Source organism: Diceros bicornis (assembly GCF_020826845.1).
Source record: "Diceros bicornis minor isolate mBicDic1 chromosome 21 unlocalized genomic scaffold, mDicBic1.mat.cur SUPER_21_unloc_1, whole genome shotgun sequence".
NCBI lineage: Eukaryota > Metazoa > Chordata > Mammalia > Perissodactyla > Rhinocerotidae > Diceros > Diceros bicornis.
Window position 1 is genome coordinate 1,757,597 of NW_026690885.1, and position 144,179 is coordinate 1,901,775.

At 42.2% G+C, this 144,179-nt stretch overlaps 2 long non-coding RNA genes and 3 pseudogenes across 3 annotated transcripts; 1 reads left to right on the top strand and 4 right to left on the bottom strand.

The window, feature by feature from the left end:
- Positions 1-13,511: 13,511 nt before the first annotated feature.
- On the bottom strand, positions 13,512-17,650 carry LOC131401837 (uncharacterized). 2 transcript variants are annotated; one of them, XR_009218042.1, is made up of 3 exons: positions 17,454-17,650; positions 15,161-15,311; positions 13,512-13,795 (listed from the first exon to the last, which is right to left on the bottom strand). It is a non-coding gene; the product is annotated as an uncharacterized LOC131401837 (long non-coding RNA). The 2 variants fall into 2 exon arrangements; XR_009218041.1 differs by having other exon boundaries at positions 13,512-13,811.
- A 1,632-nt stretch (positions 17,651-19,282) lies between these two features.
- Positions 19,283-23,150, bottom strand: LOC131401838 (uncharacterized). Its single transcript, XR_009218043.1, has 4 exons — positions 23,066-23,150; positions 22,239-22,330; positions 19,700-19,735; positions 19,283-19,329 (listed from the first exon to the last, which is right to left on the bottom strand). It is a non-coding gene; the product is annotated as an uncharacterized LOC131401838 (long non-coding RNA).
- Positions 23,151-50,200: 27,050 nt separating this feature from the next.
- Positions 50,201-75,464, bottom strand: LOC131401854 (olfactory receptor 2V2-like; annotated as a pseudogene).
- Positions 75,465-76,500: 1,036 nt separating this feature from the next.
- LOC131401871 (serine/threonine-protein kinase MARK2-like) lies at positions 76,501-94,160 on the bottom strand (annotated as a pseudogene).
- A 37,879-nt stretch (positions 94,161-132,039) lies between these two features.
- LOC131401840 (small ribosomal subunit protein eS6-like) lies at positions 132,040-132,784 on the top strand (annotated as a pseudogene).
- The last annotated feature ends 11,395 nt before the right edge of the window (positions 132,785-144,179 follow it).

Here is a 144,179-nt window from a genome sequence, read left to right on the forward strand (position 1 = left end):
CACAAGAGTGGGCTGATAATACAATCCATACAGGACAACCTACCAGTGCACAGAGCAGAGTAGAGAGGGATGGAGAGCAGATTCTTTCCCAGTTGCCCAAAGTGAATTGTTATAAACTTGTTAAAATTTGAGAGGCAGCCACACCCCATTGAATTTTTTTCCTCCTCCTTCCTCCCATTGAGATAAAATGAGTACATGAGGAAGGGCTGTCTGCTTTGGCTGAAGCAGAGGCAACTCCTTCTGGTTATACCAGGAACACGACTGTCTCTTCCAGGCCGAATTTTTCCCACCACGAGTCCATTGTTTAAGTAAACCAACATTCCCTCTCTTTCATGGGTCTGGTTTCCCCAAGAACACAGTGAACCATCCCCTCTCCCTGTGCTGCATCACCATAAACCCACAGCCAGAAGATAAGCACCAGGTTAAAACACCACCAGATCCTGAATTCAGTCACTGCTGAGACACTCCCATCAATGTTGTCATTCAATGGTGACTCCTGAGGACACCTTTCCCCTGAGACCCACTCCCAGCCTGTCCTCAGCTTCTTACAGTAACACTGAGATTTCCTCAGAGTCCTCCCAACTTGGGCAAGAAACATTCTGAAATGTTCTCTGTATTAATGTTCAGGGACTGGGGACATTGGTAGATGTAATTTGAGTGTGTATGTGCAGTAGTTTCTACGCAGGTATTCTACTTTTCAGACACAGATAAAATAGTGTGGCTACTCAATGCACCAAGAAAATGGATAACTGATCACATTTTTTCATGATGTGAAGTCTTTAGAGAGTAAATGTCATGCTTAGGAGCACAGACTATGGAGCTAACTCTTCACCTCCAAATTCCAGCTCAATCCCTTACTAGATATTTGTATTGACAGTTATTTGCCTTATTGGTGCCTCAGTTTCTTCATCTCTCAGTTGGCAATAATGATCAGCATACCTACTTTGTAGGTTTATGGAGAGTATTAAAGGAGTTAATGTTTGAAAAATGCTTGGAACACCTAGTGTATTCCCAGTGTTGTACCTATATATTAGAAATAAAATTTAGAAATTCTTCTGACACTGCCTGTGAGCCCCAGAGGGTGAGACTGTTGCCTGGATGTATGTAGAAAGCACTCCATGACATACGATGAATAAATGAGTGAACAACATTGGCGAATGCATTACCAATGTCACCTATGTCACCTTACAGGCATTCCCAAGCCGAAACACACGCAGACATTCCTGCTCTGTCCTGCATCACATTCCCTGGAGGAATCACTGGGGCTTCTTGGACCCTGGTAACCATGCCCACTAAAGGTTCTTTTCTGTCAGCAAAGTCCAGTCTTTGTCCAATTGCTGCAGCTCACAGGGTCTGCACTCTGATCTTTGTCTTCACTCGAGGGAGAAGTGCCATCCCCAGAGCTGGGCACACACAGAGCCTGAGCCTTGGAGAAAATGTTTCCCTGACCCTGGGGTAGGTAGAAGAGCGCAGGGACAGAGTGGGATTTGGGGAAAATCCTCCAGGTGTTGTCAGCAGGGATGGAGGCAGGGGATGTGTCAGCAAGGACTGGTCTGGTTGGTGGGCCTCGGTGGTTAAATAGTAGGGCGGGCTGGGAAGTTTCGTAGGTTCTAGCATAATACAATCAATATGACGGTCATGAAATCAGAATCAGCCTAATTTAGGGGAAATTAACCCAATGTCAGCTGTTCCCTGACTCTCTAATCCAGTAGTGACTTATAATAAGGGTATTTGTGTTCTATCATCTCCTTTTCATTGATTGGCTAGAGTAATTATTCTTTACATAGCCTGTCTATTTTTACATAGTAAAGAAAAAGTGAGTTTTAAAACAACCCTCCTTGGAAAAGTCTCCCTAACATATTGAATTAATAACAGAAGCCATGACAGGAAATTCACCACATATCTTGAGCTTTAGTCTCTGGTTTTAGATCTTCCTAACTGGTAAATTACCTTGACTTCTGCCTTCTTTCTTGAGATTAGTCCACTAAGGACTAAGTAGGAGTGCAACCTCATGCCATGTGAGAAGTGGTGGGACTCTAGGAAGAGGTTTGTTTCATTCTATCAGTGTGTGTGTGTGTGTGTGTGTGTGTGTATGACAGTTTTTGCTGCATCTTGCAGTGCGGGCCAGTGTAGACTCCATTTCTAGGGAAAAAATTTCCCGAACCACTTTCTCTGGATTTTTTTTCACTGATGGCTTCATCGGCACTGTCCAATAGCAACATTAAGCACACTCTATTATAGAATTTAAATATTTTTTTTAGTAGCCACATTTTAAAAAAGGAAAGCGAACAGGTGAAACTAATTTTAATGGTATATTTTAACCCACTATAACCAAGATATCATCAATGTGGGTGCAGTCTATACAAAACTAATAATGAGAGAGTTTACATTTTTTTCCTGGGTTTCATAAATCCAGTGTGTACTTCCCACTTACAGCACAATCTCCATTTGTAAGTTGAGTTTTTTCAGACATACGTTCTCTGTACTGAGATTTAATGTTCACAGTTGTCAAATAAGCGTCACTAGGAGTGGGGTGGATGATAATTTCACTACTGATTTAAGCTCTAATGGAGCTATGAACACCAACTGGTCAATGGGTTAATCAAATGAATAGTCATATATTACAGAAGACTGGTATGATTTGGGATTTAGAAAAAGACTGTGGACCGTGTGTCCTGACAGGGGGCACCAGGGATTTTGTTGTTGAGAGTGACAAGGACAAGAAGAGAATAAAGTCATACTCATAAGTGTCTGACAACATAGGGGAGAAGAAATGACCTGCCGTAGTCCTGAGTTTTGACCTCGAGCTTTCTGTTCTGGACCCAAATCTCTTTGATGATGTCCCAGGACACAGGTCAGATTAATCCCCACAGGGAGAGAGGGAGTGTAGAAGCACAAGGCATCTGACATAATTGTCCTGGGAAGGCAGGTTTCCCTGCCAGACTATAACTCTGATCCACTTTCACAATTTATTTTTATAGGGTAAGAGGAAAAGAAGTATGATGGTCAAATCATCACAGAGGAAGTGACATGATTGTGGAAACCAATCCAAACCAAAGCCTGGTTTGAGCATCTCCACCCCTTTGAGGATGTCCAGTTACATATTCAAGAGGCCAGTTACTAGAATCACATCCTATCCTGCCAATGAGATCAGATGCCATCAATGGGAGGAAACCTTGGAGCAGCCCCAACAACTCTGCTGGCAGAAGAGACTGCAAGGTCTCCAGGCCTGCAGAGTACAGGAGAACTGTTAAGTCCTTTGGACCTTGCCAAAGCCCTGCCGAAACTTGCACCTAGTTGCACAGGTGCATCCCTGCCAGGTGTGCTCACAGGTGGTCTGAACTCCAGTCCCATGCCCACCCCTGCCTAGTCTTCAGATTCGGCAGAGATGATCCCAGGAGCTGGTCTGTACATCCCACAGCTCCTTTGCAAACAACTTCTGGTGACTGAGGAGGATATCAGGAAACAGGAAGGGAAAGTGAAGATGGCAAGAGAGACACTGGCGGTAGCACTAATGCAGACAGACTCGCTAGCGAGGTAGGGAGAGTGAGGGGCCAAGAAGGACGTCCGGACAAACACGATGAAGAAAAGAGAAGACGGCACAGATGACATGCAGCTCACACTACATTAATGCCTCTGCAGGGGTCCTGATGTCTTCTTGCTTTAAGCTCTTGAAACTTTAATATATACCAATAGTTTTCTTTTCTTTGATTCCTTTGCATGACAGAGAAGATACAGACAGTGATCCTTCGGAGGTGAGAGATTGGGTTTAAGTGAAGAGAGAAAGGAGATCTTTCCTTCTCACTTTGTTCTCTCATTTTCCTTTCCTGAGTGTCATGTACTTGTATTTTAAGATCAACAGAGAGTTATCACAGTCAGGGGATTCTTTAGAGTTTTGCCCTCACAGTCACAGAGAAAACATACCTAGTCCAAATGGATTGTCCTTTTTGCGTAATATTGCAACAGATTCCAACATAGTATTTCACTAAAGAGCTGTTATATCTGTCTTCTCAAAAAAGACACCTACTTCTGGGTCTCTATTTTTCTGGTATTTGTTGCATGTTGAATCACAGTTCCATATAATGAAATACTGGATTTTCCCTGTTTTTAGATTTATATGCATTGGAAATTTGATTCATGAAAATTGATGTCCCATTGCGGTATCATGCTGTCAGGAGAACGACTGTTTTCAGCATCACAAGTCTCACAATAAGCCAGTGTGTTGGGATTTGTCTATTTGCCTGATCGAGCATGTTGCACTCTTCAAATCCTCTTTATCATTACTTACTTTTACCCCACAGATTTATCAGTTTCTGAGAGCAATGTGTTAAACAATAATAGAGTATCTTAGTATTTATATCTTCCCTAAAAATGAGTTATTTTTTAGGTAAATCTTCTCTCCTCTATTCTTCCATGGGTAATCATCTGGAATTTTGGTTCGAATGTGTTTTTAATGTCTTGTTTTAAAACTAATACTAAATTAGACAGACTGTTTTTTCCTTTCCTCGTGACTCCTGTTTTGTTTCCCTGGGTTCACATTTCTTCTTCCTGATGCACATTCTTTACCGGTTCTTTCACTGCAGGCCTGTGGGAGGTCAACTTTGAGTCTGTTTGTAGGTCAGATAACGTCTTTCTTTCTTTGACACATAGTTTGAATAGGTGTTTAATTTAGCTTTGGAGTAATTTTTTTCCTTCTTTGTCAAGTTATTTAATATTTCTGAGCCTCCATATCTTTAGCTTAAAATGGGAATAAAACCCTAAAAATGGTGACTGTAACTGAGATAATACACGCAGAGCTTGCCAGTCATGTTGCTTAGCAGAAATTAAATAGTCAATAACGGTAACTATTATTAATCATTAGAATGATATTATTATAATAATGTAATATATCATAATAATATATTTAATGTATAATTATTATTATACATTAATTTATAACTATAATGTACAGTGTATAACGTATAATGTATGCAATGTATAATAATAATATATTAATATTATTAATCATGATAATCTTCAGAGTGTGCATTCTCAGAGAATCACTGCTTAAGACTGAGAATGTGAAGCTCACACACAAAAAGTCTGAGAGAGTGGCATGACTGTGAATTTAATTCTCAGCCCTTGGGTATGTTCAGCTGTGGTCGTCTACACAGTGTGCACAGATAATGTAATCTGTTCCCACAGACCCACGGCAGAACAGCGCAGCCTGCCTCATGCCTGGATGCTCTGGGCTGCTTGTTGTCGGGGCCAATGCTGTGAGGCTAGTTGGACTCTGTACAGAGAAAGATGAAAAAAGACTCTTTCTTTTCCCTCAGATTTCCCCCCCCCCCGAGTTTTATTCACTTTTGCATCCAGAGCAGATACTCTCTTCCCAGAGCCTTGGTGTTACTCTGGGATTCAGGGTCTCCAGACACCTAGTCATTTCAGCTCCCAAGGCCCAAGGTGACTGCAGAGTCATGTCTCACCCATTCCTCTCATCTTGGCCTGTTTCCCGTCATGGAGGACCCATGAGTGGGGAGAGGAGCCATCGAGGGAGATTGATCTGGAAGTCCTGGTGAATCTGAGCTTCAGAGAATGAAGCAGAAAAGGGGAACGTGAGACTGCCAGTGCTTCAGTGGGGGAGGAATATGGAGGAACCGAGAGGGGTGTGATGGCTGCACAGAGTCAAGGGGAGGGATGTTCCAAAGTTTCCTAATAGGGAAAACTTGCACTGAAGTGGGGGTTCGATTTTACATGATGGCAATGTCTGTGCTGGTTTCACCAATTCTGGTGTCCCTGAGGGATGAACTGGTGTGACACCACAGGACAGAAGTTACGGTCACTTTCAGGACTTAAGGAAGTTGAAACCTTTGAGCTTAGTCCCCTGTGAGCCAGTCAGGGCCCAAGTCTAGAAAGGCTCGGAGCCTGTGTCCGTCCAATGTGGTTTCGTTCTGTTCCAGTCAAGCTGCTCCGGACCCCATCTGGGAAATGGGACCTCAGATCTAGTCAGATCTAGTCATCGCAGCTTCCGTAGGTCGCCACGAGGCAGGTAATAGCCCAGGCGTCGTCACTGGACCTCATAGTTGCCCTCCTTCTTCTGCCGGCAGACAAGTGACTTGTGAGGTGACGAGGGCGCATCAGAATGGTCCAGTCAGCTGCCCAGTATGGGAGACTCCAGGGGAAGGAGATGCCAAAGCCACAGAGACCCGAAGCCTCCTGTGTCTCTCTCTTCCTTTTGTCCACTTAATTTTCACCCTCCGTCCTTCTTTTCCTTCCCTTTTCCCTCTTTCGGCTCTCTCTCCCTCTCTTTCCCCTACATGTTCTAGCTTAATTGAGGTATTAACGACATACAGTAAACTGCATATATTTAAAGTGAACAATTTGATACATTTTGATTATAACTTATTGAACCATCACCACAATAAAGAAAAGGAACGCCCATCCTCCCCAAATTTCCTCATGCTCATTTTAATTCCTCCTTCCCTGCCGTCTGCAAACACATTCTCATTCCCAGGCAACCAGTGATCCGGTATATGTCCCTATAGATTTTCCTGTATTTTCCAAGAATTTTTATAAATGGGATCATATACTATGTACTCATTTTTTACCGGCTTCATTCACTCAGCATAATTTTTCTGAGATTCATGCTTGTCATTGCATGTACTATGAATTCATTCCTATCCCCAACCCTTCCCTGGCAGCACTGTACACAAGCCCGAGCACTTTCCAGGTTGGCGTGAGATCCAATAGTACTGCTGCATCCCCAAAAGTGGGAATGCACCTTGGTGCAACTCTGGGAGGGGTTGGCGGCAGCCCTGGACCCACACATGAATGCTTTCCTGGATGGCTGGAAAGCCCACCGTGCCACTGGAGTCCCAATGATCGGCCAATGCTCAGACCCGTGAAGAAGCCCCACCCACCAAGCACAGAGGCTGCCACGAGCATAAGAAAAGGCAGCAGCAGATACACGCGCACATGCAGATGCTTTCCCAGATGCACACACACCCATAGCAGTGCTGCGCTCTCACAACTGGGTACTTGCCTCCGTGTGGCGGGAGCTCTGAGCCCAGTGTGAATGCTTTCCCAGCTGGCTGGAACACCCACTGTACCCACACAACTTCCAGCATATGGGGGGGATCAGAAACACAGCTCATGCTTCCCCCACGGCAGTAGCAGGTGGAATCTGCGACCTGATACTACCACAAATACTCAGGCAAAAGATTAGTTCATCAAACACCATAAGAAACTACAGTAACAATTCAGAGCAGAAGGAAATGACAAATCTCCAGAAACCAACCTTGAAGTCACAGAAATTTACAATCTAAATGACAGAGAATTCAAAATAACTGTCATAAAGAAACTCACCAAGTTACAGGAATGTTCAGACAGTTCGATGAACTCAGAAATAAAATTAATGAGGAAAAGGAATACTTCATCAAAGAGACTAAAACTATTAAAAAAAAACAAGCAGAAATTCTGGATATGAAGAACATAATTAGTGAGATAAAAAAGAATCTAGAATCCTTAAAAAATAGATCTGATATTATGGATGAAAGAATTAGTGATTTAGAGGATAGAAATATAGAAATGCTTCCAGTGGACAAGGAGAGAGAAGTCAGATTTTTTAAAAATGAAGGAATTCTTGGAGAAATATATGACTCAATTATAAAAGCAACATAAGAATTATACGTATTCTGGAGGGAGAAAAGAAGGAGAAAGGAGCAGAGAGCTTGTTCAAAGAAATAATAGCTGAGAACTTCCCAAACCTGGGCAAGAACCGGAGTTATAAATACATGAAGCCAACAGAATGCATAATTACATCAATGCTAAAAGACCTTCTCCAAGGCATATAATAGTAAAATTGGCAAAAGCCAATGACAAAGAAAAAATATTAAGGGAAGCGAGACAGAAGAAAATAACCTACAAAGGAACCCCTATCAGGCTTTCAGTATATTTCTTGGCAGAAACTTTACAGGCAAGGAAAGAATGGAATGATATATTAAAAATAGTGAAAGACAGAAACTTTCAGCCTAGAATACTCTATCCAGTGAAACGATCCTTATGATACAATGGAGAAATAAAAGTTTTCCCGGATAAACAAAGTCTGAGGGAGTTCATCGCCACTAGATCTCCTCTACGAGCAATGATCAAGAACGCCCTCATACCTGAAACAACAAGAAGGCAAATGTCTACAAAGCTTTGAGCAAAGAGATAAATAGACAGACAAAATCAGAAAGCTACAGCTCTGTTTCACAATAGGGTAGCAAATACTTAATTATAACTTAAAAGAAGAAGGGAAGGGAAGCATCAAAAGTAACTATAAACACTTCAGCTTAGTCACAAACGCACAACACAAAAATGAATAACTTGTGACAACAATAACTCAGAAGGAGAAGAGGAAAGGGATGGAACCTGCTTAGACTAATGGAGACAAGAGGCTATCAGAAGATGGACTATCTCATCTATGAGATCTTCATACAAACCTCACAGTAACCATCAAACAAAAAATCAGAGCAGAGCCATACATCATAAAAAAAGAGAAAACCTCCACAGACAACCCCCAAAATGAAATGGCAGTCAGAAACACAAAGGAAGAGAAACAATGGAAATATAGATTAGGTGGGATTAAGTCCTCATGTATCAATAATCACTCTAAATGTAAATCGATTGAATTCTCCAATCAACAGACACAGAGTTGTGGGGTGGATTAGAAAACAAGACCCAACAATATGCTGCCTCCAGGAAACACATCTCAGCTCTAAAAACAAACAGGCTCAGAATGAAGGGATGAGAGACAATACTCCAAGCAAATGGCAAATAAAAGAAAGTATGTGTTGCCATACTTATACCAGACAAAGCTGACTTCAAGATAAAAAAGTCTATGAGATACAAAGAGGGGCGATATATAATGATAAAGGGGACTTTCCACCAAGAGGACATAACACTTATAAAGATATATGCACCTAACACAGCAGCACAAAAGAATATATAGCAACTATTAATAGACCTAAAGGGAGAAATTAACAGCAACACAATAATAGCAGGGGACCTGAACAACCCACTTACATCCATGGATAAATCATGCAGAGAAAGACAACAAGTAAATAGTGGAATTAAGTGAAACATATGATCAGATGAACTTAATCGATATATATAAAGCATACCCTCCCAAAACAGCAGAATACACATTCTTCTTCAGTGCACATGGAACATTCTCAAAGATAGACCATATGTTGTGAAACAAGGCAAGCCTGAATAAATTTAAGATGGAAATCATATCAAGCTTCTTTTCTGACCACAATGCTATGACACTAGAAATCAACTACAAGAAAAAAGATGGGGAAGTCACAAATATGTGGAGACTAAAGAACACACGACTGAAGAACCATTGGATCAATGAACAAATCAAAGGAGAAATCAAAAAATACCTGAAGACAAATGAAAATGAAAAGACAACAAAACAACTCTTATGGGATGCAGCAAAAGCAGTTCTAAGAAGGAAATTCATAGCAATACAAGCGCACCTCAACAAACAAGAAAAATACCAAATAAGTAACCTTAAACTACACCTAATAGAACCAGAAAATGAAGAACAAATGAAGACCAAAGTCAGCAGAATGAGGGAAATAATAAAAATTAGAGCAGAAATAAATGAAATAGAGACTAAAAAAAACAGTAGAAAGGATCAATGAAACAAAGAGCTGGTTCTTTGAGAAGATTGAAACAAAACTGACAGACCCTTAGCCAGACTCACTAAGAAAAAAAGAGAGAAGGGTCAAAGACATAAAATTAGAAATGAAAGAGGAGAAATTACAACAGATACCACAGAAATCCAAAGGACAATCAAAGAATACACTGAACAACTTACATGCCACCAATTTCAATAACCTAAAAGAAATAGATAAATTCTTCGATTCATACAACCTCCCAAAACTGAATCAAGAAGAAATAGAGAAAATGAACAGACCAATCACAAGTAAAGAGATCAAAATGGTCATCAAAAACCTCCCAAAAAACAAAAGTCCAGGACCAGATGGCTTCTCTGGAGAATTCTACCAAATATTCAAACAAGATTTAATACCTATGCTTCTCAAACTATTCCAAACAGTTGAAGAAGATGGAACACTTCCTAATTCATTCTATGAGGCCAACATCACCCTGACAGCAAAAGCAGATAAGGACAGCACAAAGAAGGAATATTACAGGCCAAAATCACTGATGAACACAGATGCAAAAATCCTCAACTAAATATCAGCAAATCGAACACAGCAATATATTAAAAGGATCATATACCATGATCAAGTGGAAATTATACCAGGGATACCGGGATGGTTCAACATCCACAAATCAATCAATGTGACACACCACATTAAGAAAATGAGGAATAAAAATCACATGATCCTCTCCACAGATGCAGAGAAAGGATTTGACAAGATCCAACATCCATTTATGATAAAAACTCTCAATAAAATGGGTATAGAAGGAACGTACCTCAACACAGTAAAGGCCATATATTACAAACCCACAGCCAACATCATACTTAATGGTGAAAAATTTAAAGCCATTCCTCTGAGAACAGGAAGAAGACAAAGGTGCCCACTCTCGCCACTCGCATTCAACATAGTACTGGAGGTTTTGGCCAGAGCAATTAGGCTGCAAAAAGAAATAAAAGGAATCCAAATTGGAAAGGAAGAAATGAAACTCTTGCTGTTTGCAGATGACATGATTGTAAATATAGAAAACCCTAAAGAATCCATCAGAAAACTATTAGAAATAATCAACAACTACAGCAAAGTTGCAGCGTACAAAATCAACTCACCCCAATCAGTTGCAAGTCTATACTCTAATAATGAACTAACAGATAGAGAACTCAAGAATACAGTCCCATTTACAACTGCAACAAAAAGAAAAAAGTGTCTAGGGATAAATTTAACCAAAGAGGTAAAAGACCTATACAATGAAAACTATAAGACATTATTAAAAGAAATCAATGATGACCTGAAGTAATGGGAAGATATTCCATGCACATGGATTGGAAGAATAAACACAGTTAAAATGTCCATATTACCTAAAGTAATCTACAGATTCAATGCAATCCCAATCAGAATCCCAATGACATTCTTCATAGTAATAGAACACAGAATCCTAAAATATGTGTGGAATAACAAAAGACCTCGAATAGCCAAAGCAATCCTGAGAAGAAAGAACAAAGCTGGAGGCATCACAATCCTAACTTGAAAATATATTACATAGCTATAGTAATCAAAATGGCATGGTACTGGCACACAAGCAGACTCATAGATCAATGGAACAGAACTGAAAGCCCAGAAAGAAAACCACACATCTGTGGTCAGTTAATCTCTGACGAAGGAGCCAAGATCATACAATGGAGAAAGGAAAGTCTCTTCAATAAATGCTGTGGGGAAAACTGGACAGCCACATGCAAAAGAATGAAAGTAGATCATTATCTTCCACCATACACCAAAATTAAAACGAATTGGATAAAAGACTTGAATCTAACACTTGAAACATAAAACTCCTAGAAGAAAACATACGCAGTACAGGATTTGACATTGGTCTTAGCAGCATCTTTTCCAATACCGTGTCTACTCAGGCAAGGGAAAGAAAAGAAAAAATATACAAATGGGACTACATGAGACTAAAAGGATTCTGCAAGGCAAAGGAAACGATGAATAAAACAAAAAGATAGGGCCGGCCCCGTGGCTTAGTGGTTAAGTGCGCGCTCTCTGCTACTGGCGGCCCAGGTTCGGTTCCCAGACGCACATAGACGCACCTCTTGTCCGGCCATGCTGAGGCTGCGTCCCACATACAGCAACTAGAAGGATCTGCAACTATGACATACGACCATCAACTGGGACTTTGGGGAAAAGAAAAAGGAGGAGAATTGGCAACAGATGTTAGTTCAGAGCCGGTCTTCCTCAGAAAAAAAGAGGAGGATTAGCACGGATGTTAGCTCAGGGCTGATCTTCCTCACAAAAACAAAAAAAAATGAAAAGACAACCCACCAACTGGGAGAAAATATTTGCAAATCATATAGCTGACAAGGGGTTAATCTCCAAAATATATAAACAACTCAAACAACCCAACAACAAAAAAAACAGATAATCCAATCTAAAAATGGGCAGAGGATATGAACAGACATTTTTCCAAAGAAGATATACAGAAGGCCAACAGACACATGAAAAGATGTATAACATCACTAATTATTAGGGATATTCAAATCAAAACTACAATGACAGATCACCTTACACCTGTCAGAATGGCTATAATTCCCAAGACAAAAAATAACAAATGTTGGAGAGGATAAGGAGAAAAGGGCACCCTCACACACTGCTGGTGGGAATGCAAACTGGTGCAGCCACCAGGGAAAATAGTATGGAGATTTCTGAAATAATTAAAAATAGAAATACCATACCTTTCAGCTATCCAACTACTGGGTATTTATCCAGAGAAATTGAAATCAACAATTCAAAGAGATTTATGCACCCCTGTGTTCACTGTGGCATTATTCACAATAGCCAAGACATGGAAGCAACCCAAGTACCCTGCTACAGATGAATGGGTAAAGAAGATGTGGTATGTATTATATACAATGGAATACTACTTAGCCAGAAAAAACAAAAGACAAGATCATCCTGTTTGCAACAACCTGGATGGACCTTGAGGGTATGATGTTAAATGAAATAAGCCAGACAAAGACAAATATGCATGATTTCACTCATATGTAGTAGATAAACATACACAGGGATAAAGAGAACAGATTAGTGGTTACCAGAGGGGATGGGGGCTGGGGGTTGAGTGAAAGAGTTAAAGGGGCACATATGCATGGTGATGGATAAAAGTCAGACTACTTGTGGTGAGCACGATGCAGTCTATACAGAAATTCACAAATAATAATGAACACCTGAAATTACACAATGTTAACACCATTTATAATTTCAATAAAATAATGAAAAAAAATAATTCATTCTTTTTTATGGTTGAATAGTATTCAATTGTGGGGATATACCACAATTTGTGTATCCGTTCACCAGTAGATGGACATTTGGGTTGTTTTCCGTTTTTGTCTACTATAAATTGGTTGTTATCAACATGTGTGTACAAGTCTGTGTATAGACATACGGGTTTATTTCCCTTGGATGGATTCCTAGGGGAGGAATGGCTGGGTAGACGTACGTAATTATTAAAGACGCATCCAAGCTATTTTTCACCAGCACTCGATGAGAGTTTCAGTGAATTGACATCTTCAACAACACTTGCTATAGTCAGTCTTTTTAATTTTAGCCATTCTCAAGTATGGTGGAATCTCATGATGACTGTCACTTACATTTCCCCAATGACTCATGTTGTGAAGGAGAAGGCAAGCCACACACAGACTGGGAGAAAACATCTGCAAAACATATCCCTAGAAAAGGACGTGTATTTATAATATATAAAGAGCTCTTATAACCCAATAGTAAGAAGACAAGCAACACGTCATGGCTTACCAGCAGACAGCAGATCAGGCCTGTGATGAGCACCAGGATTCCCGCCAAGCAGATGAGGATGAGGGCCCAGACGGGGTGGTCTGGGGAGACAAGTGCTGGGGTGAGCCACCTCCTGTCATCGCCCCAGGGCTCCTGCTCACCCCACTGTGCCTCAACCATCCTTGACAAGGGTTGGCCAACTTTCCTCATCATCCAAAACCCTGTGCGCATGGTTCTCTTCGATGAGGCACAGCATCAAGATACTCGCCCCCTACCATGGGCTGGGGCTTCCTGCAGGTTTACTAGGCTTCTCAGTCGAGGTGTCATCTCTGTTGGCAGAATATTCTGGAAGTGAATGAAATGGAGAATGCATGTGAATGTGTTTCACTCTTTTTAATAAAACTTTTTAGACACAGAAAAATAAAGGGAGAGTCTCACAAACATCCATCATCTAATTTAACCATGTATATTCCATCTAATTAAAACAATATTTCATCAATGTATAAATTATTAACACTTGCCACCCTTGATTCATCCCATGTTTTCAATGAAATATTAAAGTCAAGTAAACATCATCATGTTTCACCCCATTTTACTTTCCATCTCTAAAAAGTGAGCACACTTTGCTACAAAATCCAAGACCATTATCACAGAACAAAAGTTTAATAAATTAAACCAAATTCATACCTCTGGGCACAGAGGACTGAATTTGGGGTGGACTATCTTATGACGGCCGGGGGGAGAATGGGTCATCACAGTTGGCAAGCCTATGGGATCTCTCTAAATTTGTAAATTCCCACTCAAAATTGTTCTTCCGTGCCTAGAAACACATTCATCCCCTTCTCCTTTATCTATCTGCTTAATATTCATTTTCTAGGATTAACCTACAATGTAATATCCTGCAGGAAGTCTTCTCTGATTTCCACCTGCAAGTATGAGTTTGTTCACATCAAATAATTGATAATTTTCAATTTTCTATTCTTGTTATTGCCAGCTACAACATAAACTCCAGGAGGGTAGGACACGCAGCACCCAATGGGCATAGGAGGAGGGGTGCAGGTCCCCCTACTTGTACCTCTACCCAGACAACCTCTTAGAGGAGTGCTGTCTGATATGGAGCAGCAACAAGTCTCTTTTTGAATTAAAATTAATTTTAGTTAAATAAAAGAAAAATTCTAGTACCTCAGTAACATTAAAAATCAGTAACAATAAAGACCAGTCACAATACCATCCTTCAAGCACTCAACAGCCACATGCAGCTATGCACTGGACAGCACAGATAGAACATTCCACCACTGCAGAAAGTTCTAGCGCATTGCTGCTCATCTAGAGCGGGACTTGGCAAACTATAGCCTGTGGACCAGAACCCACATCCACCCCCAAACCTGTAAGTCTGCTTCACACACAGCTGGAGGCCCTCACTGACCATCCGGCCAGTGGCTCTCAGTGCAGAGATGAGGAAACAAAAGTCCAGAAAGAGGAGGTGACTAGTTTGAGGTCACAGAGCTGTCTAGGAGAAGGTGAGGGCCTCCCATACTACACTGGTGTCCTTTTCTCTCTCTCAATGGTGGCTAAAGACTGGGGGACTATGCCACCTCCTGCCAGCCTGAGCAAGTTCAATGTTCTCTCAGCCCCAGGCCTCCAGAGTCCCCAGAAAGGCCTCACTTCCTTTCCCAATGACCAGGGAGCCTTACCATCCCCAAGGACACTCTTCCTGTCCAGGGTCAAGTTCTGCAGCTGGGTACCATTCTGGGTCAGCCACAGGAATTCCTCATAGATGGCAACTCTGTCCAGTCTCTGTGCCAAGGCGGCAAGGTACACAGGGAGTCCACTCCAGTGTGGTTACTGTGGGGGACAGACCTGGAAGGGCACAAAGGATAATCAAGGGTGTCTGGAATTCTACCCTGAATCTAGATTCCCTGCTTCTGGGTCCTGTCCAAGAGAACTTTCTGCAATAATGTAAACATTTGTCTGCACTACCAAATACACTCATTATTAGCCTCATGTTGTTATCGAGCACTTAAAATGTGGCTAGTGTGTGTGAGTGAGGAACTGAATTTCTCATGTAATTTCATTTCAAGTAATTAATTTATAAATAAATAACTACAGGGAGAACATTTTTGAAACTTTGGAGTAAGGACTTCTGCAAATGCATAAAAACAATGAGAACACTGGTAAAAATGGTCGAAATCATCTTTTCAGAAGTCTAGAAATTAATCAAAGGCTTGTAAGAATCTGAGGAGGGTTTAGTGAAGACACACGGTGGAATCTTGATACAGGGAGCAAACTCTGTGGCACTATAACTTGCACTATTCCCATCCTGCTCTCACAACATCCTCCATGACTGTGAAAACCGTCAGTCTCAGAACCATGGTGGCTGAGACAACCCGCAGCACAGCAGCCATAGTGGGTGTGGAGCTCTGAAAAGACCCCTCCCCACCCAACTGCAACTAGCTGACCTGCCTGGCAGCTCCCCAAAAACGCCCCATGTTCAGGGCTTGTCGTTACTTGAGTCAGAGCTTGCCCAGGATGGAAAGTCTGTCCCCAAGGCACTTGCTAAAAACAATCAGGGCTAATTGTTTTCTATTGTAGTTGCCTGAGGGAGTGATACCAGGAGAGGCAGGCAAGAGGTGAGCCAACAACTTAGAAGAAAAATTGGGGGAATGAGATGTCCACAGGGGGCTTTGAAAATCTCCAGTGTATTTGTGGGCCTCTAGAAGGCCACAAGGGCTCAGGGATGTGGCACGCCCAGGACAGACTTGAGAACGTCTGAATCTCTCACCTCTAGTTGGAGGGGTGGCTTAATATCTGAAAACTGATTATGTAATACACCATATTAATAGAATAACCGCCAATACCACGTAATCTCGGCCATATACATAGAAAAGAATTTCACAAAATACAACACCCTTCATGCCTAAAAAACAAAACACTCAACAAATTAGGAATAGAAAGAAACTTTCTCAACCTATAAATAGCATCGATGAAAAACCCACGGTTAACACCATATTCAATGGTGAAAGACTGAAAATTTCCCCCTAAGACCAGGGACAAGACATTGATGTCTTCCCTCATCTGATATGTTAATCACAGGTACTAGAGGTTCTGATGAGGGCAATTAGGCAAGAAAAAGGAATAAAAGAAACCCAGATTGGAAGGGAAGAGGTAAAACTATTTGTTTTGCACAGGAGAAGATATTGTATATAGAAAAACCTAAAAAATACACCCCCCGACACACACACAATATGTGAATCGTATCCCAAGAGGTGTATAAATAATTTAAATTGCCCCATGTGGTTAGTGGCTCCACTATTGGAGAGCACAGTTAGACTGCTGATATTTGTTGAAAGTCTCCAGAAGAGGAGGAGGAGGAGGATGCTGGAGGTTGGTGGCCCCAAATGTTAATGCTTTTCTCAACTCCCGAAAACCTATGGAAGGAGATGGTAGGATTAGCTGACAGGGATGTGGGGGAGACTGGGCACCATGTCAGTGACTTCCAGATCAAGGATATGTTACGGGAGCTCAGAGCCATCAGCCACCAACTCAGCCAATGCTTCCAATCTCCTCAACCTACACCAAGTCGGTGACCAGGCAGGAGTGGAATATGTCTCACAGCTGGCTGCATCTGTAGAGCTTGGTGACCTAGAACAAACGCGAGGGAGAGTGGGTGAGAGGTCTCCTGGGGATGCAGGGGGCCACTGGAGCCAGTGAAAGATCACAGATCTTGGGGCAAGGGAGACCTGACTTCAAATCCTGGCTCTGCCCCTAACACATTGTGTGATCTTAGGCACAATACTCCCCTTTCTGAGCTTCAGTTTACCCATGTGAGAAATGGGGAAGGCAGCTAGGACATCACCTCTGGAAACTGAGAGAACCCAGACACGCAGGGAAAGTGAAGGATTGAAACAACCAGGTAACAGACGTAAGTCAGGCGGAGGAATGAGGGTGCCTTCAGGGCAAGGAGAGACGGGACAGGGGAGACCCCACCTGGTCCTGGGTGTCCCTCAGCAGGGCGGCGTACTCCGAGGATGTGGGCTCCGGGTTGCTGAGGTTCCAGCTGATGCTGCGGAAATGCAGCTGGTGTTCTCTCTGCATGCATAAATTCCAGGGTGCAGAGCCTGGAGCCACCGAGAGGAAGAGCAGACACGTGGAGACTCTCAGCTCCCAGCACAGAGGCATGGTGGCCCACGAGGTCACGGTGGTGGGTGCAGACAACGTCCACACCGGTGGCTCCCCCATCCTTCACAGGCCTGGGGAGAGAGGGACGTGGGGACTCTAGAGAGAGGTCCTGAAACCTCTGGGGTGGGGGCCAGAACAGGAAGGAGGAAATGGGAGGACAGGGGGGAGACAGAGAGGGGTGGTCACAAAAGTGGTCATTAGGGGCAAATGCTCAGGGGAGGGTCTTACCTGAGGGAGAACAGTCTGCAACTCAAGGAGAAGAGGCCCAGGCTGCTCTTCTTGAACAAGGATCCAGCTGGGGAGGAAGGAGGAGGAGGATGAGCAGGACGGACAGGGGTTGGGGGAGGGGCTGGTTGGGATTTAACCCAAAAGGAGCTGCTGGGACCAGGGTCTCCCCAGGCTCTGCAGGACCCTCTCAGTGGAGTGGAACGTGGCTGAGCCGTTGCTCCTGTCTGATGAATACCAGAGGGTGGAGATGGGGAAGGTGACTATGAGGGACTTCAGGTTGTGCCCCAAAGCTGCAAGACGAGAGGGAGAGCAACGGCCATCACTGAGAGCTGGCCTGAGACCACACCAGAGTCCTGCACTCATTATCATCTGTCGTCTTCTCTCCCAGTGGCACCACCACCCACCCGTGTGGTCACCCAAGTCAGAACCAGCACATCTGCTCAGCTCCTCCTCCCTCCCAGTAACAACCATTCACCTTGAACACTGGTCCTCACATACACTCCCTCTCCATCCCTGTCCCAGCTCAGGGGACTTAACTTCCTTCACCTGGACCAACACCCCAGCAGGCTCACTGGATGCTCTGTCTAAAGGATGTTCTACATGGACCACTAGAAGGATCTTTCTGAAATGAATACCTCACTAGGGCCACCACTGCTCTAGTACCACCCGTGGCTCCCTATGGCCTTCAGTGTTAGTTCAACCTTCTTGACCTGGCACTCAAGGCTCTACTCAATCTGGCTCCTGCTCACCTTTCAGTCTCATTTTATCCATGTACTGCGGGTTAAACTTCATGCTTCACGCAACCCAAATTCATTTCAATTCTCCCCATACAGCATGTTGTTTCTGGCCGGAGCCTTTGATCCTGGAATCCTCTCTGCCAGGAAAACCCTTCATCCTCTAGTTTCCAGGGTCCCTCCTACTTATTCTCAAAGACTCCATTCTGGTGAAACTTTCTCTAGCAAGCTCTTCCCCTCCAAATTATGCCAGGCGCCTCTCCCCGAAACCTCCCACATTGTACTATAATGGTGTGTTAATTTCATAAGACTAGGGGCTCTCTGAGGGCTGACCTTAGACTGAATCGTTGGTATAATCTATAATCTATAATTTGTGATCAGCATGATTGCCCTAAAACCAGAATTTCACACCCTGGCTTCCCAGCTCCTGGATCACAACTGGCTGGTGGAGGAGTGGGGCTGGAGAGCTTCTCTTGGGAAGGAAAAGGCACCCCCAGATACCTGTGGTGGCTTCTGGTGGCACAGGTGATGATCAAGTATGCAGGGACGTGGTGGCCGGCTCGGGAGCTGTGGCGAGGGCTGTCTCAGGGAGGGACAGAGTGGGAGGAGCCCCCAGGCTCACCCGGGCTCCAGCAGTGGCTGTGCCAGGACCACCATTCACAGGTGAAGCATACATGAGAGTGAGGGGAGGGGTGACTGTGTGAGTAGAGGGATGAGCAAGCCTGTGGATGAGAGGAGCCCAAGAGAGAGAGATAGGTGAACAAGAGAGACTGAACACAGAGGAGAGACAGATGGACGGGTAGAAAACTGGACAGACGGATGGGATACCTGGAAAAGGAGGACCAAGGGCGGGGCTTCAGGAGAATTAAAGTGAAAACCACGTGGGGTCAGAATGTGGTGGAGAACACGTCTGTGTCTAAGGCTTTCTCACCCTGGGCTGGGACTCTCAACCAGAACCCGGGAGGGAGAGAAGGGATGAATTAGGGCCCTTCCAGGTGCTTCCCTCACCAAGGACAGCGGGTGAAGGAGAACAAGTGCTCCCCAGCCACAAATGCGGACGGGACCCAGGATGTCAGGGCCAGGAATACTCACTGGTGGTAGTCGGGGCTGCAGCTCCATAGGTGTAATCTGTGGAGAGAAGGCGAGAGGAGCTGAGCAAGAGTTGGGGTGAACATAAAGGATTAAGGGAGAGGGAGGATGTAGGGAGCTTGGTGGGGAAAGCAGAGGGGAAGAGGGGAGTGGTGTTCAGGGGAGGAGGCAACGAGATGGAAGGTGGCTGGACCCAGTGATCACACAGTGATGAGAAGATTGATCCCAGACCAGGAGCATAGAGAGATGGATCATAGCTCACTTTAGAGCAACGCAGGCAACACAGAACTCTGACTGGGAGAGAGAGTGTGGCTGTAGCACAGCCCCTCACCACTGATGTAGAGGCTGTCCCCGTCCAGGGTGAGGGAGCCCAGGTGGGTGACGCCCTGGGTCTCATGGCTCGGCTCCCAGTAGAGTCACTCTCTGTCCAGCCCTGGACCAGCCACCTTCCATCTCGTTGCCTCTCTGAAGTGGAAGGTGCAGATGATGTCCACCCCAGTGGCTGCCCCACCCTTCTCAAGCCTGGGGGAGGGAGAACCTGGGGACATGGAATACTGAGCAGGGGTCCTTCTGGGTGTGGAAAGCGAGAGAGTGGAAGGGAGGAGTCTGAGGGAGAGGCTGAAGGGGCTGCTCTGATGTCTGGAGAGGCTCTCCTCGGTGTCTCCCATGTGAGACAACCCCCTCACAAGTAAGGCCTGACTTCCTGTAGGATGTGGAGCGGGGCCTGTGAGTGACAAAGAGGGGTGAACACACAGACCTGGGTGAGGGGGCGCCTGCAGGTCTGCACGGACAGCAGCAAGGAGCACAGTCACTGCCCTGTGCCATCTGACACATGCAGGCAAGAAAGTACCGTTACGTTCTCTCGGTTCTACACTCCAAGGTCTTTTCTTTCTACTTCTTTCCTACTCCACAGCCATCACCCAGGCCTAGGGAACAATCATCTTATTCCTAATCTTATTCCCAGTACCTTGCATCTTGCCTCTTAAGTCTACATTCTTAAACATGAAGTCCATTTGAACCAAGGTGCTTAGACCAAACGCTAATCACATCATCCTTCTACTTGCATCTCTCCAGAGTCTTCCCACTGGTCTTAGAACAGAATCCCAAGTCACTCCTGACCTGGTCCTCCCTGTCCCCCATCGCCGGCGTGGCTCACACCCCTCCCCCTGTGTTGACTCGGCTCAGCCATCCCTCTTCTCAGTTCATGGACACACCAGGCTCTCTGCTTCAGGGGTGTCCTCATGCGGGTCCCTCTGTCTGAAACGCTCTCTTGAACACACTCCCACACTCTCACTCCAGTCTAACCCTCCAACTAGCTAAATCCAGTCCCAACTCTAGCTCTCAAGCTAAATATCAGTCCTTCTCAAGAGCGCTTCCCTGCCCCCTCAGGTTGAGACCCCTTGTGCCAAACTCCCACATCACTCTCATCATTAACTGTCTAAAATCCAAATTCCCAAATACAATATAAATTCCACGGAGGTGGGACAAGGTCTCTCTGGTTCTCCAGGTCCCCATGCATGTGGCCCAGGGCCTGGCTCATCAGATGAGGAACCATCCCGGTTTGTCTAGGACTGCCCTGGTTTGAACACTAAACGTCCTGTGTCCTGGAAAACCCCTCTGTCCTGAGTAAACAAGGATGGAGGGTCACCATAAATTATAAACTCAAAGACTATCTATTGCATGACAAGCACACATTCCCCTCAAGAACCTCACAGGAAAGCTAGAATGAAAAAGGCACACACACATACACACACAATTAGTAGAGGCCAACAACTAAATACAAAATTACTTAACAAGATTCTCTGCAACGTGAATCACCAGACCGTTATTTCAGAAAAGTTTCAAGAAACAAAGTTAATTCCCTTTAGAAGGCAAGGTGATGAGGACAGTCTTTTTAGAGACTAGTGCCCTGCCCTTCAATCTACAGCGTTGCTTAGTACTCCTCCAAATGATTTGAAATGTCATAAAGAAAAAAATGTTCAAAATAAATCTGGCTACTGGCAAACTCAATGTTAAATTTGTTATTAATACAAAGAAGTTTCAATCATCTTTTTCCCTGAATGCTCCTATATTTCAAATTTTTGTGGAGGATTTATAGGACTTTAGAAGTCAAGTTGAATGGGTCTAAGGAATGTTGCTGAGTATCCCTGCTAATATTTCATGGGATGTGTTCTAATACTACATACACACGCAAAACATTTCTGTATTTATATTATATATAAATCCTGACTATTGAGTATTATGCAATGCAAGTAAATCTATATTTTCTACTATAATACACATTTGCAGTTATTTACATTTGTTTTATGTGTTCTTATTTGCATATAACTGTACTTACTGAAATATTTACCACACACAACCACACACAGCTTACCATCTTTCCCTTGAATATAATCCATCCAACATCAATAATTTTTCTCAAGATACCCTCACTCTCAGTGTCCATGTGGTGACAACCTGAGCCCAGGAAAGCCCACTAGCAGGTCTTCTGCACAGCGGAGGCTGCCGGAACCTGTTGGTACCAGGTCCACAGGGTACTCACCTGGTCACACAGAAATCCATGGATCAGCGAGCACAGGTGGACTCTGAGCCTGCTTTCACCTCAAACTTGAGCTCCACAGATGCTTTTCGTGTCTGAGGGGGGAAAAAAAGCGCAAACAAGCTTTTGAAGCCTTTTATAGGGTGTTGGATGGAAAGGTCACCCAATCCACTTTTCTTTTTTGTATTTACTGATTTAACTGTAACTGTTGGCTGAGACTGGATTTTCCCGATTCCTATCCAGTCACCTGCTCCCCAAGATGGGAGGAAGTAGCTTCGTGCTGTGTGCACTTGTGTCGCTCAACTCACTTGGCTGGACAGAGACTTTTTGGTGACTCTGGACCCTTTAAACAAGCTTGTCCTTTAGGGACCCTGTAAGTGACTCGCTGACTTGTAAACAATTTTCACACTTCATTCAGGGCCCGGGAGATTTTCAGGCCCTGGAGCAGCTTTCCCAACCTCGGCACCACTGACATTTGGGGCCGGATGATTCTCTGTCGGGCCGTCCTGGGCCCTGGAGGACGCTGAGCAGCATCCCTGCCTCCCCCTCTAGATGCCAGGAGCGCCCCCATTAGTAACAACCCAAACACCGCCTCCAGACGCGGATAAGCCCCCTGGGGACAAAATCACACGGAGGACGGTGACGGGGACTCTGAGGAGGGGCCGGCGGCGCCCGGAGCCGGGAGGAACAGCAGCCTCGGGCGCCCTGAGCGAACAGCCCGGGGAAACGGGGCTCCGGGGGGACGCGGGGACGCCGGGCCCTGACAGGGCTGCCCGTGGCCCAGGCCCCTCCGTCGACCGCGACCGGAGACGGGACCGCCCGCCACTCACCGCGCCTCGCCCCTTCGGCCGAAGGTCCACGGGAATCCCGTCCGCGCCGAGAAGACTGGACACACCGCGCAGACCTCCCGCTCCATCCACGGCGCCGCCCGCGCTTCCGCTTCCGGTCTCGGGCGGGCGTTCTGGGAGGACGGACGTTTGGGGGCTCTGGGTTGAGGCGGCGTGGGGGGCGGGGCAGGGCGGGGCCGCGCACCCCAGCCTCGGGGGAGGTGTCTAGTTTCTAGAGTTAATGTGAGGCCGGGCCTCGGGCTGGGTCAGCACCAGGGACAGGGACCAGGTCTAGGGGCGGGGCTGTGGGTGGAAACCAGTTCTAGGGGCGGGGCTGTGGGCGGGGACAAGGGTGCGGGCGGGGCAAGGGGCGGGACCAGGCTGTGGGCGGAGCCAGGCCCGAGCGTTGTGCGGAGACCAGTTCCAGGGGCGGGAGGAGGCGGGGGTGGGGCTGGAATAAGTCTGGCCGACTTCACAGTGGGAGGAAATCAGCTCCAGGGGCGGGGCTGGAGGCGGGGCTTTACGTGGACCCTTGACTATACAGGTAGCTGGATGTTGAACAACTTTTCTTCATTCCTTTCCTCACGTTTATACAACCTCATAGAATGATGTGCCCATATTTAGAATTACAAATTTTTTGTGCGTGTTTGCTGTTCTTAATTTCGTTAAAAAATTGGATCATATATTCACATTTCTCTACAACTTGCTGTCCCAAGCCAGTAGATAAGGATATAACGCTATTTTAATTTTAAAAATCTGGGGGGAGGGAGGCCACTACGTCGTAGATACACGTATAGGAAAACTTCAAATAGTGGTGCAAAGTCAGTAAAATATTCTCACTCTACCACTGTCTCCCAGTCCTTTTGCACAGAGATAAACATCCTTTTCTCCTCTATCCTTCCAGACATACTGTGTATATGTGGGCCTGTGTATATGTTCAAGCCCAAGAGGGATGTCCCCAAGCAAAACCTGAAGCCCATGAATTGTCTCATGCGTCAGAAGTTACTGAAAAGAGATTTAAATTTCTGGTGGAAGGAGATGAACCAGTGATGAATCCATAGGAAGACAACAAAGAAATAAGAGAATTTTACCATTTAAAAGGTCAAAGGACAAAGTGAGAAAGAAAATGTGTTCATAATATCTGATGTAGCACATCTCTGGATAAGATTCGTATGCTATAAAATGGTAAACACTTATGTCATAAAACAGTAGACATTGAATTTTGATTTATCCTAATTCATTAAATAGTTATATTGGGCAAGGGGAATTATGTTTTTAATGTATGTAAGAACTCTTCATGCTGATTGTTTCAGAGAAGAAAGAAACTATAAATAGTCAAAAGATGAAAAATGAAAAAGTGTATGAGTAGCTAATATAGAAATATAGATTTTCAACCAGAAAATTAAAGTTGTTTTTGGAACCAGAGTCAAGAGTGGGGAAGGTAGATTTCATTATAAGGCTTGAAGTATTATTTGAGAGATGTGCGTATAGACACACACACACACACACACACACACACACACACACACGGAAGCCTGAATTTGTATTCCAAAGTGATCATCTAACTCTACAAATAATTTGTAAAAAGGAATCACTTTACAACAGTAGAACATATTTTGAAAACTACCAACTTCAAGCATAAAAAAAGCTCTCATCATCCCGGTAGAAAAATGAGTGGGGCATCACTTTCCAACTGACATGGTGATAGGCATTTGACATACATTACTCTTAAGTATTTTCACAGCAACCCATAGGAAGATGGTATTATCTATCTCCATTTTGCAGATGAGGAAACTGATGACAGCATATTGCTAAAATTTTCATATAATTTCTCAATAGATGTTGTTTTATGTTAAAATTGTTTATTGAATTTTCTTTTCATTAATAAAACGATATATGCCATTCTTACAAATAAGCAAAGGGTGTGTAAAAGCAATTTAGCAAAACGACAGTTTTCTTTTGATGTAATTAAATATGACAATCACTTTATTATTTTTCTGCTCTCTGCCTCACATCTAGGAAGATACTTCCTATCCTAAAGGCTTACTAGAAAACTCTACTAAAAATCAAGTATCAGGGAATACCCATATTATGCAAGGTTCCTGAATACATGCAAAAAAAGCCATTATAACAACTTTTTGTACAAAAATCTAAGATCATTCATGAACTGATAACAACACAAATCATGATTAGGCAAGGTATTTCTGTAGAATGACAAATATTTAAACTTTAGACATTTAGAAAGTAGTTCATTACAGTAACTAATGTGTAGAAGGAGAATTTTTTCAAACTCACTAAGTGCCAGGAAAACGTTTGACAAAATGCACTGCAATATTATTCACAATAGCCAAGAGATGCAAACTACCTAATTGTGCATCTGTGGGTGAAATGATGAAGAAAATCTGGGGCATCTGTACAATGGAATATTATTCAGCCTTAAAAAGGAAAGAAATCCTGTATTCAGAATTGCTTGCCCGGATCATTTCAGTAGTCATGTGCTTTCTTGCTTAGTCCCCTCTGGTCCATTCGCCAACCAGAAACCAGGGTGATCCTTTTACAATGTAAGCGCCACGACCTCTAATGGATCCCTAAAAGAGACTTTGGAGGTAGGCTGCCTGGGTACCAGCTGTGTGACCTTGGACAATTATATAACCTCTAATATTCCTCATCCATACAATAGGGGTTAATAGTATTGTCTCCATAGCATTGTTGTGAGGATTGAATGAGTGAATACATGTCAGATGCCTAGAATGTGCCTGGCACATGGTAAGGCAACATGAAAAATTTAACTGTAATTATAACCAAATTAAATATTGTGATGGCCTATTAATTAAGTTGAACCATATGAAATTTCTAATATTCACCCATTTTGACCCATTATTATGGTTGAATAAATGATAAAACTCAGTCTAGGCAGGTTGTGTAGAGTCCAAAAGGATTGGATAAATGAAAATATTATTAGAAAAAATAAGCTGAAATAGATGGCTTTGCAATTTACAAAGCAGTTTCTCATACTTTGTTTCATTTAATCTCTATAGAATGCTTTTCAGGGTATTATTACCACTGTCTGTGAAGGAGTAACTGACTTGCCCCAAATCACACCACATTAAATAACACAATTAGAGTGGAAACATCATTTCGAGTATAAATCCCATATGATATTTTGTTTTCCTTTCGTAATATCATCCGTCCTCTCAAGAAAGTGATGAAATAATGCAGATTCATAGGAACTTAGTCTTAAGGAGACATACTCTCAGATTATCAACACTATGTCTTTGAAACAGGGGTGTTGCGAGAAGAAACATGGGACCCATGCTTTCTGGGTTTTCAAGTCCATGCTTAGAGTTCTGGGAAAGAGTAAAAGAAGGGAAAGAGTGAAAAATAGTCCAGAATGAAAAATGTTTGACATATATATAACTTTATTGATCACCTCAGGATTCTCTTTTTGTTTATGGTCTGTGTCACCCTACTAGAATATAAATGCTCTTAGGGTAGATCACTGATATCTTGCAGCAAGTGGTAGGCGCTGAGTAAATATTTATTAAAGGAATGAAAGTGGCCTTGAATACATCTGCTCTTGACTCACCAGAGAACAGCCCCATACTAGGCAAATGGCATCATTAGTAAAATTTTAAAAATCATATCTTTATTAACTCGTAACCATGGATTCAAGGCTCCCATTTATTTCATACTTTCAAAGTACAGAAGAATTCTGGTGTATTGGGGAATGTTTCCACAGCCTTGCTGTAAAAAAAAGCAAGACATTGCTTTAAAGCATTGATTGCTGGTTCCAGCAGGGCCCATCTCTATACTTACCTCTAAACAATTAACTATAGATTTGTTATCCCAATGAACAGCGATTTGGTATGGAACCTGTTTTATCAGTGTCATGCAAAAGTAGACATTTGATATGTCTTTAAGTGGTGATATGGATAATAATGTTGATGCAGAAGAAGACAACTAAAAATTCTCTCTGATCTTTGTTAAGTGTATCTGGGTGAAGGGTATCTTGGAATCACTGGATTTCAGACCTCAAAAAGACTCATCCAACTCTTCATGTTACAGGTGAAGAAAACGAGGTCTAAAGAAGTTGAGAGATTTGACCAGGACTAATTCCTGGGACTAGAGAGAGATGCTCTGATTCTCAGCTGGCTACATTGTCATAGCATCTCCAGCTCCAAACAGCCAAGAGAAGCAAGTCTGTTGATTTCCAGGTAGAAGTGATTCCCCTGCACGTTTTTACTTTCTCTCTCTTAGATGCCTGCTCTGCCCTGACAAGGAATTTATCTGGTGTTTACGCTACACTTAAGAAGAGGAAAATGCTCCTGGCAAACATTATTGTGATTCAGTGTGGCACTGGAGAGCACAGTCATGAAAAAATGAGAATCAAAAAGTAAGAGGTAAGTAATATTAGAGAAGAAGAGAAAATCTATTATTTGAGTGGGACATAACTTATAAAGTTTACAACTGGTAAATAAGTTGAGGAATGTGAAAGGAAGCTAGATTCCTATATGAAACATCAAAAATACTGTTACATGAGCAAGAATTAGTTTAAACACAAAGGAAAAGAAAGGGTGAGTCCACTCTCTCCTCCTGACCTGGGACGCCCATTGTTTCCTGCCCTTGGACATTAGAGGTGCTGGTTCTCAGGCCTTCAGACTTCAGCTGAGTTATACCACCAGCTTTTCTGGTTCTCCAGCTTGCAGATGGCAGATTGTGGGACTTCTCTGCCTCCATAACCTCGTGAACCAATTCCTGTAATACATCTCCACATCTCTATGTTTATATATATTCTATTTCTATTTCTCTAGACAACCGTGACTAATACATGTGGATGACAAAGTCCATAGTAGGTGCACGGAGAGGAACTTTCCCAAAGCAAAGGAGGCTCCCCCACCCCACAGGAGAAAGCAACTCATCCTATCCTGGCAGCATGCATCAGCACATGCACGCGCGCACACACACACACACACACAAACACAGCTAGCCTTGAAAATGTACTCAAGCTCAAACTCTCTCTCTCTGCCCTATTGTTCATCACAATGGTTATTTCCACATGGCATGTTATAAATTCTTTGCAGTTTATTATGTCTTTCCTCACGTTAAGACTAGGTCAAACAGGGGCGGTGAGTCTGTTTAGCTTTTTTGTAGATCACAGGTTTTACACCAGAGTTTTGCATGTGGTAGGTGCTCTATAAATAGAATGACCAAATAGTTTTCTCTCCAAACTGGAACATATTGAGGAATGAAAAGGGTAGTATTAATAATTATGATAGGACAACAGGAAAAATATCTGCTGAAGACAGAAATTGAGGATTTAAAAGGTAAGGTGAACTGATCAGTTTTACATTTTAAACAGATCACTGTAACTAGAATCTCGTTGGCTGATTACAGGGAGAGAGGATTTGGAAATCTTAAGCTGTAATTGCCAATTTATTGCAGTATACCAAAAAAACTTGATATCTTTGCATAAATGTAGTTAAGTGGATGGGTTTAAAATATTTCAGGAAGTGAACTTTTAGTATTTGAATTAGATAGGTAGGTAGGTAGGTAGATAGATAGATGGATATAATATATGAACTCTTTTTGTGTGAAAAGCCATATGAGAACACTGTTGAGGGAAACATCTAGAAAATCTACATTAGTCATGTCTATATGGAGTATCCCATTTAGTGAGAACTGAATATTGAAAGAAAGAGATGATGCACATATAAGTAAAGTGGAAAAAAATATCAACAAAGAGGAAAAATGGAGTTTTGTAATTTAGGTTGCTAGAGCAGGAGAGTTCACTGTGTGGGAATGGTATTTTGTGTCATTTCTGAAAGGTGATTAGAAATAATCCAAAAGTGAAGAATCTGTAGGAGGATTCAGGAGGGTGGATGGATGGTTCATTGATATGAATGTGGGGTGGCAGAGCGTCCAGAATGACACTCAGGGACAGACAGGATATTAGCACAAACAAGTGAATTTGGGAACACTGAGAGAGAAGTGAATTATTTGGGAATGTGTTTTTTTCAATTTGGAACCTGGACACTGTGAGTCGAGTCATCACTGATGGGCTGAGTGGGCAGGTAGATATTTGGGTCTGGGGGGCAGAGTCAGATCTGTGCTGATTCTTTGAACATTTTTAGCTCATTAGTGGTATTTGAAGCCAGGGAAATGGATATGATTGCCTAGTAGGAGGGTGCAGGTGGACAGCAGATGTCAGAGCAGGGCTGACTTCTGGGAAGCATCAGGCACTGTGGGTTGGTTATAAAGAGAAGCCAAGAAGTGACTCAGGAAGTTTGGAGCAGGAGAAGGACAGTGTAGCACTGGTGGATCCCAAGGACAAATGAGCTTTCTAAAGGAACTTGAAGGCCACAAAGTCACATGCTACTGCAGGACATGTCAGACAAATAATGAAAAGGCCACATTGGAATAGTAAGACCCCTGACCTGTGAGCTTAGCAAGAGAAGCATCCACAGAATGGGGACATGGGATCAGTTGCCAGTGTGGAAACAGAGGCATTGGGATGTAAGTGAACTTTTCACAATGAGTCCCTGGCAGGAGGAGGAGAGGGAGGACATCGAGGGTGAGGGGCATTAGGAACAATGGATGAGGGATTGGTTTGTAGATGGTAGAGATTTGTGCATATTTGAAACATGAGGCATGATCCCAGTAGGGAGGTGATTGAAAGTACTGCGAATATTGAAAGCATAAGGTCATTGAAATGGAAAGATGAGATGAAAATCAGAATGGTTTTACCTAAGAAAGAAATATATCTGTATAAAACAACAGAAATGCTGTGATAAATGAATTGCTTATGAGGAAAATTTCTAGATCTGATGACTAGAGTGTGAAATAGTTCTTGTGTGGTGGTTAACAATTTGTCTGTGAGATATGAAGTAGGTCAAGAGAAAATAGTTTTATGGAACTCAAGAAATGGAAAGAAATTAACAGAGCATTCAGGAAGCGTTAGAGAATGCATGGAGGCCCATTGGTTGCTGTTGATTCTCTGTTGGGACCCCCAGGCTCCTCGTGTGCTCTCTCTTCAGCGGTGATCCTCAGTGCAGGTGTCAACATGGCCTGGCAGGTATTTGGAATCATCCAAAGTCAGAGGCTTGCAGGGCAGATATGATGAGAGTAAAGAATTAGGGAGCATTGTCAGTGGGTTATTGAAATGATGGACCACAGAATCCAAGATTAATAGGGAGGAGTAGGAAGAGAGAAGGAAGAGAGCCTTGTTAAGATACTCTAACTGGAGTAATCTATTTTCTTAAAGAATGGTTATATACAGTAGAGTTCTTTGTGTAAAAACTAGAAATGTGGAAATTTGTGGTGGGAATGTGGTGTTTCTGAGTTACTGATTTGCAAGCAGGAGAATTTTGGTTGAAAACAGGCTCTGGGTGTGGAAGTGAGTATCTAAGGGTGGAAGAGTGCGTGGTTTCATTAGAGATGGGACACTCAAAGGAGTTATGGAGTCCTTGGATCTCTGTGTCCCAATAACGTAAGTTACAGGGTACCAGCATGTGTATAGTTGACAATGATAGAGAAGGGAAGAGAATAACACCCTTAAGCAAGATGGAGGAGGCAAATTGGTCTGGATTTGCACTGATAGTGACACATCAGCTTGATAGTGTCCCAGAATCCCGTTCTCAACGTGTGATGCCTATATCAGCAGCATCAACATCAGCTGGGAACGTCTTAGAAATGAAAATTCTCCGTTGCCTCCCCAGACCTACTTGGGTTGAGTTCCAGCAATCTGAGTTATAAAAACTCTGCAATGATTGTAATGGACAGTATGATTTGAGACACATTTCTCCAGGGAGAGAAAGAGGGTGCAATATCCAAATGAGCTGCGAACATTCTCCATGGATGGTAGTCTTCATGCTCCTCTTTGTTCCAATTTTGCATTTTATTCTGTTTTTAAAGAGAAAGCTCAAAAAATATGTCCTAACTTCATAGTAGAAACAATGAGACCATGAAACTAAAACCAAGTATAAAACTGAAGTTCTATACAGTCTGAAGGCTGAGCAGCTGTATATTCCAGATGTCAGTTACTAGAATCACTTCCCATCCTGGCAGTGAGGTCATGTGCAGTCAATGGGAGGAGACCTTGGAGAATCCCCAGCAAGTCTGTGGATACAGGGGTCTGCAGGGACTCCAGGCCTGCAGCAGTGAAGGAGAACTCTTAAGTCCTTTGGATTCACAAATACCTTAAAAACAGTTGCACTGGGGGGTCCAGGTGAATCCCTGGGCTGTGGCTGGAGCTGAGGGGTCTGCACACCAGCCCTGAGCCCACCCCTGGCCAGTGTCCATATTGGGCAGAGATGAGTCCTGGTTTGGGTGTGGGTCTCTCATAGCCCCTCTGCAGGCAACGAGCATCTTTTGGAGATATCAGGAGACAGACACAGAAAGTGAAGAAAAGCATGGGAGGGAGTGACTGTGGCCTCGAGGACAGACGAGATTGCCCAGGAGGCAGAGAGAGCAAGGAGCCAAGAAAGGCATCCTGAAAACAGAGTGAGGAAAGCAACAACGGTGCTGAAGAAAAAGAGAGTGATGTGGTTGAGAAATTCCCCATGAGACAGGCTTGACTTTCACAGCATCTCTTTGTAATGTCCGTCGTGATCTTAACCTTTCATGATAACATCAATTTTTATTTACCATGATTTTTCTTCCTTTTTATATTAAAATTGATAGGATAATTGATGCTGAGGAATTAGTGTTTTGAACTTATATCTGTTTTTTCATTAAGTGTTAACTCAATGAAGAGATGATACCTACTTGAATGAGATTTATCTTTTAATATATATTAAATCTGATTCCATAAATTATTCTCATTTTGCATGTAATTTTATTTTTTTTTAGCTGAGGGAGATTCACCCTGAGCTAACATTTGTTGCCAATCTTCCTCTACTTAGTATGTGGGTCACCGCCACAGCATAGCTGCTCAGTGTTGTAGGTCCACACCTGTGAACAGAACGTGGGCTGCCAAAGCAGAGCTTGCCAAACTTAACCACTAGGCCAGGGGCCAGAACTATGATTTTGCATCTAATTTTAACATAAAATCCATCAATCTTTCTCTTCTTTGTCACATGTTAATTCAGACATAGGTCATTTCTGTATCATGAATTAAGTATCTCTTGTTTGTTACCTGGCAAACCTGTGTAGCTTTGATTTTGGAATCTTAAAAATGAGCACACCCCCTGGGGGCATTATTTTCCCCGTAGAGAACCTTGGCAGCAGACTCATTGCCTTCCTTCCCACACGAGATCCAGAGTCGTGGAAATGTGTTCGCCTTGCACACAGCACAGAGCACATAGGAATTACTCCACAAACATGTGGTAAGTGAACAGTTGGTGGCATCATCAGGTCATTCACAGAACGAGACTGAGAGAGAGCTTCCTTAGGTCAGGAAGGAGAAGCATTCCTTTATATTTTCAATCAATGTTTTAATTTGTAACATTGTAACGTGAACACCGAGTATACTATTTGTATCAAAATTGTGTTCTGAAAGTTTTCAAAAATCTCTAAATCTCAGAGTAGAGAAAAATCAACCTCTGTGAACCTGTCACTTGCTTCAAAAATTGTCAACTCGTATACCATCTGGCTTCGTTTATCCTCACACCCACCCCGCTAGAGGTAACCAGCTGAGATGGCTGAGAGCACATCATTTCAGCTGTAAATATTTTCAGTTTCTCTTACAGATGAGGGATTTTTTGAACACAAACACACTAATGTTATCACACACAAAAATAAAAGTGTCATTCCTATAATCAACTATCTGGTCAGTATCCAAAGTCCCCCAGTTTTCTCAAGGTGATTTCCTGGTTTTGCATTTTATTTGAGTCAGGATCTTTAAAAAACCCTTTTTTTGCAATTGGTTGATGTGTTTCTGAAGCGCCTTTTACTCTCTTACTAGTTCATGCATCTTGATGTTTGGGTGGGATATGCCTGTGTGTGTTTACATGTCTACACCGAGGTGTGAATTCTTTCTTTCCTGGATGGCAGTGCCCTGGCAGGAAGGGCCTGGGCTGTGGGAACCAGGATTTCTACTCTGCATCTGGCTGAACTGAAAAGGCCTCCCTGGGTGACACTTGCAGCCTTCAGAAAGGAGAGGGAAGAAGTACCAAGGAATTCAAGACAATGGCCCTTGTCTTACAGGGTGTTTCCAGGGCATGATGTTCAAAATGCCGGGTGGTAACCCTTTAGCTCCTAGTCGTAGGGTGGGTTCTGGGGGTGAGCTCAGAGTAGTGTCTGTTTACCACCCATGTGGGAAGCGTTTCAGTATTTTAATTGGTAAGTTTGTGTCTGTTGTGTCTGTGTTGTCTAAGATGGGTTGCATTCCCCTGCTGGACCCACTCCTATACCTGCCGCTCTCGTGCCTCATCTTTAAAAACACCCAACAGGCGAGATTCACAGCCCTGTAACACACATCCACATAACCACAGCACAGACTGGGGAAAAGAACACAGTCATCCCAGGGGCTACGTGCTCTATGCGCTCAGGCCCAGCTGCCCCTTTGGGACAAGTCAGTAACAACACGACTGAGTGTGTAAACTAGTGATTGTCTGAGACCATGGACCTCAGAACACCAGGGTCCCAGATGTCACCCTAGGCAGCAATGGACAGTGTGGGTCATTCAGTGGCCAGGATTAAGGTCTGTTATCTTGGCAAACCAGAGCTCACCCCTGATCCATCAGGCCCAGCCAGGGAGGAATGGCCACGATGTACCTGACAGAGAGGCTGGGGGCCTTCTAGGGAATTTCTGCCCAAAAAGAATCATATAAGGAAGTGCGGGGATGCTGGAAATCCTAGTTCACGGAGAGTGGTGAGGTTTATGGAAGAAAGTCCTGTTGTAGGTTTAAAAGCTGCATCATGAATCTTTTCCTCTGGATATGAAACAAGTGGGAAAAGGACTTCCATGGCATGGGCCAGGATCCCAGGAGGATTCCAGTCTAGGCGAAGGGTGAACAGGGAGCCCTAGAGGCGTCCTGATGGGGATATCCTGTCGGCCCTTATTCCATCAGCACATGGTCTTCCTCTGGCCTTGTCCTTTCCACATGCAAACTTTTATCTTTTTACATTTTTTCCTCATTTAGTGTTGATGCAAATCCAGAGACTGATTAGAAAACGGTAACTTCCAATATTTGATCAAAAGAAACCTCAATGGGAGAAGCAGAAAACATTCCTTCTTCCTGGAAAGCTGTAGAAAGACAGCCGCTGTCCTGGGGACGGACATGGTCCTGGCAAGTGGTATTTGAAAGACACCCACATTTCAGTGGTTGTTGCTCTGCCTGGGAAAGTCCCTCCAACCTCTACATCCAGGGAGATCTGAGGGGCTGTCTCTGCTCCTGGCCCAGGTGAACCACACTGAAATGCACCTGTCCTGTGAGGAAGGGGGACTTGAGAGTGTCATTCAGTAGCCAGGGAGGGGACTGGCCGTCCTCCCTTCTCCCACATACCATAAGCTCTGACCATACATGAGTTCTTAACTCAAGGCAGAATGTGAGATTCTGTGTCTCATTTACATGAGCATGAGAAGTGAAAGAACCACACCACAACACCCAGGCTGTGACAGAAACAAAACTTACTGCAACATTCAAATCTGATATTTACTCTTAAACATATACTAATGCTCTTCCTCAATGGATAAACAGTCCCTGGGGTGGAGATGTCAGGGATTTGGAGGGGGGTCGTGCCCTCCATCTGGGGCTTTAGTGGAAACCAGGGAAAGTCGTCAGATGTCCTCCTTTACTTGGGATGGGGGGGGAAGAGCTGACCCGGTGCACCCCGAGGGTCCCAGTGGCCCTGCTGCTCAGGAGGAGCTGAACTTGTGGTCTCCAGAGGGTTATGGCTCATCGCCAAGGGCACGGTGGCTGAAGAGAAGAAACAGACTATTTTGGGGTGCCTCTCTGAGATTCACGGCACACCTCCCTGCCCCCCTTCACTCTTATCCAAACCCTGTGCCGAGTGCTCAGTCCATCAACAGCACCCTGTTTGTCCCTGATGCAGGAGGCATCATTTAGCATCACCCATTTAAGAGGAGGCAACCGAGTCCCAGAGAGGAGAGGGGAGCGGCCTGTCCCAGGCCTGCTCAGCACTGGAGCTGGGATCCAGGCCCATGCTTAGCCCGAAGCTGTACTGAGCCCCTGGATTCAGTCGCTGCTGCTCCTGACACTCACTCGGCCCTAAGCTGGAGGATGTCCGGTTCCTCTTTCTCCTGAAGAGCCGCATTTTGCTCGCCTTCTGGTGTGCGGGCTCCAGCCGGCAGGAGACCCAGTAGCTACAGGACAGAGTGGCCTGTGAGCTACCAGGAGCCACACCTCAGGTGCCCCTCCCAGAGCCTGCCAGCAGCTGAGTCCTGGTGCCCCATGGGTCACCACGCTACGAGTTCTGAGGCTGATCAGCGATCCAGGCCACAGGCTCTGGAGCTGGTCATCAGAGAGAGTCTGGCCTGCCCTCACCCAACTCCTGTCCCCCTCACCTCTCATGGACACTGATGGGCTCCATGGCCTGGAACCAGGCCCCAAATCGCTCATCGGGCTCCAGGTCATATGAATTTGCAGCCTGCTGGAGCAGCTGGATCCTATGGATGACTTTAAATTTCTGGGAGGAAGGACAGGATGCAGACAGGGCTTGGGTGGGGAACGCTGCCAGGAACTTGTGCGGAGTGGGGATCTGGTCTGGGGTCTGTGCTCACTCGGGAACCCTCCTTCCTTCCCACTCCATTCAGGACTTGCCTGTCCTCACAGTTGGCTTGAATTAGTTCCTCATCCAGGAAGGTGTCCTTGATGCCAGCCCCTCCCGCACCCGCCAACGTGACGGGATTCCCAGCTTTGTGGATCTGACTCTCCCAATAAATGTAAGACCCAAGGGATGAGGCCAGAGAAAGTCTTGCCAGGGGAGGTCTCTGATTTCCACATCCCCACCCTCCCCATAGCTGCTCACGTCACACCATTTCTGGAAGTTGACCCAATTTCCCTGGAAGGGAGACAGCCAATGTCCATCAGAAACAGCCCCCTAAGCCCAGAACCAACCCCCATCCCAGCCCTTCTCAGGCTGCAGGAATGTCAGGGCCCAGCAGAGGGCAGACCTTCCACAAAGAGAACTTGACACTGGGCCAGGCTCTGGGCTCCAGGGCAGGAGGGACAGGGGAGCTGAGGCCAGAGACCTTATGTAGCACACCCTCTCTGATGACAGACGGGGAGACTGAGGCCTCAGGGAGGAAGGGACAGCTGGAACACAGAAGTGCTTCCTCACTTGCAGGGGCTGATGGCACTTCCCCAGGGGCAGGGCCCGAGGGGGAGGCTGAATCCATCTCAGACACAGCCTCCTGCAGCTCTGCAGGCAGGCAGCTATGAGCTTCACCAGCCCAGGTAGACTGGTGGGGGGCTTATGCGGAGCGTCTATTCACGCATTGCTAAGATGGGCCTGACTCCCCAGCTCCCAGGGGTGGCTATGGGGCTCTCATGAGAGGAGGTTTGCCAGATACTGAGAGCTCAGGTCCCAGTGCAGGGCTCTCGCCACCCAAACCTCAGGATCCTGCTCCCTGGCCCCACCTCCAGGCTCACTCACTTCCAGATCATCCTCCATCCCAATGTCCAGCAGCTTCAGGTGATTGAGGAACGTGCCCAGGAAGGGGACGACACCCTGTGAAATCAGGGTGGGAGTGGTGAGATGAGTCCCACCTCTCAGGTGCCCCCATGGACCCTCCCCCAAATCCCTTCACCCCAGCCTCCTGCCCACCACAGACTCCCACAGAGAACAGCCTAGGACCCTCAGCGGCCTCCCCCCAGTTGCCCCCTCCAGGACCACCGAACTTCCCCAGTCACCTCCCAGGGGCGGCTTTTGGCAAATCCCAGGGTATGTGGTCCCTGCCCCTCCCCTCCCTAACCCATCCTGGGCCCAGCCCTTCCAGGCCTCCTCCTGGTCACTTCTAGGGCAGGCATTTCAGGCTCTTGGGCTCCAGGAGCTGGGCTGGAGGAGGAGGGACCCCTCTCTTAGGGAGGCCTCCAGCCGTGAGGAGAGTGACCCCTCCTCTGACACTTGGTCCCTCCCCCTCAGGCCACCTCACCTGCTGCCTCTCCTGGGCTCCCTGCGGATCCATCTCATGGGTGGCCCTCACAGATGACACCTCCTGCAGGGTCAAGGACAGGCTCAGGGAGGCCATGTTCCCTTCCCCGTGTCTCCCAGGGCCCTGATCTTGGACCCTGGCCATCTGGTGTCTATGGCTGCTCCCATTCCAGGGTGCCCTGATGCTAGATCAGTCCCAGCTCCAACACTCCCTCCTCTGTGCCCTTAGGCCTGCCCAGACCCCTAAGCCTCTCTCCTCATCAGGAAAGTGTGACAAGGACTCCCCATGCCTCCCAGGGTCCCCTGAGGACTCAGTGTCATCTGACTGTCACCAGTGCTGTCCCCTCCCCCCTCGAGGAGGAGGAGCACAAAGCTGCTGCACATTCCTCTCCCCCTTGTACCTCATCACCCCTGTGAGGCCTGCACCACAGATCATCTCCCTCCATTTCCCAGATGAGGAGACCGAGGCCCACAGAGGGGCAGTGAATTGCTAAGGGGCCCACAGAGGAGACCGCTGCCCCTCGCAGCCAGAGGACCTGGCCCCTGGCCTTCACTCCTCCTCCAGACACACCTCTGACCAATGTCCTGTCCTCTGGACTCTCGGGGTGTGTTGAGGCCCTCAGTCAACCTGAGCCATGGATGGAGAGGCACAAGGTTTCTCGGTGTCCCATGCAAGTGGCTTCTGTGTTTTCCAGCCCCCAGGGATTTTCTGACACCAGGCTGGACCTGAGGCCATGCCAAAGGCCTCAGCTCCCTAGAATCCCCTCAGGATGGTCCCTGCACAGAACTCCTCCTTCATTCACTCAGGAAGGGGACCCCATTGTGCCACATCTGAGTGACAGTGTAGGGGGTGACCACGGCACTGTGTAATGGTGACATTTGCATCCTTTTTCACTTGGAAACTTCTAATGTCCCTTCTCCTTTCTCAGCTCTCATGTTTGAAGTCTGTGGTCTGAGCCTTTGCACAATCCTTAGGCCTCTCCTGCCAGGGCCTCGATGGAGGCCATTAAGAATCTGTCAGGAAGGTCCATTAAGAATCTGTAGGTTCCCTGATAATTCTCATTGCCATCTGGGGCGTATCCTTGACGACAACGCCCTGGGGGAGACTCACTGGTTTGTCAGCAGTGACCACTATCGGGCTAGAGTGCACAGTCCCAGAGAGCACACAGTTCTGTCTCAGATCCACCATTTGGCCCAAGGCTGTGCAGCCCCTATGTTCACAAGGAATGTGTGACCTCACAGTGCCCATCCCTGGGACAGGCAGAGTGCCCTCCCCTGTGAGGTGCAGTGAAGACAGAAGGAGCAGCAGGGGCCTGGCTTCCTGAGGACAGACTGGGCTGCTTTAGGAAGAAAGGAACCCCCACCCATTCCATCCACCCGCCAGCCTGGAGGATGATGAGGGCCAGCTGATGGGTCTGCATGGAAGCCAGACATCTGCTCATTCTGCCAGCTCCTCACCTCTTGGAACAGTCCAGGCGACACCACTGTATCCCGTGACCAAGGCCTCCTGCCCCAAACAGTCCCCACCTGCCCCTGCAGCTCACACCCCCGCTTCCTGTCCAGCTGGACAAGACAGACCGTTATTTCTCGGGGAAGCTTAAGTGAAAAACTTACCAAAGCACATCCTGCCTGGTCCCTCCCCACCTCACCTCCCGTCCTTCCAGATTTCCAGCCTCCACTCACCTCCTTGAGAAGCTTCCTGCTCTCCCGGTGGCATGTTTGGAAGATCTTTTCAACTATCTTACAGTTCTTCCTGTAAGAAACACTGTGGAGTGGTTTTAGGGTAAATCCCTTTTATTTGAAAACCCAGAAGACCCAGAAAGCCTGGATGAGCATTTTCACTGTGTCCTCTGAGCCCTGAGGTGTCTGGGACTGAGGAGGGGCTCTCCTATTGTCACCTGGGGCCTCCATTCTCTTATTTTCTCAGCAGATGTGTTTTAAACAGTCTTAATTTCACGTGGACAGAGAGTACTGTTGCTGCAAACACTTGAAAATCTTCAATTTGGTTCAAGCCATGATCTGTCACTTAGGGAAACTGATTCCTGAAGCAGAACCACTGGCCTAAGTTTTCAGAAAGACTTGAAGCCTGCCAACCAGGTCAGACCCTAACCCCAGGGTTTGCTGTCTCCCAGGAGGTCCCAACTGACTGAAGGGCAATGCCAGCCCTGTGGGGGGTGTCTGGTCCACCCAGGTGGTGCTCGCATGGAGAGAGGCCTACCCACCTGGACACCTGTCTCCACGACTCTTTTAAACATTGAATGGAGGGGCCCTCCAGAGCCCAGAAGATTGCATGGAGAGAGGAAAGGTTCCTCAGGCCTTGGCATTCCTGGGGAAGGGAAGAGAATGAGCTGTGAGGGGGAGCTGGAGCCCTGCTTCTTCTGGCTTCTGTCCCCTCATTGACGTCTCCTGTCCTGGATGAGACAGCGGCTCAGGGAACCCGGAAAAGGCACAGCTGGAACCTGATGAGGAATACTTCCAGGGAGGAGGATTTGAGCTCAAGCCAAGAAAGGAGCCCAGGAAGGGGTGAGCTTCCTACCACTGGGACCAGGAGTCAGGTCATCGAGGCCTGGCAGGAGGGGCCTAAGGTTTGTGCAAAGGCTCAGACCACAGACTTCAAACATGAGAGCTGAGAAAGGAGAAGGGGCAGTTCCCCCAACTCCAGAGAGGGGCTCCCAGGGCTCCCACATCTTACCTTGGCCACCTGGATCCAGAGCTCCACCACCCTGGCCCTGTCCTGGGCCGTCATGCTCGGGTCCCCAATGCAGGTGGTGATGATACATTCGACCACTCTGTTAAAGTGGGTCATGGTGGCATGGATGGTCGGTGCCAGGTGCTGAATGTCCCTGTTGTCACCCTGGGACCAGATGGAGTCCAGGAATTCGTGGGGCCTCACTGTCTTGAACAGCTCCTGGGGAGGACAGGGAGTGTCACCCAGCCCTGCCACAGCCCAGCTCAGTGTCCACAGCCCCCAGTCCCAGGCTGGGTCAGTGGTGAGAGCTGGAGCTCAGGAAGCTGAGAATGTGGCCTGAGGCTTGTGGGAGTCCCTGGGTGTTGCCTGTGTTCCCTGAGGGCACCCAGCACGGGATGACCCAGGAACCGATACTGTGGCGCGGGATAGTGACATTTGCTCCCAGCCCAGTCTCACTTCCTCCAAACACCAGAACTCGGCTCCTGCATGACCATCTCTAGGGGCATCTTCCACCCATTCTGACCATCCTAGGGTCTGACTCCTCTTTCAGATGCACATTCCCCCAAGGCAGCAACAACCAGGGGCTTTGTTTTTCTGCCTTGTAGTCATGTACACATTAAATGCTTAATTAGTGTTGAGGCTGTTGAGGCCTCCTGGGCAAATGAGTGAAGTACCCAAGGACAAGACAGCACTTCAGTGTGCTCCTCTCCCCCACCAAAGCGCAGACTCTGCCCAACTTCCTCTCTGCTCCACCTCATCCATCTGCACAGCCACTCTGCATGGCAGCTGCTCTCAGTGTCAATCTCTCCTGTCCACATGAGGACAGCAAAGGCTCGAGAGTTAAGAGGGCTGCTCAGGTCACATGAGGGTATGTGGGGAAGCAAGAGTTTGGACCGAGATCATGGGATTCTGGATCAGGAAATGGCAGGTCTGGGGCAGCTGATGGCACAGGGAAGGCCTGCCCCACCTGCCCTGAGAGCCCCGCTGCTCACCACATCCATCAGTGTCAACTGCTCTGCCACCAGCCAGGGAGGGAACTCCAAGAAGTCAGGCTTCTCCTCCCTCAGCAGCTTCTTGGTGGTCACGTCCCAGGGGCAGGCGGGCTCTGGGACTGGATCTGGCTCTGCTGTTATCTCTCCAGGTGGAGGGAGGATTCTCCCTGGAGCCAATGGTGCAGCTGGCTCCAGCTCAGGAGCTGGCACTGGGGCAGGAGCTGATGGTGTTGGTGGCTCTGGCCCTGGAGGGACTAATGGAGGTGACACTGGCTCCAGCTCTAGCACAGGTAGTGGAACTAGAGCTGGAGCTGGATCTAGCCGTGGAGCTGGCCCTTGCTCTGGTGCTGGAGCTGGAGGGAGCTCTGGAGATGGTACTGCAGGAGGAGAAAGAAACAGTGTCACTCAAGTAGCTGACTTCCCCTGTGCCTGTCAAAGCGAGGAAAGACCCCACTGCCTTGAAGTGAACCAAGCCTCTGAACATTCTGCAAATTGTCATCCGAGACTGCAGTCGCCTCACCTTCCAGCTCTGCCTCAATGGGCCGTGGATGCTCCAGCTGGACCTGGAGAAGGTAGGCGTGGCCCTGCAGCCCCGAGCCAGGCAAGCTGAGATGCAGAGAGGCCAGCTTCATGCTGAAGCAGAGATAGTGCAGGAGCTCGCAGAAATCCTCCCCTGGGTCCGGGCAGGTTCCCACCAGAGAAGAGATGGCACTGGGGGAGGCAATTGGGCAACAGAGTCAGAGGCCTGGCCTTTCCCTCCACGCTTCTCACCCAAGGCACCCTGGCTTGTGACTGGACCCTATGCCTGCCCCTCTCCATCCAGGTGAGAGCCACATGGCAGCCCTGACCCCTGTGAGGCTGTCCTGGCAGTGGAAGGCCTGCTTATCCAGCAGGTTGACACAGAGTCTGTTGTGACTCTCTTCCCACTGACACTCTTCTCCTGAAGGTCTGGGACACAGCCCACCCCAGCCCTCCATGCACTTGTGCAACTGGACTGAGCACTGAGACAGATGTGTGACCAGGTTGCTCACACACCTCCTGTTCTGGGCCTGGAGGCGGTGGTCAGAAGAGGTAGATGTGGAGAAGGGGAGGCAGATTCAAATGGGTCTGTGGTGGGAATGGGTTTCTAGGGGAGAACTCAGCCCAGCCACCCCTCTGTTTCCCAGGGGTCCTGACACCCATCCATAGCTCTTTGACTCCTGTCCTCCTGGAGTGGAAGCCACCGGGCCTCTGCCTTCCCATGGGAATCAAAAGATGCGTGAGATGCGGCTTCTGACAGGCTCCCCTCAGCCACAGCCTCCATCTCTCCCCCGACAGCTTGTTCTTTAGAGACAGGAGGCCGTCCTTCTGCACCCAAAGACCACTCACTTTTTTAGGTGGTCCTGCGCTCTGCCCTCCTGGCTGGAATAAGGGGAGATGCCTTCAGAGGTAAAGGAGGCTATGAGGGCATCCCTTGGGATGGACGGTGGATGACAAGACCTGCGAATGATGTCGAATGTCAATGTCTGACTCTCAGATGGAAATTGAGGCCACACATTGTGTCTCCTTCATTCACTGGGTTTACTGTCTCCAAATGTCCTGCATGCAGTAGGTGCTTAATCTACATGGTTGAATGAATGTAATCCACCCAGAACCATCCCAGACACCTGAGTGGGCCTAGGGCCTCTCTGCTGCCCCAGAGATCCTTGACTGGCTACCCCAAGGAAAAGGACCAGGACCAGGACCAGCTGGATGGAATCTCCAACTCCTTGACAGGGTGGTTTCCATGTGCTTTTCCAAACTCAGAAAGGCCGCATCTCAGACATGGGTGAGGCAGACTACTTTTCACGGGGAAGAGAGAAATAAACACCATGAACAACCACAGCACGTCCACAGCCCTCTCTGCAGAGCCAGGCACCAGGTAAGCACCCACCATGGCTGATCCCATTAGTTCCTGCAAGATCACCATGAAATTTATCCTCTCCCACCCCACTTTTCAGAGGAGCAAACTGAGGCTCAGAGAGATTTGGTGACACTCCCAGGACATACAGCTGGCGGGGGGCACAGTCACCACTGTGTTGAGGAGGGAGTGGGCACTCACCTAGTAAACAGCTGGTGCAGGACCTGGTGGGATGTGTCTAAGGCCGAGTAGTTGACCATGAAGGTGGTGAAGTTAGAGATGTTCCTCCTCAGGAAAGCTGGTGCGATGGACTCTGTCAGCTTCTCCATCATGCCTGTATGGAGGGCCCGCATCCTGCAGGCCTCATTGAAATTCACGGTGGACTCATCCTCACACTGAGGGAGAGGAGGAGGTACATACACTCAATGACATCATGGTGAACCACCGGAAGGATTGAGGTGACTTTCTACCCTCCTGTGTAGCTGGTGGGAAGGAGTGGAGGTCCAGATTCCTTTGGGAGTGGGACTGTGGAGCACTCTAATGAGAAAACCCTGGGGGGTTCCAGCGGAGACTCAGATTTGAGTCTGCATTCTAGTAGTGCCTTGGTCATCTCAGAGTCCTGGGTATGAAGACCCCTCTGCACCCACACTCACCTCAAACCAGCCCTCTTCATTGATGGACTGGTGCACCTGTGTCCTCTCCAGGGAGATGGTGAACTGGAAACCATCTACCAGCTCCTCAACCATCACTTGGGTGCAGCTCTGCAGTGACAGTGCCCAGAAGTCAGGCCAGGAGGCATCAGAGGCCTGCCTGGACTTTGCCACAGAGGGAAACCCCACCACAGTTCAGGCACAGAGGGGCATCTGCATAGTCTCCATCAGGGAAGGAATGTGATGACACCTCGACGGCCTGGGATTCACATGTGGGTAGAAGAGCTTGGTCCCCAGCACTCACCATCCTCTCCTGCAGCCGAGATCTTCAGTATGAACATGACACACCACCAGATCTCCACCATTTAGCTACCTGCTCCTGCTCAGGGTGGTTCCTCCTCATACTACCATCTCTAACTCCACCTCCCACATACACACACACACACACACACTGAGGGTCAAGGAGTGTGGGGCTGTCCATGTGGGATCACAGTTGTGGCCTGATCTAGAGTGGCCTGCCCTGGGCTACGCTGTTACCTGATGGTTCCTCCTGCCAAAAGGCCACAGACATTCGAGGTGAGGGCTGAGCCAATGTCTAAAGCGACTTAACATGCTCTCATTCTTGGCTTTCCGGGAGCCAGAGCCTCGGAAAGTCACGGGACAACACGAGAACATCCTGCTGTGTCGAGTGTCTCCACTCAAATGAACCGGACAGGAGGCTGTGGTTACAGTGTGGGTGCCTGGTAACCAGAGTTCTAAGTTCTGTTGGGGGCTGTCACCAAGGAAGTGAGGTCACTTCTTCAAGGTTCTATTACTTGGCCCCTTCCTTCAATCAGACCCACCCAAAGCCCCCGCTAGGCTGTTGGCTGCTCTCCCTCCTTGCCCATGTCATCTCCATCACTGTACACAAATATCCATCACCACCCTCCCCACAGCTCCTTGGGAGTGGAACCAGTGGCCAGCTTTGAGGAGACAGAGCTGAAGTCACACCTCTTTTATCCTACCAGTTCTGTGTCCTGGAAAAGCCACTGTGCCTCTCAAGATCTCCCCAGTCTCCCAACCTGCACAATGGGGATGGTGCTAAAAACAGCTTTCTAGGAACATCGTCAGGTGTATATGAGATAATACCTACGACACCTGTGGATTGGTGTCACATGTATCTAATGCTGAACCTCCCATCTATGTCAGTTCCATCTGTGCAGCCTCCACAAACCCCCACTCCATACTTCTTGTCACACATCATTGGCCTGAATTTGGTCTGGTCACTCTCATCTGCAAGAGGGGTTAGGAATTTTATCTTTTAGCTTGTTGAATTGCCACCCAAAATAAAACTGATTCTCTGTTCTGAATATTAAGGGAGAAGGTGAACAGTGGAAACTACCCGTGCTCTCGCCCTACACTAACCTTCAAGTTGAAGGGGAGGAGATGAGCTTTTCAGATAAATCAATCATGTATTTACCTACCACAGGCTCTCTTTTCTTGTTGTTTATTCATCCACAGAGAACAAGTAGTCTTGCTTCCAAACCAGAATGTATGAGACGTCCACTGCCCTCTGTTCCCAGCAGAGTAACCAGAACCAATTTGTTGGCTTTTATTTGCCTGGCCCTTTTAAGTAGATCTGAGAACATTCTTTCTATGTCCTTCATAGAGTGGGTCTGGGAGGGTCTGAGGTTGTAGAGAATTGTAGGCAAGTAGCAGGCTCCTGAAAAACTGAGTCAAATTTGAATCTCTGTAATTCGAAGAAGGAGAGTGACATCAGCATCATGGTGGAATAAGACACCTTCTGTTTTTCTACTCCTGCACTAACAATGCTTTGGCATCCATCCATAGACAAAAGTGCCTTTGTGGGAGAAGTGGGATCCAGCACCATATGCCAAGGGACCCAGAAGGAGTCTCACCCACCCATGCATCTGGTAATAGGCAGACAGACTTCGGTCCCAGCTCTGGACCCTGCAGTGGCCTGTAAACCAGCTCAAGCTCCTTTCAGCTGCTGCATGGAAACCCCTGAAAACACTGTCTTAGATCATGACACACAGAGGAGAGGGCCTTTGTGGAAGTCCAGGTTTCAAGAAGAGAAGTTCCAGCCCTCTGTTGGAGCACAAAAATATGAGTGTGGATGGGTTGAAGAGTTTGGGGGCATTGGCAGCTAGGTACACTTAGAGGGCTTTAAAGGATGTGGATCCTGTTAACTGCACTGAGCACTCCATCAAGAAGTCTCCCATGACTTGTGGGGTATGCCTCACCCATGGATCTCCCCAGCTGGCCTTTAGGCACCCCCAGTGCTCTGCGTGCCTCACATACACACACCTCCACCCTAGGGCTTCTTCCCTGTGTATGCTCCCAACAGTGGTGGTTAGAGTGAATTTTGGAGGACAGCTAGTGAGCACGTGCAGAAACTTAGTCCAAATCCGCAGGCCAGAGAGAGACCACAAACTTGAGGTTTCACACAACCTCTGGAATACAAAAGGGAGGCTGTCAGCGCCCAGCCTATTACATCACAGCATCAAGAGAATGCATACAAGCTGGAGAATTCTGCCATTAATGAACAAATTAAAAATGCTGAGATTATACTGGTATAGCACATTAAAATGCAAATGTATTATTGAAACATACATTAAGTTTAAAAATTGACATTTCAAATGTTGGAAAAATTAAGTTTGAGAAACCTTGTAGGTGGTCAGTAAACATCTGTCCCTCCCTCCCTCGCCAGAGCAGCTGTATGTATATGTATAGATACACACACACACACACACACACATATATACCCCCTATAAGTTATATATATAGAGAGACGCATATGTGCATGTGTGTCCACAAACACTCATACATATATATAATGCATGTACCTATGTATATCATATACATCTATGTATACATGATAGAATACTCACATGCACATGTGTGTATCTCTACAATTTCACCTTCAATAAGGTAAATTTCCGGTTTGTATTGACTCTAAATATCTCTGCTTTTTAACTTGTTAGGTCTGTTTCGGTTTGTTTTCCCCAAACTTTCTGGTTAGTCCTCTGGGCACTTCTCAATTGGATAACTGTTATGGTTTTCATTCGTTGTTGTGCTTTCATTTTCTCTTTTTAATAAACATATTTGTTGGAATATGACATACAATCAGAATAGAGCACAAATCCAAGTGTAAAGATTGATAAGTTATCAAAAAGTGTACACATGTGTTAACAACACCCAGGCCAACAAACAGAACATGACCAGTTCTATTTACAGTAGATTATACATGATGTATATAATAGATAATAACCACAGTTACCCAGATTATTATTTCTCCTTTTTCAGGAAGTAGCACACTGAATGGCAATGCATAAAGGAAATTTGGTCATGATGTGGCCTCCTTCAAAAATATAGCTGGATTTGGAAGGTTAATTTTTTTTAGGAATACATGAGTTTAGTTCCAGAAAAAAAGAGGCTTGTAAATTTCCTTTCCTGTAATGACCTTGTAAGATTTTTGTAGCAACGTTAAGCTATTCTCATAAAATGAATCAAAAAGTTTTTCCCACTTTTCCTGTTCTGTGGAAGAGCTAGACTCAATGTGTATTATTTCTCTCCTGAATGTTTGGTGGAATTTGCCAGCAGAGGTGTTGGCCACGATGAAATGTGGGAATGTTTTAAACTATGGATTCAGTTTCTTCTTTAGATATGGGACTATTCAGATTTCTCATTTCTTCTTGAGACAGTTTTGGTAACTTTCATTTTCCTGGCAATTTGTGAATTTCATCTAATTTTCAAATGAATTGACATGTTATTTATGATGACACGTGTGTTGTCAGGGAAGGTCTGGGGTGACTCTCCTGGGGGCAGATGTCAAGCTCAGCTCATGTGTCCCCGAAGCTTCAGGCACCTGGATGCTGGAGGGAGAGCTTGTTCTCATTGCAGGACGAGAGGCTGAATGCTTTTCTTCTCGCCTTCTGCTCTCCATTCACACCAGCTCAGGAAACCTTGTTCCTGGGCAAGTTGGCGTGCATGCAACACCCCATGTAAATTCTTCCAGGCCTGGTGGATATTTGGAATTTTTTTCTCAGATGTCCTCTTGAAACCACATGGCCACTTTTGTATAATATTTTCTCTTTATGTTATATTTTAGTCAGTTTTTGTAATCACATTTTCAATTTTTACACCATACAAGGCTGTCTCTTAGACTCCTAAGTGTTTTCAGTTTTAACTCCTTCATACTTCTCCCGGATGTGCCTGCCTTACGGTGATTCCTCCTTCATGGGAGCTCTGAAGCTCATCCTAGCTGCCTGGTTGTTGATGGTGGCAGATACACAGGTTTGATGGGGCCGAAGGTTAGGCAGTTTGATTGCCTGCCTTCTGCTGCACCATTCTCAACCCACAGACGCCATGCTTCTCTGCTTGTCCCAGAGCCTTCAGGTGTAATTACTCTTCCTCCCCAGCGCTACCTCCAATCTCATGTTGATATTATTGCTGTTCTCTGAAGCATTTGATGATGTGTTCAAATGAACAAGCATTTTGGATCCTGAACCAAAGAACCATTTACAAAACGCACTCTGAATGTGATCTGCTTTTCCATTCATTAAACTTTTCTCATAAACTTAATCACTTTTCTCCATGTGTGTGGAATTCACTAAGGATGTTCCAGAGCCCCGGTGATGTTACTTGATTTAGCTATAAATTCTAAGGCTTCAGGAGAGCTGTTGCCACAGATGGAGTGAGTTGGCTGGGCATTCTTCCTTAATTAAGTGATTGCATTGGATTTGAAGATAATTGTGGTTTGAGTCTGTTCCCTAAGGAGCCCCATCCCTCTCAGCAGGTTTCAGTACAAGAACTAGCAGTATGTTCTGGCCTTGGTTTTTGCCATTGAGGAAATCAACAGAAACTCCCATCTTTTACCCAACATATCTCTGGGAGTTGATCTCTATAATGTCCTGCACAATGAACAGAAGGCACTGGAGAGTTCCCTCATTTGGGTCTCAGGGCTGCGCAAAGACAACCCAAATTACACCTGTGGGAGAGAGAACACGTCTCTAGCAGTCCTTACTGAAACAACATGTGCAATTTCTGCCCAGATTGGAACACTGCTGGAACTGTACAAATTTCCACAGGTAAGCCTGTGTGGTATGGGGAGACATGAAACCATGTCTACTTTGATGCCATTCTCAGGTGCCTGAAAAGGAAGAAAGGAGGAGACTGTGTTTATGCATCTCTCACAGGATGTAATCTCCAAGGATGAGGGTATAGAGTCTTAGTGAGGTATGCACATTTCCTTTATTTGGCAGCCCTAAGCACTATGATTTCATCCGTGTCCAATGATAACAAGGTTCCAGGGACCATCTGCTCTTGGCCAGGTTGGGTCCCAATCCTGAGTCAAGTCATTTGCATGAACAACATTTGCAGTGATGCAAATGAACTGCATCAGAGGAGGCAATGTCAGGTGTAAGGTGCAAGTGTCAGAAAGGGCCCATGTCACTAAGGGCTCAGACAAGAACATTCCAGCATCACAGCCTCCAAAGTGCAAGATAAGGAGGGACAGCCTCACACACCCAGGGCCCAGGGCAGCCACAGGACATTCTATGTGTGACCCATGCAAGGCTGCACACCAATCATGAGTGCAGAAACACCACAAGCCCATGAGGCCCTGCCTGGGGAAGCAAAAGTCATGCTGAATTTAGAAGATTCCAAATCAGTAACTCAAGATCAATGCAGAAATAAAGTTGCATTTTTGATTTTCTAAAAATTGACCTCCTTTCCTTTTCCTCAGTTCTTTTAACCATGCTCATTCCGGGATCAATATGTTGTGATGATCCACTTCTGCACCCTCAACATTGGTTTCCTCTATTATTAATGCCGTTGTGAGAAATTCCTCCCTTTCCTCACCCTAAAGCAGAGGATACTAGCTGGAAGGAATCTTTTTATTCACCATCACCCCAAACATCTATGACTTTGACAAAGGTCACACACACCTCTATGGCCCTGGAGCAAAGGGGATTTTAGGGCAGTGAAACCATAGTTCTATATGAATCTGTAATGGCGGATACATATTACTATGTATTTGTCAAAACCCATAGAATGTACAACACAAAGAGTGACCCTAATTCATTCCCTTTTAAGCCTTGGTATTCATTTGTTGCAATTTTTCTCTTTTTTTGAACATTATTACTAGGATTTTATTGAGTATATTTGTCATTTATTAGAATCTAATTTAGTTTTATTTATCCTTTCGATGTTTGTCTTTTAGTTTGTGAAGCCTTCCTCTAATATTTATCATTTTGTGTCGTCTATTTTCTTTGTGTTTAATTTTCTGCTCTTTTTCTAGCTTGTGATGAATGCTTAGAACTTAGAAATTCAACTTTTCTATATTATACACAATAATATATAAATATATATAATCTAGGATTATACATTTCTCTCTAAGGATAGTTTTAATTCCACCCCAAAAGATTTGATGAATAGTATTTTTAATTGGAAATACATTCTAATTTCCATCGTAGTTTACTCATTAATCATGGGTTGTTTACAAATGTATTTATTAATCTCCAAGCATGTAGGAATTGACGTTAGCAATAAGAATTAAGAAGTTAAGCTCAGGGCATCCTCTGATAGCAGATGTAGTTCCAATTTTGAATAATAAGTAATAGCAATCCCAATGCGTTACTTCTGCACAGATCTTGAGTTCACAAAGTCCTGTATTCCATTTTAATGTATTTTACAAAAGAATTAGTCCAAAAAAGACTGAGGGGAAAAAGCTGGTTTTTCATCAGAGCTATAGAGTACTGCTTTAGGGTTTAAAAAGACCTCTGCAAGTCTTGGGTGTCATAATCCTGATTATTAATGAGGAAACTGAAACTCACATAAAGTAGATTACTTACAGAACATCACATAGCCAGGAGGTGGCAGCACCAGGCACAGGATGCTCTGGACCTTCAGGCCTGCCTGCCAACCCTGCAATGGTCCAGCCTCTTCCTCGGGGTCCCCATCACCTCCCGGTTCCTCAAGCTATAAATGAGAGGATTGAGCATAGGAGTAAGGTCCGTGTAGAGGATAGAGACCACCTTGTCATGGCAGGGGGCCCGGTAGCGCCTAGGCCTCAGGTAGATGAACATGGCTGCCCCATAGAAGAGGGAGACAGCTGTCAGGTGGGAGGTACAGGTGGCCAGAGCCTTTTCACCATCCTGAGCAGAGTGCATCTGGAAAACAGCCCTCAGGATGCGAGCATAGGAGGCCAAGATGATGGAGAAGGGAAGGAACAGCATGAAGACACAGCAAGAAAATATCACATTCTCAAAAAGGGATGTGTCTATACAGGCCAGCTTCAACAAAGATAGCATCTCACAAAAGAAGTGGTCCACCTCCCTCAAACCACAGTAGGGAAAGGTCATTACTACTACCGTCTGGATCAAACTGTCTATTATCCCAAAGGCCCAGGAGCTCCCAGCAATCCCAAACAGATTCTCTGACTCATGAGGATGGGATAGTGAAGTGGGTGGCTAATGGCCACACAGCGATCATAAGCCACGAGTCCCAGCAAGAGCCCCTCCGATCCCACGAGACAGACAAAGAAGCCAATTTGTATACCACAACCCACAAAGGAGATGGACTTCCTGCCAGACAGGAAGTTGACTGCCATCTTTGGCGCATTGGTACAGACTAACATGAGGTCCATGAGGAAGAACTGAGGAAGAAGTACATGGGTGTATGAAGTCAAGCATCTGTGTAGATAAGGAAGATGAGGAGGACATTCCCACAGAGGGCCACTGTGAAGACTATCATGATTGCTGAGAAAAGTACAAGGTCAGTTGGACTGTGGGAAAAGATGCCCAATGGGACAAAGTCATCTGTGGATGATTGGTTCAACCACGTCTCCGTGGCTCAGTTGATGTTTCCGGTAACCTGTGAACATGGACAAAAAATATTGGTTGGACTGACATTTCTTTAACCTCTGCATTCCACATCTTCAGCTAGCTGTTTTGTTTGTAACTCATGAGGCCTCAGCAACAAAAGCTTTGGGACATAGAAGAGGACACTCCTTCATATCTCTATGACACAGCAATAGGAGTTCTCCCAGCTCATGGAATTGGACCACATATCTGGACTGGTGTGTATCCTTATCTAGATGAGTAGAAACTGAGTTATTTTATGTGTCATGGGACCTTTGGAGAATCCCCTTTAGCAGGCAAAGTCTTGGCTTTACTGTATGATACAGAGTCTACTGTCTGAGACCACATGGACTTGGTAAACTATCTCTAAGAGGGCTTAGGCCATTTCACTCCCATGAGATAATTTATGTGTTACAGAAAGGGAAGGGAATCAAGCATAATTTTCTCTTTAGTCTGTATATCTTTCTGTATGTGCTGAGAGTTTATCATGCTGGCCACTCTGTTATGTTTGTAATATCAATTATGGAAGTGCTCTCTAGTGCCCCATATGAGAAGGAAGAGCTGCAGTTGGATGCCATTGTTGTCAATATTGGGTTGACAAAAAGTCACAATCCAATGGGGAGCAACAGTGACTTGGTTCCCAAACCTCTTAAGAACAGTGAGGTCTTTAATTGTGCTGAGACTTTTAAATAACTCCAGGATCAAGGCTTCAGTATAAGTGGGCTGGAATCAAGTACAGTTAATACCTACTTACAAAGTTACTTTTAGTAGAAATCAAAGAGCCTTCTTTATAAAAACCTTCTGACTGAAAACTTGCACCTGGCTTTCTGAACCTTTTACTCACTGCCTTATAAAAGTTTCAATCAATTTATTTGGAGCGTGTCACTGAAAAGGGATTTTCCTTGATCTTTGGTCAAGAATTTTTTCTAAATATGTTACTATGGAATGAAACAGGAGGCATGGCCTGATTTTAGACGGACAAAGCTAAATCGAGGAATAAAAGTCATGCATATTTAAAAAGATAAAACTCCCTTGATGATATGATAGTTGCAGTATCTGAACCCAAGGCAAATAACAGAATAAATAATTATAAACAACTGAGTGGAAAACACTGCCATTATTTAGGCACAACTCTTTTATTGTTGTCCTCACACTCACCCAGTGAACCTTGTTTTCACTGTCTAAGGCCTTTACGGTTTTTATAGGATTCTCTCTCTTATCTCTCATCAGCCTCCTTCTAATTTCACTTGTCTCATGATCCATCCAGGGCTGAATTATCAGGCATTTTCATGGTTCTGAAGGTAGCACAGCAGTGAATATTTTTTCCTTCAGTTTGTATGAGCTATCTACTGCTGTGGAACAAATAGCTCCAAAATTTAGCAGCTTGGAATAAAACAGGGAACATTTGTTATCTCACAGTTTCTGTGCATCAGGAATGTGGGTGCAGCTTAGTTGTTTGCCTCTGGTGTTATGTCTCTCAGGAGGTTACCGTCAGCTGTTGGCCAGATGATAGTCCTCTCAGGGCTGGACTGGAGGAGGCTCCACTCCAAGATCACTCGTGCGGCTGTTGGCAGACTCAGGCCCTCTTCAAAGGCCCCTCACAGCATGGCAGTTGACTTCTCCCAGGGTGAGTGATGGAAGAGTTAGGGAGAGCAAAAGCACCCCACACAGAAGCTGTGGTCTTATAACCTGGAATTGGAAGTGACACTCTGTGAGCTCTGCTGAGTTCTAGTCTTTAGAAGTGAGTCACTAAATCCAGCCCATGCTCACTGGGAAGGGAGCCCACGAGGGCATGAATACCAGGAAATGGGGACCAATGGGACCATCTTAGAGGCTGTCTGCACAGCCTTTCATGTTCTAGTCTCATACCCTGATTGCTGATATAAATAAATGGGACTCAGATAATTTTAACAAGTGATCTTGTCATGTAAGAAAGGTGGTGCCATGCAAGTTGCCTAGAAAACAAAGAATCAAAGATTTTGAGTTTGTCAGTCTGTTTCTCATCTGCCTGGTCTAGTGACAGGCAATACACAATCAGTAAAAATAATGTTTGACTTTTGCATCGCACAGTGCTCATACCTATTCCTCATTTGACCTCATAGTGATCCTGCAATGAAGGTACAGTGATTATTAAATTAGCCCCTCTTTTACAAATGAGGAAGTTGAGGCTCTGAGGAGCTGGCTGGATTGTCCAAGGTTACATGGTGAGTAAGTATGGGCCCCTTCCCAAAACTTGAGAAGGGGCCTTTGGAATATAAGTTCCAGATACTTTATACCTGGCTGTTTGAGGGAAAAATATCTTTAGAAGGGCAAGCTACCTTATCTTGGAGAAATTCTCAGATAGGAAATTACAGTTCCCTTTCTGTAATTCTTAGCTCTCTCAGCAGGCTTCTGATCCATAATCTGTACTCTTAAACATTAGAGATCCTTTTACTGAAGGGCAGTACTGGTTTCCTTTCGGATATAACTCTCATCACTGTTAAATTAATTAAACAAGGAGGCCAATAGGCTGAGTGGCTTTAATGCCTTACCATCCTACCAAGCAAACCCAAACCTAAGCCTGTAAATGTCTCAAGACAAAGATATCAAAACCTAAGGACAATCAACCAAAAATAGCCAACTAGGATTTCCAATAAGTCAAATGCTTAAGTATAGCCAATCAGATAACTTCCTTGCTTTTCTTCTGCCTTTTCTCTATAAAAGTCTTTCCCTTGGTTCCTGTCAGTGGAGCACTCCTAAGCACTTCCAGTTTGATGCTGCACAATTGGAATTGCTTTTTGCTCAAATAAACTCTTAAAATTTTTAATGTGCCTCAGTGTATCTTTTAACATCACAGATGAATACATGATCATTTATGGTTAAGTTTCTGTTTTTTGTGTTGGTTAGTAGAAGTGGAATTCGTAATCATAGATGAAAATCACAATTACATTTCTGGCCCTGTGAAACTCAGGGAAAGATCTCAGGGTGATGACCATGAGGCTGAGGTGGAGGAGTCAGAGAATCTTTCTGTCCTCCTGTCTCTCCAAATGAGACCAAAATCCCCATTGGATCCCAGACACCCCTCCCAAGCCTCAGCCCCAACTCCAACTTCCAATTGCCTGCCTGAATATATGCAATCACATTTCTTGCTGACACCTCAAACAGAAAACAATTTAAGCTTTAATTCTTACCTGCATGTCCCAGAAAAACAATATTTCCTATTCCCATCTTATTTCTTTAAAATGATACCTATTGCCCCATTCAAGCTCAATAAGATCCATGCTGGCTACCCCATGTACCCCAAATCAAACACTCTCCTGGTCCTGTTGGTTTGTCTTAACACAGACTCTTGCTTCTTACAACCAGCCCTCTGTTTTCATCCTTGGTGTCACCGCTATGTTCAGAGCATCACCGTTGCCAGCATGCATGTAATGGCCCTGACTGTGCCTCTCCTTGCGTACTGCAGTGTACTGCAGTGTGTACTGAGAGCCACTCTGTGGGTCCCTTCACAGGTCAGACTTTGAGCCCACGTCCACCTCTAACGGATTGAAGTTCCCATGTGGTCCCGCTCTCCCTTTTCAGCTTTTCATCCCCAACTCCCTCTAAACAAGCCCTATATTCCAAATGATCTGACACCTGCAGCTGCCAAATACAGCTTTTGTTTGACCTTTTTGGTTTGCTCATGCTGTTCCATTCACGTGGCATATCCTCCTCCAAAGTCCTCTAGTCCTCTGATCGGGTAAAACTTGATTGCATACAACCAAGAAACAGCTTTACTTTTAGCTAGGACCACTATAGAATCTCCTTCCCTACCTATTTGGTTTTTTTTTTTACTTAAAGACACTTTATGTATATTTTAATATCTGATAAGTCTACTCGTCCTTCATAGTTTTTCTTTTTTAGTATTATTTTATTGAGGTCATATTGGTTATAACATTGTGTAAATTTCAAGTGTACATCATCATTATATTTCAGTTTCTGGGTAGACTGCATTGTGCTTACCACCAAGAGTCTAGTTCTTAATTCGTCACCATACATATGTGCCCCTTTACCTCTTTCACCCTCACCCCACCCCCTTCTCCTCTGGTAACCATGAATATGTTCTCCTTATCTATGTGATTGACTATCTTCCACGTATGAGTGAAATTATATGGTATTTGTCTTTCTCTGTCTGACTTATTTTGCCTAGCATAATACCCTCAAGGTCCATCCATGTTGCCACAAAAGGCACGATTTTGTCTTTTTTTATGACTTTTTTTATGACTTTAGTATTCCATTGTGTATATATACCACATCTTCTTTATCCATTCATCGGTAGATGGGCACTTAAGTTGCTTCCAAGTCTTGCTATTGTGAATAATGCTGCAATGAACACAAGGGTGCATGTATCTTTACGTATTGGTGTTTTCAAGTTCTTTGGATAAATACCCAGCAGTGGAATAGCTGGATCATATGGTAGTTCTATCCTTGATTTTTTGAGGAATCTCCATACTGGTTTCCATAGTGGCTGCACCAGTTTGCACTCCCACCAGTATGACAGTTCCCTTCTCTCCACATCCTCTCCAACACATGTTGATTCCTGTCTTGTTAATTATAGCCATTCTGACGGGCATGAGGTGATATCTCATTGTAGTTTTGATTTGCATTTCCCTGATAGTTAATGATTTTGAACATCTTTTCATGTGCCTGTTGGCCATCTGTATATCTTCTTTGGAGAAATGTCTGTTCAGGTCTTTTGCCCATTTTTTAATCGGGTTGTTAGTTTTTTTGTTGTTGAGATGCATCAGTTCTTTGTATATTTTGGAGATTAAGCCCTTATCAGATAAATGGTTTGCAAATATCTTCTCCCAATTGTTAGGTTGTCTTTTCGTTTTGTTGATGGCTTCCTTTGCTGTGCAGAAGCTTTTTAGTTTGATGTAGTCCCATTTGTTTACTTTTTCTATTGTTTCTCTTGCCCGGTCAGACATGGTGCTTGAAAATATGTTGCTAAGACCAATGTCGAAAAGCGTACTGCCTATGTTTTCTTCTAGAAGTTTCATAGTTTCAGGTCTTACATTCAAGTCTTTAATCCATTTTGACTTAATTTTTGTGTATGGTGTAAGGTAAGGGTCTACTTTCATTTTTTTGCATGTGGCTGTCCAGTTTTTCCAACACCATTTGTTGAAGACACTTTCTTTTCTCCATTGTATGTTCTTGGCTCCTTTGTCCAAGATTAGCTGTCCATAGATGTGTGGGTTTATTTCTGGGCTTTGGATTCTATTCCGTTAATCTGTGTGTCTGTTTTTGTGCCAGTACCATGCTGTTTTGGTTGCTATAGCTTTGTAGTATATTTTGAAATCAGGGAGTGTGATACCTCCAGCTTTGTTCTTTTTTCACAGGATTCCTTTACTTATTTGGGGTCTTTTTTTGTTCCAAATAAATTTTAGGATTCTTTGTTCTATTTCTGTGAAAAATGTTGTTGGAACTTTGATAGGGATTGCATTGAATCTATAGATGGCTTTAGGAAGTATGGACATCTTAACTATGTTAATTCTTCCAATTCAAGAACACGGAATATCTTTCCATTTCTTTGTGTCTTCTTCAATTTCTTTCAGCAATGTTTTATAGTTTTCCGTGTACAGCTCTTTCACCTCTTTGGTTAAGTTTATTCTTAGGTATTTTATTCTTTTTGTTGCAATTGTAAATGGGATGGTATTCTTAATTTCTCTTTCTTCTACTTCGTTACTAGTGTATAGAAATGCAACTGATTTTTGTACATTGATTTTGTATCCTGCAAATTTACCATATTTGTTTATTACTTCTAAAAGTTTTCTGGTGGATTCTTTAGGGTTTTCTATATATAAAATCATGTCATCTGCAAATAGTGACAGTTTCACTTCTTCCTTTCCAATTTGGATCCTTTTTATTTCTTTCTCTTGCCTGATTGCTCTGGCTAGGACTTCCAGTACTATGTTAAATAAGAGTGGTGACAGTGGGCATCCTTGTCTGGTTCCTGTTCTTAGAGGAATAGCTTTCAGTTTTTCACCATTGAGGATGATATTAGCTGTGGGTTTCTCATATATGGTCTTTATTATGTTGAGGTACTTTCCTTCTATACCCATTTTATTCAGAGTTTTTATCATAAATGGGTGCTGTATCTTGTCAAATGCTTTCTCTGCATCTAGTGAGATGATCGTGTGATTTTTACTCTTCATTTTATTGCATAAGCCTCTCTGGATTGTTGATTTCAGGTTCGTTGGATAGATTCCCAGTAATGGGATGGCTGGGTCATAGGGCATCTCTATTTTTAATTCTTTGAGGAATCTCCATACCGTTTTCCATAGAGGCTGCACCAGTTGGCATTCCCACCAGCTGTGTATGAGGGTTCCTGTTTCTCCACATCCTCTACAGCACTTGTTGTTTTTTGTCTTGGTGATTATAGCCATTCTAACAGGCATGAGGTGATATCTTAGTGTTGCTTTGATTTGCATTTCCCTGATGATTAGTGATGTTGAACATCTTTTCATGTGCCTATTGGTCATCTGTATATCTTCTTTGGAGAAGTGTCTGTTCATTTCCTCTGCCCATTTTTTGATTGGGTTGTTTGCTTTTTGTTGTTCAGTTGTGTGCGTTCTTTATATATTGTGGAGATCAACCCCTTGTCAGATGTATGTTTTGCAAATATTCTCTCCCAGCTGGTGGGTTGTCTGTTCATCTTGATTCTGGTTTCGTTTGTCTTGTAGAAGCTCTTTAATCTGATAAAGTCCCACTTGCTTATTTTTTCTTTAGTTTCCCTAGTCTGGGTAGGCATTTCATCAGAAAAGATTCCTTTAGGACCAATGTCAAATAGTGTGTTGCCTATATTTTCTTCTATGAGTTTTATTGTTTCAGGTCTCACCTTCAGGTCTTTGATCCATTTTGAGTTAATTTTTGTGAATGATGATAGCAGATGGTCCACTTTCATTCTTTTGCATGTGGCTGTCCAGTTTTCCTAACACCATTTATTGAAGAGATTTTCCTTTCTCCATTGCATTTTCTTAGCACCTTTGTCGAAAATTAGCTGTCCATATATGTGTGGTTTTATTTCTGGGCTTTCAATTCTGTTCCATTGATCTGTGTGTCTGTTTTTGTACCAGTACCATGCTGTTTTGATTACTATTGCTTTGTAGTATGTTTTGAAGTCAGGGATTGTGATGCCTCCTGCTTTGTTCTTTTTTCTTAGGATTTCTTTAGCTATTCGGGGTCTTTTGTTGCCCCATATAAATTTTATTATTTCTTTTTCTATTTCTGTGAAGAATGTCATTGGGATTCTGATTGGGATTGCACTGAATCTGTAGATTGCTTTAGGTAATATAGACATTTTAACTATGTTTATTCTTCCAATCCATGTGCATGGGATATCTTTCCATTTCTTTATGTCATCATAGATTTCTTTCAGTAATGTCTTGTAGTTCTCATTGTATAGGTCCTTCACCTCCTTGGTAAGATTTATTCCTAGGTATTTTATTCTTTGTGATGCAATTGTAAATGGTATTATCTTTTTGAGCTCTCCTTCTGTTAGTTCATTATTAGCATACAGAAATGTAACTGATTTTTGTAGATTGATTTCATACCCTGTGACTTTGCTGTAGTTGTTGATTATTTCTAGTAGTTTTCCAACGGATTATTTAGGGTTTTCTATATATAAAATCAAGTCATCTGCAAATAGTGAGAGTTTCACTTCTTCGTTGCCTATTTGGATTCCTTTTATTCCTTTTTCTTGCCTAACTGCTCTGGCCAAAACCTCCAGTACTATGTTGAACAGGAGTGGTGAGAGTGGGCAGCCCTGCCTCATTCCTGTTCTCAGAGGAATGGCTTTCAGTCTTTCCACATTGAGTATGATGTTGGCTGTGGGTTTGTCATAAATATCCTTTATTATGTTGAGGTACTTTCCTTCTATACCCATTTGGTTGAGAGTTTTTATCATAAAAGGATGTTGTATCTTGTCAAATGCCTTCTCTGTGTCTATAGAGATGACCGTGTGGTTTTTATTCTTTTTTCTGTTGATGTGATGTATCACGTTGATTGATTTGCAGATGTTGAACCATCCCTGTGTCCCTGGTATAAATCCCACTTGATCGTGGTGTATGATCTTTCTAATGTATTGCTGTATTCGGTTTGCCGATATTTTGTTGAGTATTTTTGCATCTATGTTCAACAGTGATATTGGCCTGTAATTTTCTTTCTTTGTATTGTCTTTGTTTGGCTTTGGTATCAGGGTGATGTTGGCCTCATAGAATGATTTAGGAAGTGTTCCATCTTCCTCTATTTTTTGGAATAGTTTGAGAAGGATGGGTATCAAATCTTCTTTGAATGTTTGACAAAATTCACCAGAGAAGCCATCTGGTCCTGGACTTTTATTTTTTGGGAGGTTTTTGATTACTATTTCAATCTTTTTACTTGTGATTTGTCTATTCAGATTCTCCATTTCTTCTTGGTTCAGTTTTGGGGGGTTGTATGAGTCTAAGAATTTATCCATTTCTTCTAGATTGTCCAATTTGTTGGCATATAATTTCTCATAGTATTCTCTTACAATCCTCTGTATTTCCGTGGTATCCATTGTAATTTCTCCTCTTTCATTTCTAATTTTATTTACTTGAGCCTTTTCTCTTTTTTTCTTAGTAAGCCTGCCTAAGGGTTTGTTGATTTTGTTTATCTTCTCAAAGAACCAACTATTTGTTTCATTAATCCTTTCTACTGTTTTCTTGGTCTCAATTTCATTTATTTCTGCTCTGATTTTTATTATTTCTCTTCTTCTGCTGACTTTGGGCTTTGTTTGTTTTTCTTTTTCTAGTTCTGTTAGGTGTAATTTAAGGTTGCCTATTTGGGATTTTTCTTGTTTGTTAAGGTGGGCTTGTATCACTATGAGTTTCCCTCTCAGGACCGCTTTTGCTGCATCCCATATGGTTTGGTATGGCATATTTTCATTTTTGATTGTTTCCCGATAGTTTTTGATTTCTCCTTTAATTTCATCAATGATCCATTGGTTTTTCAGTAGCGTCTTGTTTAATCTCCACATTTTTGTCACGTTCCCAGTTTTTTTTCATGGTTCATTTCCAGTTTCATAGCATTATGGTCTGAAAAGATGCTTGTTATGATTTCAATCTTCTTAAATTCATTGAGGCTTGCTTTGTTTCCCAACATATGGTCTATCCTTGAGAATGTTCCATGCACGCTTGAGAAGAACGTGTAGTCAGCTGTTTTTGGATGGAGTGCTCTGTATATGTCTACTAGGTCCATCTCATCCAGTTTTTCATTTAAGTCTACTATTTCTTTATTGACTTTTTGTCTGGATGATCTATCCATTGATGTAAGTGGGGTATTAAGATCCCCTACTATTATTGTGTTGTTGTTAATGTCTCCTTTTAGGTTTGTTAATAGTTACTTTATGTATATTGGTGCTCCTATGTTGGGTGCATATATATTTATAAGTGATATGTCTTCTTGGTGGAGTGCCCCTTTTATTATTATACATTTCCCTTCTTTGTCTCTCTTAACCTGTTTTATCTTGAAGTCTACTTTGTCTGATATGAGTATGGCAACACCTGCTTTCTTTTGTTTGCCATTAGCTTCAAATATCGTCTTCCGTCCTTTCACTCTGAGCCTGTGCTTGGCTTTAGTTCTGAGATGTGTTTTCTGGAGGCAGCATATTGTTGGGTCTTGCTTTTTAATCCATCCTGCCACTCTGTATCTTTTGATTGGAGAGTTCAATCCATTTACATTTAGGGTAATTATTGATATATGAAGGCTTAATGTTGCTGTTTTGTCACTTATTTTCTGGTTCTTTTGTGTTTCCTTTGTTTCTTGTCCCATTTGTTTTGGACTGCCAATTCAGTTTGGTTGTTCTGTCTTATGACTCTTCTAGTTTTCTCTTTGTTTATCATTTGTGATTTTGTTTTGATTATTTGTTTAGTGGTTACCTTGAGGTTTGTGTAAAAAATCTTGTGTATCAGATATTCCATTATCTGATGGCCTCCTATTTCCTTATACTAAGTCAATTCAATCACTTTCCTCTTCTCCTTCTAAGTCGTTCTTGTTATACCTTATTTTATCTTGTGTTGTGGCTGTGTGTTTACAGTGATGAGGTTAAATTTATTTTTGGTGAATTCCTTCCTTTGACCTTGATTTTAGTATTTAAATAGTTGCTAACCTATTCCGGTAAAGATCTACTATTTTTCTGAGTTTGTTTACCTATTTTTCTCCTTGCTCCAAGCTTTGTATTCCCTTTCTCTTCTTTTGTTAAGGCCTGAGGGCCTTTTTGAGTATTTCTTGTAGTGGGGGTCTCGTGGCCATGAACTCCCTTAGCTTTTGTTTATCTGGGAGAGTTACTATTTCTCCATCATATTTGAAGGATATTTTTTCTTGATAGAGTATTCTTGGCTGAAAGTTTTTGTCTTTCAGTATTTTGAATATATCATTCCAGTCTCTCCTAGCCTGTAAAGTTTTTGTTGAGAAATCCACTGAGAGCCCGATAAGAGTTTCTTTGTACGTTATTTTTTGTTTTTGTCTAGCTGCCCTTAATATTGTTTCTTTGTCATTGACTCTGGCTAGGCTTACCACTAGGTGTTGTGGAGAGGGCCTTTGTCTGTTAATATATTTAGGTGACCTGTTGGCTTCGCTTACTGGTATTTCCTGCTCCTTCCCCAGATTTGGGATATTCTCAGCTATTATTTCCTTGAATAGGCTCTCTGTTCCTCTTTCCCTCTCTTCTCCCTCAGAAATACCTATAATTCTTATGTTACATTTCCTAATAGAGTCAGATATTTCTCGGAGACTTTCTTCATTTCTTTTTAGTCTTAGTTCTCTCTCCTCTTCCATCTGGACCATATCTGTATTCCTATCCTCTAAAATGCTAATTCTTTCCTCCATATTGTCAGCTCTGTTCTTTAAAGATTCCAGATTCTCCTTTATCTACTCCATTGTGTTCTTCATCTCCATCAGCAGTGATTGGTTTTTCTTTATGATTTCAATCTCTTTTGTGAAGAAACTCCTAATCTCACTGAATTGTTTGTCTGTGTTGTCTCGTATTTCGTTGAGTGTTTTTATGATAGCTATTTTGAAATCTCTGTCGTTTAGATTATGGATTTCTATGTCTTCAGGGTTGGTTTCTGGGTGTTTGTCATTTTCCTTCTGGTCTGGTGATTTCATATATCTTTGCACTGTGGGTCCTGTGTTGGCTTTGTTTTTCCTCATCCTGGAAATCTCTGGTTGCAATTTCCACCTGCCACCACTGTGTGGTGGTAAAAGGCTGTGTAATCTAAGCCTCCTGCACTCTGCCTTGGTTTTTCTGCTGAGATCCACGGGTCAGATTGCTTGGTCTAGTCTGCCGCTGATCGCTTGGTCTGGTCTGGTCAGCTGAGCTGCGGGTTCCAGTTTGCGGGGAGGGGGTGGCTCTCTCTTTTGCCCTCTGGGTCCCTGGTGTGGGGGGCTTCTCTTTTGCCCCTCATTATCCGCTCTCTGGGGTGCTCAGATGTTGATGGTAGCCCTGTGACTCTTTTGAGTCCTCTCTCCCCACTTCCTCCAGGGGCCCAGCACGTTCCACTCTCAGATGTGCTGTAGTGTGGATCTTTCTGATCTAGCTTTTCACTGTCTTGGATTCCGTTGTTGGTCTGTGACTGTTCCTTTTGTTGTATCTTATCGGGGGAAGAGTTCATGGGAAAACTCACTCCGCCATGATGCTGACGTCACTCTCCTAGCCTCTGTATTTTTTACCATTGATCTATTTGTCTATTTCTTTGCCAATACCATGCTGTCTTGATTACTGTAGCTTTATAGTAAGTCTTGAAGTCAGGAAGTGTCAGTCCTCCAACTTTGTTCTTCTTCAATACTGTGTTGGCTATTCTGATTCTTTTGCCTCTTTTCCAGGTAAACTTAGAATTAGTTTTGTTGATATTCGCAAAAATAACTTGGTGGGATTTTGATTGGGATTGCATTGAATCTATAGATCAAAGTAGGAAGAACTGACATTTTAACAATATTGAGTCTTCCTATCCATGGACATGGAATATCTCTCCATTTATTGAGAATTTCTTTGATTTCTTTCTTCAGATTTCTTCATATAGATCTTGTACCTATTTTGTTAGATTTATTCCTAAGTACTTCATTTTGTGCGGCGCTAATGTAAATGGTACTGTGTTGTTTTTAGTTTCAAATCCCAATTGTTCATTGCTGGTATATAGGAAAGCAATAGGCTTGTGTATGTTCACCTTGTATCCTGTAACCTTACTATAATCACATCTTAGTTCCAGGAGTTTTTGTCAATTCTTTGGGATTTTCTACACAGATAAACATGTCATCTGTGAACACGAACATTTTTATGTCTTCCTTCTCAATCTGTATGCCTTTTTTTAAATAATTTTATTTATTTTTCCCCCAAAGCCACAGTAGATAGTTGTATGTCATAGCTGCATGTCCTTCTAGTTGCTGTATGTGGGACACGGCCTCAGCATGGCCGGAGAAGCAGTGAGTCATTACACACCCGGGATCCGAACCCGGGCCGCCAGCAGCGGAGCGCGCGAACTTAACCGCTAAGCCATGGGGCCGGCCCTCTGTATGCCTTTTATTTCTTTTTTCTTATCTTGTACTAGATAATTGCACTGGATACAGAATTTTAGGTTGACGATTTTTTTTCTTTCAACACTTTAAATATTTCACTTCATTCAATTCTTGCTTGCACGGAATTCTGATGAAATTCTTATCATTGTTCTTCTATAGGTAAGGTGTTTTTATCCTCTGCCTTCTTTCAAGATTTTTCTTTTTGTCTTTGTTTTCTGCAATTTGAATATGGTATGCCTAGGTGTAGATTTTTAGTTTTTTATCTTGCTTAGTGTTCTCTAAGCTTCCTGGATTTATGGTTTGCTCTCTGTTATTAATGTGGGGAAATTCTTAGTCATTATTACTTTAAATATTTTTTCTGTTCCTTTCTCTCTTTCTCTTCCTTTTGGTATTCTTATTATGTATATATTGTATCTTTTGTAATTGTCCTACAGTTCTTGAATGTTCTATTCTGTTTTGTTTTGTTTTCACTTTTTTCTCTTTGTATTTCAGTTTGGGAAGTTTCTATTGACATATCCTGAAGCTCAGAGATTTTTTTCCTCAGCCATATCCAGTCTACTGGTCAGCCTAGCAAAGGCATTCTGCATTTCTGTTAAAGTGTTTTTGATTTCTAGTATTTCTTTTTGTTTCCTAGTATTTCTTTTTGATTCTTTCTTAGAGTTTCAATCTCTCTCTTACATTATCCATTGGTATTGCAATGTTGTCCACTTTTTCCTTTAGAACCCTTAGCCTATTAATCATAGTTATTTTAAATTCCCTGTCTAATCATTCCAAAATCATTGCCATATTTGAATTTGGTTCTGCTGCTTTCTTTTTCCCTTCACACTGTTTTTCCTTGCCTTTTAGCGTGCCTTGTAATTTTGGTTGAAAACTGGACATAACGCATTAGGTATTAGGAACCAAGGTAAACTGGCTGTGATTAAGTGTGATGATTTATGTTGACCTGGCTAGGAGTTACACTGTGTTTGCTGTGGCTGTAGCTCTCTGAGAGCTCAGGTTCCTCTCGTGTCCTTGTTTTTATCTACCCCAGAAAGTCCTTCATAAATAGAGTTTGAGCCTTGCAGTCTTTTCAACTGCAATCTGCTGTTATTGTGCAGGGGTCCTGTTGCTGTGTGGTGAGGTGTTGGGAGGGGGAGTGGCCTATGGTTCTATGATTAGGTCTCAGTCTTCTTATGGGCCAGTGCCCCTGAGATATGACCTTCACAAATGATTCTCAGCTTTTTTCCTGCCTTACCTATGACAGGAAGGCTAGAGGCAGCTGGAGTTGGCTAATCGTTCTTCCTCAGGTCAGAGGAAATAGTTTCCCTTGAGTGCTGGTCTTTGTTACAGAGAACTGGAGGAAGAACAGGGTGCTCCAACATATTTCAAAATGGTGGCGTTTCCTCTGTCCCTGCTCATAGCAGGAGGGGATTTTCCTCCAGTCTTCACAGTGAGAACTCAGTGAGGCTCCTGAAGGTAAAACTCAAGAAAGTGTAGGGGTCCCCTGGAGTTTGGAACTCTCCAGCTAGTCCACAATCTGCCTCCAGCAGTTGAAAAACTACAGTTTGTGTTCCTGCTGGTACTGGGTCCACCAGCGGACTTCTCCACTTGGGCTCTGCTCCTGGTAACCTGTGATTCTCTGTATCCACCTCTCTCCAGTGTTCAGGGTAGTTGTCTGCCCTGTGACCTCAATTCTCTGACAGATCTAAGAGGAGATATTGTTTTTTAGTTTATTCGGTTGTTTTCTGTTGTAAGGATGGGAGTGATGCGTCTAAGCTTTTCATGTTGCAGAGCAGAAACCTGAAGTCTAGGTTACCTTTCTACTGTGCCTGAGGTTCTCTCTCATGCTGCCAACAAAGAGACCTAATTCCACTTAAATGACCCATTTCCTTGCATTGACTTGATTTTTTTCATGCTATTGGTCTCTTCTCTTGCTTCTTTGACCTACTGAAAGCAACTTGTCCAGCAAGAAGGTGACAGTTGAAATCGTGGTCAGTACCTGGCCCCACAATGAGGTTGTAAGCTTCCAGGTTACTAGAAGGCAGATGACAGCTGGGCCCCAGCTTGCGTGGGGCTTATCTTGCCAAAACCAGCTCCAGGCTGAGCAAAGACTCCGCCCAGCGCCCCCATCCTGCCCAGGTCACCTGCTGCTTCTCTGTTTCCCAGTCCTAGGGCTCTCGCTGACTGTTCTTCTATAAATCCACCCTCCAAGGGAGGTTTGGAGAGCATCCCAGGGAGGCAGCAGCAGTGAGAGATACACAGAGCCCCAGAAATGACATGGTTTTGGACCTTGGTCTGCAAAGTCTTCTCCAAATTGTTGCTGGGAAAGAGGAAGACTGTAAGAGTTCCTTGGCCTCATGTGGACTGTGGCAGCCAGTACACAGGGGTCCGATGGCTGGAAGAAGAGTCCCCCAAGTCTTATCAGCGTGGGGGGGGGGTTCCAGGACTGAGTTCCAGGCCAGGACTTTGGAAGTAGGCATCACCACCAGACACGACATGGCCTGAAGTCAGTCCAGAGCTGCTAGTGGAAGAGCCCAGGAAGGAAGCAAGTGGAGTGTTGGGAGTAGGGCGAAGGCTGGGCCCAGGGCCACAGATGCCAAACCAGAGATGCCCATGGTGGAGGAATGCTGGGAGAACACCAGCATCATTAAGTTTGCAATAATTCTTTTACATAATTTTTGAAAATACTTTAACCTTTAAGAATCAAAATGGCTACATTTGGAACACTATGTATCAGTCAGTTTTTTGACGTTAGAAACTGGTAGGCCATGGTCTTCAAGACAAAAAGCAAGCATTGCTGTCCTTTGAAACAGCTGGTGAATCTCGCGCTGCTGTGTGTGCATGAAAGAACCTTTTAAACTTGTATTTTTTGTGTTGAATATCTATTTTTAATTTGCATAATTATGTTTTGATTCTTCATGCTTTCTCATTTTATAGAATTAATTTGCATTGACCATAAGCTATAAATAAAAGAAATAAATGTGTGAAATAAGTGGCTAAAAGAGGAGCGGATTTCCTTTGATGAATGGGGGCGGGGTGGGAAGAAAACTGTAGATGGGGTGGATGTGAGGGTCTCCCAGCCTTGGGAATGTAATGCTCATGAGAGGCAAGTTCCTGCCCTCCACGGAGAGAAGGGGGGTACTGCCACTCCCTTAAGCCAACCCTAAAAGAACATTAGGTAACTTTGGGGGATACCTGCAAGAAGAGCTTGGCATCTTATTTGATAAGACTGTTGATCTGCCCAAAGGAAAACTGGGGGTTTAGCCCTTGGAGAGAATCTGCCCAGCCCCCCAACAAGGCACACACAACAAGGTGTGAGTTTCCTGTGGGTCAAAGAACATCTGGAAAGCTGGCCATATTGAGCCATTTTGCTGCATCCTTTCTTTTTTTTTTTTTTAAAGATTTTATTTATTCATTTTTTCCCCCCAAAGCCCCAGTAGATAGTTGTATGTCATAGGTTCACATCCTTCTAGTTGTTGTACGTGGGACTCGGCCTCGGGTTGGACGGAGAAGTGGTGCCTTGGGGCGTGCCCGGGATCCGAACCCGGGCCGCCAGCATCAGAGCGCGCGCACTTAACCGCTAAGCCACTGAGCCGGCCCTGCTGCATCCTTTCTAAGCACGCTGTCTGCTCGGTGACAGGTCCAGCATCACAGGAGCATTGGGGTGTCCTGGAATGAAAAGGCAGAGCAGAGGTTAGGGGTTCAGCCAAACCTGCAGGAACTGAGGAATGGGGAGGACCCAGAGGAGGCTGTGGCTGCACGATGTTTCCCTCATCTCTCTCTCTTGCCTCTGGTGCTGAGGGAACAGCAAGAGCCTGTCAGAGGGAGGAAGGAGAGGTTTCTGGAGGCAGAACAATCCCTCCCCATTGCAGGCCCCCAACCTGTCAGGGGTCAGAACTGGATGTGAGTTCAGTGTTTGCAAACTGGACAGATCATTTAACAATTAAATTTATATGAACACTGTGGGCCCTGCCCAAGATGCTACTGAGGGACAAGAAAGAAGGATGCCACAGAGGCAAGCAAAGGTAGTGATGTGAAAACGCTAAAAGACATAAAAACATGTCACGTCACTACTTCGTAGGAAGACTGTTAAATCAGAAGGTTTCAACTGTACATTTTAAAAAGATTTTTTTGTGATTGTTTCCCATCGACATGAGGCAGAAAGAAAAGAAGCACTGACTTACTTTTTTAATTACAAAAGCAATACATGATCCCTGTAAAAATTTATGTACACCACAAAAATTTACAGTGCCACAGTACCCCATACTTTATTTATCTGGTTTCCTAGTAGCATGTAGGTGGTTTCCAACCTTACACTGCTGCAGTGAGCAGCCTCAGTAACTTTAGGTACTGGTGTGAATATTTCTGTAGAACAGATTCCGGGATGTGGAACTGTTGGGTCAGGAATGTTCACATTTATAAATTGGTTGACAGTACCAAAATTGACCTCAATATGGCTGCACCAATTTAGAAGCCTGGCAAAAATGTGTGGGAGTGCCTAATTCATGGGAATGTTTGTCTTCTCATGTAAGATTCCTGTGTGGCCAATGATGACTTGACTTGCACCTGCAGTGGAGGTTGAGGTCCTCTCTCAGCCTTTGTGAGTTAGTGTCCCCAGGCTGCCTCAAGCAGGAGAAGCCTCACAAGCAGACTCCTCACAGGTGTGTTTGTTCACTGGACTGGGATCCACCCATAAGTGCTGGGTTCACTGGTTCCCAGTCTTGAGGGATAACGGCATGGAAAATGTGAACAGTAGGGAGGACTAAATATATCATGCCCTGTTTTTAGAAACTTGCAAAAGGGTCATGGGACATGGGCTGGAAGGAGATGGGTGTCTACTCTGAATGTTCTGGCCACCTGAATGGCCTCCAGCACAGTCTTTGTGGCTCACAAAACATGTAGCTGAATGTCTAAGATCCCTTCCAATTTAAGGCCAGGCTTCCCATCATTTAAAATGTGCTGATGGAGCTACTGGTCATTTAAAAATGATTTAATGTTGCCTTTTGTATCAGCTATATGTTTTCTTTTCTTTTTCTTTTCCTTTCTTTCTTCTTCTTTTTTTTTTTTTGTGAGGAAGATCAGCCCTGAGCTAACATCCATGCCAATCCTCCTCTTTTTGCTGAGGAAGACCGGTTCTGAGCTAACATCTATTGCCAATCCTCCTCCTTCCCCCCACCGCAAAGCTCCAGTAGATAGTTGTATGTCGTAGTTGTACATCCTGCTAGTTGTTGTATGTGGGACGCCACCTCAGCATGGCCGGACAAGCGGTGAGTCGGTGTGCGCCCGGGATCCGAACCGGGGCCGCCAGTAGCGGAGCACGCGCACTTAACTGCTAAGCCCTGGGGCCAGCCCCTGCTTTTCTTATTTAATGCACAAAAATGATCTCAAAGGAATAGATAATGGTCGCATACAGTCAAGGAACATATCTTTAATGTTATCACAAAAACATTTGTGAGTAGGATCCCAAAATATTTGCAAACTAATGCAAATCATTACAGAAAATGAAACTTCATTTTTCTGAATATCATACACAATATGTTAATAAGGCTATAATTTTATCATAACAGGTGGCCAAGCATACTTTCCTAAGTTCAAAAATGCATTTATTTGATTTGTTAGAGAAACAAATCACAATAGATGGCCCAATGCCCTGTTTGGAATTGTATAAAACGAGTCCTGTGCGGGAGCTGGTGTCTTCCGAGAGCCAACCATGTGCATCTCCTTCCAACTCCACTAGCAATGTCACATTGGCAGCCAGAGGTCAGCCACGGTGGGACTACTTACACCATGGAAATCAGCAAATGCTACAGACGTTTTTCCCCAGACAGCCAGTTATTAAACATTTTCCAGACACCACTGCATTCCTTTATCATTCTCTTTATATATTACTATATTTTGGAATGAACCATTTGAGAATAAGTTACAAACATCAGGTCCCATTACTCCTTAATACTTTTTTTGTGTGTGTGTGAGGAAGATCAGTCCTGAGATAACATCTGTTGCCAATCCTCCTGTTTTTGCTGAGGAAGATTGCCCCGGGCTAACATCTGTGCCCATCCTCCTCCACTTTATATGGGACGCCAACACAGCATGGCTTGACAAGCAGTGCGCCAGTGCGCGCCCAGGATCCTAACCTGCAAACCTCGGGCCACCGAAGCGGAGCGTGCGCACTTAACCATTGCACCACCGGGCCAGCCCATTACTCCTGAAGAGTGTATTTCTTAAAACAAGGGCATTCTCATACATCAAAATCAGGAAGTTAACATTTGTCCAATATTACTATCTGATCCACAGCCATTTTTTAAAATGTCTCTTTTTCTCCAAATAATGTCTTCTATAGGTCTAGGGTCCCACCCAGGGTCACCTGTTGTGTTTACCATCACCTGTTGTGTTTACTCTTTCGTCTCCTTCAATCTGAAATAATTCCTTAACCTTGCCTTTATTTTCTATGACCTTGACATTTTTGAAGAGTATCAGTCAGTTTGTCTGATGTTTCCTCATGATTTATGAATGTTGGGGGCAGGAACACCTCAAAAGTGATGCTGCTGTGTTTTTTTCACCGCATTGTATCAGGAGGCACATAGTGTAAATTTATGTCATATCTGGTAATGTTAACTTTCGTCACTTGGTTAATATGGTGTCTGCCAGACTCCTCCACTATAAAGTTGATTGATAAGTGTTTTGTACTTCTAAATTAATAAGTAAGTAATTAGTATTTTGTGGGGAAATATTTCAGACCTCTATTGTAGGGTAGAGCTTTCTCTTCTCCTTCATTTATTCATTCATTTATTTATGTATATCAGTGTAGATATAGATACTCTTGGATTCCTATTTTCCTTAATCTGTAACCACCATTAATTATTTGATGTTCAAATTTGGCCAGTGGGAGTCCTTTAAAGCTGACTTTTCTGTACAATTGGCATCTCCCCATCATTCCTTGAACATTTCCTTACTTTCTGGTAGAGGATGTTGGAGACTCATTCCGGTATGTTCTTTTCAACACCACCAAGCTATTAACTCAATTCTGACACCATCTACCTAGAGATAGTGTCAGATCTGACAGGTGAAGGGCTCAGTCCTACAAGATTGCCCCCACTTCACACACCAACTGCAAGTCCAGGTTGTTACCTGTGCTTTTGACCAATGCACGATAAATCAGAGGTTTCCACAATCCACTCCTTGGGTTCAATTAATTTGCTAGAGCAGCTCACAGAACTCATAAAAACAGATTACTTACTAGAGTACTGGTTTATTATAAAAGGATATAACTCAGGAACAGCCAGACGGAAGAGATGCATAGGGCTAGGCATGTGGGATGGGGTGCAGAGCTTCCCTACTCTCTCCAAATGCCACTCTCCCTGCATCTCCAAGTGGTCACCAACCTGGAAGCTCCTCTAACCCACTCCTTTTGGGTTTTACGGAGGCCTTATTACATAGGCATGATTGATTAAATCATTGGCTATCAGAGATTGAACTCCATCTCCAGCCCCTCACCCCTCCAGGGGAGGGGAGTGGGGCTAAATTACAACCCTCTAATCACATAGTTGCTTCCCCTGGCAACCAGCCCCATCCTTAGGGACTTTTCAGAAGTTATGGCATAATTTAAACTCGGGTGTGGTTGAAAGGGGCTTGTTATGAATATGAAAAGACACCCTTATCACATAGGAAATTCCAAGGGTTTTGGGAGCTCTGTTCCAGAACTTAGGTTGAAGATTAAATATATATTTCTTATTATAAATGAGAATATCACACCCATCTTTTCTCTGACCCAGCCCTGGAGTCCTTCATTTCTGTAAGGAGCCTTGGTTCCTTTCAGTGGAAAATAATACTAAAAACCAAGTTCTGGGTGCTAGGAGTGCTCATTGGTACAGGAGTATTGTTTCTTAAGCTCTCAAAGCAGCTAGAGCTAGGAATCATCTGTATGCACACATATCCAACTCCCTATCTATCTATTTATCTATCATGCACCATCTATCTACCTATCCATCAATCATCTAGCTATCTATCATGCGTGTGTTCCATCTATCTATACAAAGTAAAAACCACAAGGTCACAGAGTTCTTCTTTCATTCTCTCCTTTCCCCTGTCTGTATTTTTTGTAATTTCCTTTCTCTGACAGAGAAACTTGACTCTCAGCACGCTTGGTGAATTTTCTCATTTGCTTGTTGAGCAATTCTTGTCATTCTTTACTTTAATGTTCAGATTGCCCCACAATTGATGAGTTGGAGCCTCTTCAGCCCAGCCTCTCTGTCCTCTTGCTAGACCCCATCAGTTATGAGCACATCTGTACTTTCTGGCACAAGATGCTCCAGATGCACACCGTGCTTTCTCTGCCCCAGCCCCGGGATCAGCTTTCTCCAAGTTCATTTTAGTGGGGACTGACATTTAAGACTAGGATCTGAGCCCTAGATGAACTCACTGCTTAAGAAGTGACATTGCTTCTAGATGTTTGTAGAGCTAGAAAATATATACAAAAAATATACAAATTAACTGATACCTCTAATCCAATCCAATCAGGTTTCTCCCTTTTCCCCCCATTCCAGTTTCCTTCTCCATCTTCCACAGGAACACCCCGGCTCCTGGCAACATCAATCTATTTTCACTCTATTGTTCATTCCTACCATACACACAAACAAGCCTTGGAACTGCCTCTTTTTCTTAAAGAAGGTCACACACACACACACACACACACCCCCCTCTATGTGTGGGTGAGTGGCTATGTGCATGTGTGTAGCCAGGCCCTCCCTGGTTGTCCCAGCCCCTCGCTGGCTCTCTCTCTCCTTTCGTACCAGGAGGTAAATTTCTGATATCTCCTTCCACAGTGTCCTCTGGGCTGACCACTTTGTTTCTAGATAACAACCCCTTGACCCAGCCCACCACGTATCCCTCATGACGGTCCTCTGCCAGTTCTTGGCTTCATATTTCTTACTCCCTTCAGGACACACAGGGAACCAGCCCTCACATGTGCCACTCACCCAGTGCTCTGAGACCCCCTGCTCCCTCCGGCCCCCTGGACTCCGTCCATCTTCTGCAACCCAGTCTGTGTCCTCTCCTTAAGGCTCCTCAGGAGACATGCCTCCTCCCCAGGCACAGTCGGTGGGCCTCGCTGCTGACTCAGGACCTCCAGCGCTGCTCCCCACCACTGTCCTGAGGCGGGAAAGCTCAGAAGACTGCCGCAGAAGGCGAGGTCTCCTGAGCCTCCAGCAGCCGAGGTCTGCGGTGGCTGGACACCGACACCATCCTGGGCTCCAGTAATAGCCCCTGGGGCCTGCTGTCCTTGCCAGGGCTGCTGGTTTTGTTTTATTCATTTTTATTATGAAAAGCATGTGGTGGTTGGGATTTTTGGAGGGAGGTGCACATTAGCACCCATTTTTCTAATCTGACTACCATGTTGCATTGATGTTAACTTTTTCACCTATTCATATGAAGTTTTGACAAAGATTCCTTGACAAAAATCAGGTGCCTTTGAGCCCTCTTCTTCACTACCATCAACCTTGGCCTATAAAGACTGCAGTTTCCCAGCACAAATGATTTCTTTTACCACCCTGCCTAAGAGACTTGAACAAACTCTGGCATCATTTCTAACAACTCAAGGCTGTGTCCCTGGGATGACCCATTCTCCTTTGAAGTTCCTACCTGGGAAAACTCAGAGCTCACAAAGGAATTTACCATCTGTGTCAGCCAACACTTGACGATAGGGTCCCTGTCTCCCAGTCTCTCTAGGAGAGTGGGAGCCAGTGTCCACAAGCAGTTAGCAAACCCAGATAGCCTAGTCATATGGACCAATCCTCCTTCCTGCTTTTTGTAAATTTCCACTTCCCTGCTTTCTCTCCCCACTCCCTCATCCTCCCTTTAAAACATGTAGTTACCTCTGCACTAGTTGAATTTGGGCTGAACTTACACTAGACTCTCTTCTGTCAACTTAAAAAGGAAATTTGCCTGTTATTTTATCTCAAAATGAATTTATTTGGGAATAGCCAAAAGAATTGCAATTTGGAATCTGCATGCTATGGCAAACCGTAGGCAAATCCAGAAAACACAAAAGGCGAGCTCCTTTTATAGAGAAAATGGGGGCAGTAGGGAGGGGCTATTGTAAAGGAAAGTCCATTAGGGGAGAGTAACAGTTCAAGGCAGCAATGGCTTCTCATTGGCTGAGCTGTGGCATTTCTCATTGGCTGGGCTGTTGCCAGGTGGGGAGAGAAATGTTCCTCCAATAGTAAAGTAGTTTTACTTGCTGTCCAATATGCAAACATCTCTTCCTGTTTGGTTTAATTGAGGATGTGTGATAGGGTGTGAGAGCTCCCCCTACAGGCCTTAACACCAATTGTGTTAAGATTTCTACTATTAATTTCCACACTTCCATACTGCAATAGTTATTACTGAATAAAATCTGTCTTGGTTGCTTGGGCTTCTTATGAACCCATGCAGAAGCTCCCTGATGGGCATCTGAAACCATCAATTCATGGCCTAAAATGAAAATACCCACTACCTGAGAACCTAGAACTTGCCCTTTCAAAGCCGCCTTTCCCTCTATCCCCTCAGTTTAGCCACGCTGCCGTCTCTTACCATAAATCCTCCCTCTGGACCCCCAGGACATCCGGCTTACCTCAGAGTGCTCCTTGGACCCTCAGACTAGCTGAATAACCCATACCTTTGCAGGCCTCTTAGAGCCAATGCTCCATGCCACTGTTATCAAAAGGAGAAAACATCACAGTGGAAGGCCCAACTCCTACATTATACAGACAGGAAACTCAGCCACACAGGCACATCCCCAATTCTGTGCACAGAGGATTCAAAAGAGCATAATATCTGTAGTACATCTTTCTGGAGCATCAATTTTACTATAAGATTTGGAAGAAACAAAGCTATTTAGAGTTCTAGGCAGCTCACACAAATCCATCAGTGTCGGCTACAAGATCAAAACTGTCCTCAGATAGCAGAGTGGAAACTGGCACCAGCAGCTGAAATGGGAAAAATGGCTCTCAAGAAGAATAGATGATCCACCCATGCCCTTGAATTCTCCTGAAACCTCTTTTTTGAGCTGTAGGAAGATTACTGTACCCTATGATAGACTACCAGAAATGCTTGTGACTCCTACTCTTCAGCAACCAAACGCTCTTTTGGACTCTTGAAGCTTGGAGGCTGAACACAGCAGAAACCTGCTCCTGCACATGGAGCTGCTGTGAATGCAGAACCAGAGTCAGCTGTTGAAAGTCCTTGGTGAAGCTAACTCCCTTCCAGCTCTTCCCTAAGGCCGAGGAGTAATGAGTCCTTCCCCTATGGGGTCATTACACTGTGTCCTCTCAGTTGCCTAGCAGGAAACCCTGAACCATCTCCTCTCACCCATAAACACGGAAGAAAAGAGGGACAAGAGTAGAAGGGAGAAGGAAAAACAACTTAGTCTCTGAAGTTTTGCCCAGGTGAGGGTGGAGGGACTGGCCTGCACCTAGGTCCAATGGACCTCTCCTCTTATCTTCTAGGTGGATCCTGGCCATCCTTTAAGCTCAGCAGTTATTTTGGACACAATGCTTTTGAAGGCCATAGAGGTGCCAGATAGCATCTTAGTCTGAAAACCATGGAGAGAATGTCACAGTATTTGTACACCTCCATCCTCCACTGTACAAAGTCCTCTCAGCTGGGCTTGCCATGCACAAACAGCAGCATATATTTCTTGCACTGCTTCTACCCACACTATTTGTGTCCCACACCTGGTCGACTTCCTGCACCATGTTGTTGGGCTCCATGGAGCTTATGATATTCATGCTCCACAAAGTACAGGAAGCATGGCTTGAATTCCCCACACTGTTTCTTGTCTTAGCTGACCACCACTGGATGTTTGATAGCTTCACTCTCTTTGAGCTTCCTGCCTGGTCTTTCCGGCTGACCTGAAACACAGATGTCTTCCTATGAAGGCCACTGATTTTCTGAAAAGTGATGCTGATGAACTTCAGCCCTGACTCCTGGCCCTCCCCAGGCTGTTGATTTTCTGTGTTGCTTCTCTTATAGTAGCCAGCCCTGGTGGGCTAGTGGTTAAGATTTGGTGCACCACCATGGCTCATGTTTGTTTCCCAGTCAGGGAACCCAGCACCCATCTGTCAATTGTCATACTGTGGTGGCTGGGTGTTGCTGCAATCCTGAAAGCTATGCCACCAGTATTTCAAATATCAACAGGGTCACGCATGATGGACAGGCTTCAGCAAAGCTTCTAGATGAAGAGAAACTAGGAAGAAGGGCCTGGCCACCCACCTCTGAAAAAATTGGCCATGAAAACCCTATGAACAGCAGTGGAGCATTGACTGATATAGCTCCAGAAGGCAAGAGTAGGGTGTAAAAAGACCAGGCAGGGTTCTGCTCTGCTGTACACAGGGTTACTAGGAGTCGGAATCCATTCAACATCACTAACAAACTCTTATAGTAGGAATTAAAGGTGGAAATGGCTTAAACTCTCTGCTTTGGATTTGCAGACACCCTATGCTGTGGCTTGCAGGATGGGAAGGACTGCAGCTGTTGGCTGGCCCAGCTGATGGCAGGGGTTTTATGGTGATGGTGTAGCCCTCCAGCTCTAGTCTTTTGTAGCTCAGGAGCAGATAAGTGGCCATCACTTCATCATACTTCTGGCCCATCAATGAGTCCTGGATCTCATCTCATGTGTAGCCCATAGACACCATTGTGGAAATTAATTAATGGAAACCTCATTACAATGGAGTCAGGAGGTCAAAAGGGGGAGCTCTCACACCCTATGTTGATAGCAGAGCCCAATAGGAAGAAAAGAAACTTCCTTTCTTGACTGGCAAGAAGCTCAGCCAGTGAGACTGTCACAACTCAGCCACTACACTTCACACTCCCAGTCTCCTCCAATGGACTCTTTGTTTACAATAGACCTCCCAACTTCTTCTTCCCCTCTATACAAGTTTCTCCTCCCTTTGCTGCTGGAGTCTTGAACATGGCTTGCCATGGTTGCAGACCTCAAATTGTAATTCTTTGCTGATTGCGAATAAACTCATTTTTGCTGGAGACATAACTGGCTGCCTCTTTGGATAAGGTCAATGCCATCAACTCAGCCAGGGGTCCCTATAGTCAGGAGGTGGCTTGATATGAGGCTTCAGTTCCTCTTCATGGTCCCTATTCATCTGCGGGTCCTTTGCAATTTCTGCTAAAGTGCCTCTCTCACTAGGGTTGAGGATCAGGAATTTCTTGAGCAGATTTTCACATTCCATGAATATGAAGAAACAAATATGGTATATTCTGTTCAGTACCCATTAGTGCAGCTCCCTGAAGTTCTGTCCATTGAAAGGTAGGGACCCAGTGAACGTGTAAGAAGATGACTGCGGACTTCACACATCCATCATTCTAGGGCAGCACGAGGGGGACTGCCACAGAAGGAATCCAGTTTGTTCCAAAGGTAAACTCATTGCTTAAGCCAAGGTCTGGCATTTTTATGATCAGGTCAGCATCGAAAAGCAGGTTCTCTGCCATTAGGTCCCTGTGGGCAATGCCCTTCTGGTGGTAGTACTGCACAGAAGACATTATCTGCCAGAATTTGCCTCAGGCCTCTTTCTCTTTCATGTCATCGTGGTCCAATAGATGATGGAACACCTCTCCTTTGCTAATGTACTCCATGACCAGGTATAGCGATTCCACTGAATCAATCACTTCGCATAGTTTTGCCATGTTGAGGTGATTCACAGAACAGTCTCTGGAGGCTGAAAGAGCTCTACTAACTCTAGTTGATAACCTTCATGGCCACCTCTGTCTCAGTCAGGATGTATGTGCTGGGCCAACTTCACTTTAGCAAAGCTGCACTGGCCAATGTCTTGAGGCACCAGTAACTGTCCATATGGGTCTCCTTATCAGCAGAGATGGCCTTGAGGCCTTGCAGCATGGTGACCTACTGCTAGCACTACTCACAATATTAACTAACAATACTAACAAACTATATAAAAAAAGAGAAAAAGAATAAAGAAAAATAAACAAATGAAAAAAAAAGAACAGAGGAAATAAGCCAACTATGATCAAAGTCCCTGAGGTCACCAAAAACCACTGTCCTGGGCTAAAAGAACCAAAAATGTAGGCCTAGCCAGGGACTTACATACGGGCTTGGGATTCCCTCACAATGGGTCTTTATGAGCTCAGAACAAGAAATGGACCTATCATGACTAGGCATTATTAGCAGTGGTTTTCTCACTTTTTGTCTCAAGATCTCTTTTTTAAAAACATAAAGGGACCCCTAAAGAGCTTGTTGTTTATGTGGGTTGTAGAGATTAATATTTACCTTATTAGAAATTATAACCTGTGGGATGCTTCATTAGCCTTTTCATTTCAAGTTTGAAAATCTACAGTAATTTCTGGCTTTAAAAGAGCTCCTAATGCATGCACTTAAAATAATTCAATTCCTTTTTCTTTAAACTCTGAGCAGTGTCAAAATGATACCACAATTTTACTGGCTTCACAATACCATTGACAGAGACTCTCTCCTTGACTAAACTCTAGTCAGGCTCCTCTAAGCCCTCGAGGCCTCAACCTTGGCATCTGTCAGTGTCAGGCCTGAATTGTCCAGTTGTAGCAAGAATCTTGCCAAATCAGTTTAGAGAGAACCCCACACCCTTGATATCTGATCAAACTCCTCATCCCAATCCTTGGTATCTGATCACCCTGGTCTGCCTCCAGCAGGAATCCTGTTGGGTCTCTTTAACCAGAACCCCTTATCCCTGATGTTTCCTCTTAGTAATTTCCTTCCAGTGTCCCGACCCTGCTCCTTGGCTATAAATCCCCATTTGCCTATCTTTTATTTGGAATGGAGCCCAGTGCTAAACTGAGGTCTCTTTTCCTGTATTGCAATAGTTCCTGAATAAAATCTATATTTACCATTTAAAAGACATAATAAATAAAATCTGTCTTTACCATCTTAACTAGTGTCCAGCTTTGTTTATCTTTGACAGTTTCTTGTTCACGACTTTAATCCTCATTTACTTTGAATGGCACAGGATGGCATCCTGCAGTTTAGATAAGCTGAAGTTATTTGTTCTGATGTTTGAAGCTAAAGGGATTTTTTAAATTATTATTTGATGTGGGCTAACACTAGTTGAATCTCTGAAACTGTTTAACATTTCCTTATTTTAGTTGTCATATACAATGAACTGCAACTCAGCTGATCACTGCTTTTTTAAATTAAACTTTTCATTTTGAAATAATTGTAAACTTAAGCTGCTTTTTTAAAAGGTATTTTTTATTTTGAAATAAGTGTTAACTCATAGGAAGTTGCAAAAATAGTACAGACTCTTGAGTGCCCTTCAAGCAGCTTGTCCAGTGGTGACATCACAACTACAGTACAATGAAAAGCCAGAGACTGACACTGGGACAATACTGTTCCTAGATTACAGGCCTGATTCTCTCACCAGTTTCTACATGCAGTCATTTGTGTTGTGTGCGCATGTGCAGCCGCAGGCAACTTATTCCAATTGTAGATGTGCACAAGCACCGCAACAATCAAGACACTGTTCCATCACCTGCCTGTTGCCCCGTTATTGTCATCCCTCCCTCCCCTTCCCCAAGCCTGGCAACCACTTATCTATTCTCCATCTCTATAATTTTGTTATTTTGAGAATGTTATGTAAGGGAAATCATACAGTGTAATTTCATTTTGAAACTGGCTTTTTTTCACTCAATGTAATGTCCTTAAGATCCATCCAAAGTGTTGCGTGTATCAGTAGGTTGTTCCTTTTTATTACTTAGTATATCCCAGCTATAGCTGCTTTTAGACACAATGGTACAGCATTGGTGGTGGTGGGGGGGGACTGGATAAGGTTCTGTGGATTTGCACTCCTGGCCACCTTGTAACTCCCTGGGCAAGGCCAGAAAGTTTTGAACAGTGACAGCTGATGGGCTGGGCACCTCCCCCCACATAGGGCCCTCTTGAGATGCTACATTAAGGAGCACATCCCTCTTCCCCTCTTCAAAGTGTCCACACTCAGGTACACAGGTGTCCTCAGACTTGACTGTGAAAGAAAATCATTAAGTAAACAGTAGTATATCAAGCACAGAGCTGTGGTAAAAAATGTGAATGTTCATATCATTAAGTGAAATAAGCTAGTCTAGAAAGGCTACATACTGTATGATCACAACTATATGACATTCTGGAAAAGACAAAACTATGGAGACAGTAAAAAGATCAGTTGCCAAGGGTTAGAGGGGAAAGAGGGATGAGTAGGCGGAGCAGAGGATTTTTAGGGCAGTGAAACTATTCTCTGTGATACTATAATGATGGACACATGTTATTATACATTTGTCAAAACCCATAGAATGTACAACACTAAGAGTAAACCTACACAGAGAGAGAGAAGTCAAGATGGTGGCATGAGCAGACTCTGAAACCACCTCCTCCCACGGACACAGCCAATTTACAACTACTGGCAGAAAAATTACCCCTGAGAGAGAACTGAAAATTAGATAAGAGGAACTCCTGCAACAAACCACAATCCTGACTGAGGTGGAAGAGGTAGAAATTCCATTCTGGAGAGAAAAAACGCCACCTTCACAAGCTGCAGCACTTCATGGCCGCCGGGGAGCAGCCCCAAAGTTACCGTATATGGACCCCATGGTAATCACAAACCAGAAACCTATAATAAATACACAAAAAACTATGAGAAAGGAACCCAAACATAACACTAAAGAAAGCCATCAAACCACAAAGGAAGAGAGCAAGAGAAGAAGAAAGGAACAGAGAAGGACTACTAAAACAAAGAAAAAAGTTAAAAAATGGCGGTAAGTACATACTTATCAATAGCTACTTTAAACATCAATGGACTAAATGCTCCCATTAAAAGGCATAGGGTGGCTGACTGGATAAAACAACAAGACCCATATATATGCTGCATACAAGAGACACACTTCAGACCTAAAGACACTCACAAACTGAAAGTGAAGGGATGGAAAAAGATACTCCACGCAAATGGCAATGAAAACAAAGCTGGGGTAGCAATAATCATATCAGACAAAATAGACTTTAAAACAAAAACTGTAAAAAGAGACAAAGAAGGGCGTTACATAATGACCAAGGGAACAATCAAACAAGAGGATATAACACTTGTAAATATCTATGCACCAAACGTAGGAGCACCTAAATATATAAAGCAATTATTAACAGACATAAAAAGAGAAATAGACAGTAACACAATAATAATAGGGGACTTTAACACTCCACTTACACCAATGGACATATCATCCAAATAGAAGATCAATAAGGAAATATTGGCCTTAGGACACACTAGAACAGATGGACCTAGTAGATATATACAGAACATTCCATCCAAAAACCAAAGAATACACATTCTTTTCAAATGCACATGGAACATTCTCCAGGATTGATCACATATTAGACCACAAAACAAGTCTCCATAAATTTAAGAAGATTGAAATAATACCAAGCATCTTTTGACCACAATGGTATGAAACTAGAAATCAGCTGTAGGAAGAAATTCAGAAAAGCCACAAATAGGTGGAGATTAAACAAAATGCTACTGAACAACGAATGGGTCAACGAAGAAATCAAAGGGGAAATCAAAAAATACCTGGATAAAAATGAAAATGAAAATACGACATGCCAGAATTTATGGGATACAGAAAAAGCGGTTCTAAGAGGGAAGTTTATAGCAATACAGGCCTATCTCAACAAACAAAAAAAATCTCAAACAAACAATCTAAGAGTGCACCTAAAGGAACTGGAAAAAGAAGAACAAAGCCCCAAATCAGTAGAAGAAGGGAAATAACTGACATCACTTCTCACAAGTCTTTCTTAAGCACCTTTATGTTCCTGGGTCTGTGCTAGGAATTAGGAATATGGTGGTGAATGAGGTCTGTGCTAGGAATTAGGAATTAGGGAATTAGGTCCCTACCATCCTGGAGCTTGTGGTCTAATGCCTTCCCTATCAACTGAAGATCTACTCCTTGGCCTGACTTCATGTTCTCCATGGATAAAAGCTTTGGGGCTTTTAAGTCTGTATTTGAAACTGGGCATGAACTTCTGGGACCAGTTATCCCCCGTCACCCTGGATATTGACTGAGGATGCTTGCATTTTTTTTTCTTGGTGAAAGATAGTTTTACTATATTTGTTAGAATTAAGGATAATTGTACTGCTGCTCCTAAAGTCACACCTGCTCATCTATAGAAGTGTGGGCCTCAGTTCCATGGTGAGGCTTCTTGTCCCATGCAGAGTCCCCTACATCATATGTCTTTTCTCCATGTATAGGAAATCAAGTTGGAGCAAGAAGATAAAGCGAGGACAGAGGAAAGAGGAATTCTCCCAGGCACCTGTCCAGGTGAGCACTAGGTATATATGAGTCTTTGTCAGGAACCTCTCTGGCCTGTGGCTTGACAGTTTGGAGTATTACATTAGGAAATGTCCATCAGAGACAGTTGTAAAATGCCCTTTTTTTCCGACAAGAAGGCCAAAAACGTTTAGTATGAGCCTCCTCGTGGACCTCCTTTTCTTTTTCTCTAACTTTCTGTTCATTATCTCATACTTTACTTTGGCCTCAGAGGGGGGAAAAAGATCTCTCTCTTCCTTCTTAAATTTAAGTCTCATATGAGCTCTTTGTCTAGTTCCTTCTCACTTTACATTCCTGACAATTCCTTCTTTCCATCAGCATCAATCTCAATCTTTCTAGAGTCTTTAATACAAACCTAAAATTTTCACACTCGTGTCCCTTTCATTGTAAACCTCCTGAAAATCTCTAACTCCTTCGGGTCTACCTTCACTAATGTGTGCATTTTACCTTTTCTTTACTTCATCAACTTAAATTTCTTTTCAATTTGTTTCGGATTTGGAGACTCTACTTAAAGTCCAAGGGTTAACTTCTAAGCAGCATGTTTTTAGAGAAGAACAATCTAAAGGTTTAAAAATGGTAAGATTTCTGATTTTCCACAGTAGGAAAATACCATAAATTAGAAAAGCCACAAAGTTACCAAGGGATTCATTTTCCCAAGAAAAAGTTGTCCCTCTGGAGAGATACCCTGAAACTCTTGTGAATTTGGAGAGAAGCATAAGTTATCTCCAAAATTTTTTCTTCCCTGAGTGTTCACACAAGTAAATGTTTCCATAAATGTGACTCAGATATTGAGTGTTTCAAACATAAATTTGTCTTAAACTTATCAGAAGATGCTCTGTGAATCTGATAAGGACTTATGGCAAAGCATCCATCTTTTTTAACTTCTGAGAACTCAAACCAGCAGAAATCATATACAGGCACTCAAAGTGGCAAAAACACCAATTATAATGATGTTATACATAGCAGAATTCCTGGAAGAAAAATTCCTATGATAGCATTGAATATTAAAAATATTATAAATTATAGTTAGCATTCATTTCTTAATCAACAGGAGAGAAGTCATCTTGGAGTGAAACTCAACAAGTGTAATCAGTGTTTTAAAGTCTTCAGCACAAAATCTAATCTTACTCAGCACAAGAGAATTCATACTGGAGAAAAACCCTATGATTGCAATCAATGTGGCAAATCCTTCAGCAGCAGTTCTTACCTCACTGTTCATAAGATAATACATAATGGGGAGAAACCCTATGAATGCAGTGACTGTGCGAAAGCCTTCAGTAATCCCTCATCCCTTAGACTTCATGTGAGAATTCACACTGGAGAAAAGCCCTATGAATGTAACCAGTGTTTTCACATCTTCCGCACTAGATGTATCCTCAAAAGGCACAGGAGAGTTCATACTGGGGAGAATCGTTACAAATGTAATCACTGTGGAAAGGCTTCAGCACGAGCTCCTCCCTTACTGTCCACAATAGAATGCATACAGGGAGAAACCTTATGAATGTCATGATTGTTGTAGAGCCTTTAGGAAGAGCTCACATCTGACACAGCATGTGAGAACTCATACTGGAGAAAAACCCTATGAGTGTAATGAGCGTGGGATATCCTGCAGCAGTAGCTTTTCTCTTACTGTGCACAAGAGAATACATAACGGAGAGAAAGCCTACGAGGGCAGTGACTGTGGGAAAGCTTTTAATAATCTCTCATCTGTTAAGAAACTTGTGAGAACTCACACTGGAGAAAAACCATAGGAATGCAATCACTGTGGGAAATCTTTCACCACTAACTCTTACCTTTCTGTGCATAAGAGAATTCATAATAGGTAGATATGAATATAATAACTGTGGGAAAGCATTCATTGATCTTCCATCCCTCGGGCATCTTCGGGACTCACATTGCATGTATAAATTATTTGTCGTGTAATAAATTATCCCTAAAATTTAGTGGTTCAAAACAACAAGCATTTATTATCTCTCAATTTCTGTAGGTCAGGAGTTCAGGAATGGATTAACTATGTAGTTCTAGCTCAGGATCTCTCATGAGAAACAAGATGTCAACCAGAACTGCAGTCATCTAAAGTCTTTGGGACTGAAGGGTCCACTTCCAAGGTAGCTTACTCATATCCCTTGCAAATTAGTGACAGTTGTTGGCAGGAGTCCTTCAGTTTCTCCTTATGTAGGTCTCTCCATGGTGCTGAGTATCATCACAATATGGAAGCAGGTTCCCTCCAAAGGAGGTGATCCAAAAGAGCCCATGCAGAAGCCATAAGTCTTTTATGACCTAGCCTCAGAAGGCCATATTCTCTCTTCATCTGGATTGTGTTGGTCACCCAGACTGATCCTGCCACACAGTGGGAGGGAACTACACAGGATATGAATACCAGGAGACAGAGATCACTGGGAATCCTCTTGGAGTCTGGCCTTCAGTGAAGAAAAGCCTTCAGCACACCCTCATCCTTCTAATCTGACAATATGGAGTAGCATTCAATAACCCACACGTTAACTCACTCTGGAGAGAAGCCTTCTAAGTGCACTCTATGTGGTAAAACCTTCAACACAAACTCTGACTCTACTGTGTGCCAGAAGATGACCTACTGGGGAGAAACCTAAAGAATGCAATAGCTATAGGAAAGCCTTCAGTGATAGCCTTCGGGAGTCACGTCACAATTTACACTAAGGGAAAACTCTATGAATATCATCAAAATGGAAAACCCTTCAGAGGACCCTCATCCCTAAAGACACACATGAGAAATACACTGCAGAGGAACACTCTGTATATAAGGAATGGCAAACACTGGCACTCTCCCCTCTAGTCTACGCTGCTCTGTGCTTGGGGAGGTTGATGGACTATATCAAAGAGCTCATTTGCTTTAGGCTTCTGTTTGGGTTGGTCAGCGGGGAGCCCAGATAGGAGATCAGAGGGATGGAGGAGAGTGAGTCCATGCCGTGACTATATCCCTGCAGGAGAACTGGGGTCCAGATGTTACCCTTGAGCTCTTCTCAGCCCCTGTGGTGCAGCTGTCTCCCCTCTGCCCACTATGACCCCAGACTCACCCCCCTCCCCTCACCTTTTCTTCCTTGCTCTTCCAGTGACTGAATATGCAGTATCCCTCTTTGGTTTCCCTACACCCTAGTCCTGTTAACATGAATCATTCTGGCCTAGTGACACATCAGTGCATGGAGAGCATAATGGAAAGTCTGTACCATTTCCTACAGGGCCCCCAAATAATCAGGATTCATCACATCACTGACCTCACCTTCCACCACTCCCCTATTTGCTCCATCCACTGTAGCCATACTGGTCTTGCTGTAGCTCCTTCACCCCAGCACAATTCAATGTCAGGGTCTCTGTACTGCCTAGACTGATATCCCCCAATGTAGCCACATGGCTCACTCTCAGTTCACTTAGGTCTCTGCTCAAGTGTCCCCTGAACAGAGAGGCTTTCATTCTCACTCCAGATAAATGAGCAAGTCTCCAATTCCCACATTTCTTATCATTATTGGGAGATATTCGTCTCAATAGCACATATCACCATCCAATTAACTCTATATATACTTATTTATTTGACTAATATTTATTCCATCCCAACCCCCACTAGGTTGTAAGCACCATGATGGCAACGACTGTGTGTGTGATCCATTACTGTAGATCTTGTGCCACAAATCATACCCGGTACTCAGGCAGTGCTCTGTAGCATAGAGTTTAAGAGTATGGACTCTGGAGAGAGACCATTTGCGTTCAAGTCTAGACTCTACCACTTAATAACCTGCTCACCTCAGGCAAGTAACATGTTTTGTGCTCCAGTTTCTTCATCTGTAAAATGGGAACATGAGAGTGCCTACTTCGTAGACTTGTATTAAGGATTCAATTGGTTGATATATGTAAAGCACTTATGAAACTTCCTGGTATATAGGAAAGACTGTATATGTATTTCATCTTCTATTGTGAATTAATTAAAATTTTTTGTAGGAATATGCCAAGCAAAAGAAGCCAGACAGAAAGGAGTAAATACTATATGATTCTATTTATATAGGTTTCTAGAACAGGCAGAAAATAATCTCTGTTGGGGGAAAAAATCAGAACAGTGGTTGCATCAAAGTGTGAGGTAAGGGAGGTGAGGCAGTAGCTGGGCTTGACTGGGAAGGGACAAGAAGGAACTTTATGGGGTGAGAAAAATGTTCTATATCTTGATAGAGGAATAGGTTACACAGGTGTATGCATTTATCAAAATGCATTAAACTGTACACTTAAGATCTGTACGTTAAACTGCATGTAAATTATACCTTAATTTGCATCAAACTCATTTTGCTAAGCGAAAGAGACAGAAAGCCATATGTTGCATGCTTCCATCGTATGACATTCTGGAAAAGGCAAAACTGTAGGCAAGGACAACAAATCAGTGGTAGCCAGGAATCATTCTGACAGTACTGTGGCGGAGAATAAATGATTCTATGCATTTGTCAAAGCCCACAAAACCGTGTAGCGCAGAGTGTATGTAATACGTGCAAGTTTAAAAAAAATCAACCCATGTGACTGAGTATCCCAGGATGGAATGCAAACTGTGACAAATGAATCTAACATTATTATAAATTTATGATATCATCATACTGAAGGGAGTTGGGGGGCAGAAGCTAACTTGAGTAACTTTGGAAAACGGGTGTTTTGACTAGAAACTGTAAGGCTAAATATAATAGGAACTGTACACTGTACGTAAACACTGTATTCTAGTTGGTAAATTTGTTTCTTCTGTGAGAATAGCCTAGCAATTCTGCACCTGCTTTACCCATATGCTGAGGGTGAAGAGTATGGATGGTAGGTAGAGGATGGTGGGAACCAGGTTTCTCTGTTGGAGATAGAAATTATAAAGGAGCAAGAAAGGAAGGTTAGGATGAATCCTGTAGTTCAGGATTATAGCTGGAGACATCAGTACAAACTCAAGTTTACCTTAATATGTATACAGATGGACAGATACAGAAAGAACTATAGATATGCCGATAGACGTGCTTTACTATATATACATATGTTACTAGCTCTGTCTGCTTTGTCTGCTGAGAGGGCCTAGAAGTAGTGACACCTGAGTAGCAATGAGCATACCCCGCACCCAAATCTGCTTTCTAATACCCTTTTCTCCAATAAAAGGAACCAGAGCTCTTTGGAGAAATGAGTGACTCGAGGGCAAAAGAATGGGAATGTGTAAAAAGGACACAGAAGCCAACTCGAAAGAAAGCTCACAAGGGGCAAAGCTAGAACAATTTGAGCAACAAAATAAATTTATTGGATTATAGCCCAAAGTATAAAATACATATACATAAGTCCATGCTTATATAAATGAATGAGTGACTAAACGGGGGAGAAATGACTTCTCTACAGAAGAATTCCATTATAATATATGTAGATACTCCCTCCCAGCAGGAGATGGAACTTAATTCCCACTCCCTCCACCCCCTTGAGAGTGAGCCAGACACAGTCACTTGCTTCCAAAGAATACAGCACGGAAAGGGAAAAACAAACAGTAACTTTACAGTGGAGAAACCTGGCAAATACTACCTTGGCCAAGTGATGGACGTTATCATCAACAGTAATGTCACGTGGATATTATGCTCCCCATACGATGTGACTGGAAGAACACTTCATCTCTGTGATATTCGTGCTAAAAACTGATAACCCTAGTTGATCCTAACAAAAATATCAGACTAATCCAAACTGGGGGACATTCTACAGGACACCTAGCCAGTACTTCTGATGACTGTTAAGGAAATCAAACAAAGGCTAAGAACCTCTCACAGAACAGAGGACACTGGAGAGAGCTGACAATTAAACATAACATGGTACCCTGGGTTGAATCCTGGAATAGAAAGAGAGCATTAATGGAAAAGTCAATGAAATCCAAGTGAAGTTTGAAATTTATTTTTTTTTTTTGGTGAGAAAGATTAGCCCTGAGCTAACATCTGCTGCCAATCCTCCTCTTTTTGCTGAAGAAGACTGGCCCTGGGCTAACATCTGTGCCCATCTTCCTCCATTTTCTGTGGGACACTTGCCACAGCACGGCTTGATAAGTGGTGCATACGTCTGCGCCCAGGATCCGAACCTGCGAACCCTGGGCCGCGGAAGGAGAGCACGTGAACTTAACCACTACACCACCAGGCTGGCCCCAATAGCTTTTTTTTTTTTATTTTTTTTAATGGTTATAAATCTGGTTTCTCCTTCTAGAGAATGGGACTCATAATACTGTGAACATCACAGGAGTTTTGTGAGGATGAACTGTGATAAATTCACATAATGCACCATGTACTGTGCACCATGCCTGGCTCAGTCAGAGTTAAGAGCTCAATGATTATTGGTTGCATTATTGTTTCTAGAGCAATGAAATGTACCCAGCCTCTTGATGGCAGGGCCTATGACACCGTTCTTTGGGAGTTCCCAGAAAATAAAAACGATGTATAACAACATCAGTAACAAAAAAAGCGGCAAGGTGCTGAATGAACCGCTTCATATATATGCGTATGAATTTCATATGAATACGAATTACTGGAGAATCTTGTTAAAATGAAGATTCTGATTCAGAAGGTCTGGGGTAGGGGCCAAGGTTTTACATTTTGAACAAGCTCCCAAGTGACGCCAATGCTGCTGGTCCAAGGACTGAAATTTGGGCTGCAACTTTTCTATTTCTGCATGTTTTTAAATTTTCCTTAAAAAAATACAAAAAAGTTTTCTCCATCTATTCTTTATCTCTTCACCACAAAAAATACTCTTATTTTTAAACCCAACTATATCATATGTAACCCACCAGTCGTCAAGATCTTAAATAAGCAACTATTTCAACAGTACAGTCTTCCCCGCTTATACGCAGTTTTGCCTTCCACAGTTTCAGTTACCTGCAGTCAACTGTGGTCTGAAAATATTAAATAGAAAATTCCCAACTTCGTAAGTTTTAAATTTCATGCTGTTCTGAGTAGCATGATGAAATCTCGCTCCATCCCACCTGGGACGTGAATCATCCCTTTGTCCAGCGTATCCACGCTGCATAAGCTACCTGCCCATTAGTCACTTAGTAGCTATCTCAGTTATCAGATTGACTATCGCAGTATCACAGTGCTTGTGTTCTAACAACCATGGACATCATCTGCTTATGACATCCAACCATCAACATCATCATGGCTCAATGATCCTCCTCATGTATTGTCAGAAGGTCAATATTAACCTAGCGCTACATCACAATGCCTAGATCATTCACCTCACTTCATCTCAACATGTAGGCATTGTATCATCTCACATCCTCACAAGAGGAAGGGTGAGTACAGTACAATAAGGTATCTTGAGAGAGAGAGAGACCACATTCACAGAACTATTTTTACAGTATACGGTTATAACGGTTCTATTTTATTATTGTTGTTGTTAATCTCTTACTGTGCCTAATTTATAAATTAGACTTTATCACAGGTATGAATGCATAGGAAAGAATATAGTATATACAGGGTTCTGTATTATCCGCAGTTTCAGGCATCCACTTGGGGTCTTGTAACACATCCCTCGTGGATAAGGGGAGGCTACTGTACAAAAAAGGGGTAACTACACATTAATGTTTGCCCCCACATGATCTCATACCTATGTAGATAAAAGTAATGTCTTGCAAAGTCAAGTCATATACAATTCTCTTAGCCTTATCAGTTAAAAAAGCCTAAATACTTTACAGTAACCTAGATTAACCACAATCCTAGGAAATTGTGTGACAATTTTAATTTGGTAAATTCTATTTGGAAACAGAGTATCCTATTACTAAGGCTCCTGCTTAACGATTTATTGAGTTTTCAAAGGATAAGAAGCGATCTTAGATGATCTTAGATTTAGTAGCATACACAGGATATTTGAGAGAAAAAACAGGAAACGATGAAGAAAGCACATACTGAACCGAGAAATAGGGAATAACAAAAAATGAGATGTAAAAGAGTCATACTTTCCTGCAATTAATGACATCACAGAAAATTTTAAAAACTAGTTTCCTTAACTCAATGATTTCTAGCTATTCTGGCTTTGTGATTTCACACTTTCCCATCCTCCTTAAAATGTTTCTTAACACAAACTTTGGAAATTTAAAAAATGACATTTTTTTAAAAACTCTGAGATAACTGCAAAATAAGCTCAGCAAACACCATTTTAACTGGTATTGACTTTAAAAATTGTTCAAATTTATTTAGTGAAAGAAACTAACTGATTTTGATGGCAAGAAATCTTTCTGGTATGTGTATACATAAATACAATGTTTCCAAACACAGTATACCATAGTGGAATTCAACAGGACACTAACAGATCCATGGTGCAGACTGTGCCCTGTGTTCAAATTAACTCTGAATCGGTTTTCCTTAAATGTCACAGGTCATTGAGGCTCCAGGGCTTCTCAAAGCCTCTAAAAAGCCTTTTAAACTCTGAATTTCTAAAAAGGAGGTTTTCATTGAGAACATTTCCAGTGATCATAGTCCCTATTCACTGCCTACCCACAACACTTTACAAGCTGAGATCCAAAGATTCTTGAACCATAAAATGATAATTAAAATATTTTCTATAAGCCAAGGAAATTGAAGGGTTACAGTCAACAAAGCTCCATTGCCAGCTAGAGACTAATTCTAAATGGTTGAGACCATTACAGCACATCACTAACCACCTGCCTCACCCTGTAAGAATTTTTCAAGAGCATAATAGACAGAGACTAATTAAAGTGATTCAAATAAATTCTCAAATTTACATGGACAAACATTTTATTAAAAATTTAATCTACAGGCAAGCAGAGAAATTCTTCTGAGTATTAAGCATGTATCAATCATCCAAAAATGAGCAAAATATGATAATATATTTCTGGTCTTTACCCATAAATCTAGTCCTGGAGTAAATCATCATTCAAGATAATTTTAAAATAAAAAATATCTACCCAGGATTTGAAAAATTTGGTTGCAAATAACAACACATCCACACAGTGAGGAACTGACGCTCTGAAATCTTCCCATAGTATCTTCAGAAAGCTTAACTTCAGTTACATAATAAAATTTGTGCTGAGCTGAAACTGATGTACAGGTGCATCCTGACCCAGATTTCTTAGTAAATAAGTTTCAAAACTGTCCGTTATAGCACAGCCCAAGAGACATTTTCCTATGTATTCTTCTTCCCTTCAGTCAATGGTTATAGAGAGCTTTCTACACGGAAAGAATCAAAAAACCATTTTTTTAGTAGAAAGCTAATTATACCAACCAAAAATGCTAAATGACTTCTTAAGTCTATTTCATTTCATAAACTTCATTTTCATAAAGGAAAAAAGAAACGCTAAAGCAAAAATACATTTAAAAATTCTAGCCAATAAAAATCAAATTTTACTTTAAAAACTATTTACAGTGTATATTAATTTTAAAAGGAGAGCATATTTCTATTCTCATCACTCTATATTAACATTCATAGTTACTGAAACTTTTGTTGTTTGAAAGAAAATCCCTATGTCTGTAAAGTTCACCTCCTCACTCTTTTAACTAACTAGGCACAATCTCCCTTCTCTGTACTGCCTTGTTATAAAAGCTTTGGGGAGGGGGTCTCAGGGTTAGTAACAATGACAGTAGAGCAAAGAAAAAGGATAGCATAACAGCCGTAAGGAAGAAAATGAAAGCAAAATAGAAGCAGGTCTTCCTCCTCCTGATAAACAAACACCAAGGCAGTTGAAAGAATTAGATAACTCGACAATCATACTTCTCAGAAGCACATACCTTGTATGGTAGAAATGGTGACTCAGAATAATTACAGAATATGCTTTGCAATTATTTTAAATAAGTATGCATTATAAAAGACTCCTGTAAGTAAATCTGCTTTCACAGGGTTTAACTTTTTTCAACTATACCATCTAATTTGACTTACTACTCACCTTTGCTTTAGATACGGCAGTAAAATATATAAAAGATTACTGGAACAGGTAAGCGGTCAGAATATAACAGCACGCGATCTCTCCGCATACTCAACAAGAGGATTTACTCTCAAGAGGCTTACTTCCTATTTTCCAGGTAGTTTTGTTCCTGTGTCTCCTCTAGGTATTTCTACCTATCAACCATTTCATTGCTCACTAATGAATAAGACAATGCGGGACAATGTGACTCTCCTATTCACTTACTATAGTCAATATACCTGTAGAGATCTGAATCAAAACTGAGATTCAAAAGTCTTCTAATTTACCTCTGAACTCTGGTGATTCATAAAGTTTTAGATAACAGAGTTTGACTAGAATCACCAGAAACTCTGTTATCTAAAATTTTATTACACATTGTAAAAGTGATAGGATGAAACTTCAAAATCATTTAGTTCAACTCTTAATTACTTTACAGTTGAGAAATCATTCAGAGAACTAGTTAGATGGTGTCAACTCAGGTTTTGTAACTCCAGACCAACACTTGTTCTGCTAAATCATGCTGCTTTCTGTAACTACTCCTTCTTCTCTATGATGTTCTTGTTATCCAAACAGTGCACCTGTGAAAGCTGATAAACTCAAGTATTCCTAGAATGACCAGAAAATCCCAAGTCTCAGGTCAAATACATATACCACTGCTTCATTTTCTACCCCAACATTTTTTCTGAAACCCTCCTAACTGCCAAAACTTTCCTGTTTCTTGTCCATCACATTTCTCTATCACTATAATTAATGTTTTAGTTATCTAGTACCCTATGTTACATAAAACATAATGCTAATCATAATAAGCAAATATTGAGCGCTCATTATATCAGGAACTATATTAAGACCTTTAGATGTAGCATCTCACTTAATCCTCAACTTCAAATAAGATAACTAATACCGTAATCCCCATTTCAAAACTGCAAAAATCAAAGCCTCAGAAGTTAATTTTTTCTTTTTCTCTCTCTCTTTTGCTGAGGAAGATTGGCCCTGAGCTAAGATGTGTTGCCAATCTTCCTCTTTTGGCTTGAGGAAGATTCACCCTGAGCTAACATCTGTGCCAGTCTTCCTTCTTGTATGTGGGTCGCCGCCACAGCATGGCCACCAATGAGTGATGTAGGTCGGTGCCCAGGAACTGAACCCGGGCCACTGAAGCAGACCACACCAAACTTAACCACTAGGTCATTGGGCTGGCCCCAGAGGTTAAATAATTTGTCCTAATTCACAGAGCTAACCAGAAGTAGAACGGGGATAAGTAACCAGGCAGTCTCACTCCAATGTCCATATTCCTGATCTCTACATACGATAAGTATATATAACTACATGGACTTTATTATTAATATGCAGATAACTCAAAATTTGGGGGCTACAGAAGAATTTAAAGAGTCTTTGTATTTGAAGAGGCTTCTTTCACATTAAAATAGCTTAATATGGCTTATTCCCATAAACTATATCTTCCTTCAAAAGACATGGCTCAAGTAAGAACTCTTAACTCACTCATATATAATTAAAACTCAAATTAAAGAAAATAGGAGGAAAAAAGAGTTGCAACAATACTTTAACAAATATCCAGATCAGCATTGTCCAAAAGAACTTTTTGTAGTGATAGTAATGTTTTCTATCTGCACCGTCCATCATGGTAGCCACTAGCCACATGTGACTATTCAGCATTTGAAATGTGTCTAGTGTGACTGAGTAACTGAATTTTGAATATTGTGTAATTTTAATTAATTTACATTTAAACAGCCACATGTGGCTAGTGGCTACTATATTGGACAGCACAGGTAGAAGATAAAATGCCAGAAAAAGATGAGGAAAGAAATTCTTATTGCCTTTATTTAGAGAGTGCACTAACAGTCAAATCAATTTAAATCTCTTTTCCTACTTGTTCTAGCTTCAGTTATTAACCCAAACAATATATACCTCCAAGGAGATTTAAGTAACCCAAACTTCTATACTTAAATTCTTTTTTGTGTATCTCAAAGGAAAAAAATAACTAAAACCTGTATTATCAACAAAGCTCCTTATAGTAGAAACTTTTTACTGTTTGGATACCTAAGAGGAAGAATTTGAACTTGAAAACTGCCATCTACTAAGAAAACTAAAAAGAGTCACACAAGTTTTCCATTCTCTTCATAATAAATACTTGATAATAAAGTGCTTACCTTGATTCTCCACTACTGTTTCTAACACTTTCTTCACCACTGTGTCCATTCATTGTAAATATCAAGTTTTAAAATAAAATATAAATCTTCCCAGTTTAAAAGATGAATATAAATACTGACTCCTCCTTGAATACCAAAAATTCACAGACGAATTTTCTTCAACATTCACAGGTTTCCTGGGACCCTTTTTGATTCACCTAAAGAAAACATATTAAGAAAATAAGAAAACTTCCTGTAGAGAAAAAGATAAGTCTATTTAGAACTTATACAAATCTACCTAGGCCAATCAGAAATACCTAGGCTTCCATTAACTACATTCCTGACTACTTACTAGAATTTACAGCACACCAGTGCTTATTTTTGACAGAAGAAATCAGAATATCTGCTGAGTGATAAAACTTTTAGACTAACTGCAGCTGTGTAGCGATACATATATACACTTTATGGATAACTAGCTAACTAAAGAAAAATGGTAATATATAACATATATATACCTTCCAAGAATAGAAAACGGAGTCTTATTAGATACTTTGTCAAACCAAGTAAGGGGGGAAAAGGTTACCTTTAATCAAACACTAATTCATATCACCAAGAACTTCATACACTTGAATGAGACAAAGTTTTGAAAATACTCACATAAGAACAGAAGAATAAAAGAGTATCATACAATCTTCGCAAAAACTGTACAGGTCAAAATAAATGTGTACTTTCACAGGAAAGCCGACAGTGGAATGATAAAATTTAAATAATATTTATCCAGGTTGGACTTGCCGAGATTCCATTAAAAAAAAAAAAAAAGGTAATGGAATATACACTATGATTTTTTAAGTAACGGGTTTGGGGCAGAAATCACGGACCAAGACACAGCATTCCCACCTTTTAAGATTTCAGCACAACACTGGAGAGTCACCTACAAGCCATCCACGAATAAACAAAGGAGATCTCTGGCAGGGGAGGGAGAGGAAGAAGCGGGGGAAGGAGACGTCAGATCCTCTGACCTCAGCAAAGAGAATTCAGTCCCAAGATGATCTCCATTCCACAAAAAAAGAGGAGGAAAACAGGCTGTTGCCAACTTAATCACAGCAAACTCTACATCTAGATCGAGATTTTAATTCTCCAGAGACTAAGGTCCAGTAGACTCTTTGCAAGAACTGGTTATCCAAAAAGTAACTGTTCCACACAACATTTATTTATCATGTTAAATATTAATTCCAACCCGTCAAAGAGCTTTACTGTTCAACAAGTCTTAAAAATCTAGGGACTCTAACAAACCGCCTCTTTCCCGAAAGTCTCTCTGCGTTGAGAAAGTTCACTCCTCTTTTCGTTCTTTCCTTTCCACCTTCCTTTCGCTCCTCAAAACGGCTTTCTCTGGACATTCTAACTTCCTTTTCCCCCTCATCTGCCTTCCCCGAGTCAGTCCTCTTTCTGAGGCCCTGCTCACAGCCCTGAGTTCTGCAGCTCCAGGCGCACGCAGCTCTCTCCAGCCTTTCCCGCGTCTCAACAATGAAGTCAAACCTCCCCAACCCTCCTCCCCTGTGCCCGGTCCTTCAACAGCTGCTCTGCTCCTGCTGAGTTTCCGAAGCGGGGCTCGAAAGGAGGCTGGAAGCCTTCCTCCTCCCTCCTCCGTCCATCGCAGCTTCGCTCCAGTCAGTCTCCCGGCCGGACGCACACTCCCACCCCCGTCCCTCCCAGGGCCTCCCTCCCGGTCCCCGAGTCTCTCTTCCCGCCTCACACTTCCCGCCGCCCCGCTCCGCGCCCTCCCGGGCTCGCCTGGGCCGCCGCCCCTCCCCCTCGCCGCCGCCCCTCCCCCTCGCCGCCGCCCCCCACGTGCCGGGAGGCCGGGTCGCGGCGGGGGCGACGCGCCGGCCAAGCGCCCGCCGCTCGTGCTCCGCGGCTCTGCCCTCGCGGCTCCGCCGCGCCCACGCCGAGGAGGCCCGGGCTCCGCCGCCCGCCGGCGCTAGGACGCGCTCCGCGGAGCCCCCCGCGCGCCACTCACGCGCCCCCCGCGCGCCCAGCCCGGCCGCCGCCGCCGCCGCCCTCGCAGAGCCGCCCCGGCCTTCGCCCGGAGCCCCCGCCCCCGCCCTCCGCCCGGCCGGCTCCCGGCCTCCCCGCCACGTCCTGACCCACCCGCCGCCCCCTTTCTTACCGGCCGTGCAGGCTTCGCGGGGGCGGAGGGAGCCCAGTCAGGTCTCCGCCGCCGGGTGAGTCCTCGGGCTCCGGGCGTCTCGGGGGAAGCAGGAGTCCGGGAGGGGGAGGGGGAGGGGGAAGCCCCGGCCCGCGGCTCCCACGCGCGACCCCCTGCGGAGCGGTTCCAACAATCTATTCATGATGGAAGCACCAACGGCGAGGGCAGCTAAGACGAGAAAGGACGAGCCGTCGTCGTCGCCGCAGCCACGTGCGCGCTCCCGCTCCCGCCGCTTATCGGCTCCCGGCAGCCGCCATAACGCCGAGAGAGCAAGCGCAACCGCCGCCGCCGCCGCCGCCGCCGCCGCCCGCGCGACGTAAGCTCCCTGCTGGCTCCCCTTCCCCACTGGGCGCGAGGAGGGATTTGTTGATGCAATTGGATTCAAGGTCAGGTGGAGGAGGGAAGCTGTGCATACAATGGAATGGGAGGGAGCTGATTGATGACATCCATTTGAAAGGTAATATGTTTGGAGATGAGTAGGTGTGGAGATCATTGGTGTAGGACTTACTGAGTTTCTGATGCCTTTGAGTCATCCAAGAGGCTTTTGGATAGAAGTCTAGAGCTGAGAAGTAAGATCTAGACTGAAAACTAACTGTTAAGTATGTAGGGAGAAATTAAAGTCTTGAGTATACATGAAATAGACTTAGCAGACAACCTAGGAGTGTGCAATGAAGAGTTTAAATTAATTTTTGCCTAGGTAGAGGAAGATGAGCTGGCTAAGGAGTTGCAGATATCAGATGGGTGTTGTGCAATGGAAGACAAAGGCATAAATGATTCAAGGAAGGAGTGGTGAGTAGTGTCCAATGCTGTTGAGAAGTCATGTGAAATAAGGCCTGAATAATATCCATTAGATTTAGTAACATAAGGGTCATTTACCTTAGCAAGAACTATTTTGTTGGAATAATAGGACCAGAAGCCAGATTGGAGTGGGATGTGATAAATGAAGAAATGGAATCAGTGAGTCTCAATTTCTCTCTCAGACAGTTTGACTTTGACTTGAGAGTGAATATGAATTGTTCTGTTTGTTTTTTGGGGGGGCTTGTGGATTTTTGTTTGTTTAGGTGACAGATTTAAGGTGTTTCAAAGACTGGGAAATATCCCTTTGAAAGAGAGGTTGAATATATTAGAGTTAGCTGTAAGAATTAACACATATACCTTTTTTTTCCAATCGGGAACTGAACACTAGATATCACTGTTTATAATTATGGGCTATAGACACTTAATTGGTGTAGCTTGAGAATTTCTGTGAGTCTTTTACTCCCCAGATACATGCCTCATGCTCTACTAATGTTTGAAAAGTCTTGGTAGAAATCTATTTGAAAGCATATATTCCTGGGAAGAGTAATATGTTAAGAAGGTAGTTCTCAGCTGTGCCGAAGTTTAGAATTACCTAAGGAGCTTTAAAATAAAAATGCTCAAGGGGCCGGCCTGGTGGTGTAATGGTTAAGTTCGCGCAGTCTGCCTTGGCGGCCTGGGGTTCGCAGGTTCAGGTCCTGGCTGCGGACCTATGCACTGCTCATCAAGTCATGCTGTGGTGGCAAACTGTGTACAAAAATAGGGGAAGATGGGCGCAGCTGTTACCTCACGGCTAATCTTCCTTAGCAAAAAGAGGAAGATTGGCAGCAGATGTTAGCTCAGAGCTAATCTTCTTCACCAAAAAAAAGAAAAAGAAAAATGCTCAAGACTTACCTTAAGAGATTTCATTCCATTGTTCTAAGGTGGGGCCTTGGCATATGCGTTCTTTCAAAGCTCCCCTTTTAAAAAGATGATTCTAATGTGCCATTAGTATTGAAAAACTATGGACATCATTGTATTAACACTGCATTCACTCATGACATTTGGTTTAGATGAAGTGTGGAGAGGCCAGAATATTTATTTAGAAAATAGTGGTTATTAACAGGGCAGTGGTGGGTGGAGATTTTGCACCTCAGGGGATATTTGGCAAGAATCTGGAAACATTTGTGGTTGTCACAATGAATTGGGTGGGGGCTGCTACTGACATGTATTGGGCAGAGGCCGGGGATACTGCTAAAGATCCTACAATGCACTGGACAGCCCCCCACAACAGAGAATTATCTGGCCCAAAATGACAATAATGCCATTGTTGAGAAACCTGGCTATAAAGGATGGCAAACTAGGTAGTATCTTTTAGTGAAATCTCAGTGGGTGGGGGTTGTGGTTTGGTAAGGGTGCTAATGAATGAGGAGGATCTATTCTATGTAACAACTTAGCCTAAAACTAAGCCTTGCTTGTAACCAGCAACAAAAGAGCCTCAAATAAAGATGGAGCTTGCTGACAGAAGAAACAGCTTTCATAGCTGAAAAGTGTTTGCCTCTGGGAAACAGGGACCAGAGATGGAGAGAAGAGAGATGGAGAGAAGAGAGACAAGGCACAGGACTTTTTAACTGTTAGCCTTTCAAAACTATTTGATTTCTTAATGAACTTTAATTATTTAGACTTTTTCAAAACGAACCTAATGGAGATTAGAATTTTAAATTGAGTCCATTTTAAAAAATTATTTCTTTAATTACTGTTTTAATACAAGCAACTTAAAAATTAAAACATGTGGTGTTCTAGATGTAAAGAATGGTAATAGAGGAGTGGGATACATAGATAGATTTAAAAGGAAAGGCAGGTTCTTAAAGGACAAGACGTTTGAAGTTAAGTTTTTGTTGTTTTAAGTGACTAATGGCTAGTATCTTTAAATGTAGGTACTATGAAAGTATTGAACAACCAAAAAAGTACTGGATGCTTGTTTTTTAAGATAGGTTTCTTAAAATAAAATAGACCTTTTATACATAAGGTTATCATAGCCCATTTCCAAGTGATAAGAATATCATTTTTTTCTTTTTCTTAGATTGATATTGATAGTACGCTTTCTCTGAATAATATTATGGCCCTGTGTTCCACTTGTAAAATATTTCCCTGTTTCAATGTGAAGCAAATTTATTACTCCCGAATAGATTTTCACAGTCCTCTTATGTTCACTCTGCATAAAATTCCAGATAAATGTTTGATACTTTGCTCTTCTTACTACAGATTTCATTTGGCATCTTTTCTCATCCAGATTTCAAATGTCATCTGACATATATTTTAGTAGAGTGCTTCAGTATCTTCCACAACCACTTAATTTTTATACAGGATAAATAGTTGGAGACACATTGAGTACTTTTCTCACTATACAAAAATGCCCATGTGAGGGAAAGTGGTGGCTGAAACCCAGCTTGTGTCCACTCGCTGTGTAGTCTGCTAGGAAGAAAGGGCACATATTGTAATTCACACAAAGTTTCTATATGTATTAGTGGTGACCAAGGTTGGAGAGGAAAATAACAACAACAATAGGGGAAGGTCGTAGAATATGTGATCAATTTCAACTAAGATTTTTGGAGCACCCACTGAGTGTTAGGCACTGAGATCACAGAAATGAGGAAATCAATGGGCCTACAATGAGCACGGTGACCATAGGCCTGTTTACACAGAACTACCCCAGTTTGTATCTGTTTTCCCATTGTCCCATCTGGTTAGTGTCCCCTTTCATTCTCAAATGTGTACCAGTTTGGACAGCAAATTATGTAGTCACCCTAAAAAGAAGGAAAAATTCATTCTAGTCTGAGTGGCAAGGTCATGGGTAAGTGAAACAGCATGATCTCCTCTGGTTCGGCATGACAGGAGGGTTGGTGGGGGAAATGGCACGAGGTAGATATATGACTGAAAAGATAGGGAGTCTGAGGTGGTGAAGGGCCTTATACACCACTTTTAAGGAGTTTTTATTTGTCTTGAAGGCAGTGGGGACTGATGGTGGTTTGGGAGCAGGGAAATGATAAGATCAGATCTGTTTAACGTTGACAAGAACAAAAGAGCAAAAGTACATTTCTCTACCATCGCCGCCCCCCCGCCCCAGTAGACACATACAAACACACAGGGCTGGGGAGAAGGAGAGGAGAATCTTGTCCTTTCTGAGTGTAAACACTTACAACTGAGCTCCATTTAATCTTAAATCCACTATAACTCCTTAGAATGAATGACCGACCCTCCCCATTCCATCTCTAAAACACACTGCTGTTGTTGGTATGCGGAATCTCTAACAGCTTACAGCTGGCAAGCTACTCTAGTGCAACATACATTTTTGCTCCTGTGAGTTGAATTGTATATTTTAAGAGATGATGTGTTTGTTCTTAAGCCTGTTAATTCTAGTTGTACTTGTTATTGCAATTATGTAATTGAAAAAAATTATGTAAATTGATGAACTAAGAAGGTAAACAGTTTTTTCTGTGAAAATTTTGTGGAATGCTTTTGAAAAACTGAAAGATAACTAGCTAAAAATATTCAGATAAATGAGGTGTGGATGAGACAACTGTAAAAAAAAAAAAAAAAGAAAGAAAAAAACAAAGAAAGAAAGAAGGAGAGCCAGCCCTGATGGTCTAGTGGTTAAAGTTCAGTGCGCTCCCCTTCGACAGCCTGGGTTCAGTTCCCGGGGGTGGAATCAGACCACTTGTCTGTCAGTAGCCACGCTGTGGTGGTGGCTTACACAGAAAAACTAGAAGGACTTACCACTACAGTATACAACTATGTACTGGGGCTTTGGGAGAGGGGGAAAAAAAAAGAGGATTGGCGACAGATGTTAGCTCAGGATGAATCTTTCCCAGCAAAAAAAAAAAAAGAAAGAAAAGAAAGAAAGAAAATAGCATAAACATCCAGAAGGTTCTGTGCTCAGTTTGCTTTACCCCAAATTGTGAGACTGAAGCCATAGTAATATGCTCTACTAAAGAGACAGGTTGAGTCTGACACCTGCAATCAGGGCTATTACTTGGTTGGGCTTGCAGTAGTCTAGGGTCATTCTCCAGAATTCATCCAGTTTTTGCAGGGGGCAGAGAGGTGAATTAAATGGAGATATGATAGGGACCATGTATTAGGGTTCTCCAGAGAAACAGAACCAATAGGATATATATAAAAAGAAATTTATTACAAGGAACTGGCTCCTGCAGTTATAGAGACTGAGAAGTCCAAAGATCTATGGTCAGTAAGCTGGAGACCCAGGAGAGCCTATGGTATAGTTTCAGTCCCAGTCTAAAGACTTGAGAACCAGGAGAGCTGATGGTATAAGTTCCGGTCCACGTCAGAGTCCAAAGGCAGAAGACTGACGTCCCCGCTTGAAGACAAGAGGAGAAAGCAAATTCTCCCTTACTCAGCCTTTTTGTTCTATTCAGGCCTTCAACAGAGTGGATGAGGCCCACCCACCTTGGGGAGGACAGTCTGCTCAGTCTACCAATTCAAATATTAATCTCATCCAGAAACTCTCTCACAGACACACCCAAAGTGTTTAACCAAATGTCCAGGCACCCTGTGGCCCAGTCAAGTTGACACAGAAAATTAACCATCACAGACCTCCACCCAGGCATTCTTGTGATCCTTAAGAGTGGCGCTAATCTCTGCCATGCACACCCAAAATATGATACATTGTTTTTGGTTTATTTTGTCTGAAGCAGGCTGGGTATCAATTTCCAAGACTTCTACTTGGCCTTCCCCACTGTAACAGCTCTTACTTCAGGAGCTAAAACCCAAAGTGGGGATTACTCCAACTGCCAAGTATGTTACTCACAGTTGTAACCTTCAGGGACTGAGGAAATGACCACTAGGTGTTTCCATGGACCCAGTGTACCTACTCTGAGCCAGGATTTGGCCATTTATTGCCTGGCTTCTGTATGTTCCTACTCTTAATGAGGAGACCAAGATGATAATCTGGGTCTCTAAGTATCAATGTCAACTCAGATCCTGTGTCTAATTTTTCCTGAAATGTCTAGATATTCCCCCTTTCTCAGTGTGCAGTCACCTGAGAAAATGGTGTAGGTCCCTTTGAGGAAGGACTAGAAGAATTATTACAGTATATACTTGCCATAGAGTTGTGGGGTCCTTTCCTCCAGGACTTGGCCACCTTTATAGTCAGTAGGTTCTGGGTCTGAAAATTGACTCAGATCTGGAAACTGGACAAGAGATCGTGACACTTTTTATTGTAGTGACCACCCTCATCCACTCTTGCTTTCTTTGATTACGTATATTAGGTAGTACCTTTATTCCCTGCCCATTTATTTTTCCCCTAGGAGAACTGGGTTCTATAAAACATCTCCACAACTCTTTCTAGGTCAAGCTCCCTTGGCTATCACTCTGATTTTGCCAGTCATTCTGATAGTTGTGACTACTCTGACTTCTGGCATTAAGTTCTGCCTCCTGGATCTACTATGCTTCTGGGCCCCATCATTCCCATTGCTATTAATAAGCCAAGCTCTGTGATAGCATCTCCTACTGTGAGCCCTGGCCCTCAGAGGTGAACTGTCACTGAACTTCGTGGTGAGGGTGGTGTCTCTTTTACCAGGATGTCTCTCTTACTGAGGGCCTTGGTGAATGATGTATCCTCTGGCCCCTCCCATAATCTTCCCTAAGGGCTTCTGGCCTCACATAATATATGCACTCCAGCCTGCCCACTCCCCTTGAGGTTTTTAATCCCGCCCTCCACTGACTGCCATGGCAATTTAAGCATTTCAAGATCTCTCAGCACAGGCTATTACTTTCTCCAGACTTCTAGGAACCATCCTAACGGGGAGTTTGCGCCTGGGGCCTGCCATGGTGTTACATCCCATATCTCAAGAGTGCCTCCAAGTCAATAAGCTCACCATTATCCAATCTTATATGCTAGGTCTCTTGACTAGGCACCCTCAAAATCCAGTCCTAAAAACTTCCCTTTTTCCTGCCAATATATGTTGACTCATTCTGGCAGCTTCTTTGGGGTATAGATCAGGCCTAGCACATTCCCATGTAGATTATGCTGTGACTTAACCCTAGTTATTGGCGTGACTGCCATGAGAGGAGGTGGGATAAGTTTCTGAGAGGGCTCTCTGTTGCTTTATTCAGAAGCACTCGCTGCAGTGGCTTTCTGTGTGGGAGGAGTGTTAGCTTTTAGTAAGAAAGGTGGGCAACCTTTGTAGGCTCTCAGTGTTCAGAGAGGTCTCAGGAGCCAGAATCTTTGCGGACATCCATCCAGCTGTCCCCATCCCATGCGTCGGTGTCCCAAGTTTTCCAACAAGTTACCTATCTTTGGCTTCAATTTTTTTTTTTTTTTTGTGAGGGAGATCGGCCCTGAGCTAACATCCGTGCTAATCCTCGTTTTTGCTGGGGAAGACCAGCTCTGAGCTAACATCTATTGCCAATCCTCCTCCTTTTTTTCCCTTCCTCAAAGCCCCAGTAGATAGTTGTATGTCATAGTTGCACATCCTTCTAGTTGCTGTATGTGGGACGCGGCCTCAGCATGGCCGGAGAAGCGGTGCATCGGTGCGCGCCCTGGATCCGAACCCGGGCCGCCCGTAGCGGAGCGCGCACACTTAACCACTAAGCCACCAGGCCGGCCTGGCTGCAATTGTTTTTGAAGCTTCTTGATAATGAAGTTCTGAGTCTGGTAGTCAAGCTTTTTCAGTTTCCCAGGACAGGAGTTAAGGGCGTCTATGGCAGCTGCTCAGCAAGCCGTCTGGCTTGCTTTAGTAGCTTCACAGCTAGTGAAGTAGAGAGTTTCCACTTGTTTGTTAACTGCTCTCAGGTTTAACCGTCTAACCTAATGGCCAGCCAATCATAGCTTGTATCCATTGTTCATACACGTACACACACTTTTGAACTGCCTGTATTTTGCCCCACATAGGGCATTCCTCTGCATCAGAATAATCTCCCAAGTCACAATTGGTGAAAGTTTTAGTAACCGGGCCCCCACATTCTACCAGGGACTATCCATGCCCCAAATGCCACACGTGATGAGGTTCATTGACAGTGGGACAGTTCTGATCTAGTTCTCCAAACCCTATCTCACTTCCTGCTTTCTCAGCATATTCCATTTTCCTCATTGTCTAAATTTGTCTCTGGTCAGGAACCAAGAATTATTCCAACAGTACCTGGTTTTTCTGGCAAAAGTAAGGAATGTTCACGTTATAATTTGAAAACTCTGACTTCTACTACATGAAAATCAAATTGAACAGAAACCTGGCACATAGTAGGCGTTCAATAAATAGTTGTCCCTTGTGACTATGATAAAAAACACTGAATTATATACTTTAAAAGAGTGAAGTTTATGGTAAGTGAGTTATATCTCAATTAAAAAAAAGTTGTTGAATGAATGAAATAGTTGTATTTTGAGTGTAGAAGTATGGGAATTCATGTTGCAATTTTAAAATGCTGTTTTCTGATGCTCAGAATAAAACAACAACAACAACCAAAGATATAGAATAAAAACAAAGGAAATTTAAATCAAATACCTAATAGCACCATTAGTTGTCAAGAGACATTAAAGATATTTGGGATACGTCATTGAACTTTGAGATTTGGGCCAGCATATAATAGAAATTTTCTTGCTGCTTTTTTGGAGGCAAAATAATAACTAGATTAGCTCTGCTGCTTTATGGCATTTAAAAATGTTTTTATTCTTTTAAGCACCACACTTACGTTTAATGACATGAATTGATGATGCCTCATATGTTGCATATTATTTCCTTGGGTCAATTTCTTAATGCAGTGATAGCCATGGGCTTTCTCATAACTGTAAAAATGTGCAATGTTTGATCAAACTCACATGAATGTGTTATTTTAACATATTTCCTCCTTTCTGAGTAAATGGATATTTGTTGGACGGGGTGGTAGGAATCTTATCAGTTAGTTTAAAATAAAAACCCTTTGTATTTGGTTTATTTCTTCTCCTCACCATATAATTAACAGGAGAGGGCAGTCATAGACTACTTTCAGGAATTCTATAGCTTATATATATTTCAGAGGCAAAATCCTGTAATTCTACTTTAAAAACACTTCCTTCAGTAACATGTGCTACATGCTGTTTGAACTCATTGCTGACGAACCATTTATCCCTCTGATATGTCCCTTAGAGCATGAAGGGTCCTTAGTAATTGTCTAACCTCCTCATTTTACAGATAAGAAAATGAAAACCTGAAGAGCTTACATGATGTATCCAAGATTACCTAGCCACTTGATGGCAGAGTCTGTTTAATTTTGTCCTTAGCCCCGCCACTCCACCCCAACCAACCATTTCTTTAATATATCTGTGAAATGGACACGTTATAAACTTCGTAGTGGATTCAGAAGAGATCTGAAGAAATTTAGGCTTGAATAACGTCAGGTTTACCCCCTCAGAATTACTTAATACAAAAACAATTCAAAAATCATTAATTTACATTTATTCACAGATAAATATGATACATTCTCCTGATTCCATTACCTAGTTTTAATTAACTATTTTTCTATTAATATGTTAATATTTATATACATCTGAATTCTTTACAAAGAGGACTTGAGACAACCCAGAAATATATAAGCATAAAACTCTTAGGTTTGCCTTGTACGATAGTATTAAGTTTGGATGACCTATAAAAATAATTACTTACGGGGGCCGGCCCCGTGGCATAGCAGTTAAGTGCGTGTGCTCTGCTGCTGGCGGCCCAGGTTCGGATCCCGGGCGCGCACTGACGCACAGCTTGTCAGGCCATGCTGTGGTGGCGTCCCATATAAGGTGGAGGGAGATGGGCACGGATGTTAGCCCAAGGCCAGTCTTCCTCAGCGAAAAAAAAAGAGGAGGATTGGCATGGATGTTAGCTCAGGGCTGATCTTCCTCACAAAAAAAAAAATATTACTTACAGCACATTATAGAGACATCTATATGTCTGTTAAAATTATTCTTAGCAAGAACTTTGATACGCTTTTAAAATTTCTGGCAAAAATTGTATTTGTTATTATTTAGCTCTAAATAATATGGTGTAGTTCCTGTTCTAGTGCTGCAATATGAGGAAACTGTAAAGATCAGAAGCATAGGAGACACATTTTTATTGACTGTTTCTCTCAGGGAAGAGACGAGCTCCCTCAACCTTGTTTTTCCCACCCAAGTTTATGCTCTCTGCCTCTAGGATATGAGTTGGAAAATTGTTCTTACTAGCAGCTTCAGCAACAACAGCAGGTGCAGTCAGTAAGTTTACCAATATATTTGTTCTATCACCAGAATACCTCTGTCATCAGTAATCATTTTTTTATAATAGGCTACTGAAAAACCAGAGAATCACCAAATACACACACACACACACACACATACACACCCCCATATAAAGATATAAATGAGAATCTGTAGGGGATGCTGTGCAGTGACACCCAGATTCCAGCCTCTTAAGGACTGAGACATTTGTGCCCACATCTGCCTAGAGTGTGGGCTGCTGACTGCTCATAGCTACATTCTTCTCTGGAAATTATCTTGACTTAAAGAAGCTACCACCTTCAAATTTACACCCCTTGTGTCCATGTTGGGATACAAAGGTTTGGTACCCTTGCCTTAATTCAGAGCTTCTCTGAAGGGGCTTCAGAGCTCCCATGGGTCACTGAGGCCTCTGTTCCGACTACACCACAGTTCAACTTCTCCCTCTATCCAATCCTACTTCTCTTAACTCTCACACAATTTGTTCCAAAGAGTATCCTCCTGCCCCCTAACAAACCTCCTACATGCGGATCTCAGAATCTCAGAGTGTCTGCTGGATCCCAGCTTATATGTGTATATGGAAATAGGGGAGAGAAAGGAAGAAATTTGAAAGAGCTCATTAATTTTGGCTATCACATGTGGCATAATCATGGAGAAAGGACAAGAAAACAAGGCTTAAATGTCAAATTCATCTTCTTGGAAAATACCACCAATCCTATTTTATCTGTTTTCCTCTCACTTCTTCCATTTACCCCTAAATTTTAGACTACCTCATCATTTACTCTCTTTTCTCTATATGAGTCCATAAGCAATCTTTGCATTCAAGTTAGTCCTATGAAATTAATTAGCACTTATACACAAATGGATTCCTGAATCTTTAGCTCCATCTCTAACCTCTTTTCTGAGATCTAGATGAGAATTTCCAAACGTCTTTTTGACCTCTCAACTTGACTTTTCTGCAGAAACTTCAAATTTATTGTGTCCAAAACTAAACTCATAAAGGTAATGAGTTTATGGGGGAACAACACCACTCCCCATAGAGTCTCTATCTCTTTTTAATACAGTCACTGTATTCCCAGTTCCCCCAAATAAATGACCTTAGTCATTGTTTTTCTTCCTTCATATCATACTAACAGTTGATCACTAAGTCTTGAAAGTTCTAATCAGAAATGTGTCTAAAATCTATTTTTTCCTCTGCTTTATTCAGGCCCTCACTTTTTTCCTTTTTTCGCGCAAAAGCCCACCTACATATCCAGTTTTATTTCTCTAACCATCTTCCCATTTTCTCTTTCAACATGGCACCTCTTCATCATCTAACTCACCCTGTGTCACTTACCTGTTGGCCTATAAAAGAAACCACCCACTGGTGTTTGCAGAAACCGGTCTGGTCCCCACTTCTCTGTTTCTGTCCATTTCTTATACATACCCTGAGTCCTCATTCCATCTCTTCAGATTACTAAAAACTTGACTTTTATATGTAAGTTCTGGCTCTTAAATCTTGAATCTTGGGTTTCTGACCTGGCTTTCTCTATTCTGGACCTCTGCTGGTAATGCGGTCACCGTAGCCATTCTAATGCCCAATGGTCTGCAGCCCAGGCAGCCTAACACCCAATCCCTATGTGGGGACAATGGACATTTTGCTGCAACTGTTCATTCTAGGAACATACTTTTCTTAAAGGTATATGCAAAAATACACTTCAAACAGCAGTTTTTTCAACAAATATTTTTTGAGTGTACCTTATATGCTAGATGTTGTTCTGGCTACTAATGACATAGCTGTCAACAAAAATCCTTACTTTCTAATGGGATAAGTGCATCTGTTAAAGGCCAGAGATAAGGGAGGGGACTGCTGACCACAATATTTATGCTTACCTACCTGGCAGAACTCGTTTGTTAAAGAGAGAAACTGCTTGTCCTGCAGGTACCAGCATCTCCTGCCACAGCTGTTTCAGGGATCTGCAAGCCATCATTGCTTTATCTCCTCAAACATGTCTTGGGGTCAATAAGAAAAATTGCCTTTGTTGCTTAAGCAACTGCAAATCTATATGGAAGCCCAAGACTTATGATTGGCATGTTTAATAGGGTGATATTTACAATATTACACTGATACAACTTAGAGCTTCTTTGCAGCCTTCCTTGCCCTGGTCTTGAGGCTCATTACACAAGGGAGCCAGAGGCTATTACACGAAAGAAGCTACACCAAAAAGGACTTTGATGAGCTTTAGACTCCAAAGCTGACTTTCCTGACCTCTCTAGGAAGGTAATTGTCCTGCAAACATGGAGAGTGAAAAGCTTTTCCTAAACTCCTTTTACTTGCATTTAACATAGCAAAAGTGAGCCCTGATAGCTTCCCGGCTTTCAAAGCACCACTAACCACAGTAGGAAACATTGTGTGGTGACCCAGTTCACATGTATGGATAATATTCAGCATATGTATTTTATACCTGAAGCAAACACAAAAAATTTACTCGTATTACTTGCAATGCATTTTGATATGCTCTATCCGCTACAATTGCATTTCTTTTTAATACTCTATTCACAACACACTAAACTGTGATCTAAGTTTTAAAAAAATTACTAGCCTAGGGTTTTCAAAAGGGAGGATTGAATGAGACAGAAAAAGGAGAGAGGTTAAGTCGGCTTCTCAAGGGGGTGGGCGGGGGTCGGGGGCAGTGCTTAGGGAGAGGATCTGAAGGATCAGTCTTCAAATTCTTGGTGTTGAGTAGAATTGATCAGAGGCAAAATATCTTTTATTGGAGAATGGGATTGTATTAATGTAGGTTATAAAAAGCAGACTGTATGAAGTCACTGAATTCAGGGGAAAGTATAAGGTCACCAAGACATTGTGAGAAATACAGATGAGGCAACTGCAGAATGTTTACATTCTTAAGCCGATAAGCATAGGATGAGCTAAAGCCACAGTGGAGTTTGACCAAAGGACAGGCTATCGCTGACATTACACTGTACAGGCCTCACGCCTGATGGCTTGAGCATTGGAATCCCTCCTTATCATAATGCTATTTTAATAAGAAAATGAAGTAACTGTTAAACAGTGGTAGAGCAACCTGTGATCTAGTTAGTGTCACCTTGAGGAAAAACTGGGGAGCAGTTAGGGAGAGGGATCTTGTGCAAGAAAGATGAGAACATAAAAATGATAAACTTGGGTTAGGCATAAAAATGTACAGACTTGCAGACTTCGAAGATACTTGGGTACCTTAGACCTGTTATAGATAACTGACAAGGTTGTGTTCACTATAGGTGATAGAGGTTTGTGTCTCCACACCGCCGTGTCAGTTTGTCCGATCCTACATCTTTGAGGTGACAAGTAGATTAGGCTGAGGTTTTCCTGGGTTGGATGAAATGTAGGTTTTTTTCTTCCTTACTTCCCAAAAGGGTAGGGGCTCACAAGGAAGATCAGATAGGTTGTAGAAAATGAAAAGACCTCATTGTCATTATATATCTGAGAAGAGTGAGTAACCCTATCCATATGATCTTTGCTCAGATGTTACCTTTCAGCAGGCCTATCCTGACCACTCTGCTTATAATTGTACCCCAACCACTCCTTATTCTCCTATTCTGCTTTCATTTTCTATATAGCTTTTCTTACAAATGAATAAGTGCGTATGTGTGTGTGTATATGAATGGTATAATGAATCCCCATGTTCCCATCACTAAGCTTCAATAATTATCAATATTTTACCAATCTTATTTAATCTATACCCCCATTACTTTTTTTTCTGGTGTATTTTAAAGAAAGTCTCAGACATTATGACATTTCTTCCTTGCTGTGTGTTTTCCTTATTTTGTTTAATGTCTGCCTTACCCTACTAGAATGTGAGATAGATGAGGGCAGTGATTTCTATCTGCTGCACTCACAGTAACATTCCCAGCACCTAAAAAGGTTCCTGGCACGTAATAGGTGCTCAATAAATATTTTTTGAATGCATGAATATGGAATCTAAAAAAGTGACATTTTTAGTTTCTTGCTAACTATGCATAGATAAATGGTGAATTTTATTTAGATAACCTGGCAGTCCCCATTGAGGAATTATGTGGGGGTTTCTGGCCATCTTCTAGGCTATGTCTGAAGTGTCCAACCTACCCTAACAAAATAATTTAGCACTTCTGTTTTGGAGAGTGTAGATGTAGAATTTTGGTTCTTCTAGCAGCAACTGGGCTGAAACTAGCCCACATTTATGGCTTAAACCAAGAGGAGCTCAAGAGAGCACTGACTGGGAAGCCGGCCCAGACTGCGAGTCCACTAGTTGGCCATAATTGGCAATAACTGAGACAATTAGGCAGAAACAACAAGTGGAGATTATGCCTTTTAGTGTCTGGTAGTGAGCCAGGCAGAGCCCCAGTCAGGTCCTAAACTAGACAAAAATACCCTGCCCCATGATTCAAATGAGGAAATACAAACATGAGTCTTCATTGTGCCCTCATACTCATGTTGCTCTTAGAAATTTCACGTACTCCCTCTTCCAACACAATGCCCTACGCTATAGCACCACCTAGTTACTTACTTCTTTGGGATCAGAAAATCCTGGAAGACTTGCTTCATTCACCCTGACTCCCAGCCCCTCTGAGAAACTATCACCCTAGATTTCATAAGATATTTGCATCTTTCCAAAGATTATATCACAGTCTTGGTAGATGCACTCGCCAAAATGGCAGACTTCGTTCTCTTGACTGAATCTCCAATTCCCTTGGTCATTGTCATATGATTTAATAAGAAAAACTACCTAACACTGATATCCTACCATTGAGCCCTTTTTTCCTCATGCCTTCCAGCAGTCACTGCTCAGAGTTATCCATCTCCATATCCACTTGTCCATCACCCACCATCTTAGACCAATTACTGCACCAACCATGTTCTAGAAGATCATTTCCATTGTTACATAGTATAGAGATGCAAGTCATAATCCATCACAGTGGAATTTTCCAGGAGTGTATAGCTCTACCCATTGAGCTCATCACAGCATTCATTGCCATCACAGCTTCCATCCTTGCTGTCCTGTTTCCTGCCCCTCTAAGAACAAACCTCTGATTGATAGCTGGAGGAGCTGCCCAAGAAAACCTACATGATGCCCTCTGTTCTTGTACACTTGGGGTTTTAGCTTAGCCAGTACGTTCTTTTTTCTTAAGGTAAAGGCGTTAGCTTTTTTTAGGGCATTGCCCCTCTTCCATTGTCAAGCCACGTTGCTAGATTGGGACTGATCCCACCAGCTTGGATCCAGGAGTGATTATTTGATCCAGTCAGAGAACCACATTAGCCTCGCCACAGTGCTTGGGTCATGGATAACTACACAATAGAAGACAGGAATATCAAAGGCACAAAACTCATTTCTGAGCTATATGTTGGAATGATTGGGGATAGGAAATCTCTCTTTACAACAGATTTAAACTTAATAGTAAAAATCTTGAGGGCCGGCCCGTGGCTTAGTGGTTGGGTGCGCGCGCTCCGCTGCTGGTGGCTCGGGTTCGGATCCCGGGCGCGTACCAACGCACCGCTTCTCCGGCCATGCTGAGGCTGCGTCCCACATACAGCAACTAGAAGGATGTGCAACTATGACATACAACTATCTACTGGGGCTTTTGGGGAAAAATAAATAAATAAATAAAATTATAAAAAAAAAAAATCTTGAGCTGCTGGTAGCAGTTTTGCTACCATATGTGGAGATCCTGTCTAAGGAGATCCTGAGACTGAAGTTAATGCAGAGGAAAATAGAATCAAGATATGGCTAGATAATATTAATTGAGCTTACTATGTGTTAATTAACCACACAATTAATCATTTAGTCCTACAATAACCCTTAGAGGCAGGGTTGACATTTATCATCCCCAATCTAAAGATGAGGTAAATAAGGCTAAATGTCTTGCCCAAAGTTTCAAAGTTAATGTTAAAGCTGAGAGTTGAAACTATGCGGTCTGGATCTAGAACCTGTGTTCATTACCACTATTGTACACTGCCTCAATATGTGCTTTTGCTAATATACACAGACTTCAGAGACAGAAAGAAAGATTGAGAGAGAGAGAGAGACTGAGACCCAATGATTTGTCTTTGATTCCCTGGATCTAGTCATGCCTGAAATCATGAACTTCTTGATTTTTTTCAATTAACCAAACAAATTTCTCTCCCCTTCCTGTCTTTTTTCAGAAGCAGATTTGACTCTTAAAACAGGAAAAACTGAATAATATACTCTAATATGCGAGAAACAATATAAAGTATGTAGAAATCTATATACCAAACGTCAAGGCAGACAGACCACATGGGAAACACCGGATGGCTCGTCCTATATTATAGGCATTAGCACTTGTACCTGTTTGAGAACAGTTTATAAAGTTCTTCAAGATCAGTCATTGAATTGGTATTATTCATTCATTGAATTTGGTGCTCCTGTCTGTATTTACCGCTGCTCGTTTCCGCTGTCTTTTATTCCTTCGTGCCAAGCCTGGCTGACATACACACTGCTCTTCGTCCAGGCCCTACGTCTTCAGGTGGGGAAACAGAGTACATAGTGAAAGCAGTGCCCTGGCAATCTGGTGTGCTGCAACCCAGCCTCTCATAGCAAGCCCCTAAATGCATGCCAGCTGTTTCTTAGGTCATTCCAAAGAAACTTAGACTGAGTCCTGTTTGGCAGGGAAGACCTGAGTAAGAGGTAGTGTCCGTCTCGATTCCATAGCCTTAAGTCATCCCAACACACCCACATACCGTGAACCTAACGGTTCATGATCTGTCTTTGCTCGCTTGTTCCCTTTCTGTGCCTGCTTTGATCCTGTCCTTAATTGATTCCCGATTGTTAGAGACACCTCTTATTTATCATCCCACATCTATAGGCTAATATTTCTTAATTAGTATTACAAAAAACACTAGTATTACACTAACTAGAAAGGAAAATATTGGCAAATATTGACATAGTGGACAATATTAAAATTAAGAACTTCTGTTCATTGCAAGATACCATTAAGACAGTGAAAAGGCAAGCAACCGACAGGAAAAGACGTTTGCAATGTGTATAACAAAGAAACCCTACAAATTAATGACAGATAACAATAGAAGAATGGATAAGAAACGAATAGGTATATCATAAAATACGATATACAAATGATAGATAAATATATTAAAAGATACTCAACATCATTAGTCAACAGAGAAATGAAAGTTAAACAACGGGGGCCGGCCTGGTGGTGCAAGTGGTTAAGTGCGCGCGCTCTGCTGCGGCAGCCTGGGGTTCGGCGGTTCAGATCTTGGGTGCGCACCGATGCACCGCTTGGCAACCCATGCTGTGGCGGCGTCCCATATAAAGTGGAGGAAGATGGGCATGGATGTTAGCTCACGGCCAGTCTTCCACAGCAAAAAGAGGAGGATTGGCAGATGTTAGCTCAGGGCCCATCTTCCTCACAAAAAAAAATAAATGAATAAAAGAAAGTTAAACTACAGTGATTAAACGTTACCCAGTGATCAGGATTAAGTTAAAAATATCAATATCAAAAGTTGATGTGTATTTGGATACTAACTGTTGATGTTGATCTGCAACTCTCATATGCATTTGGTAGGAGTATAATTGATACAACAACTTTGGAAAAATGATATTATCTACTAAATCATATACACACTCAGTGAACAGCAATTTCAGTCTCAGGTATACACCCAACAGAAATACAGACATGCACATCAAAACTGCACTGGAAATTCATAACAGTATTGTTTATTACGGCTACAAACTGGAAACAACCCAGATAGATATAGAATGGATAAATAAAAAGAAAATGGGGTATATACATATGGTGGAACACTATTCAGCCTTAATAAAGAAGGAAATCTTGCAATATGTGACAACATGGATGGAACTTGGGGACATTATGCTAAGTGAAATAAACCAGATACAGAAAGACAAGTATTACATGATTCTACTTACATGACATATCGAAAATAGTTAAATGCATCAAGTCAAAAACTGGAATGATGGTTTACCAGAGACTGGCTGGAGAGGGAAATGGGGAATTATTAATCAACAGGCATCAAGTTTCAGATAAGTAAGGTGAATAAGCTCTGGAGATCTGCTGTATAACATTGTATCTTTAGTCAATTATAGTGTATTGTACATTTAAAGTTTGTTAAGAAGATAGATTTGTGTTAAGTATTATCACCACAGTAAAATAATAATTAAAACAATAAATAAATAATGAGTGGCATATTCATGAAATAGAGTACCATTCAGCAGTGAAAGTGAACATAATCTATAGCTACATACACAGTAGGGATGAATCTCAGAAATATAATATTGACTGAAAGAAACCAGACGTCCAATAATACAGCTGCATGATTCCACTAATATAAACATCAGAAACTAAATTGTAGAAGTTAGAATAGTGGATACCTTTGAGGAAGAGAGCGGATAGCTCCATCTTGCTCCAGAACACCTCTGGTAACATACAAATTGTCATGGCTAACTGCTTGGTAATTCCACTCTCTACCACAAGTCCTGCTCCAAACCACTGGTAGGTTCTCTAATCTGTCTACCTGATCCACCAACGGAAGTGGTGGTGGAACTATGCTCTAATAGTTGACAACTCAATTTTCCCAAATGCCCCAGGTATATGAGTGTCTATCTGTTCATACTGTTCCCTCTTCCTATCATAGAATTCCCCCCTCCCTCTCAGCTGAGAAACTAATACTCTTGATTCAAAACATAGATAGCACCACCTGAGGCAAGAGACAGAGGCAGAAAGTTTTTGTAGTCAGACCCGTCTTTGACTCTTGACTTGCTACTTTGAAGCTGTATGCCCTTGGTCATAACTATTTAGCCTCAGTTTCTCATCTATGAAATGAGAATAATGATGTCTAGCTCACAGGCTGTTTGAGGGAAATATGTAAGATGATATGATAAGAATTCGTTGCACGTTATTTTTCTTGGCTTTCTTTTTCCCTTACAGTATTACTTGCTTTCTGCTATGCACTCCTCTGGCACCTCTGTGAAATAATTTTGGAGCCATTCATAAAAAAGAATTATCTAGTATAGACATACTTGGTTTTAAGAGCCAGGGTTACAAAAATGAGTTAGATATGATTGGCAGACAAAGAAATTACTACTTTGGCCAACAATGGCAAGTTATTGAATAAGAAAATGATCTAATGGAATAATTTTGGGAAAAATAATAAGGCCATTATGTACAGAAGAGACTGGAGATTTTAGAGAGAGAGATCAATTAGGAATCTATGGTAGTCATGCTGATCTAAAGGCATCAGTACCTAGCCCACGAGGATGTGTCAATGGAAAGAGGAAAAACAGAATAATACATGAGACACTAAGAAGGAAGAAGCATTAGAAAATTTTTTCTAATGGATATTCTATGTAAAAAGATAATATAATGGGAAGCTATTTTGATGCCACACAGTTAGAAATAGTATTTGTTTATTCTGAAAACAAAGACCCAATATTTTATCAGGCTAACGGTATGTGCTTCCAACTGGGTTAAAGATTTTCAAACATTCAAAAAAGAAAACAAACCCCCACACTATAATAAAATAAAATTCATCAAATGGATTTCTAGATAATAACATTAAACATGAGTTTTATGAAACATCCTGATTGTAATTTTTAAAAGATGATGAGAATTCAGTCACTGTCCTGTCAGAATAAGGAAATCTATCTTGGAAGGAAGAAAATAAAATATGCTGGAAAACATCAAATGGCAATTGTTACTACAAAGCAGGAAGGCTAAAAATGTTTCAATTATTAGGGACCTATTTTGATGCTCCACGGCTTGTGAAGGAATTACTGACTCTGTAATGGGACATAAATCTGGAAAATATACACAAGATGAAATTTGTTGCTATTGTTATGAGCTGTTTAAATGACAAAGTTTTACTTTGACATTTGAATAAAACATCTAATATACCATTTGCTTAATATATACTTTGTTGCATACTAACTACTGTATTAAACTTTTACTGTAGCAATGGAATATAAGGTATAAAGACATTTTTGCACAATGGGAGTGAACAAATGAGTCCCTGAAGGTGAAATATGAACTGCTTGGAAAAAGAAGAATAGAACATATTCGCAGAATGCCCTAAGGTGGTCTGGGAATATTTACCCCCAAATAATATTTCATCAAGCAGGTCACATAATAGTGCTGCTGATGTTAAGCACTGAACTAAGATTCCTAAATAGAGACTAAATGTTTGTGATATAGAAAATAAATTACATATTTACAATAGTAGATAAATAGCCAGTATTGAAAAAATGCTTTTGGAAGAATCTTGGCTTGCCAAAGATCAAAACTGATTCGAGAGTTTTCATCAGTGGCAGATATGTGGGAGTTTGTTTTGAAGTAACAGAGTAATCATAATGGGGAAGATGCATTCAGGAGAAAGAAAAAACAAAAAAAACTTCCAAGGTAAAATCACGGAACATCACAATAACTATGAACAAATGTCCTAAGTATTAAATTCCTGGATATAGCTCATCTGGAAGAAGAGTATTGGACCTTGTTTTTATGCTTACACAAATGTTTGGAGTATAACTTCATCCAGAACAATATTAGCACCTTGAACAGTTGTTATTTGTAACCTCATGGAGTTTGCTTCTGAGTTTCCGTGGACACTTAGGAGTAACCTAAAAACAAGCACCATTCCTGAACAGTTAAGATTATCATATTTGGGGAAGGTACACCCAAACCCAGTCTGGGAATGGTGGAAGGATGCGGGAAACGAAGCAAGAAGTTAGTAACCCTACTTAGAAGAGAGTTCATGAAGAATTACGGACAAACTTGGGGTTCCCTATATGCAGAACATAGGTTGGACTAGGTGATTTCTTATTTCACTCAAGTCTAAAATTCTATGATTTTAAGTGTCAGAGAAAAGATACGAATCTTTCCTTGTAGTGAAAACTGTGATTCTTTGTATTAGTTAAGTTGTAATGCTAGCTGCTCCAACAGATAAACACCAAATTTTAGTAGCTTAATGTATTAAGTTTATTTCTTGCTCTCACAGCAGTCCCATGTAGGTGGCCCTGGTTGGGAGGCCTTCCAAGTATTTTTTCAAGGACCTAGGCTGTGCCCTATTCTAGGTCCTCCAAGACCTCTCCAATCAGGTAGCAGATTAAAGACCCTACGAGGGAAGTTTTTATGAGTCAGGCTGGAGGTGGCGCATGTCCTTTATGCCCATATTCTATTGGCTAGAATTCAGTCTTATCACACGTTCAGTTGCAACAGATGCTGGGCAATACTGTCTGTGTGCTCAGGAAGAGATATGGGTTTGTGGGCATCTAGACAGTATCTGCCAAACTTGTTGAGATAGTCAGCCATTTCAAAGAATATTGGATTATGACCACAGTCAGGTAGGAAAATTTCATTAAAAAAAGCTCTAGTGAATTTCTCTTGGTCTCCACTGTTAACTCCTCTCTTAAATAACGTTTTTTATTTCCCCTCAAAACCACTGGCTGGTAATAAGATTAGAGGATTTCTCCTAAAACAAGTTTCACACGGTCCATCTGGTGGACAATGGTGAGGAGAATCTGCATATAGAGGTCTTGAGATGTAATGAAGGGGGCCGGCCTGGTGGCGTAATGGTTAAGTTCACAGGCTCCACTTTGGTGGCCCAGGGTTCACTGGTTCAGATCCCAGGCACGGACCTACACACTGCTCAACAAGCCATGCTGTGGCGGCGTCCCACATACAACATAGAGGAAGATTGGCACAGATGTTAGCTTGGGGGCAATCTTCCTCATCAAAAAAAAAAAAAAAAGATGTAATGAAGATGTCAACAGGAAATGCCTTTTCCTTTTGCCTACTGCATTCTCAGATACTTACTTTATTTTACTTTGTCTAATCTGAGATGCAGAACTCAGTTCTTCCATACAAAAATCGACTCATACTAAAATATGAGTGAGAAATATAGACTTTATTTGAGCTATTGTAGGGGACAAGGAGGAACAGTTTGCATGCCACAGCTCATATTCTTGTAAGACACTGTTGATTTCCTAAGTTCTTTCTCAGATATTGTGCCAGAGGGGTTTTCTCTCTCTGGCCCTTCTCTCGTATATATATCCATCAACTTTGCTCACTTCCCTTTTCCCTTCTCACATATTCCCCAGAAACTCAAATTCCTCTGCTTCTATTATAGAGAGTTACTTTTCCCTTCCTCTTAAGATTTCATGCTAGCTAATACCCAGACTTTCAGGATCCCAGCTGTTATACTCAGCTTTAAGAAAAGTATTTTCCCAATAAAAATAGCTTTCTCTCAATAAAAGGAATTGTCACATGTGCTCCTAAGATAATAAAAATTTTTCCATCTTTACACTGAGTCTCTATTTTCTAAAAACTGAACTTGAACTGAGTATGTTTTGGCGTACCAAGGAGGACCAAAGAGTTATAATGTCTAGGGCTGAGCATGCCCTTGAATAAAAGATAAATTGTTGGTCAGAATTAACCTGTCCACCACCACTTAGAATTGCAGCATGGCTCTGGGATAGTTAACATAGAGGGATGCCCTTCAAAGATGTTAAGGTGTCAAAAGTGGTTTTAACAGTCTCTTGAATTTCTAAGTTTGTATTTGGGATGAACACTTGTGTTTTGGTCTGAGATGAGTGACCTGAGGGAAAGGAGAGGCAACATAACATAGATACCGGGCCTCAATTCAGTCGTTATTACAGGAATCCTCATTACATATGGTGCCATGTTGGGTGCCCTGGGTTTCTTTCAATCCTACTAGGTATAAAAGTTAACTGCTCGTTGGCCGGGAGTAACATTTATGAAGTTGGAGGATGCCCCAGGGTAGGGCTAACTCCTAGACACCTTGGTAATTAATCTTTTCAGACACAGCATCAACTTCAGAAAACAAGAAATTTGATATCCAAACATTGGAAGAACAGAGTTCATGAACCGTTTATGCCTAAGCACGGACTCTGCTAAACTGTGGCTTGTTTATTTGGGAATGATAATCCTATCCCCAGGGTATGCTGTGACCCCCAGATGAAGGTGGAAACCAGTAGAAGTAATCCCTGTTTCCTTATTGCATGTACATTCTGGGAGTAGTTGAGTTTTCCCAGAGCATTGTTAAATCCAGGTCACGGTGGATTAGAAACCAGATCTGTTAGGATCTAGGATAATGAGCCCAGAGCGGACATGCCTAAGTGCCACTCCAAAGTAGAAACCACTGAGAACAGATCACTGGAAGTCTTTATTTGTGGATCGTAGCATAGCCTGTCATATGGAAAATGCTGGATAATGTTAACTAATGCAGTAGACAAAGCTAGCTTGTAGTAGTATACATTCTTATCCCCTTCCTGACACATGGAATACTACTGCTCGGCTTCCTTGCTGTTGAGTAGAGCTGTGCCACTAGATTTGGTGAATGAAATGTGAGCAAAAGTGATACACATCACTTTCAGGCAGAGGTAGTGAAAAGCCCATTCATAACTCTTCATCTTTCTTTACCTACTGGTCATGGAGGAGGCCTCAAGTTGAGACGAAAGAGCCAACACATCAAAGTAAACTGGATCACTGGAAAATCCATGGAACACAGCTGCCCTAGAATCACTCCTGAACCTGCGGTGAACTTTGCGTAAAAGAACAAATTGACTTTTATCTGAGATTTTTCTTTTCTTCCTTTCTTTTCTTTTTTTCTCATAGAAGCATAACCTAGACCTTCCTGACTAATACAGCTATTATTGTTGTTGTTATTATTATCTCAAAAGATGCTCTTATTTAACAAGTGCTGAATTTAATTATTTTGGAATGCTGCTTTCCAACAAGGAATTTGTAATTTGGAGTAATCATTGATTTTTCTTTTTTTTATACCTACAATCTATTAATAATTCTTTTAGAATTCACCTTCAAAAGACATCACAAATCCAAAAACTTTTCACTACTTTTAAACCATCTTAATCTTTTATCTGGATTACTACAATAGCCTCTTAACTCATCTTCTGCATCCCCGCCTCCCTCCCCAGTCTATGCTCAACATAGCAGCTAGGGATCCTTTTGAAGAGTAAGTCAGATCATGCCACTTCTCTTTTCCAAACCTCCAAAGCTTCCCATTTTGCTTAACATAAAAGTCAAAGTCTTTACAAATGTCTACAAGCCCTACCGATATCTTCTCTCTCTCTTTTTTTTTTTTTTGTGAGGAAGATCAGCCCTGAGCTAACATCTGTGCTAATCCTCCTCTTTTTCTGCTGAGGAAGACTGGCTCTGAGCTAACATCTATTGCCAATCTTCCTCCTTTTTTTTTACCCCCCAAAGCCCCAGTAGATAGTTGTATGACTTAGTTGCACATCCTTCTAGTTGCTGTATGTGGGATGCAGCCTCAGCATGGCCGGAGAATCCGTGCGTCGGTGCGCACCCAGGATCCGAACCCGGGCCGCCAGTAGCGGAGCGCGTGTGCTTAACCGCTAAGCCACCGGGTCAGCCCGCCCTACCGATATCTTTTTAGTGAGGCCTTTCTTGACCATTCTATTTAAAATTTCAGACCGCCTTCTGTGTTCCCCCATATCCCCTCCACTCTTTATCTCCCTTCTCTGCTTTATTTTTTTCCATAGCCCTTGTTGAAAAGCTTAGTCATAAATTACTTATTAACTTTATTATTGTCTATGTCCCTCTGCTATAATATAAAGTCCATAAGAGTTGTTTGTTTACTGCTATATCTCCAGCATCTAGAATAGTGCCAGGCATATTTAGCACTCAATAAATAGTTTTTAAAAGAGGAAATAAAGATTTCTATCCGGTTAGTGCAAAATAGGTTCATTGCCATATTCGTTATAAATGAATAGGGATATGTAATTATTTAAAAAGTGTATGTTCTTTGTTGTTGAAAAAAAATGCAACTTAAAAACATGTGCCATTAAGAGTGCAGATTAAGTTTTATAATTAATTATCATTGTAGAACCTCATAATGTGTTTTACATCCTTTTGGGATCTCGAAGTAGAGAGAGGAGTTTTATTATAATTTTTTGAGGCATAATTTGTCACATAAAACCGCTCTAATGAGAAGAGTTATAGAGTTTTATTTAAAGCCGATCAGTCATTCTGCTGAAATGTTGAATATCCCACTGTTCCTGGCAATATAAACTAAAACAGATAAAGAATTTTCTTTGTAACGGGACACAGGTCAGTTATGACAGGAGTTTACTTGGACTTTCTTTTTTCCTGTTTATATTTCATTAAGTATAAGTAGGGGGCTGCCCCTGTGGCATAGAGGTTAAGTGCGCTCACTCCGCAGCTGGCGGCCCAGGTTCAGATCCCGGGCGCGCACCGATGCACCGCTTGTCAGGCCATGCTGTGGCGGCATCTCATATAAAGTAGAAGAAGATGGGCATGGATGTTAGCCCAGGCCCAGTCTTCCTCAGCAAAAAGAGGAGGATTGGTGTGGATGTTAGCTCAGAGCTGATCTTATTCACACACAAAAAAAAGAAAAATATAAGTAGAATTCAAAATTTCCCTTAGGTAGAAAAGTTTTCCCTTAGTCACCTGTTATTGTGATTGAAAAGTTTTCCTGTTATGCCTGATATAATAAAATTGATCTATGAAAAAACCAAGCTTATACATATTAAATGAGTAAAAGTTATTTGATAGCATTAATGTAAAAATTCTTAATTTTGAATACTGAATTTAATATTGCTCCTTCTCATCTCTTGACTTTTAAAATGTGTTAGGGCATTAAAAAGAGGTGAATGGAGGGGCTGGCCCTGTGACCTAGTGGTTAAGTTCGGTGCACTCCACTTCGGCAGCCCAGGTTCGATTCCCAGGCATGGACCTACGCCTCTCGTCAGTGGCCATGCTGTGACAGTGACCCACATACAAAATAGAGGAAGACTGGCCCAGATGTTAGCTCGTGGTGAATCTTCCTCAAGCAAAAAGAGGAAGATTGGCAGCAGATGTTAGCTGAGGGTTAATCTTCCTTAGCAAAAAAAAAAAGAGATGAATGGGTTACCACTTTTTTGTGTGTGTGTGAGGAAGATCAGCCCTGAGCTAACATCCATGCTAATCCTCCTCTTTTTTTTTGCTGAGGAAGACTGGCTCTGAGCTAACATCTATTGCCAATCCTCCTCCTTTTTTTTCCCCAAAGCACCAGTAGATAGTTGTATGTCATAGTTGCACATCCTTCTAGTTGCTGTATGTGGGACGCGGCCTCAGCATGGCCGGAGAAGTGGTGCGTAGGTGCGCGCTCAGGATCCCAACCTGGGCTGCCAGTAGCGGAGCGCGTGCACTTAACCGCTAAGCCATGGGGCTGCCCCGGGTAACCGCTTTTTTAGCTACACAGTTTTCCTAGTAAAATTAGAGTCTGTTGAAAGTTACCTGCAGATTAGCGTATTCATTATGCATTTTATAAAAACTTACAACTGAATAATATAATTTCAGATAGAAAGAAGGAAAGGAACCTGAGTGCTGCATCCCTGATGAAACTCTGATGAACCCCAATAATAGTGTGAATTTGTGCTGGAAATCTTAAGTTTCAGTTTACATAAATAACTTTATTTTCACTAATTCCTACAGAAACTTACTAAAATTAGGGTTCGATATAAAAATTGTTGTGCAATATTATTGAGATATTTTATTACAAGAAAATAATTATTAAATAACAAAAGTTAAATGCAAAAAAGAACCCTTCCAAATAAATTCTATTTAGCTGTTTAAGGCTGTTTCAAAAGTTATGGTTTATTGGTGTTCTGAGAAGGCTATCTCATCACCTACCTATTTGTCCCCCTCTCACCACCTGTACATTATTTTGTAGGTACTAGAAGATATCCTCCAGTAATATGATGTCATTTCTTTCCCTGGAAGTAAAACAATGCGATCCCATGAAGCAATTACATAAACACATTCGGTTACAAATTTCAAAAAAACTCAATAGTAACCATCTTCCACCATGCAGTTGGGACCTAAAGATGACCCAGAATTGTTTGGTTCACACCAAAAAAGTCAGTTAAGATTCGGAAATCATAAAAAACAAATGGTACAAACATATTTTAAACATTTTATCTTTACTTAAAATATATAAATGTCCATTATTCATGAATTTTCCTTGAGTACAAGTCTCCTGATGTATTCTTTCTGGCATGAAAAAATACTCAAAATGGCGTGATGGAATACACAAATTGCCTCATTTCTGATCTCTAGTTTCTGTTTCTTTAAAGTGAAATAGGAGTTGGTGATACTTATAAAGCAATTTGAGTGCAGCCTTTTTAGACTTTTAAGACTTTCCCCCCCAATTTTTACAGTTGCCTTGAACACTAATTTGACAGCAACATTTTAAAAGTGACTCACCTTTATTGAGGCTTTACAAGGCATTAAATTTAGTTTTTATAGATGTAAATCTTTCTTTTCACATTTGTATTTCTTTGGTTTTAAATTTTGCTGTTATATTTTGGCATTTATTTATAACTTAATAAAATGGAAAATATTGTATTAAATTTAAAAATATTAATATATAGATATTCATTTATAATTTAATAAGAATAAATATTTTATTAAATTAAGTGATTATACTAATAAGCACAGTTGGCTTAAATAGGTTGGGTAACACATACATAACTCTTAGAAATCTCGCAACTCCTCTGGGAGAGTAGCATACTAGGAGGCACTAGAAAGGAGCCTCAGGGTAAGATTCATCGGACCACGGGGCGTCAGTCAGCCAGTGGGAGTGAGGAGTTAAGTAAATGTCAATTAGGAGAGCTACCACTGTGACTGATTTTACGGAATACTATTGAGGTTTTCTATAACCACCGCATTCCCATGCTTAATACTTCTGAATATCTGAAACCTGGGGCAACTGAACTTTCCAGAGTTATGTGAGTGTATTTGATTAATATTAAATACAGTTATTCTGGTTCCTGGCAGATGGAGGTCAGTGCTGTGATTCTCAGTTTTGTGTTTTGCTGAGGCAGCTTTGCTTTCCTTTTGCTCTGGGTCTACATCTTTCCACACTTTCCAATGTCCACCTGTCACCCTTGGCCACTTTCTCTTAAGTCCACATACTAATCTGGGCTCTTGAGGGGCTTATAGATGGTAAGAAGAGCTTAGGAAGAACAACCCCAAGCAAGTGTATCATAAGCAGAAAAAATGTTTTTCTTGAAAACCAAGAACAGAAAGCTCAAATAATCTTCTTTTATCTCTTTCCCCACGTGACCTTTAATAAAAGGTAAGGTTTAGGAATAGAAGAAGAGAAGAAAGAAAAGGGGAAACCACCTTCCCAATTAGGAGATGCCCTGGGGCCATCTGCCTTTTACCCATAAAGGAAGCAAGTTTCTTAGAGAAAAACTGAGTGAGGAAAAGCCAGATGTAACACCACATGTATTCCTGGGACTTTAAATAGTCCTTCTCCAACGAAAGGCTCAGAAGTGTGCCTTTGGGGCAGGTAGGGGGATAGAAGCCCGACAGCTAGGACTCCACGTCAGTTGCCTCGGGCCGTGACATAAACTGAAAAAGGTTGAGAAAGTACTGCTTTAACCTTTTCACTTGTCGCATGAGGAACACCAGCCCCCAGCGTTGTTGCCTACTTTTGTTTTTATCTCTCCTTGCCCTCCTTTGGAGGCGAAGTGAAGCAAGAAACACCTTGAGTTCCCTCAAGTACACAGCGGATAGTAGCTGCTATTTTGTCCTCCTCCTCTTAACCCACATGGTCTTAACACTTAGGGTGTTGCTGCTCCGTTTGAGGGAGATCGCAGAGTATCAGAAAAGCCTTAACTGCACATAATCCTCACCACAGCTCCCCGACATCATCCAGAGATGGGCCATTCAGCCTCCTCAAGGCCTGAAGTTTCCCCCAGAAACATCTGAAATAGGAAGGAACAATACTCTAACTGAGAGGGCGCATGACAACTCTGGAAACTGCACATGTGACTGGGACTGGGAGCTAGCCCCTTAAGGTAATCTACCCAAAGATATTTTGTATATTTGGCTTGCACTTTTAATAAGTAAATACTGAATTTGAATGTATATTTAAATTAGGTTAGATAGGCTTACTCCAATCTACAAAAGGCAACTCCTTCTTTCAGATTCTGTTATTTCCTATTTTATTGCCCTCTCTCCTCATCTCCCAGTATACCTTATACACATACAAACGGTTCTCCACTTATGATGGTTCGACTTGTGATTTTTTGACTATATGATGGTGTGAAAGTGATATGCGTTCAGTAGAAAGTATACTTCGATTTTTGACTTTTGATCTTTTCCCGGGCTAGCAATATGCCGAACGGTACTCACCTGTGATGCCGGGCAGCAGCGGCGAGCCGCAGCTCCCAGTCAACGACGCGACCACAAGGGTGAATAACTGACACACTCACAACCATTCTGCACCCACACAACCATTTTGTTTCACTTTCAGTAAGTATTCAATAAACTACATGAGATATTCAACACTTTATTATAAAATCGGCTCTGTGTTAGATGATTTTGCCCAACTGTAGGCTAATGTAAGGGTTCTGAGCACATTTAAGGTAGGCTAGGCTAAGCTATGATGTTTGGTAGGTAAGATGTATTAAATGCATTTTTGACTTATGATATTTTCAACTTACGATGGGTTTATCGAGTCGTAACCCCGTCGTAAGCCGAGTAAGATCAGTATTTGTGCAACTTCCCTGTCCTCTCCAAGCATTTGCACTTGCTGCTTCCTATTGCTGTCTGCAATAGGTAAAGTGGTCTCCTTCTGTTCCTTTCCTTATTGTAAAGTATCTTTAGCTCTATATTGCCCAGCAAATTTCACCACCCTGTAATACAAGAATAATACCTAACATTCATATAGCTCTTATGTGCCGGACACAATTCTGTATTTTCTACATGTATCAGATCACTTAATTCTCACAACAGATTTATGGGTAGGTACAATTATTTTTTCTATTTTAAAGAAAAGCAAAGAGGTTAAAAGACTTGCCCAAGGCAGAGATACTATTAGAACTCAGATGGTCTAGCTCCAAAATCCATCTCTTAACCACATGGTATGCAGTGAGCCCTTGTTGACTTCAGCACATAATGTTAGTCATTTTGTGAATACACCGTGTACATTGTAGTAATATAAATCTCTTCCCAGCATCAAGCCAACCCCTTGTTCCTACAGAGAAGTCAAAGCTTCAATACAGGATCCAGTGTCTCAGGCCCTCTTGCATGCCTCCCTCCTTCTTGCCTGCACCCATGCACATTTTCTTTTCAGTTCTTACATTCTCATATACAAGGGAACTAATTCAGGGCCCTCACTGCAGCCTGAGATTTCTCCTCTGCAGCTGTATCATGGGCCATCTTCCACTAAATCTGAGGTAAAGGTTTTAGCATTTTTAAAGTTTGGTTAATCCAATCCTAAAACCATCATTGGATGTACTTAGCCCAAGTTTCAGAGAGTCAGCACGAACATGAGATTATCACAGCAGCTTCTCCCACCCACAAAATTTAGAAAAAGAGAAGAACATCCTAGAATCAAACATGATCAGTGCAGTGCTGTTCACCCTAAGCCAATATTTCTCAAGGTACGGTCAGAGGACTTCCTGTATCAGAATCTCCTAGGGAACTGGTTGAAAATACGAATTCATTGTCTACATCCCAAATGCAATAGTTAGAATCTTGCTAGGAGGGTGGAGGCAAGAAAGACATTTTCTTATGTTCCTCAGATGATTTTTAAACACACTAAGTTTTAGAATCATTGGTTAAATACTAGTTCCTTAGCACATACAAAAAGAACAATGGCCGTGGAACCAAGGTATGTCTTGGTCTAGATCAGCACTGTCCAATGGAGAAATAATGCAAGCCATATATGTAATTTTGAATTTTCTAACAGTTACATTAAAAAAGAATAAAGAAACAGATGAAATTAATTTTAGTGATATATTTATTTAAAGCAATATCTCCAAAATAGTATATTTTCAACATGTAGTTAATATAAAAATTAATGAGATATTTTACATTTTTTGTACTAAGTTTTTGAAATTCGATAGATATTTTATATGTAAAGAATCTCTCAATTCAGACTAACCACATTTCAAGTGCTCAATAGCTACATGTGGTTAGTGCCTACTGGATTTGAGAAAGCAGGTCTAGATCCAATTACTGCTACCAGCCATACGCCAAAAGAGCACTGGTATTTTCTGGGGTGAGGGAGTAGTCAGAAAAATAAAATAAAATAAAATAAAATAAAATAAAATAGGGGCCTGGCCCAGTGGAATAGCGGTTAAGTTTGCATGCTCCACTTCAGGGACCTGGGGTACGCTGGTTCGAATCCTGGGCGCAGACCTGCTCACAGCTCAACAAACCATGCTGGGGTGGCGTCCCACATAGAAGAACTAGAAGGACCTACACCTAGGATATACAACTATGTACTGGGGCTTTGGGGAGAAAAAGATTAAAAAAAAGAGGAAGATGGGCAAGAGATGTTAGCTTAGGACCAATCTTTAAAAAAAAGAAAAGGCATCAGTATGAAAAATAAAATAAAATAAAATAATAAATAAAGATTTTTGGTTCCAACTGCACCAAGAGACCAATCCATTCCTGTCTGTTGTTCAGGGTCCACTACCAGTGACTGCAAGGTTTGCACCTCCATGACGTGGGCCTTTCCTGGGATCCTCCTCTTCTTTCTTTTTTGAATTATTCCTGTTGTCCCATAAGGTTCCCATTGTTTTGGCCTCACAATCCTGAATTGAGGGTGGCCCATGCTCAGTAATATAGACCCCACTCTGTGAGCTGCTTTAATCCTAGCGGAACCAGCTTTGTTTGTTCCTACTGCTGCTGTAAGCACTTCCTACCCCTCTACATGCAGGGGCCCGTTGAGAAGTAGATTATCTCTGCCATGTCTCATTCCCCAAATCTCACCTTTTGTCAGCATTGAAACCACATAGCTTTGGTTAAAATTATCCTTCTCATAGTGATGCAGACATTCTTTTCTGCCACCTATTTTTCTACTCCAGCAGAAATTTGCTCTATTTCCTTTGGAGTTACATATTACTCTTTCTGCCCTGACTGAGGAATAGGATGAAAAGGAAAATTGATCCTGGAGTGAAGAACACAGAGCAGTCTAGCAATATGACTGGATCAGAAGTTTACATACTGAGGCTCTGTCTTGAGATCAGCCCACTACTTTAGAAGTGAATCTTTGTCTTCATCAAGACCGTGGTCCACTCACTAGATCCTGTCCTGGTGCAGTAGCCTTGCTCTTCTTAGGGGGATTTACCCATAAATAGTGCAACAGCCCTTCAGGTTTGAGGTTCTTCAGTGATCTTACCTCCTAAACCTGTCTATGTACTCACTTTGGTCAGCTTACCTACACCAGATGTTGGTGATGAGAATTCCAAATTCCGAATCATGTGTTATTAGGTGTCTTTGGCCTCCAAACTCCATGATTCAGCGAGGACCCTGTGAACCCCCAAGAATTTCTCTTGCCTAGATCACAGGCAGTCTGAGAGGGCATTCTCCAAGAACTACACCCTAAACTTAGAACTCAAAGTCTTACTACTTGAATGGAGTGAAGGGCAAGAAAACATAAATACAAGGAAAAAATGAATCATAGAAATAAAAGGTGTTTCTTTCAGAGTCTGAAATCTGAGCTGGAGTAAGCCACATCTCCTAAGCCTTCCTAGGGCTGCAGTTGTGTTTTTGGAGTTAGTTTGGGGCATGAGACCTGTCTGAGAAGGACTCTTTCAATCACTATGTCAATCTTACGACATCAGCCACATTGGAGGCTGGCACTCCAAACATGCAGACATGAAGAACACTAGGTCACTGCTGGAGCTTTAACACTGACCATCACTCCAAAAGCGTCCCCTAGCAAAGAAAAACTTGGTGAGAGATGGGAGATGTTTAGGACAATTTCTGAATATCTTGCTAGATGGTACCAATACCCAAGACCCACAATATGAAAGAGAAAGCCATTCTGCAGAGGAATGTGATGAGTTCAGTTTTGGTTGTCATGTCTGAGTTGTCTGTGGTATGCAGGGGTAAATGTTTAGTAGACAATTGGATCTACTGGTCTGAAGCTCAAATTACAGAGAATTTTTGGGATAGGGATAAAGATTTGTGAGGCAGAAGAAAAAGGGAAGTAGTTGAAACTCAGGATGATCTTTAGATCTTCTGCAGCCCTTTTACTCTGTTTTTCTGCTTTTCATGTTGTTGATGACATTTAATTTTTGCCTACCAGTTTAAAGCATGATGTTAAAAGTTACAGAGAATGTCACTCACCTTTTGTATCTTTTGTGATACAATGCATTGATTCCATATTTAATTCTTCTATCTAAAGATTTTCTTTTGAAGGGTATTAACTGGTGCAGAAAAGGAAAGGGTAGTGGAGTATTGTGATGATGATTCTGATGGAAAGCTCCTGATTGGGTTCCTCTCATTCCTGGGCAGATTTTATACTTTGACTTTTAGTGTCTTCGTTTAGGAATATTTCTCATAATGGAGTTGAGAACATATTCATCACAATATTTGAAAGGCCTATTAAAAGATTGAAATTTCTAGGCCCCTTCCAGACCTACCATATTATAATATTATACGATATTATAATACCTCAAACTAATATTTAAGAATCTGTGGCTTGATAATTGTGATTCTATTGAAGATAAGTATTGATGTAACCACTTTTGAAGCAGTTCTCAAACTTTAGTGTGTATATCAGTCACTTGAATGCTTGTTAAAAATACAGATTCGGCAGGTCTAGGAAAAGGTCAAGAGATTTGCATTTTTTTTTTTTTTTTTTTTTTTTTTTTTTAAGATTTTTATTTATTCATTTTTTTCCCCCCAAAGCCCCAGTAGATAGTTGTAACGTCATAGGTTCACATCCTTCTAGTTGCTGTACGTGGGACTCGGCCTCAGCTTGGTTGGAGAAGTGGTGCCTTGGGGCGTGCCCAGGATCCGAACCTGGGCCGCCAGCATCAGAGCGCGCGCACTTAACCGCTGAGCCACGGAGCCGGCCCAAGAGAGATTTGCATTTTTAATAAACATTCCATAGCTATGATCACCTGATTGCACTTGGAGAAATAATATCAAGTGGCTATCTGAGGGTTTCCAGGATAGGTTTAGAACAGAGTTTCTTAACCTGAGATCCAAATACCCCAAGAAGCCCATGGATAAAATTTAGAGGGTCCGTGAAATTGGATGGGAAGAATAATACATCTTTATTTTCAGTAACTTCCAACTAAAACTTAGCAATTTAAAATTATAAATGTAGGCAACAAACCGCAATAATAAGAGCAGTTCCTCTAACCTTATCACTAACAGAAAACACGGATATTTTTATATCACATTAGAGTTGTTGCAGATATCTTGAAATGTTGTTTACAACCATCACAACTTTGAAATTATGGTAGTTATTAGACTGCTATTGGATCTCATCTAATTTAATAAAGAAGCATACATATAATTCTGACTAAATTTTTAAAAACATTATGATAACTGTGCCTTAATAAAATTGGTTTCTTTCATAATCCTACATACTTTTTAATGTATTTAAAAAGCATTATGAGAAGAGGTCTGTGGCTTCACTGCAGTGTTAAAAATATCCATGACACGCAAAAGGTTAAGAACCTTAGTGTGGCGAAGAAGAGTCCGCATATTGAGACATCAGAGAGGTGTATTTCTTAATTCCATGAACAATAACAATGCATGAATACTTACACACCGAAAGAGGTTCTTGTCCCAGGCCCCACTCCTCATTCTTGACTAACTTTTCACTCTTTAGTATTTCTTTCCATGGACTATACATCCCCCTGATTTGTTTACTGCTCCTCAGTGGTTGAATGGCTCTGTTTTCCATAAGGATAACAGATTTAATCACAGATCTCAAGCCCATTATGAACATTAATTAATGTCTGACATCTCTTAATGAGGTAGGTAAAAACTATCATCATTTCACAGATGGAAAAATCAGGTCTAGGCAAGTTTGGTAACTTGTTCTTAGGCCACCCAAGAGATTGTGGCTCATTTCTAGAATCAATGCTTATTCTCCTCACATGCAAACTTTTTTGATTCACCATACACCAATCTGTTGGAAAAACAACCTGTTTTGCAAAACATTTCGTTGATGATAGATGTGGAAATAATCTTTCTTAGGGTAGAAACATCTGATGGTATCAATATTCATACTACTTCGGTACCAATAATTTATTTTCTGTTTTGTTCTCTGAAGAAGAATAGATGTCCTGGTTGGAGAGAAAAAGCCCCAAGCCAAAATAAACCATTAAAAACCACTATCCATTTTGAAATAAAGCAATTAGCTTCTTCTTTTATTTAGAAACTTTACCCGGTTAGAGAGTTGGAGACAAACAAAATGAACATTGGTTGTCAAAATGCATTGATTTAATTTTTGCCCCTAAGATACCACACACAGTCAGTGAGTAAGGACTTTTGTCTTTTTTTTGGTCAGTTTGTTTCTTATGGATTCATGTTGCTTTGATCAATGTTGTTTGTGTGTCTGATCTTAATCTAAGTTTTTTGTTGTTTGACTAGTCCATCTGGTTAGACAGGATAGTGCAAAAAATTTGAAAATACTTTGGGAGTTGTCTTTTTAAATGATATTTGTTTTTATCTATTGCTTTGCTAAATTCCTACTGGCCTGGCAAAGAAGGGAAACAGAGGGAACACACAAGCAAAAATGAAGGGCACAAATGAATGAATAAATAATTGAGAGAGAAGGGATAGCTTCTCATTAGAGAAAAATTCCAACTAATATATATAGAGGAATGAGGAAAATTGAAAGTCTTCATTAGCCTCTTTTTTTTGTGGTGCCTCGGAGGTAGTCGGCTGCTTCAGGATGAAGCTGAACATCTCTTTCCCGGTCACTGGCTGCCAGAAACTCATGGAAGTGGACGATGAATGCCAACTTTGTACATTTTGTGAGAAGCGTATGGCCACAGAAGTTGCTGCTGACGCTCTGGGTGAAGAGTGGAAGGGTTATGTGGTCCGAATCAGTGGTGGGAATGACAAGCAGGGTTTCCCCATCAAGCAGGGTGTCTTGACCCATGGCCGTGTCTGCCTGCTATTGAGTGAGGGGCATTCCTGTTACAGACGGAGGAGGACTGGAGAAAGAAAGCACAAATCTGTTGGGGGTTGCATTGTGGTTGCCAATCTGAGTGTTCTCAACTTGTTCATTGTGAAAAAAGGGGAGAAGGATATTTCTGGACTCGCTGATACTACTGTGACTCGTCGTGTGGGGCTCAAAAGAGCTAGCAGAATCTGCAAACTTTTCAATCTCTCTAAAGAGGATGATGTCCGCTAGAATGTTGTGAGAAAGCCCCTAGACAAAAAAGGTAAGAACCTAGGACCAAAGCACCCAAGATTCAGCATCTTGTTCCTCCACGTGTCCTGCAACACAAACGGCGGCCTATTGCTCTGAAGAAACAGTGTACTAAGAAAAACAAGGAAGAGGCTGCAGAATATGCTGAACTTTTGGCCAAGAGAGTGAAGGAGGCCAAAGAAAAACACCAGGAACAGATTGCCAAGAGACAGGGGCTGTCCCGAGAGCTTCTACCTCTAAGTCTGAGTCCAGTCAAAAATGAAATTTTCTAAGAGTAACAAATAAGATCAGATATCCAAAAAAAAAAAAAAAAGAAGAAGAAGAAAGAAAATCTTCATTAGACAAACACCATAGTGATAATTATCAGAGGCAAAATATATTGAAGGATGCTAAAATTAGTGGGTAAAAGTTTGAGGAGAAGCAGGATATTTGTATAGTCTCAGTATTTCCCCTAAGATATTTATTAATGACAAGGGAAGGGGAATAATTACATGGAGAAACTTGGCAGAGACCACCATGTCTCCTGACTTTATGCTCTGAGAAGGGCACAATGCCATTTCTGTGGTGTTCTTGCCAAAAATGCATAACCTTCATCTAAACATGAGAAAGCATCAGACAAACCCAAATCGAGGGATATGCGACAAAATAACTCCACCAGTATCTCTGCCAAAGTGTCAAGGTCACGAAAGAGAGAGAAAGACCAAGGAACTATTTCAGATTGAAGGAGACTAAGGAGACTTGACAACTAAATGCAATGTGGGATCCTGGATTACATCCTGCATCAGAAAATGGACCTTAGTGGAAAAATGTTTCAAGTCTGTAGTTTAGTCACTAGTATTGTACCAATATTAATTTCCTGATTTTGATAACTGTACTGTGGTATGTAAAATGTTAACATTAGAGGATGCTGGATGAAAGGTATATGGAAACTACTATTTTTGCAACTTTTCTGTAATTCTGAAATTATTTCAAATTTGAAAAGTCAAGAGGGCATTTATAGCAGTTCCCTAAATAACTCTGCATAGGTGGTGGGAAAAGAAGATTTCGATGGCCTTGAAATATCTGGATAATATATCTTTCCAACTCAGTCCAATAACTCTTTACCTGGGCATATACAGTTTGAGAACTTTACCTCTTTTAAACGCATAGAAGATCATAGCCTTTTTCTATATGAAATACTCTATTTTTTCCTCATATGACATAGGCACTCAAAAAATATTTGTATAAAATGGAAATAATGATTGCTGTCCTGCTTTTCCCTGCTGAACTTACAGTGTGGTTATAAAGTGTAAAAAAGATAAAGGAAGTGGAAAGTATTTTGCAAGTTGTAAGCATTGTACCGGTGTAAGGTGTTATTTTGATTATTGATGGAAAATTGTCTAAGGTATTTTTGTAATTTAGATATACATCGAATCAGTTTCTCCTCTTACTTTCTCTTTACTCTAATCACATTTCCACATGTTTACCAGGCTTAAAATTTCAAAATTGCCCTTGAAAATAAGGACTGAAGGAGAGGGGATGGGTGTCAGTTACCAAAACTCTGGCTAGTCATCTTAAAACATACCCTTCACCTTTGTCCTTCACTTTTATTCTCTTCTATGCCGTAAGAAATTATAGACAAAAAAAGGAAAAAATTTAGAGCAGGGTAGGGCCCTAGAGTAATCTAACTCAGTTCTCTTAAACATACCTGATTATAAGAATCACATAGTGAGGTCATTTCGAATATGAATTCCTGGAACCCTGCAATCAAAATCTATGGGAGGGAGCCTCAAATCTATATTTCAAAAATGAGTTTCGGCTGGTTATTATTGACAAGCAAATTTAAAAGCACTGTCATTTTATAGATAAAGAAATCGAGACAAAATGACCAAATTTATTTAAAAAATAGCATACACTATCTGGTAGATATTAATTTCTGGGATATAGTCTAGAACAGGAAACAATTTTGTAAACAACTCTAGTACGTACTTCACTAGGGGACCAAACAAAGCTGAATGCAACTAATCCTTCCTTGGGAGGAAGAGGATCAGGAAAGCCACCAGAGACTTTTGTAATACTGCACCTGCTGGGTAGACAGCAGAGGGTGAATATTCCAAGAAGAAAGGACAATATGCAGAGATACATACATGTGCATGGCATTCTCAGGGACTGGGAGTGGTCCAGTGGCCTGGACTGTGGTGTGCGGTGGTGTGGTGGTGAAGCTCAAAGAAGAAAGGCAGGCTGGGGTCAGAATTTGAAAGCCGGGAAGACCTTGCTAAAAGGTTTGTTCTTACATATCACCAGAAGCACAGGCAACAAAAGCAAAAATAGATAAGTGAGACTGCATCAAACTGAAAAGTTTCTGTGCAGCAAAGGAAACCATCAACAGAATGAAGAGGCAACCTACAGAATGGGAGAAAATATTTGCAAACCAGTTATCCAATAAAGGGTTAATATCTAAAATATATAAGAAACTCATAAAACTCAATAGCCGAAAAACTAACAACCAATTAAAAAGTGGGCTAAAAACTTGAATAGACATTTCTTCAAAGAAGACATACAAGGGTCTGCCCGGTGGCGCAGCGGTTAAGTGTGCGTGCTCCGCTTCGGCAGCCCGAGGGTTTCCAGGTTTGGATCCTGGTAGCGCACCGACGCACAGCTTGTCAAGCCATGCTGTGGTGGTGTCCCATACAAAGTAGAGGAAGATGGACACAGATGTTATCCCAGGGCCAATCTTCCTCGGCAAAAAGAGGAGGGTTGGCATCCGATGTTAGGGTGCCATCCGATCAGGGCTGATCTTCCTCACACAAAAAAAAGACATACAAATGGCCAACAGGTATACGAAAAATGCTCAACATCACTAATTATCAGGGAGATGCAAATCAAAACCACAATGAGATATGACCTCACACCTGTTAGGATGTCCATTGTCAAAAAAACAGAAAATAACAAGTGTTGGTAAGGATGTTGAAAAATTGGAACACTTGTGCACTGTTGATGGTAATTAAAATGGTGCAGCCACTACAGAAAACAGTATGAGGTTCCTCAAAAAATTGAAAATAGAACTACCATATGATCCAGCCATCCTACTTTTGGATATTTATTTAAAAGAATTGAAAACAGAATCTCAAAGATATTTTGCGTTCCCATGTTCATTGCAGCATTATTTACAATAGGCAAGAGGTGGAAACAACTTACATGTTCATTAACAGATGAATGAATAAAGAGAATGTGGTACATACATACAATGGAATATTATTCAGCCTTAAAAAAGAAGAGAATGCTATCATATGCTACGATATGGATGAACCTTGAGGACATTATGCTAAGTGAAATAAGTCAGTCACAGAAGGACAAATACTGCCTGATTCCACTTATATAAGGTATCTAAAGTAGTCAAACTCATAGAAACAGAAAGTAAAATGGTGGTTGCCAAGGGCTGATGGGGGCTGGGCTGGAAGTGGGGAGTTGCTGTTCAATCCTGTATTTTCTATTTCCATTTAAATCATAACAATTAGCTAGTTTCTTGAAGTTGAATTCTCAGAATAATCTTGGACCTCTCCCTCAAGATTTTCCTTTTCTTCCTTTGTGCCTTCCTTCTTTCTCTCCTTGTTTCCTTCCTTTCCATAGTTATTTGCCAGGCGCTATATTAGTCATTGATAGTACTAGTGAAAAAGCAGATGCAGCCCCCATTCCTCACGGAGCTTATAATGTAGTGGGGAATACAGATAATAAACATAATAAATGAATAAAATAATTACAGTTTGTGAGAGGTGCCATAAAGAAAATGTATAGGGTGATATGATAGAAATTTGCTAAGGTAAAGGAGCTGGAGGAGCCTAATTCAGGTAGGCCTCCTGAAACTGAGTCTTGAAGGATGAGAAAGCCAATGTCAAATGCTGCCAAAACATGAGCAATTATAAACATGAAAACTTTTTGTTCTGAAACAATCACTGTTAAGAGAAGGAAAAGATAAACCTACAGACTGAGAGAAAATATTTAGAAGTCTCATTTCTGACAAAAGACTTCATATTCATTGCATGTTCATTGCAGCATTATTTGCAGTGGCCAAGACATGGAAACAACCTAAGTGTCCACTGATGGATGAATGGATAAAGAAAATGTGGTGTATATATACACTGAAATATTATTCAGCCATAAAAAGGAATGAAATCTTGCCATTTATGACAACATGGATGGACCTTGAGGGCATTATGCTAAGTGAAATGTCAGACAGAGAAAGACAAATACTGTAGGATTTCACTTACGTGTGGGATCTAAAACAAACAAACAAAAAAACAAGCTCATGCCTACAGAGAACAGATTGCTGGTTGCCAAAGTTGAGGGGTGGGGGGGTGGGCAAAGTGAGTGAAGGAGATCAAAAGGTACAAATTTCCAGTTATAAAATAAATAAGTAGTGGGGATGTAATGTACAGCATAATAACTATAGTTAATACTGTACCGCATAGTTGAAAGTTGCTAAGAGAGTAAATCTTCAAAGTTCTCATCACAAGAAAAAATTTTGTAGCTATGCATGGTGACAGATGTTAACTAGACTTATTGTGGTGATCATTTCCCAATATATACAAATAGCAAATCATTATTTTATACACCTGAAACTAATATAATGTTATATATCAATTATACCTCAATAAAATAAGACTTTTATTCAGAATGTAAAGAATTCACAAAATTCAACAAGAAATAACTCAAAAGACAGAAACATAAGTTTTGAACTGACACTTTACTCAAAAAGACATATTGATGGTAAATAATCATATGAAAAGATGCCAATACTCATGATGGAAACACAAAGTAAAATCACAATGAAACATCACTATACGTCTATTAGAAGGTAAAAAAAAAAAGTCCTGACACTACCAAGTGTTGACAAAGATGTGGAACAACTGGAATCCTCATGCTTTGCTGATAAGACTATAAAACAGTATGGCCACTTTGAAAAACTGTTTAATAGTTTTTTTAACAAACAAATTTAAACATATACAGTGCTTATATGTTTACTTATTCTTATATGGGAGTAGCAGTGTTACTCCCAAATATTTACCCAAGAGAACTAAAAACTTATGTGCACACAAAAATCTGTACACGCATGTTTATTTCAGCTTTATTTTTAATTGTTAAAACTTGGAAACAACTCCAATGTGAATAAATGAATCAACAGTTTGTGGTATATCTATACACTGGAATACTACTTAGCAACACAAGGGAGAAAGTAACCCTGATGGATTCATGCAACAACATGTGTGAATCTCAAAGGTATTTTGTTAAGTGAAAGAAGCTAGAACCCAAAGGCATCATATTGTATGACTCCATTTATATGACATTCTGGGAAAGGCGAAACTATTGAGATAGAAGACAAATCTGAGGTTGCCAGGAGTGGGGTGTGGGGAGGGGTTGATCACAAAGAGGCAGCAAGCAGGAATTTTTGGGGTGATGAAACTTTTTGGATCATGACTGTGATGGTATACACAGTTCTATGCATTTGTCAAAATCCATAGAAATATACATCACAAAGAGTGAATTATGTAAATTTAAAACATGTAAAGTGTTATTATTGATTTCTAGTTTAATTCCATTGTGGTCTGAAAGCAGGCATTGTATGATTTCTATTTTTTTAAATTTGTTGAGGTGTTTTATGTCTCAGGATGTGGTCTATCTTGGTGAATGCTCCATGCAAGCTTGAGAAGAAAGTGTGATCTGCTATCATTGGATGAAGTGCTCTATAGATGTCAATTATATCTAGTTGATTGATGATGCTGTTGAGTTCAACTGTGTCCTTACTGATTTTCTGCCTGCTAGATCTGTTCTGAGAGAGGGGTGTTGAAGTCGCCAACTATTATAGTGGATTTGTCTATTTCTGCTTATAGTTCTATCAGTTTTTGCCTCACATAGTTTGACACTCTGTTGTTAGGCACATGCACGTTCAGAATTGTTATGTTTTCTTTGAGAATTGACCCCTTTATCATTATATAATGCTTTTATTTATCTCTGATAACTTTCCTTACTTTAAAGTCTGCTCTGTCTGAGATTACTATAGCTACTGTTGCTTTGTTTTGATTATTGTTAGCATGGTATATTTCTCTCTACCCATTTACTTTTAATCTATATGTGTCTTTGTATTGAAAGTGGGTTTCTGGTAGACAACCTATAGTTAGGTCGTGTTTTTTGATCCCTTCTGACGTTCTCTGTTTTTTAATTGGTACATTTAGATCATTACATTTAAAGTGTTTTTTGATATAGCTGACATATATTTGCTATATTCATTACTGTTTTCTATTTGTTTCTCTTGTGTGTTGTTTTTTTTTGTTTGTGAGGAGGACTAGCCCTGAGCTAACATCCGATGCCAATTCTCCGCTTTTTTCTTGAGGAAGACTGGCCCTGGGCTAACACCCGTGCCCATCCTCTTCTACTTTATATGGGACGCCGCCACAGCATGGCTTAGCAAGCGGTGCGTTGGTGCGCGCCCGGGATCCGAACCTGCGAACCCCAAGCTGCCGCAGCAGAGCACGCACAATTAACTGCTGCGCCACTGGGCCGGCCCCTGTTTCTTTTGTTTTTTGTTCCTGTTTTTGTCTTCCACTCTTTTTCTGCCTTTTCTGGTTTTAATTGAGCATTTTGTATGATTCCATTTTCTCTCCTTTCTTAGCATATCAGTTACAGTTTTTTAAAACTTTTTTAGTGGTTACCCTAGAGTGCAATATATATTTACAGCTAATCCAAGTCCATTTTCAAATAACACTATACTACTTCCTGGGTAGCATAAGTATTTTATAATAACAAAATAATCCTAATTCCTTACTCCCATCCCTTGTATCATTGCTGTTATTCATTTCACTTATATGTAAGCACACATAAGCATACATATTCGTAAGCGTACATAATCAAATACATTGTTATTTTAAACAAACTGTTATCTGTTAGATAGATTAAGAATAAGAAAAATAAGAGTTTTTGGTTTACTTTCAGTTATTCCTTCTTCAACTCTCATCCTTTCTTTATGTAGATCTGAATTTCTGACCTATATTATTTTCCTTCTCTCTAAAGAACCTCTTTTAACATTTCTTGCAGAGCAGGTCTATTGGCAACATAGTCCCTCAATTTTTGTTTGCCTGAGAAAGTCTTTATTTCTCCTTCACTTTTGAAGAATAATTTCATAGAGTATAGAATTCTAGGTTGGTGGGTTTTTTTCTCTGAACACTTTAAATATTTTACTCAACTTTCTACTTGCTTGCATGGTTTCTGAGAAGTTAGATGTAATTCTCATCTTTGTTCCTCTATAGGTAAGATGTTTTTATATTCTGGCTACTTTCAGGATTTTTTCTTTATTTTTGGTTATAATTTGAAGATATACCTAAGTGTAATTTTTGGGGGCTTTTATCTTGCTCAGTATTCTTTGAGCTTCCTGGATCTGTGGTTTGGTGTCTGACATTAATTTGGGAAAATTCTTGGTCATTATCTTTTCAAATATTTCTTCTGTTCCTTTCTCTCTTTTTTCTCCTTCTGGTAATCCCATTACACATGTGTTACATCTTTTGTAGTTGTCCCACAGTCCTTGGATATTCTGTTCTTTTTTTTTTTTCAGTCTTTGTTCTTTTTGCTCTACAGTTTTCAAGGATTCTATTGATATATCCTCTAGCTCAGAGATTCTTTCCTCAGCCATGTCTGGCCTACTAATAAGCTCCTCAAAGCCATTCTTCGTTTCTGTTACAGTGATTTTTATTGCTAGCATTTCTTTCTGAATCTTTCTTAGGGTTTCCATCTCTCTGCTTACATTACCCATCTGTTCTTGCATGCTGTTTACTTTATCCATTAGAGCTCTTAGCATATTAATCACAGTTGTTTTAAATTCCCAGTCTGATGATTCCAACATCCTTGCCATGTTTGATTTTGATACTTACTCTGTCTCTTCAAATTATGTTTTTTGTGTTTTGGTATATGCCTGGTAAATTTTCTTGATAGCTGTATGTGATGCACTGGGTAAAAGGAACTGCTGTAAATAGGCCTTTAGTGATGTGGCAGTGAGGTGTTGGGGAGGGAAAGCATTCTATAGTCCTAAGATTAGGTCTCAGTTTTTCAGTGAGCCTCTGCCTCTGCACTGTGAACTTCATGACTGTTTCTCAGTTTTTTTTTTTGCCCCGTTAGGTAAGACAGGATGGCTAGAGTGGGCTGGAGTTGGGTATTTCCCCCCCCCCAGGTCAGTTAGGCTCTGATAATACTCCAGTAGGTTAAGCTCTTGTTAGGCAGTTTTCCCTGAGGGTGGGCCTTGTTAAGAAGAACAGAGTGCTCTGGAGTATTTCAGAATGGTTCCTTTTCCCCTCCTCCTGCCAGGAGCACAAGGGGATTTTTCTCAGATACTTACTGTGGGAACGTAGTCAAGCTCCTGGAGGTAATCTCACAATGTTCTGGGGGCCCCTCTATGGCTGGATCACCCCAGAGTTCTTCACTTTCAGAGTTGTCCACACTGAGCCTTCACCAATCTGTCCATTACAGTTCAGGTTTTCCTACCCTGGCGCTGGTTCTGGAGGTGGTTTCTGCGCGAGTCTCTGCTCTGGTGAGCTGCGGCTCTCTGTGTTTGCCTGTCCATCTCTCCACTCTTGGGGGCAGCAGTTTACCCTGTGTCCTCCCCTGCCTTATGGATCCAAGAATAGTTGTTTGTTGATTTTTCAGTCTGTTCAGCTTTTTGCTTGTTATCAGGATGGAGCGGTAACTTCCAAGCTCCTTACGAGCAGAACTGGAAACTGAAAGTGAAAACATATAAATTTTTTAAAAATCAAGCAAGATAAGGGTCAGGAAAAAACTTGTGGATTTTTAAAGTTGTGTGTGTCATCAGTGACTGAGCAGTTTTGATGAAGTGGAGCTCATTGAATCCAAATTGCTTTATGTTTAAGAGGAAGTGAGGTGAGTAAATGGAAACATGTAGTGTAGACAACTCTTTCAAGATGTTTGGCTATAAAGTGGAAAGGGAAATAGCTGGATGAGAATGTGAGTCCATAAAAGTTTTAAATTTTTTATGTGAGACCGATTAGGACTAAAACTAACAAAAATGTACTGACTTCTACTGGGAAAATTATAGAATTTAATAAAAGATATAAAATGGCCAAATAAGTAGATATATCATGTTCACTGACGGGATAACTTAATGTTATGAAAAATTTCTGTGTTCCCTGAATTAATTTATAAATCCAAACAATCTCAATAAAAATGCTAATAGAATTTTTGTGTGTGTGGATTTTGCCCAATGGATTCCAAAATTCATTAGGACTAGCAAATATATAAGAATGCCAACATATGGGGCCGGCCCAGTGGCATAGTGGTTAAGTTCTTGCACTCTGCTTCAACGACCTGGGGTTCGAGGATTCGGATCCTGGGCGCAGACCTACACACTGCTCATCGAGCCATGCCGTGGCAGCATCCCATACACAAAATAGAGGAACGTTGGCACAGATGTTAGCTCAGGGACAATCTTCCTCAAGAAAAAAGAGGAAGATTGGCAATAGATGTTAGCTCAGGGCCAATCTTCCAAAAAAAAAAAAAAAAAGAATGCCAAAACAATCTTTGAATATATTAGGAATTGCCTTATCAATTTTCAAGACACATTATAAAGCTGTATTAATAGAAACAGTTTGGTACTGGTGCAGGAATAGATATTCGAAATTGAGATATGAGTGGGGTCCCTCTGAGGAAGAATGCTATAACCCTGCCAACATAGTATACTGTAAATCTTCCTCTTTGCCCTTCTGAAAGTGACCTGGGACCCTTTACCAAGGTATCTGTGCATGGGAAGAGGGAAATAGCCAGATTTTTTTGGAATGACTAAGATAGAATTGGAGTTGATGTTAATTCCTGGGGATCCCAAATGCTTTTTGGTCCAATAGTCAGAGTGGAGATTGATAGAGATTAGATGATAAATAGTTCTTTGGTCTGATTCCTTCTCACAGTGGGCCCAGTGGGTCCACACATACAACTCAATAGGAATTCTCTTTGTACCTAAATTTTACCTGAATTTATAGTTCTCAAGAACACATTTGCAAACTAGCAGACTCTTCACACTGGCTCCCTGCCTGTAGAACAATGGCTTATATAATAGGAAAGACCAACTGGAAACCACTGGAATTTCCCTGCTCAACCAAAATAATAAATCAAAAGCAATATTGCATCCCTGAGGAAGTCTGTGGAGAGTAATGGCACCATGCAAGTCTTGAGAGATGCAAGTGTGTTGACTTGGCCTGTATGCATGGTAGTGGGGTTTTGGAGAGTGGTAGCAGATTTTCATACACTTAATCAGGTGGTGATCCTAAATGCTGCTGCTTTTACAGATGTAGTCTCCTTACTGGAGCAAAACAGCACAGTCTCTAAAAACTGGTGTGCAACTATTGTTCTGGCAAATGCTTTATTCTCTCTACATCAACCAAGAAGTAATTTGCTTCCACATGATCGGGTCAACAAAACATTCACTGTTGCTTTCAGCTCTAGCCCTCTCTGTCATAATCGAGGCTAAATAATCCATGAAATCATGCTAATAGATTTGTTGGGCAGGAAGTAGCAAATACCCTGGAAGCTTTAGTAAGATATATGAGTGGGAGATAAACCCCATGAAGACTTGGTGGGTTTGTAGGGCTCTAGGGTTCTGGGGCATACTGAGATCCCTCCTTCAATGTGAAAGTTAAGTTGATGTATCTTCCACCTATTAACATTAAAAAAGATCCAATGCTTTGTAGGCCTCTTTGGGTTCTGGAGCCAATATGTGTCTCATTTGAGTGATTTACTTCGCATATTTACTGAGTTTCAAATGGGGCTCAGAGCAAAAGAAGTCTCTGAAGCTGGTCCAGGGTACAGTATAAGCTATTCTACCACTTAGGCCATATGAATCAGCAGGTCTTTGGCATTTAGGGCTGTTTTCGGGATCTTCTGGCAGCCCTCCACAAGAGAATGACAATGCATGCACCTAGGATTTTAAAGCAAAACCATGCAGATATCCATTTTCCTTTTGAGAAATGGCACCTTTCTTGCTACTTGGTGCTGGTTGGGACTAAATACCTAATTATGGGACAGTCTGAGATGACTGTTATGAACTGGGTATTATCTGATCCATAAAGCTCTAGAGTTGGGCGTGAACAGCAGCACTTCATCATAAAGTGACATGAAACAAGCAGGAAAAGGACTTCCAAGGGCATGGGCCAGGATCCCAGGAGGATTCCAGTCTAGGCGAAGGGTGAACAGGGAGCCCTAGAGGCGGCCTGATGGGGATGTCCTGTCGGCCCTTAGTCCATCTGCACCTGGTCTTCCTCTGTCCTTGTCTGTTCCACATGCAAAGTTTTACCTTTTTACATTTTTTCCTCATTTAGTGTTGATGCGAATCCAGACACTGATTAGAAAACGGCAAGTTCCAATATCTGATCCAAGAAACCTCAACAAGAGAAGCAAAAAACATTCCTTCTTCCTGGAAAGCTGTAGAAAGACAGCCGCTGTCCTGGGGAAGGACATGGTCCTGGTAAGTGCTATTTGAAAGACTCCCACATTTCAGTGGTTATTGCTCTGCCTGGGAAAGTCCTTCCAACCTCTACATCCAGGGAGATCTGAGGGGCTGTCTCTGCTCCTGGCCCAGGTGAACCACACTGAAATGCACCTGTCCTCTGAGGAAGGGGGACTTGAGGGTT